General features: G+C 36.7%; 2 protein-coding genes, 1 long non-coding RNA gene and 1 pseudogene across 6 annotated transcripts in view; 3 read left to right on the top strand and 1 right to left on the bottom strand.

The window, feature by feature from the left end:
* SAMSN1 (SAM domain, SH3 domain and nuclear localization signals 1) overlaps positions 1 to 21839 on the top strand; it is a 394513-nt gene extending 372674 nt beyond the window's left edge. For both annotated transcript variants that reach the window (XM_082624481.1, XM_082624482.1), the window contains 5 exons: positions 1896 to 2025; positions 4584 to 4735; positions 7145 to 7351; positions 9481 to 9631; positions 20992 to 21839. In XM_082624481.1, the coding sequence (XP_082480607.1) occupies positions 1896 to 2025; positions 4584 to 4735; positions 7145 to 7351; positions 9481 to 9631; positions 20992 to 21194 (843 nt within the window). In that variant the 3' untranslated portion in view covers positions 21195 to 21839. The remainder of the gene's footprint in view (positions 1 to 1895; positions 2026 to 4583; positions 4736 to 7144; positions 7352 to 9480; positions 9632 to 20991) is intronic.
* A 2219-nt stretch (positions 21840 to 24058) lies between these two features.
* LOC309806010 (glucose-6-phosphatase 3-like) lies at positions 24059 to 29250 on the top strand (annotated as a pseudogene). The gene is made up of 2 exons: positions 24059 to 24136; positions 27907 to 29250. The product of its transcript is annotated as a glucose-6-phosphatase 3-like (transcript).
* Positions 29251 to 49447: 20197 nt separating this feature from the next.
* Positions 49448 to 124787, bottom strand: LOC309806076. The gene is made up of 2 exons (XR_014294341.1): positions 124655 to 124787; positions 49448 to 50769 (listed from the first exon to the last, which is right to left on the bottom strand). It is a non-coding gene; the product is annotated as an uncharacterized lncRNA (long non-coding RNA).
* A 118-nt stretch (positions 124788 to 124905) lies between these two features.
* HSPA13 (heat shock protein family A (Hsp70) member 13) lies at positions 124906 to 135873 on the top strand. 2 transcript variants are annotated; one of them, XM_082624483.1, is made up of 6 exons: positions 124985 to 125000; positions 125789 to 125953; positions 126573 to 126913; positions 129335 to 129548; positions 131385 to 131552; positions 132512 to 135873. In XM_082624483.1, exons 2-6 carry the CDS (start codon positions 125884 to 125886, stop codon positions 133177 to 133179), a joined length of 1461 nt encoding a protein of 486 aa, XP_082480609.1. In that variant the 5' UTR covers positions 124985 to 125000; positions 125789 to 125883; the 3' UTR covers positions 133180 to 135873. The 2 variants fall into 2 exon arrangements, with proteins under 2 accessions (XP_082480610.1, XP_082480609.1); XM_082624484.1 differs by lacking the exon at positions 125789 to 125953 and having other exon boundaries at positions 124906 to 125000.
* Positions 135874 to 140496: the final 4623 nt, after the last annotated feature.

The following is a 140496-nucleotide window of genomic DNA, read 5'->3' as shown; positions in this document are numbered from 1 at the left end:
TCTTTGAAAAGTCAGATTCAGAACACATCACTCCCTTGGTTAAAATTTTACAGTACTAAAATGCATTCCCTTACTATGATGTGTTCATTCCAGTCCTCTGAGAAGTAAACCCCCAAGAAGGGAATAGACACACCAAAGACTTACTGGAGAAAATGCCTGTGAAGGATAAAGAGAAAGAAAAGATGAGCAAGGAAATCTTTCAGACTACAGTGCAAGTCTGACACCTGTAAAAGGACAGGAAGAAAGAAGGAGGACCATTCAAGTCTCAGGCTTCAACACTGTTCTAAGAAAGTTTTGACCAGATTGATGGGAAGTCCTTGAACCAAAAGTTTCCATTAGAGAAGCCCCACATCCCATCAGAATGGACTCAAATGGTAGACCCGCTGCTTAAGTCATTGGAACATGGCTTCCTTGCAAACACAGTGATCAATACAGAAGGCTAGTAGTTGGGGCTGTCAGTAAAGAAGGGTCCTGCAGCAAGAGATCTGAGTGCACATTTCCATGGTTACTGCAAGTGGTCTATAAAGCCCTTCCTGAGCTGGCTCCAGTCTACTTCTCTGAGCTCACATCCTAATACTCTCCTTGCTCTCACTCAGCTCCAGCTACCCTGGCCTTGTTGCTTTCCTCTGCATAACCCAAGCTAATTCTGAGTTTAGTTATTTTGTCCTTGCTATTTCTTTTGCTTGGAAAACTGTCTCCAAATCTTCATATAAGTCACATCTTCTTATCATTCAGGTCAAGAATTCAGAGACTCTATTACCTTATGGGGGAGGTCTTTGGAGGCTATTCCCTCTAAATCAGTCAACCCTCCTTCAACCCTAATCTGAGTAGCTAATCCTCTCACATCACCCAGTTTTATTTCCTTCATAGCACTTATTTTTCTCTGAAATTGTCTTACTCACTTTGTTTACACAAACTTCCCCAAACACTACAAACACGCACGCGCACACACATACACACACACACAGCCTGACAAACTAAAATGTACCTCATTAAAGATAGGACCCTGTATATTGTTTCCCATGATAGCTCCAGTTCCCAAAACAATGCCAGGTACTTAGAAGGTGTTCTACAAACTTGTGTCGAATGACTGAACAAATGAATAAAAGAATGGATAAAAGCAGAGGATAAAACTGAGCATATATTGTATGTATAGTCTGAAGTATTACCAATGTTTAGAAGTGCTCAAAAATGAGGAATATTGAATTATATTTTGATGAATATTAAGAAATTCATAGGCTTTGTTGAAACTATCTAAACATGGAAAACATTTGAGATGTTTTCAAGCAGATGTAATTTCTTTTGAAATTGTCTTTCCTAATTTTATGCAAGATGTGCTTTTCACTTGACTAGGTGGCAAGCACCATATGAGATTTGTAAAGCTTCTTAGATAAGCTTTGCTTTAGAATTGCAAAGTGTGTATGTTTTATTCATATCTAGTGGTCTGGTAGGGTGCAAATAACTGACACAAAGCAACTATTCAGAGTTTAAACTTGTAATATCAGATCTCAAAGGATTAGTAATGGTGGTAAATAGATGATAAGGAGAACATGAAGAAATAAAAGTGCTTTAACAGATAAAGCACAGATGTTAATAAATCTAGCATTTCTGATTAAATAGTCTTGATACGATATTCATCCTAACTACAAAAATTAACTTTATAATTTCAGTTAAATTCCGAATGTGGGCTGTTTCATCTAAAGAATTTTTCCCACTATACCATAAAATGTTATGCTTGAAATTGAGCTAAAGATTCTGACACTCATATTTTATGCTGATGTATTTCTAAGTATTTTATTGCTAAAATATGTCTTGTTTGTTAAATCAATGCACACAGTGAAAGTCTCCAAGGAAATCAGTTCTTTGCATTTAACTTCTGATATGATTTTCTGAAGGATGGGGAAGATGGAGAGGATGCCTTACCTTATCGGAACAGTGATCCCATGATTGGAACCCATACAGAGAAGAGCTCCCTCAAAGCCAGTGACTCCATGGACAGTCTCTACAGTGGGCGGAGCTCATCAAGTAAGGCTATAAAATAAGTGACAAGAGTCTAGATGGGAGATCTGGGTTAAGTTAATTAAAAACAACAGATTTATTTCTCTTGGGCTTGTTTGTCAAAATTTCACCAAGGTTCCAACTACTTGATAAGAGAAATAGTGAAAATGTAGGATGTGTTGAATCTATAGCAATGCTATTGTTTAAAGTAATACATAATATATTAGAATTATGGATTATTTTAAAACTTTTTAACACTGTGGTCAGCAAGACTCTTGGGGATATGCCTCAAAAAGATTATATTGCATGATTAAATCAGAATCCCTATAATAAAGTGTGCTGGGGAGAGCCAGCATTATTTTGAGTCCCAATTTTTTAAATGACTTGAAGTATTCAGGAAACTAAAATCCTGTTTTCTCTTTTTCCTTCCCTTTCTCCCCCCTCCACATACTCCTTCCTTTCCTTTTCTCTTCCTTCCTTTCTTCCTTCCCTCTCTCCCTACCTCCTCCCTCCTTCCCTTCCTTCCTTTCTTTCTTCCTTCCTTTTTTTCTTCCTTTCTTTCTTTCTTTCTTTTGTTTTCTTTCATTTTTTCATTTTTTCTTTATTCCTTCCCTGTCCTGCCCTCTGTCATGTTTTCCTTCCTTTCCTTTCTTTTTTTTTCCCTGAAGTATTCTGAAAAGAGCTGGACATCTACATCATTTCTAATGTTTACTTTTTAGGTTTCCATTCAGCATTAGCCGGTAAAGAGTGAAGTAGTATATAAATACTAAATAGTAGGAATATCACCAATTAGTGACAAAAAGGAATCAGCATGTGTTCAATAAGAATTTTCTAAAAACATCGTTTCTACCAAAGAAGTCACTCAGGCTTCAGTCACATGTCCTGCTACAGTATTTGAATGGAACTACTGATACTACAGGGTGCCTTGTAATTTTTTTATATGCACACTGTTACTTATCCCTCTAATCTTTTCAGGGCTTTTAAATGTTTTTTTTGCAAAGTTTATTTTCCATTTCATTTAAAATCAACTGCTTCTGTTATTTGAAGATGGATCACAAAGACCAGATGCTGCAAATATCCTGAATTATATTCCTACTTTCCTACTGGCTGTAGAACACTTATTTTGTGAAGAAAAAGCTAATACAGAAGCATTTGAGGGATATATTTTTGCATGTGTGAAATTCAGATTTTATTAGTATTCATTTCTGCTGGAAGTTTTTTTTTTTGTTTGTTTGTTTGTTTGTTTGTTTTGCGGTAGGCGGGCCTCTCACTGTTGTGGTCTCTCCTGTTGCGGAGCACAGGCTCCAGACGTGCAGGCTCAGTGGCCATGGCTCACAGGCCCAGCCGCTCCGCGGCATGTGGGATCTTCCCAGGCCAGGGCACGAACCTGTGTCCCTTGCATCGGCAGGCGGACTCTCAACCACTGTGCCACCAGGGAAGCCCTCTGCTGGAAGTTTTAAAATTCAAAATTGTAATATCAAATATGGGTAGAATTTTATAATTTGAATATACCATGAAAAGCCAGGGACTGGAGTGGTCATGGAAGGGAGGGTGTGAGGAGATGGGGGGTCTACTTAGCTGTTATCATAAACAACTTAATTTCTGTGACTAGACGCAACTCACCTTTCTTTTACACCAGTCCATATTTTTTTTAAAAAAATGGAGAATCGCTAAGGATCTTTCTCTTATTTCTATACTTATTTGAAAGAATGGCAGAGATACTGGGGCTGTTCCCTCATGAAGCAGAGCAATGAAAGGCCACACTGAAGGAAAAAGTGAGGTGACAAGTGAGAGCAGTAGGGAGACTCAGAGTTACTTCCACTGGGAGCCATTCTTGCCCCCAGGCAGGCAGGAAAAATGGAATCCTTTTTTTTTCCCCTTGAGGTTCAAAATCAGAAAGGAAGAGGACCAGAGAGCAAGGATTTGGAGCAGTTTAAAAAGCCCAGTTTAGAACAATTTTGAACAGCTTAGGAGTACAGACATTGGAACACACTTCCTCTTTCCCTGACGCTCACACAACAAGCAAAAATGTTACCTTTTATACACAGAGATGTTGCCTCAAAATGGCTTTTGGTACACAATAGGAAGTCTGAGACACTATTTTTGCTACATTGTGATAAGGTGTAGGGAAGCTTGTGGTCTTATGCTTTGACCATTCCTGATCAATAGCACACAAAGATCAAACTGTCGCTATAGGTTTCTGCCTTTGTTTACACGTACAAAATTAACTTTCTGGTTTGTACAGGGAATTAAGTCTGCACTGTCTGCCTCTTTAGCAAGTATCCAATGCTCAAAGCACTGTGCTACTGGATCAGATGATAGAGACTGAAGTAAGAGTGTTTGGGTTAGTGGTAGAGGAAAGAATGATCAGGTTGACTGGAGAAAGATCAGAAATGGCTCAGAGGACAGAAGTCACTGGTGGAAAATGACTGGGAGGCAGAAACGGGGATGGGTCACTTAGGACTGCCTCAGGAGGCTGACACCCAATGCTTCAGCATTATTCCTGCTTAGTTATGTCCAGGTGATGGTTCAGAATGTTATGAACCTTCAGTGAGAACTGTTAACCTCTGCTTTGCCTTTATCAGGTGGAATAACAAGCTGTTCAGATGGTACAAGTAACCGGGACAGCTTTCGACTCGATGATGATGGCCCCTACTCCGGACCATTCTGTGGCCGTGCCCGCGTACATACCAGTTTCACACCAAGCCCTTATGACACTGACTCCCTCAAAATCAAGGTGTGTGCACATCACATCCCCATTCTGTATGGTTTGTCTAGGGCTGGGTGTATGATCTTTTTCAGGAAGTGAAAGGATGGGGAACTAGGGGGTGAGCACATTCTTCCCAATAGGAGACCTGGGGACTGGTGTACTACGGCAGGAGTTCAAACAAAACATGAGAGGTAGGGTCGGGGGATCAGTGTTTTGAGGCTATTTGCAAAAGTTGCATTATGTAGATAATGTAGAATCAGAGCTTATTCGGGAAGAAGGAATTGTCTACATTTTTCTGAAAACCAAAATCCTCAAAGTTGCTGGAGGTGCCCAGTTCTACCTGAAGCCAAGGAGAGGGAGAGAAAATGGAAATATCAGGCAAGAGTCCAGCAGAGCAAACACTTTGGGAACCTGACTTGGCCAGGCAACTTAAGTCAATACTTAAGTCAATACTTAAGTCAATACCTGCAAATGCCATGAGTAACCTGACAACTTTCTCTCGGTGATATTCCCTCCTGAATTCCCTTTTTTTATTCTTATCCTCTTTGTTCATTTTCTTTTGCTGTGAGGGCTTCACAACACAAAGGTTGCACCACCGTTTGTGCTGCCTAAGAGGACATTTGTGGAGCTTGAGTAGGACACAATAAGGAATCCCACAGACACACTGGGTGTTGAATACTGCTGTTCACCATCCAGGGTCTTATCCGAAATGAAATTGGATTTTTGCTTGTGATCTGTGGTCTTACGTGTAATGTGTGTGTGTGTGTGTGTGTGTGTGTGTGTGTATTCATTTATTTATTTATTATTATTATTTTTTTTTGCGGTACGCTGGCCTCTCACTATTGTGGCCTCTCCCCTTGCAGAGCACAGGCTCCAGACGCGCAGGCTCAGCGGCCATGGCTCACGGGCCCAGCCGCGGATGGGATCTTCCCAGACCGGGGCCGAACCCGTGTCCTCTGCATCGGCAGGCAGACTCTCAACCATTGCGTCACCAGGGAAGCCCCTGTAATGCATATTTTTTACAAGTTTAAAGGATAATAAGAAGGATGTAGCATAGGACTGCCATATTTTGAAACTTCCCCTAGAGCTTCTGGGGATTTTCTAGGTCTGCTTAGCTGATCCCATCTAGCCTAGGATTTCATTCCCTATAGTTAAAGACAGGAAAAACAAGGTGAACAGCTCATAGGGTCTGAAGGGCAGACTATCATAAATCGGAAAGACCAGATCTTTTAATCATATTGAATTCTACTATTACAAACAAAATCCATGTTTTAGATTGAAGAATACACCTTTACAGAGCAGCAGAAAAAAATATTTTTAGTAGCAGACTTACTGCTTTGTTTGAGGGTAGACCCTTAAAATGGCAAAAATATCAGAATCTATAATGTAATCTCTGAGGTAGAAAGCTGTAAGTCTCAATGGAGTAACTATGACACAAATGTAGACACTATATTTGCATAGAAATCAACTTTCTTTACAAAAGAATACCCTGTGGAGTTTTCTACTCTTGCCAATAACTCCTGCAGTCTTAGTCTTAGATGTGAATAAAGAGAAAGACCAACTGGTTTGTCTATCCCAATGCATTTCATTCATACTTCAATCCAAACTTTGCTGTGGAGCTCAATCTAAGTGTTAAATAAGTAATTAGTAATTAATTATTAATTAATCTAGGATAATTAGCTTAATTTATCCTTAGTGCATATATACTTTTGTTACATATTTGCTATGTACAAAGTCCTGAACATTTTCATTATTTTAGATGGATACAATACTTGAGGTGGATTCATTTCACACTGCAGATGAATTTTTCAGATGAACTAGAAGCACAGACAGAGTCATAGACTTGTCTTTCTTCCCCTTCCTTACTTGGGACCCCCTCCAGGAATGATAGCTTGAGCTTTGCTACATATATATTGTTTTGACAGGGTAAATAAAAAGAGCATTATTTTTGAGTTCAAACAACTTAGGCTTGAGTTCTGGTTCTGCCACTAACTTCCTGTAAGCTCTTTGGAAATTATTTAATGCTTGCATTTCTTTTTTTGTAATATTTAGAGTAATAATGACACCTCGCATATATATCTAAGAGGTGTGTTGTGGACATAAAATGACTTAATGAATGAAAAAGTGTTTTGTAAACTATAGGATGCTCTACAAATATAAGTTGATAAGTTGATATGATTCCCAAAACACAAACACATCATCAATACATTTAGGAGCCTTTCTCCAAGTATGTTGGGTTTTTTTTTTTTCAATATTACTAGTAAATAGTTTCCTTAAACTTTTAAAAGAAATTTCCTCTTAGATTTATTTTTAACTCTAAACCCCCTTAGTGTAATGTCCTCATTATTCTAATTTTCAGTGATTCCATTCTTTCTACCAATTGTCATGAACACCAGAGTTCTCTGAAATCTAATTTGTATATTTCTTTGTCTTTAGAAAGGAGATATCATAGACATTATCTGCAAAACGCCAATGGGGATGTGGACAGGAATGTTGAACAATAAGGTGGGAAACTTCAAATTTATTTATGTGGATGTCATCTCAGAAGAAGAAGCAGCCCCCAAGAAAATAAAGGCACACAGAAAGAGCGGAAAGGAAAAACCTAAGACTCTGCAGGAGTTCTTAGAGAGGATTCACCTTCAGGTTAGCAAACCTATGGCCTGTTTGATTTTGGTGGCATATGGATGGAGTAATTGAGAATGGGTCAGTGTTTGTTTAGTTAAAAAATACATGAAAATCTGTTTCCCAAAAATAGTTTATATATACCCTTTATTACTTTTATTATGCGAGGACAGGTCTTGATATAACACCCTTTGGACTAAACTCTAATGGTACTTAGCAGTCACAGTAGAGATTAGGTTGAGAAAGTGCAGTGAAAAATGAAATATACTTGGGAGAATAAAAGTCCCAGAGAAAACATGTAATGAGAATGATAAAGAGAATATAAAGAGTGAAGGTAAAGATTCAGAGAATTGAAAGGAGAAATGAAAAGAAAATTGTATTTTCTATAGAGCAGAGATCAAAAGCAAGTCAAGAGAAGATAACTAAATTAATTGTTTTTGAAGTAATTTGTTAGGAAACAGTGATCATTAAGCCCTTATAATGATTGTGTTAAGAAAACTGTGTTGTCCATATTTAAAATCCAATTATTTTCTTGTTACATTAGAAAAATTTTTATGAAATATCTATGTTGTTAAATGGCATGTAATACAATATGCCTAGCCCTACTCAATTTACTGTTTTGCAATCCATTTCTAAAATTAACACAGCAGTACTTTGATAGTTTTCAAAATTCATCAAGACAATAGCCAATTAATCTTTCCTTAACTGTTTTTCCTGAATTATCTAGTTGCATTCTTGGCTGTAGATACATTACATAGGCCTTCCAATATTACTATTGGTGTCCCCCAAATGGGGTACTCCTTGGAGGAAGCATAAGTTTGAATCCTGCTTCAGCTACTTGTTTGTTCTGTGACCTATGAATAAACCAAGGTCTAAGGAAGTGAAATACCTTACTCAAGAATCTACTGTTAGTTACATCAGGATGGGAATTTTTTTTTTCAGTGCTCCTTCTAGGATACATCACATTTTTTTTTTTTTTTTTTTTTTTTTTTTTGCGTTACGTGGGCCTCTCACTGTTGTGGCCTCTCCCATTGCGGAGCACAGGCTCCAGACGCACAGGCTCAGTGGCCATGGCTCACAGGCCCAGCCACTCCATGGCATGTGGGATCTTCCCAGACCAGGGCACGAACCCGTGTCCCCTGCATTGGAAGGTGGACTCTCAACCACTACACCACCAGGGAAGCCCAGGATACAACACTTTTAAAAGAGTTGAATTGCTTCTCCTTCTTTCCCTTTGTTAAAAATAAATAAAGGGCTAGTAATAAGTTCTTTCTGATTACTTAAAACTTTTATACCTCCTCTTACTCAATTTTAGTAACTAAAATAAGGATATTGAAATTATGATCAAGTAAAATGGGAGGAATATCTGAGAAAGTTGAAAAGCATTCAAATTCACTTTGCATTTCTATTGTTAGAGAGAACAGAAGTTACATAAATAACATAACAGACTTTGAAATCAGAAGCCTATGAATTTTAAACTAATTTATATTGATGCAAATGATGGACAAAATATACATGATAAGAAAAGGAAACAATACTTTTCCCAACCACAGTGCTTTTATGCTTAATAAAAGCTTTTAAATAAATAGAAAGTCTGAGATTCCTTAGCTTTCTATAATGCCTTTCAACCAAAATGCTAAGTACACTTTTTTATATAAATTGGGTCTGTTTCAAATTCATTTTTTAACGTACTCCAGGAGGTTGATGAGGGTAGATGATTTTGCAACCAAGCAAACAAGAAAAGATATAGATCCAGAAATATTATAATATACTGTATTAGAGACATTTTATTGATAGACTTAATAACATACTAGCTTTGTCAATTTCACTATTTGAGAAGTGAAAAACTGCCAAATGGGATGAATGATCCAGCTATTTAATTGATCCATGATTTAGCATTGTATAGCTTAAGGTAGTCATTTCTTCTTTACATTTGCCCTTCCAAAAGGTGAGAACTGTACAATGTACTGTTTAAATGCCCCCAAGTTGATATGTGGAAAACTAGTACAAATAAAGTTAAGCAAAAGTTCTGTTGGCACCTTTGGTCTCCATGCATTCCTACACTTTTTTTTTTTAAATCTAAAGAGAACTAAAAATAAAATATTTGAATCTGACTAGCTAATGTTATACATATTTTTTCTTCCCCACAGGAATACACCTCAACACTTTTGCTCAACGGTTACGAGACCCTAGAAGATTTAAAGGATATAAAAGAGAGTCATCTCATTGAATTAAACATTAAAAATCCAGAAGATAGGATGAGGTTACTATCAGCTGCTGAAAATCTTCTTGATGAAGAAAGTAAGTATGCACACCTACTCTTCTCCCTAGCTGAGAATCACAGTTTAATGTAAACAGTAAGATCATTAAAAACAAAGCCCCAGTTTTATTTACTGAGAATCATGTAAAGCAGTCTTTCCAATAAAATAAGTATTTTCTTATACATTTGGAAACAACAACTCTGGTCAAATATATCATTAGAAAGAGGGCCTTTATTTTCCTTACTGGATTCAGAAAACAAAAGGGCTTTTCTGGGTACCTCATTTAAATTCTGCGGAGCTATTAATTCACACACAAGTGGATGTCCACATTCCCAAAAACTGAGGGAGTTAGAAACAAATATTTAGTGACAGCATGAGCCATTAGCGAGAAATGTCATATGCAACTTCTGTAGAACAGCACAGAGCATGGCTCTGAGCTAATGAGCCTTCGCTCCACACAAGAAAATTTGTTTCATTACCATAGAGTCACATCTTGTAAGTGTTTACAGTATTCTTTCAAAATGCTATAATAGCTTGCAAAAATATTCAGCACTTACTTTTATTATCTGAGATGGTTCTCTGTATTTGTAAGTATAAACTAAAGATGGAGTAACACATGTAGATTCCCTTGAATATTGGCTACGCTAACTGGATTTGTAAAGATGGGATAGCTTTTGTTTTTACAACTGCCCAATCTGAGCATTCTTCTTATTAAATCTGGCCAGGCTCCCAAAACTCTGAGCTCAGGGAGTGCTAAACTCTGCAAGGAGTATTTTATTAGAAAAAAAGGGGGGAAGGTGTCTAATTTTAAAGGAGAAAAAGAACTTAGATCATCTAATCCAACCTTCTCTTTCACAAGTAATACTAATAATAATCATTAATTATTCTTTGAACATGTTCTCTGACTAAAACTTTGAGCCAAGATCTTTACATTTATTTTCTTCCTTAATGCTCTTCACAACTCTGTGAGCTAGTATCATCCCTATTTTTATAATGAGAAGTTGAGAAGATAAGCAACTTGTCCAAGCTCACGCACTTAGTGAATTAGAAAGCTAGGACCAGTGTTTGTGATGCTATATTATACTTTCTTACACAGCCCAGATTGAGAGTAAAGAGGAGAGTTCTATTTAGGACCCAGGTCCTGACTGACCCTTCATGAGCTTTCCTATATCCTCCCTCATATGTCTCACAAAATGGCATAGTTGAACCGCACGTGTGTATTATACACTGGTCTTTTATCTAGTGAGAATTAATTTACTCTTTTAGAAACTGTACCTTACTTAATCCTTACTTACTGTCTTGAGTTTGCATAGATCCTCATCCTTTTCAAAGAGTTTTCACAGGCATCACTAATTTGACACCTGCAGAATTGATTTCATCCTTTGGCCTAGGAATTTGTATGCATTCTTTGAAGTTGTGGAGGCTAGGAGATGCAGAAGAGAGAGGAATCGGGTCACAGAGGCAGACACAGGTCAAACACAAGAAAGTAGCCTATTTACTCAAAAGTACAAGCCAAAACAAAACTGATCAGTATAAACTGGTGTAACAATATCTTCAAAGGAAATGAGGCAGTTTCTTTCACATCTCATCATTTCAGAACATAGATCCTCACTAAGCAATATTACGCTAAGAAATGGATTCTGTAGATTTCTTGTAATTGATAATTTTCAGTGTCATTGTCAATACTCTCCAAAATAAGTTGATGCTGAAGTAGAGGGAGGAAGAAGAGTATTTTTTGAGCACTTGTAAATAATTGCTTTTCATCTACAATAACATCCATGTAGGTATTTTGCCCATTTTATAGATGAGAACATATTTCAGAGATGAATTTCAAAGAGGCCAAACAGCTAGATTAGTAGCAGAGTTGGAGTTTTAATCAGAGGCAGTCTACTCTAAAAATCCAAGTTCTTTCTTCCACACATACAAACTGGTAAATATAAATAGAACAGTGACTATTTGAAAATTCAAGTTTTCTACTACTTGTTCAATTTCCCCAAGAGCTTCAGTTCAGTTTTCCATCTCAGAAAGTGGAAGTTAATATTTAAGTGAGAACGGAAACTTTGCGACAGCATGACACCCTGAAAGGTGAAAGGCTACTACGGCCTCATTGAAACAAGGGGCCTGAGAGCCATGGGAAACAGGGCTTTCAGCCGGACAAGTGTGCTCAGCAGAGACCCAAAGAGGGAAGCTCAGTCCAGTGCCAAAGGCATGGGCCACTGAAGGTCTCCCTCATCACTCATCTACTTCCCATGTTAACAAAAGAATAATAATAACTTAGGGATGATATCATATTAGAGCTAGGTATAATTTTAAAAACCGTCTGACCCAAATTCTTCCTATACAAGATGGGGAAACTAAAACTAGAGTAGTTAAGTAGCCTTCTCAAGGTCACACATCTAGAACCCAGTCTCCTAAATCTATTAGAAATACATTCTACTATGCCCTGGTCTCTGAAAACAAAAGACAGTATCTCCAAAGCATGACGTGACTTTCCATGTTTGACCTAAAAAAGTAAAAATTCCCTGAATGATTTGTCTTTATAAAACTTCAGAAAACAGTACTTGAAGGTCACTAGAGGTTGATCATTTAATAATATCCAGTAATGTACAAACATACTCACACTGAACCAAATTCTGGAAGATGAAAAATGGACAAAATGTAGATTCGACCAGTGTTTGTTGTCAACATACAACCCTGAGATTTTTCTTCCTTTAATCTTACCGGTCTAAAGTAGTATTAGAATATACATGTCAAAAAGATGCATATTGCATGTTAGGCTATTCTGACTGAAAGCTATTTATCTTATATGAAACTGCTTTGCTCAAGAAATAAAGAAGAATGACTTCTATTTGTTGATAAGATGGTGAGTTCTGATGATTCGGCACCATGCTGCTGCATGCTTATTTTTATCTGTTCTCTACTCTGTGAATCATATCTTCTACAACCATGCTAAAGATTAAATGCACAACCTTCATGTACCTTGAATGATAAAGACCTTGAACGTATGGTTGTATAAAACTGAGATGTTATTAAAAACAAATGCATGTCATAGTCATAGGTTAAAAATAGTTAGCTTTTTGTGTGTGTGTAAGAATGGGGTATGCAAATTGGCCAGGATTTTATGTATGCATTTTATTTTGATCACTGAATAATGTCAGTTTGGGGAATGTCAATAAATTCCTAGTTTAGAGTTTCATTGTTTCTTAGGTTGGAAACTGGAAAGTTTTGCTTTGCTTATCATTCAGTATAAAAATTGAGCAGAGTGGGCCCCTGTTTTGAGGGCAGGAGTTAAAGCTTTGAGATTAGGTAGAAAAGACCACAAGCTCCATGTGAGCCTTTAATACATCTAGAGGGACCAAGAAGATGGGGGATGGAACAGGGACAAGCAGAAATCTAAGACTTAGAGCAAGCAATTTCCCTGTTCTCTTAGGCCAGAATAGATAGCATTGTACCCACTCTGACCTTGAAAATGTTAACCGGATTAAATTTTTTAGGTCACTACTTGACAGGAGGTAAAGATGATTCTCCAAGAAGCTGACAGTAGGGGTGGCGAGTGGTGTTAGGGCTGATCACAGTATTACCTCTGGAGTAGAATAACGACTTTGGGTTCTGCAATCCCAGGCAAGACCAGTACAGAGATATTCTGAATTTGTTCTCATGTTGCATTAGAACTGAGCAGAATTAAGTTACTGGCTCCTTCAGCTGGGAATCTAGATGAGGTTAGAAGAAGAAGAAAAATTAGGGCTAGATCCAAATCATACGGCAAGTGGATATAATACTCGGCTCTTGAAGGAGCAAAAGAGCAGAATCTGTTTATTTTGTGCACATTAGATTTTCTCTATTTATCTTCTGAATTTTAAAATTGTTTGTTTACTTTGAATAAATATTCCCAGCAGGGAGAAAAGAGAATAGAGAATATATGTGTGTGTGTGTTTTTCCATAAACACAACCTCCAAAACCCCTTTGCCTTGCTGAGAAATGGCTCTTTAAAATAATAAGATAGGAAACTGCTGTTTATAGTTAAACAGCTCTTTTTATTCTGAACTTGTTTCTCTTTTCCTACATTTAGAAGCACTTTGATGTGTCTTAAAAGTGTGTCTATGAGAATGTGTACTATGGTCCTTGGGGAAAACAGGTGATGGAAATATCTTGTTTTCCCCATAACAGAGGGATAATTAAAATTTAAATTGGAAACCAAAAACAACTTAGTAACAGAACGAACAAACTATACTAGAATCTGTCTATAACGTATTGGAGGTTACTACCTGCAACATTTGTTTGCTGTGCTCAGTGAGGAGGAAGGGGGAGGGTGGGTTGTGTGCCAGGCTGTCAGCACCAGCTGTGGTCACAGCAGCCCCTCATTGCTCAGCTATCCCCAGTTGTGTCTTCCTGCCTGCCTCCCTGCCCCAAACGATACAGGGCAAATGGCAAGGCCCAGCCAGGAGCCTGGAACATGAGCTGCCAGCAGGGGAGGCTTGTAGCTATGCCAAGCAGCAGTCCAGCAGTTGGCCTGACAGTTTGCCAGGGTAGCCTGGTGCATTAGCCCCTGACATGCATGCCTGGCGTTTCCAAACCACTTGCCATATGATTTGGATCTAGATTTAAGAAATGTGCGGCCTTTAAGAAAATATATGCTAACTATCCACAGAGACAGAGAAGGCACCCAGGTATTTTACATTGATGTTTTTATAAATATGCATTTAATATCTATTTCTAGTCATAGAAATTTTGCTTTATGAAATTTACTTCCTTCAGAATTTTTTGGTTTTGCCCCTTAAGATTGAAATTATGTTAGATGCCATATTCTGTAGAATACAAAGAACAATAAAGTGAAACAGAAACATTTTGTACTTCAACCAGAGAACAATCTCCAGAGGAAAGAGTTCATAGAATTTTCACCTCAGTCACTTATAATGTCTGTACATGTAGGGCATTCCTGTACTTGTTTTTATATTGCGCTGTGACTGTGTACTAGGCATGACTTTGTAGTGTTTACCCTGGCTAGACAAGACCGAACTCTCTATTACCATGTACCTTCCCAAAGCCCCTAGCACCACACTTTGCATTGAGTGGATGGTAACAGATGCTTGTAGAATGCATACATGTTGAATGAAGGAGTGAAGAGATCTGCAAATAGTGAGCAAAACTTTTTTTCTGTTTATAACAGTTAAAGTCCCCTGCAATCCCACTTTACACACAAAAGTTTTTATGATGGGCAGGTGGGTGTTGATATGTGTTGTCAAGATTCGTTTTATGTATATGCTAACCATGCGTGCATGTGAGTGTGCAAGTGTATAAATGAGTACGTTTCTAGAGGAGATAATGTAAAAAATGTCAGGGCATCCCTGGTGGCACAGTGGTTGAGAATCTGCCTGCCAATGCAGGGGACACAGGTTCGAGCCCTAGTCTGGGAAGACCCCACATGCCGCGGAGCAACTAGGCCCTTGAGCCACAATTACTGAGCCTGCGCATCTGGAGCCTGTGATCCGCAACAGGAGAGGCCGCGATAGTGAGAGGCCTGCGCACCACGATGAAGAGTGGCCCCCGCTTGCCACAACTAGAGAAAGCCCTCGCACAGAAACGAAGACCCAACACAGCCATAAATAAATAAATAAAAATTTAAAAAAAAAACTGTCAAATTTAAAATGTGCATACTTTTTTATGCAGAAACTCCAGTTTTAGGAATTTGATTAATTTCTACAAATGCATAAAAACACTAGCTAAACTACAAGGAGTTTCATTAAAAACTAAAACCAATGTGAACTTCCATCAGTAATTAATTTGTTATAAATAAATTAAGATATATGTGAACAATAAAATAATAGGAAAATATTAGGAGAATGAAATGCATACTGACATGAAGATGTCCGAAACATATTAAATGGTAAAAGCAAATTGTAGATCAGTAATATGCAAGGTAATGTTATTTTTGCCAAATAATAATACATTTTAAAATAATGAAGTTAGGTTATTTTTTCACCATGTCAAGTAAACAGGATTAATTTAACCTGTAAGAAATAGGATATTGATTTTCCAAGGCCCCTAATTTAGCAATAGAATAATAGCCTTTAATATTATTTGGTCATTATCAAAATAGTGCAATGTGACAACAACTCAACCACGGGTAAACATTTCCTGGGACCAAAGCCTCTCATGGAGCTGTGTGCTTGAGTGAAGTGGCAGCCTAATGGTGCTGTCCCTGTCGGTGCTGAGTGATTGGATCTTGAGTGAGTGTGCCTCTACCCTACTGAAGGAGCCAGCAGAGTGGAGTGGAAGTTGTTGTGAGTGTAAGTGAAAAGACGTACATCTCATTAGAGAGGGGACTATGATGCTAGGATGCAAAGAGAGGTCTGCAAACAGGGAGAGTCATTCCAACTCCATATTCTCTCTTGGCCTCGGGAAAACAGCAACTAGTTGGTTTCCCATGAAGACATTCCTGTTTTCAGTTTGTTCTTGTTGTTTTTCCAAAAGGTGAGTAGGTATTCAAATGAAATAAATACCAAATAGTCACTAAATAGAAAATTAAAATATTCAGGCAATTTAAGGACAGATAGAATAAGAAATAATTAAGAGTTACACCACGTTGCCTACTGAATTTTCCTCCATGGACAATGCTACCTCTGGACAAATAAATATAGCCATAGTTATCTGGAGAGTGCTTGAGTTTTGGTTTGAGTGACTCATGTGGAGCTACCAATGAGGATGAGATTTTGAGCCATCCTAAGATGTGTGTTAAGCCTGGTTTCTCCTCTTTGGAGATGGTACCAGGCTAGAGAAAAAGAGGAGGATAATACAAAGACCCAAGAGGCATCTTCATTTGAATCTCAACAAATTTCTTACTTGATCTTCTTTAGTTCATATTTCCTCTAATTAATCTAAATATTACATTCTTTTTATTAAACACATTGTTTATGGAGCACTTTCATTGGCCAGCTATTTTCCAGTGCCCTCCGGATTGCATTATTTTATAATATTGTACTTGGCCTAAAGAACAGAGGCTTCATACCTAAAGGAAAACAAGATAGTAAAGTCAAAATCTGGAATATTTGGGTAAAGAAAACTGGGAAAGTCAGGCAAAAACTAGTAGTTTACATTTTTTATTAAATCTTTAACTTTCTAATATGTGAATATAGGACAGATTTTTCTCCTTAGGGCATGAGAATTTTTCTCAGCAATAGGAATCTAGTTTGATTTCCTTAAAGCTTTCTTCATGTTTAGTATAATTGAGATTGACTATACTTAATTAAATGTCACAACTCGAAATTTATTTTATGAATAATTATATTAGCTCTCTTATGTTCTAATCACCATGCCACTTTTTGTCTCCATTGATGACTGTCTTATGTTGAACCATGGCCTTTATACAATTCCATAAAAATTTTGGTAAGAAATAAAGTATTTTATGGGCTTCCCTGGTGGCGCAGTGGTTGAGAGTCCGCCTGCTGATGCAGGGTACACAGGTGCGTGCCCCGGTCCGGGAAGATCCCACATGCCGCAGAGTGGCTGGGCCCGTGAGCCATGGCCACTGAGCCTGCATGTCTGGAGCCTGTGCTCCGCAACAGGAGAGGCCACAACAGTGAGAGACCCGCGTACCACAAAAAAAAAAAAAAAAAAAAAAAGTATTTTCGTATTCACATTAGTTCTTTATGACAAAATATCTCCTAAATAAGTTTTTCTTAACATAATTATTTTATTACATAAAGTACAGAACTGTTTGGGGCTGCTTTCTGTACTCCTATTATGCCTGCTGGTAGCTGGTAGCAATAAGATACACCCTTTTTCAAATTATTTACTAATTCTCCAATATACCCAGATTTTTCAAATGCACAGCTTTGGGGATATTTGCAAACCACTCAGAGGCTTTATTAAAAAATGGAACCATTTTATTTTTTTGTACTTTATTAAAATAAAATATAAAATGTATATGATCCAGAAATATAGAGGAACTCTATCTAAAATTTTAACACTTTCATTTGTGAATTATATGATATCTCTAAGTTTTTACATAATTTTAATAATAGAAAAATTATATATAATAATTTTTTAACTTAACATATTATCAGAAATATTTTGTTATAAAAAGATGTACTCATATACCCTACGGGAAGTCTGTAATTTTGTAGGCAAACTGTTTCTTATTCCAATGTATTACTTGCCTGGTTAGCTCAGATGATTGGACCATGGGACAAAATTGATGAAGGTTATAGTTTCAATTTCTAGGTAGGTCGGTTAGCTTTACTTGGCTTCATGGCCACATGAAGGGACTAAATGACTTAGAAAGAACATGTGGAGGTATTAGTGTGAATTCATCTCCTCTGCTGGAAAAACCACCCATAGCAGAAGACCTAGGTTTGTGCCAATCCCTAAGTCATTAGCATCAAGATGAAAAAAAAAAAAAAAAACAAGAAGAGGAAAATCTTGACTCTCCAAATACAAAAACTGAATGCTAGATAGCTTTCATTTCCATAATATAATTTACTGACCTAGCTTCTCTTTTTATAGTTACAGTTGAGGGGCTCCAGCTGATCACCTGCCTGAAATTACTGCAAGCCTGGTGGGAAGCTTTTGAGGAGGCATAGTCGTGTTTTCATTTCATTAGGAAATCATTTAGCAAATTACTGCTGTTCTGTAAATTACTGTGCTGCATAACTTTCATACTGAGAAACTATTTCCTTTTTCCGTAAAAATTGCAGATGTAAGGTTTCTACAATAAATAACCTGTATTGAAAACAAACCATTCCTAGAATTTGGAGAATGTGATACAGGATTTCTCAGGTGGAAATAAAAACAAATACATTTTATTACTAATATTTTTTAAAATAACACATTCTCTGTTTAGATTTATTGTTTACTTTGTTACTCTTTGAGGTGAATGTATAGTGGCTTCTGAGGATGAAACCACAACCTAAGTATCTAGTTTTTGAAAGGAAAAGAGCTAATTTTGGAAATCAGAGTTCTTTAAACCTAAGTTTTATATCTTGAAGAGAGCCCCACTATCAGTAATCAACCTAAATAGAACACGGTGTTGGGAGCAGTTTTCATTATGCCAAGTCCAAATGTTTAGGATGTCAGTCTGTGGGTAGGAACTCAGTTCTTTCAATTTTGTGTTGAGGTAATGGGCCCAAATATAAACTGGGGAAATAATACAGCCATTCTGACTAACAGGAGCACATTCCAAATATGGAGATCACTGCTGATGTGGCAGGAAGCGTTGCAAAAAGACTGATTCCTCTGGCCTTTTTCGGAAACACTTGGCTAATGGAACACAGGGCTGGCTCTTTCACTTCAGTGGCAGTAAGACGGAAAAGCAAAGGAAGAGGAGAAAGCTTTTCCTTAAAGAATGAGGTCCCATTTCAGTGCTGCCTTTTCATAAAAGAAGGGCTTGGAAACAAAAATGAATGACTGATTCTCATAAAGACTAGTCAATATTAAGTAGATTCCCCCAAACCTGAAGGTCATTATAACTAATAAAGAGAAAATGCTTCATGATAGCTAACATTTTAAAATAACAATCACAATAGGTGAATATTAAGTTAAAGGTCCTTATGCCTAGAACTAGTTATAACATCACTAGACTTAAGTTTGTGCTACTTGAGTCCACAGTTAAATAAAGTTGTGACAAATGTGGAGAAGATCAAGAAGAATGGCATAAATGTGGTTTCATCATTGCAAATGAAAACTTTGAGGAAAAGGTTAAAAGAACTGTTATGATTCATTTTGAAAATAAGTGGACTAAGAAATTTTTATCATTTTTTCCAACCTTTCTCAACTTGTGTTTCCCATATAAACCACAGAATACAGAAAATAATTTAAGTGACTCTTTTCTCAATTCCTCCATGAAAGGTTGTACCATTGTAGATACATTGACGAGAACTTAGTTCATTATGTACAAGGATGCTGAGGCACCAGGGCTTAATCCTCTCTTGTAATAGAGGTTGATAACAATTGGATACACAGTGGACCATAAACTAATGTTGGCAAGATATCTGAAGCCTAGAAAATGCATTTAAAAGCAGGAGATGTGTAGACAAGATAAAGGGTAGATTTCCAAAGGATAAATTACTTAAGAGTCTATTGAGGAAAATTATACAATTACACAATTTCCTTCTTCCAAAGATTTTGAAGTTTGGATTTACTTTATTCTCACTGGAAGAGGATGACGTGCATAGCCTCTGAAGGCAGAGGTCTTAATCCACCCTGAAATGTATGTTCTTCCAATGTAGGTTTATTCCAATGTCCAAAGTGGAGAAGCCCCGAGGTTAGAAGGGGAAATAGCAAGACATGCTGATACAGCTGAGAGGTGGTAGCCTAAGATACATCTCCTTTCCTTGAAACCCATTTCATGATACAGAGGAACATGTGTTTACTGGTGTCAGGCAATGCAAAGAAGGAAACTTCACATTGAAAATGAGAACACTGATGCTTAATATTCTTGAGGAGAGTAAAACTATAGTGCTGCTTAGGCTCTTTAGAAATATCTTTTGTTACATCACTAATGTTATTTTTTTTCTAAAAGGATAATGCCCGTTGAATCCAGAATACTGCCTTGATGACACAGAATTACCACTCTGAATATAAATAATTGTTATTCAGAACTACGAACAAAGAAGTAGCAGACAAACTATAAAAGGCAGATTCAACGGACATAGTGTTTCTATCTAAAAGCAACCTGGGGAATTCCCTGGAGGTTCAGTGGTTAGGACTCGGTGTGGTCCTTTCACTGCCATGGCCTGGGTTCAATCCTCGGTGGGGGAACTAATATCCCGCAAGCCACGTGGCACAGCCAAAAAATTTAAAAAAAATAAAAGCAGCTTGGCTTCTATGTCTACTTTTCTGATGAATGCAAACATAGGAAAATTCTGGATACTCTTAAGTTTTATTAGTTAAATTCCAGGTTATTGAAATCCTATTGTACATTGTTGCCCATAGTGATTTTTTATTCATTAATCCACATTATCATGATTCTAGAATTGTTCGTGAAGATCACTATTGACTTGGATTGTACGTTTAAACTACAAATGACTTCTTCTAATGTTACTTTAAGGAGTATTTGGACAAGGCATCAGTCACACTGTGGATGCAATCTGCTTTCCCTGGCAACTTCTTATTAATGTAAAATGAGAGTCCATATTGATCTTCACTTATGTAAGCCATTCACATGAACTCCATGAAACTGCAAGTGAGCAACAAAGGGAAAACTTTGTCTTCTAAGAAAACAGTGGTTTGAATATTTGAGTTCAAACAACTCTTTTATAATAAACAAACATATTGTTTACTTACAGAATTTTCAATTGTAATGAAGTCAAGTTTGGAACAGTTAAAATAGCTCAAAGATGAATGAGTATATGAACAAAACTTTTCTTGGCTTTTCCTAACTGCTGCCCTCTTTTCCATTTACAGCTATTCAGGAGCAAGAAAATGAATCCATGTCCCTATCCTTAAGCCCAGACATCTCCTTAAATAAGTCACAGTTAGATGACTGCCCAAGGGACTCTGGTTGTTATATCTCATCAGAAAATTCAGATAATGGTAAAGAAGATCTGGAGTCTGAAAATCTGTCCAACATGGTACAGAAGATTACTATCACAGAGCCAAGCAACTGAATACATATTATCAACTCTACATCACAAATGTGTTCTATTTTAACTCTTCTTGAGCTATCAATAAAAGATCAAAAAGGAGAGGAAAGGAAGTATTTGCAGATACAACCTGAAGTTAAAATGTTTTAATAGGAATGATTGTACATAAAAGCTCGTATCTCTAATATTCCCAATTATTGTAAATAATATGTATGTTTATCATTTTAAATGCTACGTGTTAATATTTCACTTACCTGTATCAGAAAAAGGATAGCGTAAGTTTTTGGTATGTGCGACATAAGCCTTATTTGGCTTTATTTTATAAGTGCAAAATGATTCTGCAAAAAAAAAACCTTCCTTTTTTTATACCTGCCAGTTTTGAATTTGTGTATATTGTTGAATGAATAGTAACAGAGCATGTGTCTGTTTAACTAATTGTCCAAGCAAAGTGTGAGTTAATATTGGAGACATTTTATCCTGATCCACAGTGGAGTGTTAGTAATTATTTTTTGTTGATATCTTCACTGTTATCTGTATGAAAGTATAGATAATGATATATTGTCAATTCTGATTTAGTAAAACTAATTTTAATAATTGTACAGATTTTTCATCTTTAAGTGTAAATATTTTTAATTTTGAAATACCCTAATTTTAATAATAAAAAGAACTATATGCATTTGGTATTTTCCAGACTAGTGTTACTTAAAGCATTTTCATCTTAGAACTTTAGACAAGATATCTCCTACCAGACGAGGTTTTATAGTCAGTTCTCACTTTATATATATATATATATATATATATATATATATATATATATATATATATATATATATATAAAGTATTTGTATATATATATATATAATTTTCAAATCAATTACCTCACCTCAGTCTCTCTTCTGAACCCCAGATCTGTGTTATCCAACTTCCTAAATACTTGTGTGTATTAACTCAGGCTGCCATAACAAAACACCATAGACTGAGTGGCTTAAACAATAGAAATTTATTTCTCACAGTTTCAGAAAATAGAAGTCCAAGATCAAATTGCCAGCATGGTTGGGTTCTGGTGAGACCTCTCTTCCTGGCTTGCAGATAGCCTCCAACATGTCAGTGAGAGACAGCAAGCTCTCTGGTGTTTCTTCTTATAAGGGCATTAATCCCATCATGAGGTCCCCACCCTCATGACCTAATCTAAACCTAATTATCTCCCAAAGACCCCATCTCCAAATACCATACACTGGGGTTTAGAGCTTCAACATCTGAATTTAAGGGGATCGGGGGAGGCACAATTCAGTCCACTGCACTCTAGGAAGCTTCAACTCAACTTACCTAAATTCTTGATTTTCTCTGCCAATTTGTCTCTCCTGTTTTATTCCCAATCTACCTCTCTCTTTAACAGTATCAGTTACCCAAAGCAGAAAATAATTTCTTGCTTCATCTCACATGTATCCTTTTCATACAGATTCAATAAGTAATCAAGCCCTATGGATCCTACCTCTAGAACTGCTTTCATATTCATGGCTTTCTATCTACTCCCAAAGTTGCTGTCTTGCTTTAGAACTTCATAAACTCATGTGTGAACTGATGCAATAATTTTCCAACTGACTTCTATTCTGTCAATACCCTATCTTCTAATCCATTCTCCACATGATCTCCAGAAAGAGCTTCTAATACAAAATTAAATCACATACTTCCCAGCCTAAAATTTTTTGATGGCTTTTCATTGTCTTTAGTATAATATTTAAACCTTCAGGGATATAGAAAATCCTTCCCAACAATTTTTAACCTACCCTATGAGTCATACCTTTCCTCTCCCACTCTCACTCTACATTCTCCAGCCAAAATAATCTACTTGCAATGCCCTGAATTCACTTTTCCCTTGGCAACTTTTCTTATGTTACTTATTTTCCTGGAGTGGCTCCTGCTATTTTCTATATCCAGAAGCCACCCTCTGTTTTCTGTCTTGAGACTCACCACCAAAGTCACTTAACTCTGTGAAGCCTTCCATGATTCCCTTTGGTGTTCTCCTCTTTGTGTTTCCATAGCAACTTGTACCTCTGTTGGTTACAACACTTATCACGTTACACTTTATTTATTATGACACTTGCCCTTCCATGAGACTGTAATCTCCTCGTGACAGAGATTATTTTGTTTAGTCTTTTTAATCTCTGGTGTAATGCCAGGTACAGAGTGGGCATTTAGGAACTGTTTGCTGGAGGGCATTAAATATAATGATTATTCCCATACAACACATTCCATATTTATGTTTAACTCAATCTACTCAATCTATAGGTAAATGCCTTCCAAAGTGACCTAAAAGTTTTTTGTTTTTTTTTTAATAAGTAAAACATCGGGCTTCCCTGGTGGCGCAGTGGTTGAGAGTCTGCCTGCTAAGGCAGGGGACAGAGGTTCGAGCCCTGGTCTGGGAAGATCCCACATGCTGCGGAGCAACTAGGCCCGTGAGCCACAACTACTGAGCCTGTGCGTCTGGAGCCTGTGCTCCGCAACAAGAGAGGCCGTGACAGTGAGAGGCCCGCGCACTGCGATGAAGAGTGGTCCCCGCTCGCCGCAACTAGAGAAAGCCCTCACACAGAAATGAAGACCCAACACAGCCATAAATAAATAAATAAATAAATTTTAATAAATAAATAAATAAATAAATAAATAAATAAATAACGCCTTAGGAAAAATCAGGAAACACAAAGTGTTATTTTAAATTCTTGGGGACAACATTACACTGTTAATCTCTATCATATTTTTCCAGATCCATGCGAGTTAATCCCAGATGTAGTGTCCAGGTCAGGAGTAAAGTACATGTCTCTTTCTGTTCTTCCCTCTCCACAGCAGGAAATCAGGTTTCAATTTCAAATTTCCAACATGCTGGCTCCATCATGGCCCCACTCCTTGTAGGACTACTACTTCAAAGAGATTATTCTAGGGCCTCCTTGGACACAGCACAACCACTGACCGTAATTTTTAAACTTTAATCAACCTGCTGCCTCAGGGAGGTCAAGAGAGTATAGCTTCTTTATGAAGATGCCAGGAAATTGTAGGTTGGGAAGCATAAGGAACTTCCTGATTGTAAAATGGTGGGTATCACCTGTGAAACATACTCAGCCATAACTTCAATCCCTTCAAAGTGAAGGTACCAGTCGAGAATTTAGGGAAATACTTTTGAGCAGAAGTGCTGCAGAGGCCTTGAGGAGACTGAAGCCGAGGAAGAGAACTTGGATTCATGCAAAGAGAGAAGAAAGGAGGAAAGTGAAGACACCTTGAGGTTGCAGTTGCTGGTAGGATGGCCCTATCATGGAAGACAGCACCGAAAAGGACACTGTAGCAGAAGTACATGTTGGGAACACTGCTGCCTTTACTTTACCTACTCAATCCCTGCAGCTGTAGCCTCACCTTCCTTAGGTTTTTCTCTTGACCATGGAAAGCTGGATAAAGAGGAGTGGAAAGGCAATAAATAGGTCATCCAAGGTTGTGAGGTAGTTGAGAGACTTAGACCTTCCACTGTTGGCTGGGAGAGAGACACGAGTCTGAGTCTTTTAAGAGTAGATGTGAGGCTTCCCTGGTGGCACAGTGGTTGAGAATCTGCTTGCCAATGCAGAGGACATGGGTTTGAGCCCTGGTCTGGGAAGATCCCACATGCCGAGGAACAACTAGGCCTGTGAGCCACAAATACTGAGCCTGCGTGTCTGGAGCCTTGCTCCGCAACAAGAGAGGCCGCGACAGTGAGAAGCCCATGCACCGCGATGAAGAGTGGCCCCTGCTCGCCGCAACTAGAAAGCCCTCACACAGAAACGAAGACCCAACACACCCAAAAATAAATAAATAAATTTATTTAAAAAAAAAAAAGAGTAGATGTGAAGGTGGTTCAAGGATTGACATTTTAACGTTTACCAGATGATTACACTGGCTTAGGCTGAAACCTGGTGAGAGAACCAGTCTCACTCATTTATTTAATCACTCAACAATATTTAGACATGGAATATATATGCTGCCCAAGACTATGCCATAAAAACCCTTTGGATCATATAATCTGCATCACAATCTTGCCACAGCCTCTCCATTGGAACCAGCTGAGTCTTTCAGTTTAGAAAGGTTGTAAAACCGTTCTGGAATGCAGTGATTATTCTGATCCCAGGGATAGCCTATATTTACAGATTCAAGTTTGTTGTGACAGTATGCATGGTTAGAGAAATTTTATTTCAGGTAAATGGATAAAATCTTCATAATACTTTATTGATAAGAGCAAAAATTAGATGATTTAAATTCTGGTTTCCTCCCCCACCCACTATTCTATTGCTGATATAAACAGGAATGTATCTTCACCCTGAAGTATTTTATCAGAAGCTTTTTTTAATCAATTAAATTGTAAAAAGAATTCATTAAGAAATAAAATAACTTTTGAAACTTTTGAAATGACAGCGAGCTAAAAATTTTCAGCTTTTAGACACTGTCCAATTCTCTGAGGTTACAGTCAAGTGCCTTGCAACTTCCTGAGTGAGGCCAAATTGATGACATTTCATGTTGAGAAACTTCCGTTACAGGCGTAAGTTCTGAGAAAAATAATATGATGAAATTTTAGATACTTCACCACCCCACACACACACCCACTTCCATCTCCCCACCACCGATAAAGAAAATTGTATAACCCATCAGAATGCAGACTTCAAGTACTCTTTCATAAAAGTGGGAAGTCATGCTAAAATTATGTAAAGGTTGAAAGCAAAATGAATAGGGACTAAATACAGGCAAAAGAACAGCAGTTTCTAAATTTGACCAGATTTTTGGCTATGGAAATAAGACAGAAGTAACCCTCACTTTATGCTACTGCCTATCTTACTACTGAATTCATCTCATCACACCCAATGTTGACCTAAACACATTGACCGGAGATCCTGGTTTGAGGACTATGTGACTTTGGGTAGTCACTTATTCTCTGAGCTTAGCTTTTTCCCTCTACAAAATATATATAATTATAGTACTAATATTCCACATTATCTTGTTGATTAAATGAGATAATGTGTTTAACGCACCAGCACAATGCATGCAGTATGTGCATAAAAACTAATATCTGAACATAAAATCAAAGCAGTGTACATGCTACCATAATACTGGCATGGTTTTGTAGTGATATGAAATTCTTCAGACACAAATGCCCGAGGGCTAAGACAAATGTGCTGTCCAGCAGCAATGAGAGAGAGTGAGCTGATTTAACAGACCTTTACAGATTCATGACCATTTTGTCATGACAGAATATTTCTTTGTTTACTCCTGGTAGTTTAGGAAGAGGCTATATTGTATTTAGCTCTGATTCCTCACTCTTGGCACATGATAGGGATAATCATTTTTGAAGAAGAAATGATTAAATATATAAATGAAGGCCTATATTAAATAAATAAAAGGTTTGGGGTTATTAGTGCACCTTAGGCCCTGGTCTTTACAGTACAGAGTCACAGGCAAGTGTGCTATGGCCAACAAAGGAGCCCTTAGGAAGATACCCTAAATGTAAGATTTAAATATTTGCAAAATTTATGGGCATTTGGGCAAATGATCTATCATGGGAAATCAAAGAGCAAAGAGAGCCTACCAGGAAAATATGAGCTTTTCATTACTGCCCCTTTCCTACTCCATCACGCAAACTTCTCACATACACAGAGTATCAATGCATCTGTAAGATATTATAACTTAAGAAGCCAAGACAAAAGAACCTAAAAAATGTAACGTTAGTATGTTCAGAGATTTTTTTTGACCTCTGGGGGCCCTGGTGAGCCTGAGTGCAAAGCACCATTTCCTCACAGGAAAGAGGTGAAATCCTGATGCATAGGCTAAAGACATGGTTTTCCTCTCTGAGTTCTTGGGCACTAGGCCAAGTGAATGGGCAGGAATCATTCCATTTGCAGAGTAAAATGGGGTGAAAAGCACTTCTGGCACACTTTGTCCATATAAATTATACTTGTTTGCAATTCATCAACTCCTTCTCTCCTTTATATCCATATGTAATGCAAAGGATCATCTTTCTCTGAAGCTCCATAATGATGCACAGCTCAAAAATGTGATAGAATCAGCTAAAAGAGAGCAGATGGAAGCTTTTTTCCCCAATATGCATATTCATTAAAAAAATAGAGAACTCAACAAAAGGAGATACAGAAGTACTTGTACCCAGGGGCTGCAGAGACTTATGTATAATAGTAAGTTGGTTTTCTGCCACTATTCATTCTTGAAACCTTTACTCATTCATTCCTGCAGTAATCATTGAAAATGCTCTGGGAAAAAGTCTGTCTCTCTATATAACACCAAATATATTTCCCTTTGGATTTTTATTGTACCTTAGAATCCATGATTCAGGAAGAAATGGTTAAATATTTTACTAGACAAATATAATTAGAAGGCAAACTATGGAAAGGGGAGGGGCAAGGCGAGCTTAGAACTGGGAGGAAGTGTGACTTTGACTGTTATACTTGTTTGCAATTCATCAACTCCTTCTATGTGTAAGAACTCTCAAGCCTTTGGGGACGACCCATCAAAATCATGAGGCTTATCTGTCAGCCTCCAAATCAACAGTAGATGAATTCAAGCAAGAGAGTCTTGGGCTGCGGAAGGAAAACGTGAATCAATTTGCCAGCTGTGTGTGCAAACTTAGGGTCCTGCTTCAGCACGGGCCTGGGATGCCTGGTTCCCCGGAGGAGGGGTTGTCCCTAGCCTTTTCTCCAAGAGATCTCAAAATATCTAGGAGGGTAGTGGTGCTGGAGGAGAAAGCTCTGGTCTGGAAGGAATCTTGGCCCTTGATATTACATATCCATCTTCACAGCAGCAAAGGAGGGACCCTGGACACATCACCAACCCTCTGATCAAACCCTGGCCGGGCCGGCCCCTTGGTCGTCACAGAGTCCACACGGGCGAAGGCATCGTGATGGCTGAGGTGCTGCAGAACCAGCTGCCTTGGTTAGAGAACGTGTGGCTCTGGGTCAACTTTCTGGGCAACCCCAAGAGCCTTTTTCCATTCTACTTCCCTGCGGCCTACTAGGCCTCTTGCTGGGTGAGCATTGCAGAGCTCTGGATCAGCCTCATCACCGCAAGGCTTGACCTTGTCTTCATGTGGTTTCTGTTCTGAGGCAAGCTCTTTTGGTGGGTCCATGAGTCTGGGTACTACAGCTAGGCTCCAGCCCAGGTTCACCAGTTCCCCTCTTCTTGTGAAACTTGTCTAGGCAGCCCTTCTGGACACTGTAAGATCACGGGAGCAGCTCTCTGGCCCATAATCATGGCCATCTCTTTCCAGGTGGCCACTTGGACCCACAGCCACTGGGTGAGGGTGATACCTAGCTTGGCTTATTGCACCTTCCTGCTGGCGGTTGGCTTGTCCTAGGTCTTCCTCTTGGCACATTTCCCTCACCAGGTATTGGCTGGCCTAATAACTGGTGCTGTCCAGGGCTGGCTGATGACCACCCCCCCAGGTGCCCATAGAGCGGAAGCTAAGCTTCTACGGGTTGAGCTCGCTGGCCCTCTTGCTGGGTGCCAGCCTCATCTGTTGGACTCTCTTTACACTGGGCCTGGATCTTTCTTGGTCCATCAACCTGGCGTCTAAGTGGTATGAGCAGCCTGAGTGAGTACACTTGGACAGCCAGCACTTTGCCTCCCTGAGCCATGACTCAGGGGCCGCCCTGGGTCTGGGCATCACCCTGCACTCTCCCTGCTATGCCCAGGTACAGAGGGCATACCTGGGATACGGCCTGAAGCTAACCTGCCTGTGCTGTCCACGGGGCTGCTGGGCCCCCTGGACTGGCTGGGCTACCCCCATCAGATCAGCCTTTTCTACATCTTCAATTTCCTCAAGCACACCCTCTGGCCATGCCTGGTCCTGGTCCTCGTGCCCTGGCTGGTGCACACATTCAGTGCCCAGAAAGCACCACCCATCCACTCTTCTAGGCGCCTCCTACTGCCACTCTCCCTCTCACAAAGCCCACAGTCCATGACCTCCACAATCTGGGAGGCAGCCCCATCCCCTTCCAGCCCCCAACAGGCCCCTCTCATCTTGAATTTTCTACTTTTCCCACCACCTGGTCTCAGCCCCAAATAAGGGCTTTCTCTCTCCCAGGAAGGCTGTTCCTCCTCCTGCCTCCCCTCCCAAGTCCCCAAAGAGCAAAGACAACAGCAAGACCAGTAGGTTCCTGTAACACTATGAGGGGCTCAGAACAGCCCTAATAAAGCCCTTCCACAGCTCTGGAAAAAAAAAAAAAGAAGAAGAAGAAGACAAACTATGTAAAAAAGTTAAGACTTCCGCATTCCTTTAGCAGTATGGATTACAGATATTTAAAAGCACACTGGGGCTTCCCTGGTGGCGCAGTGGTTGAGAGTCCGCCTGGCGATGCAGGGGACACGGATTCGTACCCTGGTCCAGGAAGATCCCACATGCCGCGGAGCGGCTGGGCCCGTGAGCCATGGCCGCTGAGCCTGCACGTCTGGAGCATATGCTCCGCAACAGGAGAGGCCACAACAGTGAGAGGCCCACGTACCACAAAAAATAAAAAAAATAAATAAAATAAAATAAAAGCACACTGTTATACCAAACGGTATAGTAATGTTCAGAATAAAGTTCAGAATAATGAACTGTCTGGATGGCATTTAGCTATGTGGTTTTTTCCCCCTAAGTACTTTTTTTTTTTTAATTGGGGTATAGTTATTTTACAATGTTGTGTTAGTTTCTACTGTACAGCGAAGTTGAGTTCCTCATGCTATACAGCTAGTTCTCATTAGCTATCTATTTTATACATATTAGTGTATATATGTTCATCTCAATCTCCCAGTTCCTACCGCCCCTCCTTTTCCCCCATGGTGTCCATACATTTGTTCTCTACATTTGTGTCTCTATTTCTGCCTTGCAAACCAGTTCAGAATCTAGCTAGGTGTTTTTTTTTTTTTTAATATCTGATTACTCAGAGGCTAAGGTAGTTAATGCTTTTGTACTGAGGAAGCAGCCTTGCTACTAGAAATTTTGTTAAGATAATGAATATAGTATCAAGTGATATTGTGAAAGAAACTAGCAATGAAAGAAATGCTTTAAAAAAAGAAACATAGAAAAACATTCAAAGAGTGGTTATGAATTTTTGTCAAATAACTAAAGAAGTGGTATTCATACTAAAATGAGATGTTTCTGACTTCCCAGGTCACCCTCACTCTCCACATGTGAATCCTTAGTATCCACTCAGGGAAGCTAACCTGTATGGATCACATTCTTGATCTGTGCCTTCAGGCTCCTGTTAGGCTCAATGAATGGAAAGTCCCATCAGGAGACTGAAGGGAGAGAGGGGAGTGACGTCAGGGTATTTGTTCTCTCCATGAGAGCACCTTGTGCTGGCTGTCCCCCTGAATCAACGGTCAATAGTCCCCCAAAGGTGACTTTTTGTAATGACTCTCTTTCCTTCAAATTCTGATAACTGCTCCTTTCTCTCGTCTCCTGAGGCATATATTCAATAACAGCTCTGTGGCTGTTAGCTCTCACTACCTACACAGCCCTTAATGGTTCCCCTACATTTGTAATTAGTCCCTTTATAAATAAGTCTTCCTTGAATTATCCTAATTTTATGGTGCCATCTGTTTCCTGTTGGGAGCTGGACTAGTGCACTGATCCACCACAATTGCTCATGACCTCCAGTTACTTAGGTCATGTTCTTGAATCCAATGAGCACTCCTCTGTTATTCCAGTGCAACTGCATTTACACAGTCACAGGTCACTTCTGTCTATTTCAGGACCAACCTCCATCCCTGCCGACAATCAAATAGCTTCAGGGTAAAGCATTTCCGGGAACATTACCAAAAATCATGCCCTTTACTCTTTCAATTCCTCATTCATCTGTTTCATGGGGCCCACCCACATATTTCTCCTTTTCCCAAGCAACTAAGAATCCTTGGAAGTGGGGTGACTGGCAGCACATAAATGGAGGTTTTCATGGTGCAGTTCAGGCCAACCTAACTGCAAGGAACTCATATTCTAGCCTTTTCTAACAACTGAGCCCACAGTCCATTTTGCTATGAAACATAGTGTCATTTCTATTAGGACAATATACCATCTACCAACATTAACATCCATCCACCAACTATAATAGAATAGAATGAAGCTAGTGCATATTTTCGCTGCTTGCTACCTAATCAGAAGTATCTGACATTAATACAATTTTTGTTTTTTTAATAAACATGATGGCACATAGCTACTGGAACTTTACTAGCAACTTTTCATTGCTAAAATTCTTTAAGTTATATTTCATCTACAATATCATTCACTAACATGGGTCTCTCATATACGAAGCCTAAGGCTTCAATCTCTGAAGAGAGTTATTGTAAAATATGGATGCCCAGATAATTTGCATGATTAATGAAAATATGTTTTAGAATATTAAACATTTAAGATGTTAGCATTTAGTAGGCTTTCAGACAGAAGTTAAAAGACTATTAGAATGACTGATGAATTGCTACAGTACATTAGCCCTCAGAACAGGGAATGTGCTAGAGGACATTTATGTAACTTCTTTGCACTCTTTTTTTTTTCTCTTTTCTCCCCCCTCCAACTAAGCTGTCCTTTTGTGACCTTGGTTTGGTTGTAAATGACCAAGCATACGACTTTGCAAAATTCTGAAGACTTGAAAATTACATGGAAAGCTATTGACAGGGAGAAAGAAAGCAATTGTATTAGCCAGGGCTTTGTACATGATATCTGTCATGGTAGGAGATGAATAAAATGTGTTGAAGGAATAAAACCTCTTTTTCATGGTTCAGAGGGTCTTACCTCAACACCGTGGAAAAAATGAAATAGAATTCCTCCCTGGTTAGTGACAAGGTCACTGACAGTTTAGCTGTTCATAACGAGGGAATGTAGACACACTTATTCTTTCCATTGGTTAGGAACTGTGTTTCTGAATGAAACTCCACTTGCTGATGTCTTTCTAGAGCCTTTTATCTTTGATTGCTGCAGAGCTTATCAGTACTTATTTGGTCATTTATTTCCTCCTCTTGTTATATTTACAGATGAAATATACCAGAAAGGACTGTCAAGGAGGTGGGTAAAAAGTAAAAAGTAAAATACCATTGAAAAGATAGGACCACTAGAAATACCAAAATAAATTCTAAAGGTAGGTGCAATAACCTGCTTAATGGCCTTGCTTTGGGGGAGACAATTAACGTTAACTTATATGAGGTATTATCATGAAGTTATGAGCTCCCTTTCTGAGCTCTACTTGTCAAAGCCTGCTTCTTTAGGCAGCATTATCCTTAAAGTGTTATTTAGTTTACAGTTCTTAAACACTCACTCATACAGCACCCTCGTTTCTGTGTCGGTAAACATAGAGAAATGTACACTATTATACATCAGTTGGAATCCCACTACATAGTCATTAATGCAAAAGTGAACAGGGAAAAAGTAGCAAGCTGAATAATTGCCCCCAAAGACAGAAGACTGTAATCCATGGAACCTTGTAAATGTTACCTTATTTGGGAAAAGGGTCTTTGCAAACATGATTAAGTTAAGGATCTCATTAGGGAGATTATCCTGGATTATCTGGGTGGGCCCTAAATGCAATCACACGTGTCCTTATAAGGGAGAGGAAGGAGATTTGACACGCAAAGAAGAGAAGGCAATGTGAAGACACAGCACAGATTTGAAGATGTTGGCTTTGATGATTGGAGCGATGTCTTCATAAGCCAAGGAATGCTAGCAGCTATCCAAAGCTGGAAGAGGCAAGGAATGGATTTTCCTCTAGACCCTCCAAAGGAAGTGTGACCCTGCAGACATGCTTTGGATTTTGGTCCAGTGATACTGGTCCTGGACTTTTGCCCTAGAGAACTAGGAGAGAATAAATTTCTGTTGTTTTACATTATGGATTTTGTGTTAGTTATAGCCACAGGAAACTAATACTAATACAGTAAGGCTGAACTAAACCATGTTCAGCCTTAAACAAAAGCATGGTGACCCCTATTCATGGTCATTACTAGTAGAGCATGGGAACAATTATATTATTAGCAGCAAGTTTAATGCAAAAGTATATCAACATCCCTATCCTTTGAAAACTATATATATAGTATTCTTCTTTATTTGTACATGTGTTGTGTGAACGTATTCAAGCAAACCTTTTTTGTTTTAAACAGGACAAAAATCTCCTTCAATAAAATAATGAATTTCTGAATATGACAGTTAAGTACACACTATTTTTACCCTTAAGATGTTTAAGATTTCACTTAAGAGTATGCTTTCTTTCATCCCCACCTGGAAGGAACATAGCTGTTATGGGCTAAAGAGCATAATGCAAGTTTAAAATGTTCTTGCAAAACAAAAAACCCTGATTTTGGTTTTATTAAGACCAAAATCTTCCTTTAAGACTTGGAAATATTTATTTTGCTGAAAGAAAAATGATATTTTTATCACGATTTATTTATTTCTTAGTTTCTTCATTAAATGTTTATTGAACATGTTCTAGGTACCTGGAAACTCTTCTCAGCTCTGGGAATAGCAAGATGAATGGCAACAGCACCTGTTCTTAAGGAGTTAAGAGTTTAGCGTGCTCCCTTGGCAAATGTGTAAATAAATAAATCCCTATGCAATGTGATATGCTAGAATAGCACTATAGGCAAGTGGCATGGAAGCAGGCTTTAAAAATAAATCCTTCATTTCAGAATCAAATAATTCTATGAACTTGAGAAGAGTTAAACTGTGCCTAGGTATATGCAGTAGAAAAATAATTTAGCACATTACATTGGAAAAGTTTCTTATTCTTTATTTTGCTGCCAAATGCTGGGGTCATTCATGGTCAAAATTATATTCAAGGTTATAGTAGACAAGATTCAGAATTTTCAGATTCTGGATAACAGAATTAGCAAATTATAGTAATTTTCTCATGGTTTCAAAAACAACTACTTGTACAATAAAGGTTGCTTAATTAAAACTTACCCAACTGAAATGCCCATTTATCTGAAACAAATGTTTGTGCTATAGACATCAACCAGCTCTTCACATGAGTAGCTAACAATAAACAATGGAATGATGCTCGATGAATATCAATTAAAACAAATTGCTCCCAATAAACTTTGTCCTAAAAAAAAAAAAAAATCCTGCATGCGCACATGTTCACGCGTACACACACACACACAGACACACACACGGCTTTGCCATTGTAACTTGTCTTCTTTAAGCTTAAGGTCAGTTAGCATTAACTGCATCTTAGAGATTGTACCTTCATTTTTTCATTGAGCCTAGTTCTAGTCTCTGGTAAGACATGAGTTTCAGGTAGGACCAGATACATAATAGGAGATGGCCAGAGTGCTTAGAATAATGGCCCAGTGTGAAATGAAAATGCAAGGCCCCTTGTTCAAAATTGTTAAGAATTTTAAGACAGCAATAGCAGAGCATTAAGCTGAATATGGGGCCTTTGTGAGAGCAGAGCCCTGTGCAATAACACAGGTTACATGTCCATAAAGTCTGCCCTGGTTTCAGATAATCCTTATCAGTAGTCCGCGTTTGCATTCTCCCAAGGACCATACTATAGATTATAAAAATGAAAATAATCTGCCTAAAAGTCACATTATGATCATATATTCTTTGCACTGGCCTATATTAACAATGAAGGCATTGTTGGGTACCCATTAAAATTCTATTAGGATCAAAGTTTTTCATGCTTACTTGATTTTGCTTTTCTCTGCTCTAACCAGCCTTACTCACATAATCAATGAGGCAGAGAAAATGCTATGTGTTCACCAAACTGTGTCTATTAGGCTCCTGGGAATATTATGAGCTCTCTTGCATTCAATCCAAGTAACCAGTTCTGGGCAAAGTTAAGGCCTGGACCATAAGATCCTTCTTTGAGGTTCATGTCCTCCCCTCACTAGGTTTTCCTTACTCTTTCCTGTGCTTCCCCACCCCTTTATCTATATACCTGGAAGCAATGAACTCTGAATTATAGAGCTCTGAATTGTGGAAACTACAGGAAAATTCTGAACCCCTGAGTCATATTTGGAGAGAGTCATTCAGGAATGCTGCTTGTCCCAAGTTAGAGTACCACATAAAATTAAATTTTACTATCTTAAGCCACTTACATTCCCCTAACACTCTGTGTTTGAGAGTATAATAGTCTGAGGCAGGGAGCATAGGGCCCAGAGCAGTATCAAGCTCACTGAGTGATTCTGATACATCTTTTGAAAAACATTGCTAAATTAATCTTTTTAGTGGACTATAAATCAGTGTGTTATTCGTGTTATCTTGTGAGATTGTTTAGATTCTCATAATAGCATACATCTATAATTTTCAAAGCACTCTTTCCTTTGTATTTTTAGAGAATTCTGGAACATTTTAAAGACTTCAAAATCGATAGCAATGAATTATCAGGGATAGAATGACCAATAGCAACAATGACCCTTTGCCAAACATCTCTGCAAATCTCATAAATCGTTACCTGTCTGCTTGTAGGATTTACAGACCTCAAAAATTCAAATTACCCAAGGAAATGTTTGATAGAAACCCTGGAATCAGGCTGAGTCTAAGAACCTGGTAACACTAGTCTTAGGAAACTCAGAGCCTGGTATTATTGGTAGGGACAAGGAGAGCGGGCCAGAGTGCTTAGAGTAATGGCAAGTGTTCTTTTCCCTTTGGCTGCAGAATGTCAGCATTTATGGGAAAAAGTCGATCAAGTACTTACTGGATCTGCTTAATCAAGCATAATTGTCACCATGTGACTGGCAGTTATTGGAAACTCCTTTGTGAGACAGTGCCAGAACCAGTATGCGAAGATCTACCTATATTTTAGAGAGTAAAAGAAAAAATAAGTTTTCCTCAGCACAGGAAATCAACATTAAGCAACTTAAGAACATGGATTTTTGAAATGTGAGAGATTTGGGATCAGACTTAGTTTCAACACTTATTTGCTTCAATTCTTAAGCATCTAAGCTCTAGTTTACTCCAATGTAAAAAGAGAGGTTAATGCCTCCACTGCAGAGTTGTAGCTTAAACAAGTAAGGCACCTAGCATGAGTTCTGCAACATTTTACCTCTGTCAGTTTCATTATTTGTATTAGTGATATTATTTTTAATAGTAATAATACTATAAGAATTAAGAATGAAGAAACACCCTCATTGGGCACTCTCAAATTTATACCATAAAGAATCCTCTTAAATGTCCTTCCTGGCCTCTCTAAAGTGTAGAAATTATTTCTCCCAGATGTTTTCTAGACACAGTGTCAAGCATTTATAATTACTCATTTCCCCACACAGCCAGAATTATATTCCAAACAAAGCTTCAATTGTCCAAACACTCAAAACTTGTAGGAAATAATAATTCATTAAATATTTATGAAATATTGAACTATCATATTCATACCAAGGGAGTTTAATGAGAGACATTACATCCTTATCCTGAGTCTTAAAAAGGGCTCTGGGGACCCTGATTTATATAGATTTTCATAGAGTGTCTCTTTTATACTGCCTTTATAAATGTTGTGTTCACTATGCTTTTAGAGGTCTAGGGTAGGTTTCCCTGAACAAAGCCCCCAAATTCTTCAAAACCTAGGCTAATTATTTAAATTTAAGGTTTATAAGTGCATTTCTGAGATATGAATCAGGCAGAATACAAATTTCTATTAATAAAAATCGACTATTTTTTTCAATAATTAGGAAGCTGCCCACATTTTAATGTGTACTGAAATGTTGATAAAGAAAAAAATCAGTTATCCAACAAATTTGTTATTTTAGATGAATTAAGGTGATTTTAATCTTGAAATACCCTACACCTGCACAAGGTCACAGACTAACCTCTATGATAGTATCTAAAAGACCTAAATATATCTTTTGATATAAAGGAAACAGAATAACACATCTTTAGAGTAGTTAAATTATTATAAAAGAGAAATAGGTATTTCTGCATTGAGCTTGTTTCATGAATTAGGAAATTCAATAAGTAAACTTACATTTGTTGCCTTTATGGTGAGCTTGCAATGGGAAATGTGTCTATTGCCCTACCTATAGCATTCCAGCAAATATTAATTGAGCACTTTCTAGATAAGTAAAACTCTATTAGACTCTTGGAATACAGAATCATAAGATATGTGGTCTTTGCTCTCAATAAATCTGCAATCTAGCTGGGGAGGCAGGACAAATACCAAAGACTATAATAGCAACACCATCCTCTAACAAAAGATGCATCATGGTGCCAAACCAACGGGACAGAGTAAAAGCTGTAGAATTCAGAGAAGGAAGGCAGGCATCCCTAAAAGCTCTAAGATTGGGACATTTCTAAACTGAGACATTCTGCTTCTCAATTTATAGTTTCAGAGGGAAGAGGGAAACCACACAGAAATATATTAGGTATCTGTGTGGTCCCCACCTCCGCTGTGTTAAAACTATAAATTGAGAACCAGAATATATCAGTTTGTAATAAATATAATCATATACTAGATAAGTTATTTGTGAAGTAGCAGCTACTTAGCTGTATACAATATTATTTATGGGAGGTTCTGTCAATTAAAAATCGAATAACCACCAATTACACTAGGGTGGATTTCAGTTTACAACAGAATACCAAATGATTCATTTCTACATTCCCTTTTCATTGAGTTCCATGGAGAACTGTTTACTTTTCAGTGATTAAAAAGAAATCTTCAGGGCTTCCCTGGTGGCGCAGTGGTTGAGAGTCCACCTGCCGATGCAGGGGACATGGGTTCGTGCCCCGGTCCAGGAAGATCCCACATGCCACGGAGCAGCTGGGCCCGTGAGCCATGGCCACTGAGCCTGCACGTCCAGAGCCTGTGCTCTGCAATGGGAGAGGCCACAACAGTGAGAGGCCCGCATACCGCAAAAAAAAAAAAGAAATCTTTAGCCTATACAATATTTTTCCATAAGGTTTAAAAAATTATGTTGCATAACTTACTCAGTGATCAGTTATATGGCTTTGTTAGATGGTAGGTGCTAGGGATACTTAGAGGCCCAAAATGCATTCCAGACCTTCAAGGACTTATCATCTAGCTGGGAAGTCAGGACTTATATGTAATACAATAATACAAAGATACAAAGTGGCCAAAGGAGTCTATTGGACATAGGTGTCCCAGTGGTTATAAGATTTCCCAAACCAAAAGGAGTCAATTCCATTCTAACTCTGACTCTATGAATATGGGGATGATGCTGATATACCCTTCTCTGATTTCAAATTCCCAAAATTTCCATTATCTGCAATAATACAAGACAGGTATGGGCAAAATCCTGGGAGAAAAGAGTTACTAAACATTAGTAACTTGAGTATCATAGATAACTATTTTCAAAAAATTATATATAAAGTACTTTAATGCTGATGGTCAAGAGGATGGACTCCTGTTTTCAAGGAATCACAGATGTCACAGATGGAGGGGACCTGGAGAGGGTCTATCCCAATGCCATCACACTGTACAAAAGATTTGAGGTCTAGAGAGGTGAAGAGATCTATCCATGGTCACACCTATTCACAAACAAGAAGAATCCAGGTTTGCACTGTGATCTTCTGGAATTAAGTCCAGGCTCCTTCCTTCATACCATGCCACTCAACCCTACGTGAAACAGGATATTGGGCAAAGTTAGATATTTAATGTAATATTGCTGATTGAAGTTATGGCTCATCAGTAAAAAGCAACTTCTCTCGTCCTTACAAATCCTCTGAAATTTGTGTTTCCTAAATAACATATGGTCCCTAAGTAGGAAGAAAATAGAATCACCAGTCTAGGTAACATTGATCTTAGCAACAGCAAAATAAAAAATATCAACAATATAATGCTTGCCTTTCAGAATCCTTGTAAGTGTACCATGCCAGAATAAGAGAATTTTTGAGCCAGATGAGGCTTTACAAATTTTTCCACAACTTCATGTGAAATACTAGATCTACACCAGCCAATTTAGAGAAAAATCATACCTCCTATAAGGTGTTTTGAACACCATCAGAGCCTGTGAAACAACATTTTGATTAGCAAAGTGAAAATGAATCACAATTATTGGCAAAGAGCTGTGCCACAGTTTTAGTCAAACCAAGAACAATTGGTTGAAAAGAGGTGAAATGTCAAGAAGAAAGATTCATTCTACACACTGCATTCTGATTAGGCTCCTGGATCCCTGCATTTAAGACCCTTACTTTCCCCAGGATTCATCATGGCCCGGTGATAATTACAAAGGTATGGTAATCGAGGGCCTTAAATCAAACATGCATAATAGATCTGCTGTCACTGCAAGAATCATTTCATTGCAAGCTGGCAGGGAAGGATGTGCTTGCCTTTCAACTGGCAGAGCAGGCCTCTTGGCTGGCACAGCAACTAGCTCTGCCTTAAATCTTCCTGAACTATGCCCTGTTAGAGTAATTTGGCTAATTGAAAATGTCTGTCTTTGGAGAAATTTTTCATAATATGAGTGTCATTTGCAGGTTGCTAAGGAAGATCTCTAGAGCTGCACTGCTGCCTTGCTGCCTACAAAGCCCCCAGTGATTAAGGGCCCATCCAAAGAGTCCACTTAGGCAAGAGACCATCCAATGACTCGCCAGTCATCCTCTCTTACCAAAAGGCAAAAGTGAGTAAAGTGTCTTGAGAGGACATGTAGCCTCCAAGTAAAGCAGACAATGTTGATGAGGGATTCCCAGGCCACTGTGGACAGTTCCAGTTATCTCAAGAAGTAGTATGGAATTGGAATATCCCCAAAGGAAAATTTTCCAACCATCTTTGATTTTAAAAATAAAGTTATGTTACAGCCACTTGAGAGGCATAAGCAAGAGGAGATAAAAATCAAAGCAGAGGGCTTCCCTGGTGGCGCAGTGGTTGAGAGTCCACCTGCCGATACAGGGGACACGGGTTCGTGCCCTGGTCCGGGAAGATCCCACATGCCGCAGAGCGGCTGGGCCCGTGAGCCATGGCCGCTGAGCCTGCGCGTCCGGAGCCTGTGCTCCGCAATGGGAGAGGCCACAACGGTGAGAGGCCTGCGTACCGCAAAAAAAAAAAAAAAAAAAAAAATCAAAGCAGAAATTCTTTCACAATTTAGGTAGAAACCACAGTTGAGACACCATGTGTATGGAAAATGATTTTTAATAAAATCACAATAAACATGGTATTGTTTTTCAATATTCTTATTTCCTCATCATTTCATCTCCTTTCAATCACAGAGCCAATTTTCCTTAACCTTTAAAGCATTAATCTGCTAATAGAAAATGTACAAGTTTTCGATTCTTTCCCTGAAATGAGAGGTTAAATTTCACACTATGTCTACCCAAATAAATTATACCAAAATATATCAGTGGATTTGACAAAACAAGCTGAGAGCATTAGTGGGAAAAAGAAATCAGTCTGTGAGCAAATAATTTTTGTTTTATTCTTCCTTTCCAGCTCAGCTCAGCCTTAATTGGCCTCCAGTTCCCCCTTTTCCTGTGTCTCTGAGTCCCTTATCTAATCCTGGTCTCATTATGCTCTGTTGGTCTCACCAATCCTCCTGCATCCAATGACTCACTCTTGCTTCTCCTCTTTACTTCTTCCCTGAACACTATCTGGTTGATTTCAAGCCTTCCCTTCTTCTCCAAGTGGCTTATTGCTTCAAAATCTCCTCAACCATGAAAAACTAGCAGTTATAAACCCTTACAAATATTTCAGGCAGAACAGTCAATCTAGGAGCCCCCAAAACACAGACCTAATCTTTGGGATCTGATATCATGACAGATGTGCTTCTCCTCAAAGCTCATCTCTAAGGGCTCTAAAATATGCCTTGGTAAGTGCTCTCTATTAAATGCCTGGGATGAGTTCATCTGTTTAAAGTATTCCCCAGCTGAGCAGAGCTATCTTCCAAAGTTTATTTGTAAATCAATCCTTTGGAATTCTAAATTTCTTTTCTAATGGAAACTATCTTACACGGATTGGTTTAAGTTCTAGATCAATTTCGAATATCTATTTAGCCCACAAAGTATATGAAGAATAATATTAAACTAGAGCCAGAAGGGAGCTCAGAGCTGGAAGGGAGCACGGAGATTATATAATCCAACTCTTTTGCTTTATGGATGAGAAAACTGAAGCTAACATTTCCATTCCCATGTAGCATGCAAGAGACAAGTGAAACTCTTTATTACTGTCTGGCTTTATCTCAATTAATCCACACACAATCTTAAAAGACTGGTATTATTATTCATGTAAGGAAAGTGAAGCTAAGAGAACCAAGTAATTTGGCCAAGACACATAGCTAGTACCAGTAAATTGGAACTGAGGTTTAATCTCAGTTTTCTCAGACTTCATGCGTGTTCCAGTCCACTGTCCCTCATAGATCCAACAGTCAAAAAGTTTTACTGAGAATCTGAGGCATCATTTATCTATCTAAGATCACATTTCTTTCCCATATCCCATGGGAGGAAGGTTACCCTTCTCATCTCCAATCCAAGCCACTAGTGATAGCCCTATGATCTAAGGTGGCAGACAAAAGAGAAATTTGTGAATAATGAATAACGAGGTTAAACTGAATCTTGGATGAAAGCAATTTTCTTGAGTCCACACTCTATTGCAGTTACTGGCCTGTATTATCTTTCTTTCCCTTCACAGCCCAGTTTCTTCAGAGGTGTTTAAACTTGTTTTCTCTTTTCAATATCCCATTTATGGCACAACTTACTACAGTTAGGATTTTGCCCCACCACTGCACTGTAATTGCTCTAACAAAGATCAAAGTGTCTTGTAGATTATTCAGATCAGTAATTTTCAATCCATTTTCTGAACTCTGTAGGCAGCATTCAATAGCTTTGACTATTCTCTTCCTGAAACTCTTTGGATTTATGTAAGTCCTATCCATCTCTGAACCACTTCTTATCTGCCTCATTCATAAGTTCCTCAGCCACTTCTTGGTCTTGAATGCTTACGTTTTCTATAATCTTTCCCTTGATAATCTTTTCTCTAAAAACCAGTGGTTTCAACTTTCCTTGAACATTGGAAACTATCTATAAGGAGATTTAAAACTTCTAATAGAAAACACTTCTGAATGGCAGAGTACAGACCTATATAAATCCACTCCTCTATAAAAGCAAAGAGAATACTAGCAAAAATGGTCAAAATAAAGTTTTTCAGAACTCTAGAAATTAATAAAAGGCTTTCAAAAACATGAGTTAAAAAAAAGAAACAGATGAACTTTGTGAAAAACACCAAGCTTTGTGGCATTTCAACTTGTTCTACTCCTACTACCCTTATCCACCAGTCTCTGTGGTAGCCTTCAAACCAAAAGCTACATTGTACAACTCAGGGGATATAGCCAATGTTTTATAATAACTATAAGTGGAATATAACCTTTAAAATTGTGAATCATTATATTGTACACCTGAAACTTATATAATATTGTACATCAATTATACCTCAACTTAAAGAAAACAAAAAACAGCTACATAACAATACTAATGGTGAAAACCAACAGCCAATGAGCCACTGAAAGGAGCAGAATGAGTCTGGCATTCCCCCCAAATCCCATCCCTACAGAATTGTCACTGTTTACCTGTCTGGCACCTCCATTCTCGGACATATTTCAATTTGACCTGAGTGACAGCTGAATCAAACCTAACTCAGCTCACTTAGTGTGAACAGCAATGTCTCTAAGGCACTTGTGAAAACAATCAATGCCAGTGGTTCAATAGTGCAGTTGCCTGAGGTAGCAATACCAGTTGGGTTAAATAAGAGACATACCAAAAAATTTTAAAAGAAAAGCTGGAGAATGAGATTCTCACATGGGATGTTGAAAATATACAACATATTCCCGGAAATCTCAAAGGTCACATGCATGTGCACAGGTGTGTACAGGCTCAGGAAAGACCTGAGAAGACCCTAATCTCACACCTATGGATGACTTTGAGGCTCTGCATAAGCAGGAAATAAAGAATAAAGTAGAGTTTTAAACTGCTTACTGGAGTATTGAAATATTCATCCCCACACATACAAAGCCTCTCAGTAAAGTCATGAACATTTGCTGGTTTAATGCATTCAAGGAAATGTCTGTCCAAATATTAGCTGACCACTAAGCCAACTGAGAAGAGATGTTGAGTGGTATATACAACAAAGAATTAAGACAGTACAGAATTAGTCCAGGAAACTCAATAAATAAACACACATCCAAGGCAACAAAAAAACACTATCAACAAACACCTACAAAAAAAAAAAAAAAAAAAAAAGAGTGGAGAGAACTGATTTCCAGAATTGGAAACATCCTGTTTTTAAGAAAAAACAAACTATGAGACATGTAAACAAACAGGAGATTATGGCCCATACAAAGAAAAAATACCAGTCAATAGAAACTATCTCTGAGGAGTTCAAATATTAGACTTACTAGACAAAGATATTATATCAACAATTATAAACATGTTCAAAGAAGTAAATAAAAATATTTCCAAAGAATTAAAGGAGAATTTAAGAACCATGTCTCACTGAATAGAATATTAATACAGGGAAATTATTTTATTTAAAAGCCAAACAGAAATTCTGGAGTTGAAAAGTATAAAAAGTGAAATGAAAAATTATTAGAAGGATTTAATAGCAGATTTGAAATGGCAGAATTTTTGTTTGTTTATTTTGTTTTGTTTTTAACATATTTATTGGAGTATAATTGCTTTACAATGGTGTGTTAGTTTCTGCTTTATAATAAAGTGAATCAGCTATACATATACATATATCCCCATATCTCCTCCCTCCTGCATCTCCCTCCCACCCTCCTATCTCACCCCTTTAGGTGGTCACAAAGCACTGAGCTGATCACTCTGTGCTATGCGGCTGCTTCCCACTAGATATCTATTTTACATTTGGTAGTGTATATATGTCCATGCCACTCTCTCACTTTGTCCCAGCTTACCCTTCCCCATCCTCGTATCCTCAAGTCCATTCTCTACGTCTGCGTCTTTATTCCTGTCCTGCCCCTAGGTTCTTCAGGACTTTTTTTTTTTTTTTTTTTTTTTTTTAGATTCCATATATATGTGTTAGCATACAGTATTTGTTTTTCTCTTTCTGACTTACTTCACTCTTTATGACAGACTCTAGGTCCATCCACCTCACTACAAATAACTCAGTTTCATTTCTTTTTATGTCTGAGTAATATTCCATTGATTACATGTGCCACATCTTTATCCATTCATCTCTTGATGGACAGTTAGGTTGCTTCCATGTCCCGGTTATTGTAAATAGAGCTGCAATGAACATTGTGGTACATGACCCTTTTTGAATTATGGTTTTCTCAGGGTATATGCCCAGTAGTGGGATTGCTGGGTTGTATGGTAATTCTCCTTTTAGTTTTCTAAGGAACCTCCATACTGTTCTCCAGAGTGGCTGTATCAATTTACATTCTCACCAAAGATGCAAGAGGGTTCCCTTTTCTCCACCCCCTCTCCAGCATTTATTGTTTGTAGATTTTTTGATGATGGCCATTCTGACTGGTGTGAGGTGTTACTTCATTGTAGTTTTCATTTGCACTTTTCTAATGATTAGTGATGTTGAGCATTCTTTCATATGCCTCTTGGCCAACTGTATGTCTTCTTTGGAGAAATGTCTATTTAGTTCTTCTGCCCATTTTTGGATTGGGTTGTTTGTTTTTTGGATATTGAGCTGCAAGAGCTGCTTGTAAATTTTGGAGATTAATCATTTTTCAGTTGCTTCATTTGCAAATATTTTCTCCCATTCTGAGGGTTGTTTTGTCCTCTTGTTTATGGTTTCCTTTGCTGTGCAAAAGTTTTTAAGTTTCGTTAGGTTCCATTGGTTTATTTTTGCTTTTATTTCCATTTCTCTAGGAGGTGCGTCAAAAAGGATCTTGTTGTGATTTATGTCATAGAGTGGTCTGCCTATGTTTTCCTCTAAGAGTTTTATAGTGTCTGGCCTTACATTTAGGTCTTTAATCCATTCTGAGTTTATTTTTGTGTGTGATGTTAGCGAGTGTTCTAATTTTATACTTTTACATGTAGCTGTCAAGTTTCCCCAGCACCACTTATTGAAGAGGCTGTTTTTTCTCCATTGATTACTGTAACTTTGTAGCTTTGTAGCTTTGTCTGAAGTCTGGGAGCCTGATTCCTCCAGCTCCATTTTTCTTTTTCAAGACTGCTTAGGCTATTCAGGGTCTTTTGTGTTTCCATACACATTGGGAAACTTTTTGTTCTAGTTCTGTGGAAAATGTCATTGGTAGTTTGATAGGGATTGCATTGAATCCATAGATTGTTTTGGGTACTATAGTCATTTTCACAGTGTTGATTCTTCCAATCCAAGAACATGGTATATCTCTCCACCTGTTTTTATCAACTCTATTTGCTTTCATCAGTGTCTTATAGTTTTCTGCATACAAGTCTTTTGTCTCCTTAGGTACGTTTATTCCTAGGTATTTTATTCTTTTTGTTGCAAGGTAAATGGGAGTGTTTCCTTAATTTCTCTTTCAGATTTTTCATCATTATTGTATAGGAATGCAAGAGATTTCTGTGCATTAATTTTGTATCCTGCTACTTTACTAAATTCATTGATTAGCTGTAGTAGTTTTCTGGTAGCATCTTCAGGATTATCTATGTATAGTTTCACGTCACCTGCAAACAGTGACAGCTTTACTTCTTTTCTGATATGGATTCATTTATTTTTTCTTCTCTGATTGCTGTGGCTAAGATTTCCAAAGCCATGTTGAATAATAGTAGTGAAAGTGGGCAACCTTGTCATGTTCCTGATCTTAGAGGAAATGGTTTCAGTTTTTCACCATTGAGAACAAGGTTGGCCGTGGGTTTGTCATATATGGCCTTTATTATGCTGAGGTAAGTTCCCTCTGTGCCTACTTTCTGGAGGGTTTTTATCATAAATGGGTGCTGAATTTTGTCAAAAGCTTTTTCTGCATCTATTGAGACAATCATATGGTTTTTATCCTTCAAATTTTTAATATGGTGTATCACATTGATTGATTTGCATATATTGAAGAATCTTTGCATTCCTGGGATAAACCTCACTTGATCATGATGCATAATCATTTTAATGTGCTGTTGGATTCTGTTTGCTAGTATTTTGTTGAAGATTTTTGCATCTATGTTCATCAGTGATATTGGCCTGTAGTTTTCTTTCTTTGTGACATCTTTCTCTGGTTTTGGTATCAGGGTGATGGTGGCCTCGTAGAATGCATTTGGAAGTGTTCCTCCCTCTGCTATATATTGGAAGAGTTTGAGAAGGAGAGGTGTTAGCTCATATCCAAATGTTTGATAGAATTCACCTGTGAAGCTCTCTGGTCCTGGGCTTTTGTTTGTTGGAAGATGTTTTATCACAATTTCAATTTCAGTGCTTGTGACTGGTCTGTTTATATTTTCTATTTCTTCCTGGTTCAATCTCGGAAGGTTGTGCTTTTCTAAGAATTGTCCATTTCTTCCAAATGGTCCATTTTATTGGCATTTAGTTGCTTGTAGTAATCTCTCATGATCCTTTGTTACCTGCAGTGTCTGTTGTAAGTTCTCCTTTTTCATTTGTAATTCTGTTGATTTGAGTCTTCTCCCTTTTTTTCTTGATGAGTCTGGCTAATGGTTTATCAATTGTTTTTATCTTCTAAAGAACCAGCTTTTAGTTTTATTGATCTTTGCTATTGTTTCCTTCATTTATTTTTCATTTATTTCTGATCTGATATTTATGATTTCTTTCCTTCTGTTACCTTTGGGGTTTTTGTTGTTGTTGTTCTTTCTCTAATTGTTTTAGGTGTAAGGTTAGGTTGTTTATTTGAGATATTTCTTGTTTCTTGAGGTAGGATTGTATTGCTATAAACTTCCCTCTTAGAACTGATTTTGCTGCATTCCATAGATTTGGGTCATCATGTTTTCATTGTCATTTGTTTCTAGGTATTTTTTTTATTTACTATTTGATTTCTTTAGTGATCTCTTGGTTATTTAGTAGTGTATTGTTTAGCCTCCATGTGTTTGTATTTTTTACAGATTTTTTCCCTGTAATTGATATCTAGCCTCATAACATTGTGTTCAGAAAAGATACTTCATAAGATTTCAATTTTCTTAAATTTACCAAGGCTTGATTTGTGATGCAAGATATGACCTATCCTGGAGAATGTTCCATGAGCACTTGAGAAGAAAGTGTATTCTGTTGCTTTTGGATGGATTGTCCCATAAATATCAATAAAGTCCATCTTGTTTAATGTAACATTTAAAGCTTGTGTTTCCTTATTTACTTTCATTTTGGATGATTTGTCCATCGGTGAAATTGGGGTGTTAAAGTCCCCTACTATGATTGTGTTACTTTCGATTCCCCCTTTTATGGCTGTTAACATTTGCCTTATTTATTGAGGTGCTCCTATGTTGGGTGCATAAATATTTACAATTGTTATATCTTCTTCTTCAACTGATCCTTTGATCATTGTGTAGTGTCCTTCTTTGTCTCTTGTAATAGTCTTTATTTTAAAGTCAATTTGTCTGATATGAGAATTGCTACTCCAGCTTTCTTCTGATTTCCATTTTCATGGAATATCTTTTTCCATCCCCTCACTTTCACTCTGTATGTGTCCCTAGGTCTGAAGTCGGCCTCTTGTAGACGGCATATATATGGGTCTTGTTTTTGAATCTATTCAGCCAGTCTATGTCTTTTGGTTCGAGCATTTAATGCATTTATAATTAAGGTAGTTATCGATATATATGTTCCTATTACCATTTTCTCAGTTGTTTTGGGTTTGTTATTGTAGGTCTTTTCCTTCTCTTGTGTTTCCTGCCTAGAGAAGTTCTTTATCATTGTTGTAAAGCTGGTTTGGTGGTGCTGAATTCTCTTAGCTTTTGTTTGTCTGTAAAGTTTAATTTCTACATCAAATCTTAATGAGATCCTTGCTGGTAGAGTTATCTTGGTTGGAGGTTTTTCCCTTTCATCACTTTAAATATGTCCTGCCAATCCCTTCTGGCTTGCAGAATTTCTGCTGAAAGACCAGCTGTTAACCTTATGGGGATTCCCTTGTATGTTATTTGTTGCTTTTCCCTTGCTGTTTTTAATATTTTTTCTTTGTATTTAATTTTTGATTGTTTGATTAATATGTGTCTTGGTGTGTTTTCCCTTGGATTTAAACTGTATGGGACTCTGCACTTCCTGGACTTGATTGCCTATTTCCTTTCCCATATCTGTGAAGTTTTCAACTATAATCTCTTCAAATATTTTCTCAGTCCCTTTCTTTTTCTCTTCTTCCTCTGGGACCCCTATAGTTCAAATGTTGGTAAGTTTATTGTTGTCCCAGAGGTCTCTGAGACTGTCCTCAATTCTTTTCATTCTTTTTTCTTTATTCTGCTCCGCAGTAGTCATTTCCAGTATTTTATCTTGCAGGTCACTTATCCCTTCTTCTGCCTCAGTTTTTCTGCTATTGATTCCTTCTAGAGAATTTTTAATTTCATATATTGTGTTGTTCATCATTGTTTGTTTGGTCTTTAGATCTTCTAGGTCCTTGTTAAAAGTTTCTTGTATTTTCTCCATTCTATTTCCAAGATTTTGGATCATCTTTACTATCATTACTCTGAATACTTTTTCAGGTAGACTGCCTATTTGTTTTCATTTGTTTGGTGTGGTGGGTTTTTACCTTGCTCCTTCATCTTCTGTGTGTTTCTCTGTCTTCTCAATTTGTTTAACTTATTGTGTTTGGGGTCTCGTTTTCACAGGCTGCAGGTTCGTAGTTCCCATTGTTTTTGGTGTCTGCCCCCAGTGGCTAAGGTTGGTTCAGTGGGTTGTGTAGGTTTCCTGGTGTAGGGGAATGGAACCTGTGTTCTGGTGGATGAGGCTGGATCTTGTCTTTCTGGTGGGCAGGACAATATCCGGTGGTGTGTATTGGTGTGTCTGTGACCTTATTATGATTTTAGGCAGCCTCTCTTCTAATGGGTGGGGTTGTGTTCCTCTCTTGCTAGTTGTTTGGTTTAGAGTGTCCAGCACTGTAGCTTGCTGGTCGTTGAGTGGAGCTGGGTCTTAACACTGAGATGGATATCTCTGGGAGAGCTTTTGCCATTCGATATTACTTGCAGCTGGGAGGTCTCTGGTCCACCAATGTCCTGAACTCGGCTCTCCTAGCTCAGAAACACAGGCCTGACAACTGGCTGGAGCACCAATACCCTGTCAGTCACACGGCTCAGAAGAAAAGGGAGAAAGAAAGAAAAAGAAAGAAAGAAAGAAAGAAAGAAAGAAAGAAGAAAAAGAAAGAAGGAAGGAAGGAAGGCAGGAAGGAAGGAAGGAAAGAAAAGAAAGTTATTAAAAAATAAAAAATAAAAAAATTATTAAAAATAAAAAAAAGAAAGACAGCAACCAAATCAAAAAACAAGTTCACCAATGATAACAAGGGCTAAAAACTATACTTAAAAAAAATTGACAGACAGAACTCTAGGACAAATGGTAAAAGCAAAGCTATACAGACAAAATCACCCAAAGTCCACCGCCTCAATTTTGGAATGATACATTGTCTGTTCAGGTATTCCACAGGTGCAGTGTACATCAAGTTGATTGTGGAGATTTAATCCGCTGCTCCTGAGGCTGCTAGAAAAAATTTCCCTTTCTCTTTTTTTTTCACACAGCTCCTGAAGTTCAGCTTTGGATTTGGCCCTGCCTCTGTGTGTAGGTCACTTGAGGGTGTCTGTTCTTCGCTCAGACAGGACAGGGTTAAAGTAGCAGCTGATTAGGGGGCTCTGGCTCACTCAGGCCAGGGGGAGAATGAGGGGTACGGAATGCAGGGCGAGCCTGCAGTGGCAGAGGCCAGAGTGACGTTTCAACAGCCTCAGGTGCGCTGTGTGTTTTCCCGGGGAAGCTGTCCCTGGATCACGGGACCCTGGCAGTGGCGGGCTGCACAGGCTCCTGGGAGGGGAGGTGTGGATAGTGACCTGTGCTTTCACACAGCCTTCTTGGTGGCTGCAGCAGCAGCCTTAGCGCCTCATGCCCGTCTCTGGCGTCCGTGCTGATAGCCACAGCTCGCGCCCATCTCTGGAGCTCGTTTAGGTGATGCTGTGAATCCCCTCTCCTTGTGCATCCCGAATCAATGGTCTCTTGCCTCTTAGGCAGTTCCAGACCTTTTCCCGGACTGTCTCCCGGCTAGCTGTGGCACACTAGCCTCCCTCAGGCTGTGTTCACGCAGCCATCCCCAGTCCGTTCCCTGGGATCCGACCTCCGAAGCTGGAGACTCAGCTCCCAGCCCCCACCCGTCCTGGCAGGGGAGCAGGCAAGCCTCTCAGTCTGGTGAGTGCTGGTCGGCACGGATCCTCTGTGCAGGAATCTCTCCACTTTGCCCTCTGCACCCCTATTGCTGTGTTCTTCTCCATGGCTCCGAAGCTTCCCTCCTTCCCAACTCCCAAAGTGAAGGGGCTTCCTAGTGTGTGGAAATCTTTCCTCCTTCACAGCTCCCTCCCCGAGGTGCAGGTCCCGTCCCTATTCTTTTGTCTCTGTTTTCTCTTTTTTCTTTTGCCTTACCCAGGTACGTGGGGAGTTTCTTGCCTTTTGGGAAGTCTGAAGTCTTCTGCCTGCATTCAGTAGGTATCCTGTAGGAGTTGTTCCACATGTAGATGTATTTCTAATGTATTTGTTGAGAGGAAGGTGATCTCCATGTCTTAGTCCTCAGCCATCTTGAAGGTCTCCTCAAAATGGCAGAATTTGAAGTTAGAATATCTAGGCTGAAGAACAGAAAGAAAACTAATGAAAAAAATGGACAGAATCTCAGAAACTTATGGGATACCATCAACTATACCAATATACAATTGGAGTTCCAGAAGAAGAGGAGAGAAAGAAAGGGCAGAAAGACTACTTTAAAAAGTAATGATTAGGGACTTCCCAGGTGGTCCAGCAGTTAAGACTCCACACTCCCAATACATGGGGTCCGGGTTCAATCCCTGGTCAGGGAAGTAAACCCCCATGCCACAAGTAAGAATCTGCATGCTGCAACTCAAGATACCTCATGCCACAATGAAGATCCCACACACCGCAACAAAAGACCCAGCATGGTCAAATAAATAAATAAATATTTTTTAAAAAAATAGAAATAAAAAGTAATGACCAGAAACTTCTCAAAGCTGATGGAAAAAATTAAAATGCATACCCATGGCACTCAATCAACTCCAAGAAGGATAAACTCAGAGATCCCTACCTAGGAAACTTATGGTAAAACTGTCAAAAGCCAAGGACAAGGAGATCACCTTGAAAGGAGTAAAAGAAAATTATCTCATCATGTACAAAGGTTTCCCAAAGATTAACAGGTGATTTCTCATAAGAAATCATGGATTCCAGAAGGCAGCTGTATGACAAATTCAAAGTGTTCAAAGAAAAATACTATCAGCCAATACTGTTAAGAATTTTATATTCAGAAAAACTATCCTGCAAAAATGAAGGGGAAATTAAGACATTCTCAGGAAACATAAACTAAAGAATATAACCCTACCATACCTTCTTTACATGAAATATTAACAGAAGTTTTTCAGGCTAAAATGAGAGACAGTAGACAGTAGTTCAAATGCACAAGAAGAAATAAAGAGCATTGGTAAAGATAACTGCAGAGGTGAATATAAAAAACAGTATAAATGTATTTTTGTTTGTAATTCCTTTTTTTCTACTATTTGATTAAAAAGACAATTACATAAACAATAATTTTACAAAACTGTGCATTGGCTTATAATATTTAAATATATAATTTGTATGCGATAATAACACAAAAGAAGGAGAAAAGAACAGAGCTATATCAGAATAAGTTTTGTATACTATTTAACATTAGGTTTCTTTTAATAAGAACTAGAGACTTCCCTGGTGGCACAGTGGTTAAGAATCCGTCTGCAAGTGCAGGGGACACAGGTTTGAGCCCTAGTCTGGGAAGATCCCACATGCTGTGAAGCAACTAAGCTCGAGTGTCACAACTACAGAGCCTGTGCCCTAGAGCCCGTGAGCCACAACTACTGAAGCCCACACGCCTAGAGCCCATGCTGCACAACAAGAGAAGGCACTGCAATGAGAAGCCCATGCACCACAATTAAGAGTAGCCCCTGCTCGCCACTACTAGAGAAAGCCCACACACAGCAATGAAGACCTGACATGGCCAAAAAGGAATAAATAAATAAATTTATTTAAAAAAATAAGAACTAGATTTTTTAAACTTCAGACATTAATTATAATCCTCAGAGCAATCGTGAAGAAAAATTTAAAAACAGTAAAAGAAATAAAGGAATTATAATGGTATAATTTCAAATATCTATATAATAAAAAATAAGGAAGAAATGGAAAAGTAAAGGAACACAAAGACAATAACATATAGAAATCCTACCCTACAAGTAAGTAAATTAATGTAAGTCATTAAAATACTACAATTAAAAGATAGAATTTGGCAGAATCAGTTGAAAAAATAAAAAACACGATTCAACAATATGCTGTCTCTGAGAGACACACTTCCAGTTCAAAGACACAAATAGGTTGAAAGTAAAAGGACAGGAAAAGATATCATGCAAATAGTTAACCAAAGAGAACTGGACTGACTTTCAAAATCTCAGACCAAATATGTTTTCATTCCACACACAACAGCAGAACACACATGCTTCTCAAGTGTAGATGGACCATTCTCCAGTATACAGTTAGGTGATAAAACAAACCTGATTAAATTTAAAATTTAAGGGAATACAAATTATGCTCTCTGACCATATGAAAAAATTCCTAGAAACAAACTATTAAAAATGACTTGAGAAGAAATAGAAAATCTGAATACACTTATAGGTTAACATATTGAATTAATATACAAAAATTTCCCACAAAGAAAAGCCTACAACAGGATAACTTCACCAGTGCATTTCATCAAACATTTAAAGAATAATTAACACAGTATTTCCAAAATCTCCCCCAAAATAGAAGAATGGAATACTTCCCAACACATTCTATAAAGCCACTATTATTCTGACACCAAAAGCTGAAAAGGTATCACAAGGGAAGGAAGTCTACAGGGCAATATTTTTATGACTATAGAGACAATAATCCTCAACCAAAATACTCAATAATCTCAAAAAACGCAGGAAAAGCATTTGAGAAAACCCAACACTCTTTCATGATTAAAAACACTCAATAAACTAGAAATAGAAGGGAACTTCCTCAATATGTAAAAGAGTATTTATAAAAATCCCACAGCTAACATTATACTTACTGGTAGAAGACTGAATGCTTCCCCACTAAGATCAGAAATAAGACAAGGATATTCACTCTTGCTATTTCTATTCAACACTGTACTAGAAGTTTGAACCAGAGTAATGGTAAGGAAAATGTGTTAAAGGCATCCAGATTGGAAAGGAAGAAGTAAAATTATATTTATTTGCATACGACCTGGTCTTGTATATAGAAAATCCTAAGAAATCTATCAAAAAAAATTGGAACGAATACATGAGTTCAGCAAGGTGGAAGGATACAAAATCAATATTAAAAAAGCAGCTGTATTCCTATACACAAACAATAAACAATCCAAAATTGAAATTAAGAAAACTACTACATTTGTAATACCATGAAGAATACTTAGGAATTAATTTTTTTTAAGTGCAAGACAGGTACACTGAAAACCACAAAACATCATTGAAAGAAATTGAGACATAAATAAATGGAAAGATATGGACATTCATGGGTTTGAACACTTAACATGGCTAAGATGGCAATACCCCCCCCCCAAATGATCTATGCATCCAGTGCAATCCATATCAATATTCCTTCTACCATTTTTGGAGAAATTGACCCATTGATCCTAAAAGTCATACGAAAATGCGAGGCACACAGAATAGACAAAATAATCTTGAAAAAGAACAAATTTGGGCTACTCACACTTCCTGATTTCAAAATACTGGTATAAGATTATTCATAACATATCAGTGGACGAGAATAGAGAGTCCAAATATAGCATTCATGGCCATTTGATTTTCAACAAGGGTGCTAAGACAATACACTAAGGAAGGAATACTACTTTCAACAAGTGGTGCTGTGACAACTATATATCCACATGTAAAGGATAAAATTGAACGTCTATCACACACAATGTAGAAAAATTAACTTAAAGTGAATGATACGCAAAAATGCAAGAGCTAAAACTATAACACTTTTAGAGGAAAACATAGGAATAAATCTTCCAAACCTTAGATTAGACAATGGTTTCTTTGATATGATATAAAAAGCACAAGTAACAAAAGAAAAACAGATAAATTGGATTTCATCAAAAACCAAAAACTTTTGTGCTGCAAAGGATACCATCAAGAAAATGTACAGACAACTCGCAGATTAGAGGAAAATATTTATAAATCACATACCTGATAATGGACTTGTATTCATAAAATACATAGAATTCTTACAACTCAACAATGTAAGAAACAACCCAATTTAAAAAAATGGACAAAGGATTTGAACAGACATTTATCCAAAGAAGGTATGCAATGACCCATAAGCACATGACAACATGTTAAATATCATTGGTCTTTCGGGAAATGCAAATCAAAATCACACTCTGATACTACTTCACACTGACTGAAACGGCTAGAATAAAAAAGATAACAAATGTTGAGAATGTAGAGAAGCTAGAACTCTCATGCATTGTAGTGGGAATGTGAAATGGTGTAGCTGTTGTGGAGGACAATTTGATAGTTCTTCAAAAAGAGTTCCCATAGAGTTAAACGTAGACTTATTCCATGACTCAGTAATTTCACTCCTAGTTACATATCCAACATTGAAAAAATGCTTCCACTCTAAATTTTCAGCCCAGCCTTTCTATCTAATGACTTATTTTAAGTGTCTCACATGAATCTCCAACTCAGCCTGTTCAAAACTAAATTCATCTTTTTCATTCCAAAACCTTACCCTCTACCAGTGCTCCATCATCCATTTAGAAATCCCAAAATGACACTTAACTCTTCCCTCTCCCTTGTATTTCACATGCAATCAGTCACTCAGTCCCAACAATATTAGTATCAAAACATAACTCTCCAAGTTTATTCCTTCCCCTTCATCTCCACTTCCTCTGCCTCAGGACTTGGAATCATCTCCTTTCACAGAAACATTATCATCAGGAGTCTAACTAATCTCCACAACTCCATACTCGATCTCCTCCAATCCATTCTCCAGACTGCACTGTGAAATGCAAATCTGATTACACCACTCCCCAGTTGAAAATCCTTCCCTGGCTCTTAAGTACTTTCTGAATGAAATTCAAACATTTAGACTGATTTTTTAATTATCTGCTCCTACCTAATTCTCCAGCCTTATCATTCATCACTCTACCACTCCTACCTCATTACCCAATCCTCTGGTGATGGGAGACTACTTTCAATTTTTCCAATGTGGTTTATCTCATACCTTTTGAACTAATCCACATCCCCTCCCTATATCAACACCCACTCCTTTTACTGAAACTCTTACTCAGGCTTTGAGACTTAACTCAGATGTTAACCTTCTCTGAAAGGACAACCTGCATATCCTCAGTATAAATCAAATTCCCTCCTGTGTGCTCTCATATAATACTGGGCATTCTCCTATTAATCGAACTATCACCCTTGCAAAATTGTCTATTTACTCTGTTAATCTGATTGCTCTCTGGAGCAAAAATTGTATCCTCAGCACTGAGTAAAGATCCAACATATAGTAAATGTGTAATAACCTAAATATACAATGGAGAAATGGTTAGCTAATTAGGGGATTTTTTTTTTAGATTGTATATAACACTACTGGAATGATCCACAATTTATTATTAATCTATTAAAATTATGAAACAAAATTTATAGTTGAAGGAATGCATATACATGTGTGTATATACACACATATTTATATATATGAAATACACACATACACATTATGTACTGTAGGTATGTATATACAGAAAGAACCTATACAGAAATTGAAAAAAAAATATTAACAGTGGTTCTCTAGAAAATGGGTTACAGATTTTTTTTAATTTTCCTTTTTAGACTTTTCTGTGTTTTTCTATGTGAACAGGTATTTCTTTTACAATAAGAATAATTTTTCAAAGATAAGCTTGTCTATTTTTTTCTCATTGATTCTATTTGCCACAGTTTATGAGCCAAACAGAGCACAATTCACCCTCTTATCTTTTTTATCTGTTCTCTTGTCCTGAAATAGGCACAACACCCACTGATGGGCTGGAAACTGCCAAGGAAATCAGGATTCTGGAGCTACGGGCATTGGCAGAAGTTTTGAAGGCAGGTATAGTTAATGGGGTTTCATCTTTTTTCCCCTCCTCCATTTTGTAGTCTTTAAAGTTGATACTAAAATAAAATTGATTTGTATGCAATCAAAATAGAAATAAATTGAGAGAGTAGTTTGAAATTCTCATGTTTTGAATCCCTATGATCATCATTTACAAATTATAATTAACTGCTTTTCTGTAACTTAACAAGGGAAAGAAGTTACACAGTTATTTCTTAATCAAGCACTAAATATGAGAAATTCACACTTAATCAGACTATAACAACAATGTTAAGACCCAAATGTGTATTTGAGAATAAACATTGCACTTTGGTTTAAACATTGTTTACTCAAAAACTATAATGGTTTCTTCAGAGCAGCAAAGGTTGACTGAGAAAAATGTTCCACGTGAAAGCAGTTAAAATTATGCTATAGATAACGTAAGGTTCTGGTACTATTTTAGAGTAAGATTCATTCTTAGTTTGTAGACTATTTTCCTGATTATGTCATTAATCTGACTGAAGCATATGGGCATTGATTCTGAATGTTACAAACTGGATTATGTTGCCATTGAGAAGTCTTTCCTGTTTGCAAACTTTAGAAAGCATTAACTGTTAGTTCACTTTTCTTTTATAAAACCGTGATTCTCAAACAATTTTTGATGAGGGATAGGACAATATAAAGAAAGCAAACCAGTGCCTAACCATGCATCTATTTGTTTTGATCATCTTAAGCCATTGTCTAGTTGTCTTTAAGCCCCTCTCTGGAGATTTCCTAGGTCAGAAATACTGTTAAATTCAGATATCTCTCAAGATGTAAAGCAAATTCAGCCACAGCAGGGACATATCATCCACATGAAGACAATGAAATAGAGGAATCTAGGAAAACCTTAAAGGGGAAAATAATACACAAAGGACACTCTGAAGTTTGAGAAAAGAGGAGCTTGGAACAGAAAGAAAAGGACAGTGGGTCTTGCCTCCTGATATTTAAATGAGATATTGGTATGAGTATAAACTCTACTTTATTTGCATGAGTATAAATCTATTTATTTGTATAAGTATAAACCTCAACTCATAAATATCATATGGCCTCCCTGCCTCCTCATTTCTACCTGCCCTGTGTCATCCCACCTCCTAAGCATTCCCCATCTCATCCCAAGTTAGGACATGTATTCTCCATCCTCTCCCTAGTACCACCTACTATTAGATACTTTGACTTAAATGTAAATTGGAGGATGGTGTTTTAAAATCCAACTTTACTTGGGGCAGGATGACTAGAGTTGAGGGCCTCTGTATTTGACTTCTTTCCACTTCTCTCACCCTATACTTTGTGCTTTTGGCATGGGAGAGGCCAGGTAATTTACAGAATTCAGAGTAAAAAGTGCATTCATTTGTATATGATTGGTTCCCTTCAAACAGACCTGAGTCTACACATAAGCATAATCATTAGCTACTATAATGTGAGAGTAAGGCCATGTATCTGAAGGTAACAGCAAAAATCAACCACACAATTGTGATCAAATTTCTATGGTGCTTGATCTCACCTGTGGGTGAGAAAATTTTTCTAAGAAGCTTCTTTTAAAACATAGTTAACTCATACAATCACTAAAATAATTTCCTAGATTAGTTTTTTAGGATAGCTATGAAGCAGAAAGACTCATTAGGGAATGAAAGATAAGAAAAAAAAAATCTATCCAAGGTCCCAAAGTTCCAGGGTGGAGGCCGGTAAGTATAGTGAAAGATAGCAGAATAGTCATTAGCCTCGGGTTCCAGTCCCAGTTTTGTTACTTGCCACATATGGCAAAGGACAATTCTCTGAGTTATTCTATGTCAAGAAGTCTAAAATTACTTGCAGGATACTTCATTATGATGTCATGGAGCCAAGTGAGATAATTTGAGAGTTCTCTAAAAATTGCTGAATATCATACAAATAAAGAGTATCATTACTATTCTTACAGAAATATAATAATTTAGGATTGGGTTGGCTCATGTATATTGGAAATAATGGGATTATTTATTTCAAGCAAGGCAGCTTCTTTTGTAACTTTTTAATTGAGGAATTGTACAACTCAGAAAAATGCACAAATCAATGGACAATTTGAATTATCAAAAAATGAACACACTCAGGAAATCGCCACCAAGGTCAAGAAATAGAAAGTTTCCAGCACCCTGATTTTCACTTTGTACACATTCTGATTACCTGCTCTTCTTCTTCTTCTTCCCCAAAAGTAATCACCATACTGACATCTAATGCCATAGATTAGTTTTGCCTCCTTTTAAACTTTCTCTAAATGAAGTCATACAATATGTACTCTTTTCTATTTGACTTCCTTTGTTCACTAACTTTTGTGAGATTAATCTCTTTTATGGAACAGCAGTTTACCAATTTCATTGCTGTATAGAAGTCATGCTGTATGTACTAATATATGAATATTTTCAACATATTTATACATTTTTCTGATGATGGATGGACATTAGGTTGTTTCCAGTTTGGGACTGAAAATAATACTGATATGAACATTGTCATAAATGTCTTTTGTTGTACCTGTATATGCATTTCTATTGAATGTACACTTCGAAGTGAATTTTCCAGGTTATAGGTCTTGTGTGTGTTCAAATTTAGTAGATAATGCCAGTTTCAGTTTTCATTACTATACAGTTTATCAGTTTTCATTACTATCATCTGGTAAAGGAGTTCTAGTTGCCATGCAGCCTTGCCAACTCTTTATAACGTCAGTCTTTTTCACTTTAACCATTTTGGTGAGTGTGCAGTGACAAATCATTAACATCTTTATTTGCATTTTCCTGAATAACATCATTTTCACCTGTCTTGCCAGGAGTAGAACTCCAGTTTTCTGGTATAACTGTTTCTTGTAATCACAAAGAATCAATCCATCTCTATGGGGACAACTTGTCTTCCTCCTTGGGTAAGGGATTTGAGCAGTCAAGGATTGGGTCTATGTATATTTATTGTCATATTCAGTAGGTTTTACCTTGGAAATTTGTCTCTGCAAGTTTTTTTAAAAACATGGTTGGAAAAAAGAGGGGCGGAAGCAGGGAAGTATTTCAAGAAGTCTATATGTAATAAGAAAAAAAAGGCATAGAGGCTCTCAAGATGGCTTACCAAAGGCTCTTGAGTTTAGCTTTCCTGCTTCCTTAAATCCCTTTTCTAATGACACAAGAAATAAAATGATAAAAATAAATCCATAACAGCACTTGAAATCTTGGTGGTATGCTACTAAAAACCAGAAAAGTGAAGAATTCCCAGAAGATATTATAAAACAAGTGGGACGAGATTGACAGTCAAACCTAACAAAGCTGAGGAACTATAAATCCCAGGCAGCCAAAGAGGAGCTCAAAACAGATGAGTCTTTCAAGCACCAAATCACATAAAAAATAAAAGGAGTGGAGTGTGAGAGATGGTGCTGGCCATGGGAGCTGTCCAGGTAATTAAATAAAGAATGCTTAAACGGCTATGTCAGGAATCCTTTCCACCTCCAAATTACTGAATCTCACATTTGCTCCCAAGTACAGAGATGTAGAATGAGAATTCCATGACTGGACTGAACTTCTGGGCTGGAAAATTTGAGCCTTGTACTTTGGAGAACAAGCTACACTCATTATAATGGGTGTATGCAATCCCCCAGTCAAATCTGGAGGAAAACCAGCAGAAAGAGTGATCCTTCTGAGACCATTTTTTTAAGTAAAGCCTTTTGAAGACCTGAAACTTGTAGAGGAAATAATTAAAGGACTGAAGTTCATTATGGGTGCCTCCTTTGGTGACAGGACCCATCTCTGTGCTTAAGGTGACCACAATTTCTTGCCCAAACCATGACACTTCTGAGCATGAGCAGGGACAGTGCTAATCATTTTGCTTGTTTAAAAGACTTAAACCAAGGCTGTCTAAAGTGATCATTGATATGTGGTCACACCTACCTATGCCACTCCTGTAGAGAAATGGGCAGAAGTAGTGCAGTCATATTTCCTCATGTTTGATGAATGGGTCGAATATGCTTACTTACTGCTCAACCAGAAAATATGAAAATTCTGATCAAAACAAAGCAAAAAAAAAGTGACAAAAACAACTTTTTTGTGATAATCAGAAAGAACTGAACATAGATATTTGGACATTAGATTATATTAAGTAATCACTGTTAATTTGGTTGGGTGTAATTGTTTTTTGTTTGTTTTTTTGTGGTATGCGGGCCTCTCACTGTTGTGGCCTTTCCCGTTGCGGAGCACAGGCTCCAGATGCGCAGGCTCAGCGGCCATGGCTCATGGGCCCAACTGCTCCGCGGCATGTGGGATCCTCCCAGACCGGGGCACGAACCCGTGTCCCCTGCATTGGCAGGCAGACTCTCAACCACTGCACCACCAGGGAAGCCCTCAATTACTTTTTTTAAGTCCTCATCTGTTACACTAACATGAGGAGCATTTATAAATGAAATCAGATGAATCCTGGATTTTTTTTAATACATTCTAGTAAGAAGTTGGAGTAGTGCGAGAAAGGAGTGCATAATGGCTGAAATCAAATTGGCAATATATTAGTATTTGTTGCAGCTGCATGATGAATAATTGGAGGTTTATTGTACTATTATATCTACTTTGGTACATGTTTGAAAATTCCATAATAAAATTTTTGTGTCAACATAAGAATTATTTAAGCTTAAACTCACAAGAAAAGCAGTACATGAAAAAATTATAGCCACAAAATTTAGAAAATCAGAATGTGTGATAAATGTTTAGAAATCACAGGAAGATAAATCCTAATGTAACAGTGAACAAATCTGAAAAATAATCTAATCTGCTCATTATACACTTAAAAACATGTAACTTGGGGGACCATTTACATGTAGAAGTACACACAAATGTGGAGTAAGACAAGGAGGATTAACAGTCTATTTGAGAATCAATTAGATTTCAATACTTCTTCCATGCTGATCAGCCAAAGATCTGTGTCATTTTCACCCCTGCAGACCACCAGAGATTTTATTGGAGTGTAATGCAGAGCTTCTCAGGATTGGGAAATACCAATACCAGGCATCTGAAGCAGGTAGTCCATACTAAAAACAGAGAAACTAAGTAAAAGTTTATACATATATTGAAATTCCCAGTCCTTTCTCCCTCTCAGCTCTGGATGCTGGAAGCCAAGCTTATACCATCCAGGCAGTGGAAGGTTTTTGTCTAGAGAATCTCAACTAGTCACAAGAAAAAAAGATCTAAATGTATTGACTTGAGATCCCCAGTGGGCTAACCTAATAAGAGCAATTTTAAATTAAACCTACAATCAAGAAGTCACAAACACACATACACAAACACATACCTATAAATAATATGCACAAACATTTCAATCAGTTTTTTAGTGCCCAATCTTTATATGTGAATATATCCCCCCAAATCACCAGACATCTGAGGACAATCTCTAACATTAAAGACAAGTCAAAACAAGCCAACATTATAAAGCAACTTGAAGAAAACAGAATCTATGCAGGGAGAGGGAAGAAAAATAATTATTAATATTTACAGAGAAAAAAGAGGAGCTATTTCATCTATGACATAAGAAATGCCATCTCCACAAAAGGAATAATCAGAGAACAAGAAAGAGATCTTTGAAATTTAAAATATTAAAGTAAAAATTAAATAAAAATGTTAACTGATAATATTTTAATAACTAGATATAAAATAGAAAAGATAAGAAAATTATAGGACTAGGAGGTCCAATATCCTCCAAATAAGAGATACCAAACCCTAACAGATAAAAAGAAAAAAATTAAATAAAAAATTTTTTTCAATAGAATTTCCTGAATTGAAAGATCTAAAATTCCATTTGAAGGGACCCACTGAGTGACCCACACAATGGATGAATACATAACACAAATTATATATCACAGTGAACTTTCAGAATATTAGGGATAAAGAGAAGATTCTAGAAGAGTTCCAGAAGAAAAAAAGATAACATAAAATAACTAGAATAAAAATGTTTATCCTTGTCCAGGAAGTACTAGATACGAGAACATAAAAGAACAATGCATTTAAAATTCTGTGAGAAAATGATTTCCAAATGAGATTTGCTTATCTAACCAAACTATCAATAAAATAAAGATATTTTAGACATGCAAGTTATTAAACAATTTACCTCCAACGTACCATTTCTCAGGTAATCACTGGACGATATGTTCCACTAGAAGGAGGATGTAAACCAAAGAAGAAGAATATTTGGGATTAACTCAAGTGGGAGGCAAAAAGAATTCCATGAAAAAAGCTATGAAATTGATATCCAGAAAATCAATACAGATTGAAGCTGGTCAAAATGCTAAAGGAGAGATATCATCAGGAAAATGAAACTGTCACATCCTATATAAACATACAAAATAACAAAACAAGCATAATATGAACTTCAGGAAGTTTTTTTTAAGCTTAAAAAAGGTAATCTCATATGTAATAACACATCACCAATACCCCATTGTCTTTTTTTTCCACATCCCACAAGTCATACAAAGAAAAAACAAAAACTGCATGTTATCACCTATATGTGGAATCGAAAAAATAAAACAAACTAGTGAGTATAATAAAAAAGAAACAGACACATAGATACAGAGAACAAACCAGTGGTTGCCAGTAAGGAGAGGGAAGCCGGGGAGCAGGAAGATAGGGGTAGGGAATTAAGAGGTACAAACTACTATGTATAAAATAAATGAGCTACAAAGATATATTGTGCTGCACAGACAATAAAGCCAGTATTTTACAACTATAAATGGAATATAATCTTTAAAAATTGTGAGTCACTATATTGTACACCTGAAACTTATATAACATTATAAATCAACTATACCTCAATTTAAAAAAAGAAAAATTCCACATCCCAATATTCTTGCAGTTAGACAGGCCATGAAACTTGTCTGGACCAATGAAATACAAGCAAGAGTGCCACAAACATAATCACTTCTGGTCTGAAGCAATGAAAAGACCCTGGATTTTCTTTTTTGTTTTTTTTTCCACATCTTTATTGGACTATAAATGCTTGACAATGTTGTGTTAGTTTCTACTGTACAACAAAGTGAATCAGCTATATGTATACATATATCCCCATATACCCTCTCTCTTGAGTCTCCCTCCCACCCTTCCTATCCCATCCCTCTAGTTCGTCACAAAGCACCAAAATGATCTCCCTGTGCTATGCAGCAGCTTCCCACTAGCCATCCATTTTACATTTGGTAGTTTATATATGTCAGTGATACTCTCTCACTTCATCCAAGCTTCCTCTTACCCCGCATCATGCTCTCAAGTCCATTCTCTACATCTACATCTTTACTCCTGCCCTGCCACTAGGTTCTTCAGTACGACTTTTTAAAATTCCATATATATGCATTAGCATACGGTATTTGTTTTTCTCTTTCTGACTTAATTCACTCTGTATGACAAATTCTAGGTCCATCTACCTCACTACAAATAACTCAATTTCATTCTTTTTTATGGCTGAGTAATATTCCATTGTATATATGCACCACATCTTCTTTATCCATTCATCTATTGATGGATATTTAGGTTATTTCCATGTCCTGGCTATTGTGAACAGTGCTGCAGTGAACATTGTGGTACATGTAACTTTTTGAATTATGGTTTTCTCAGGGTATATGCCCAGTAGTGGGATTGCTGGGTCATATGATAGTTCTATATTTATTTTTTTAAAGAAACTCCATACTGTTCTCCATAGTGGCTGTATCAATTTACATTCCCACCAAGAGTGCAGGAGGGTTCCCTTTTCTCCACACCCTCTCCAGCATTTATTGTTTATAGATTTTTTAATGATGGCCATTCTGATCAGTGTGATTTTTTGATGATGGCCATTCTGATCAGTGTGAGGTGATACCTCATTGTGGTTTTGATTTGCATTTCTCTAATGATCAGTGATGTTGAGCATCTTTTAATGTATGTGTTGGCCATCTGTATGTCTTCTTTGGAGAAATATCTATTTAGGTCTTCTGCCCATTTTTGGATTGGGTTGTGATATTGAGGTGCATGAACTGCTTGTAAATTTTGGAGATTAATCCTTTGTCAGTTGCTTCATTTGCAAATATTTTCTCCCATTCTGAGGGTTGTCTTTTAGTCTTGTTTATGGTTTCCTTTGCTGTGCAAAAGCTTTTAAGTTTCATTAGGTCCCATTTGTTTATTTTTGTTTTTATTTCCATTTCTCTAGGAGGTGGGTCAAAAAGGATCTTGCTGTGATTTATGTCACAGTGTTCTGCCTATGTTTTCCTCTAAGAGTTTTATAGTGTCTGGCATTACATTTAGGTTTTTAATCCATTTTGAGTTTACTTTTGTGTATGGTGTTAGGGTGTGTTCTAATTTCATTCTTTTACATGTAGCTGTCCAGTTTTCCCAGCACCACTTATTGAAGAGGCTGTCTTCTCCATTTTATATTCTTGCTTCCTTTGTCAAAGATAAGGTGACCATATGTGCATGGGTTTATCTCGGATTTCTATCCTATTCCATTGATCTATATTTCTGTTTTGTGCCAGTACCATACTGTCTTGATTACTGTAGCTTCAGACTATCACTGTAGTATAGTCTGAAGTCAGGGAGGCTGATTCCTCCAGCTCTGTTTTTCTTTCTCAATGTTGCTTTGGCTATTCGGGGTCTTTTGTGTTTCCATACAAATTGTGAAATTTTTTGTTCTAGTTCTGTGAAAAATGCCATTGGTAATTTGATAGGGATTGCACTGAATCTGCAGATTGCTTTGGGTAAAATAGTCATTTTCAGAATATTGATTCTCCCAATCCAGGAGCATGGTGTATCTCTCCATCTGTTTATGCTAACTTTGATTTCTTTCATCAGTGTTTTATTGTTTTCTGAGTACAGGTCTTTTGCCTCCTTAGGTAGGTTTATTCCTACGTATTTTATTCTTTTTGTTGCAATGGTAAATGGGAATGTTTCCTTAATTTCTCTTTCTGATCTTTCATTGTTAGTGTATAGGAATGCAAGAAATTTCTGTACATTAATTTTGTATCATACAACCTTACCAAATTCATTGACTAGTTCTAGTAGTTTTCTGGTGGTATCTTTAGGATTTTCTATGTATAGTATCACATCATTGCAAACAGTGACAGTTTTACTTCTTCTTTTCAAATTTGTATTCCTTTTATATCTTTTTTATCTCTGATTGCTGTGACTAGGACTTCCAATACTATGTTGAATAATAGTGGCAAGAGTGGACATCCTTGTCATGTTCCTGATCTTAGAGGAAATGGTTTCAGTTTCTCACCATTGGGAACGATGTTGGCTGTGGGTTTGTCATATATGGCCTTTATATGTTGAGCTAAGTTCCCTCTATGCCTACTTTCTGGAGGGTTTTTATAATAAATCGGCGTTGATTTTTTTCAAAAGCTTTTGCTGCATCTATTGAGATGATCATATGGTTTTTGTCCTTGAATTTGTTAGTATGGTGTATCACATTGATTTATTTGCATATATTGAAGAATCCTTGCATTTCTGGGATAAACCCCACTTGATCATGGTGTATGATCCTTTTAATGTGCTGTTGGATTCTGTTTGCTAGTATTTTGTTGAGGATTTTTGCATCTATACTCATCAGTGATATTGGTCTATAATTTTCTTTTTTTGTGACATCTTTGTCTGGTTTTGGTATCGGGGAGATGGTGGCCTTGTAGAATGAGTTTGGAAGTGTTCCTCTCTCTACAATTTTTTGGAAGAGTTTGACAAGGATGGGTGTTAGCTCTTCTCTATATGTTCGAAGGAATTCACCTGTGAAGCCATCTGGTCCTGGACTTTTGTTTGTTGGAAAATTTTAAAATACAGTTTCAATTTCCCTACCTATGATTAGTTTGTATATATTTTCTAATTCTTCCTGGGTCAGTCTTGGAAGGTAGTAGTTTTCCAAGAATTTCCCCATTTCTTCCAGGTTGTCCATTTTATTTGCATATAGTTGCCTGTAGTAGTCTTCTATGATCTTTTGTATTTCTGCAGTGTCAGTTGTAACCTCTCCTTTTTCTTTTCTAATTTTATTGATTTGAGTCCTCTCCCTTTTTTTCTTGATGACTCCAGCTAACCATTTATCAATTTTGTTTATCTTCTCAAAGAACCAGTTTTTAGTTTTATTAATCTTTGCTATTGTTTTCTTTGTTTCTATTTCATTTGTTTTTGCTCTGATCTTTATGATTTCTTTCCTTCTACTAACTGGGTTTTCTTTGTTCTTCTTTTTCTACTTGCTTTAGGTGTAAGGTTAGATTGTTTGAGATTTCTCTTGTTTCTTGAGGTGAGCTTGAATTGCTATGACCCTCCCTCTTAGAACTGCTTTTTCAGCATCCCATAGGTTTTGAATCATCTTTTTTTCATTGTCATTTGTTTCTAGGTATTTTTTGATTTCTTCAGTGATCTCTTGGTTATTTAGCAGTGCAGTGTTTAGCCTCCATATATTTGTGTTTTTTACTGTTTTTTTCCTGTAATTGATTTCTAATCTCATAGCATTGTGGTCAGAAAAGATGCTGATAGAATTTCAATTTTCTTCAATTTTCCAAGGCTTGATTTGTGGCCCAAGATGTGATCTATTCTGGAGAACATTTCGTGTGCACTTAAGAAGAAAGTGAATTCTTCTGTTTTCGGGTGGAATGTCCTAAAAATATCAGTTAAGTCTATCAGGTCTATTTTGTCGTTTAAAGCTTGTGTCTCCTTATTTATTTTATGTCTGGATGATCTGTCTATTGGTGTAAGTGGGGTGTTAAAGTCCCCTACTACTATTGTGTTACTGTCAATTTCTCCTTTTTTTTTTTTTTTTTTGCAGTATGCGGGCCTCTCACTGTTGTGGCCTCTCCCGTTGCAGAGCACAGGCTCCGGACGTGCAGGCTCAGAGGCCATGGCTCATGGGCCCAGCCACTCCGCGGCATGTGGGATCCTCCCAGACCGGGGCACGAACCCATGTCCCCTGCATCGGCAGGTAGACCCCCAACCACTGCACCACCAGGGAAGCCCCAATTTCTCCTTTTATGGCTGTTAGCATTTGCCTTTTGTATTGAGGTGCTCCTATGTTGGGTACATAAATATTTATAATTGTTATATTTTCTTCTTGGATTGATCCCTTGATCATTATGTAGTGTCCTTCCTTATATCTGGTAACAGTCTTTATTTTAAAGTCTATTTTATCTGATATGAGTATTGCTATTCCAGCTTTCTTGTCATTTCCATTTGCATGCAATATCTTTTTCCATCCCCTCACTTTCAGTCTGTATGTGTCCCTAGGTCTGAAATGGGTTTCTTGTAGACAGCATATATACAGGTCTTATTTTTGTATCCATTCAGTCACTCTGTGTCTTTTGGTTGGAGCATTTAATCCATTTACATTCAAGGTGATTATTGATATGTATGTTCCTAATACCATTTTCTTAATTGATTTGGGTTTGTTCTTGTGGGTCTTTTCCTTCTCTTGTGTTTCCCGCTTAGAGAAATTCCTGTAGCATTTGGTGGTGCTGAATCCTCATAGCTTTTGCTTGTCTGTTAAGCTTTTGATTTCTCTATTGAATCTGAATGAGATCCTTGCCAAATAGAGTAATCTTGGTTGTAGGTTTTTCCCTTTCATCATTTTAAATATGTCTTGCCAGTACCTTCTGGCTTGCAGAGTTTCTGCTGAAAGATCAGCTGTTAACCTTATGGGGATTCCCTTGTATGTTATTTTTTACTTTTCCCTTGCTGCTTTTAATACTTTTTCTTTGTATTTAATTTTTGATAGTTTGATTAATGTGTGTCTTCGTTGTTTCTCTTTGGGTTTATCCTGTATTTGACTCCCTGTGCTTCATTGATTTGATTGACTATTTCCTTTCCCATGTTAGGGAAGTTTTCGACTATAATCTCTTCAAGTATTTTCTCAGACGCTTTCTTTTTCTCTTCTTTTCTGGGACCCCTATAATTCTAATGTTGGTGTGTTTAATGTTGTCCCAGAAGTCTCTGAGACTGTCCTCAATTATTTTCATTCTTTTTTCTTTATTCTGCTCTGTGGTAGTTATTTCCACTATTTTATCTTCCAGGTCACTTATCTGTTCTTCTGCCCCAGTTATTCTGCTACTGATTCCTTCTAGAGTATTTTTATTTTCAGTTATTGTGTTGTTCATCACTGTTTGTTTGCTCTTTAGTTCTCCTCCATTCTTGTTAAATGTTTCTTGTATTTTCTTTATTCTGTTTCCGAGATTTTGGATCATCTTTACTATCATTACTCTGAATTCTTTTTCAGGTAGGCTGTGTATTTCATCTACATTTATTTGGTATTGTAGGTTTTTACCTTGCTCCTTTGTCTGTAACATATGTTTTTGTCGTTTCATTTTTTTTTTTTTGATGGGTGGGGCTGTATTCCTGTGTTACTGGTTGTTTGGTCTGAGGTGTCCAGTACTGGAGTTTGCAGGCAGTGGATAGAGCCAGGTCCTTGTGCCAAGCTGAGGACCTCTGGGTGGCCTCACTCCAATTAATATTCCCTGGGGTCTGAGGTTTTCTGTTAGTCCAGCAGTTTGGACTCAGAGCTCCCACCATGGGAGCTTGGGCCTGACCCCCAGCCTGGGAACCAAGATCCTGCAAGCCATGTGATGAGGAAAAAAAAAAGAGCAGTACAATAACAAAGAATAAAAAACAAAATAAAATTTGAAAGATAAAAAATATGCTAGGAAAAATAAAAATATAATTGAAACAACTGCAACAAGGTAAAACAAAACCATTACAGAAAAAAGAAAAAAGAAAAGGGGGAGGAGGGGAACAAGCCAAAAGGAGCAGAACGATAACAAAACATAAAGAATAAAATAAAATTAGAAAAATAAAAATTTATTAGAAAAAATAAAACTATAAATGAATCAACAACAATGAATCAACAACAAGGCTAAACAGAACCCCAATCTAAAAGAGGAAAAAAGAAAAAAAAAATCCTTGGCCATGGGGGCAGAGTTTAGGCAGAGATGGAACTTAGGCAGGGGTAGGGTTTAGGGTGGGGCAGAGCCTAAGGGGGTGGCAGCGTGATGTTCGAGCGTGAGGTGGGGCCTAGGTTTAGGACCCACTCAGGCAGGACAGGACTTGGGGGTGGGGCCGAGGCAGCGACCTTCAAACTTGGGGTGGGGCCTCTGCTAAGGACCTGTCCAGAAGTGGAGACACAGCATGAACAATGGGGGCCTCTGGAGTGTGGAGTTCAGGAGTTTGGAGGTGAGGACCGGGGTGAGGGTGTGTGGATGGGGTTTAGGCCTAGCACGGTTGGAGGGGGTCTCAGAGGGGCTTTCCGATTGTAGAGGTGGGGCCCTGGGGTGGGGATTGTAGGGGCGGGACTTAGGCTCTGTGTAGTAGGAGGGAGGATCTGAGGGCAGAGGATTAGGCCCAGGAACCCAACAGGCTCCCTGGTGCCTAAGTGGACAGGGTAAGCGGTGGCCGCATTCCCTTCCATTCGTCCATATCCCCCCCCCACATCTCCCATAGGGTCTACCCCGTCCCTGTTGGACCCCTAACCATGGGTGGTCCCACTGGGTGTAGGAACTCCTGCCCTCCCCCAGCCGTCCCTGAGGGGTGCCGGTCCTGGAGGTCCAGGTTTTACTTTTGCTCCCCCTTCCCTCCCTTCCACTCCCTCAGGACCCGTATGGCTGGAGGGGGCCTAGCTGGGCAGAGGATCAGGCCCGGGATCTCAGCAGGGAAGTAGTCAGGGAAATCTGGCCATGCTCCCTTTTGATCCTCTGCCCTCCCAATGATCCCGCAGTTTCCCCCTTCGGGCGTGGGATCCCTTCCCCTCCCCCAGCCACCCCTGAGGGGCACCAGTCCTGTCCCGCTTCCACTTCTCTCCCCTCACTCCCCACATGCCCCACATCCTACCCAGTCACTGGGGGTTCCTCCTGTCCCCTTAGGTGTCCGTGGTCCCCCACTGGTGCCTGGTAGGTGCCTTAGTTCGCCCCTGGATTTTCTACTCCATTCTCTCTCCTTTGCCTTAGATTGTTAACTGAGCTGGTACAGCCACAAAATGAGAACATTGTGGACTGCTGGGCCAGTGCATAAAGGACAACTGCCCAGGAGAGTCACTTAATGCTGGAGTGGACTTTGCATGAGCAAAAACCACTGGGATTCTGGCGTTGTTCATTACTGTGAAATGAACAGGTGTGAATACATGTTCATCATAATAAAAAACAGTCATTATTGTTCTATCCAAAAATATAACTATATGGCAGGGATAGAAAATGTGTTTTTTGAGAGTGCTGTGTGGGGTGCAGGAGCTAGGTGGAGAAGTTGGATGTCAAAGAGAACAAAAGTCTCCTTTTCCACAGTGGAAAGTCAATGAATAGTGCCTAAAATTAAAAAAAAAAAAAGTAATAGAAGTATGTCTTCTCTTCAGCTTTGGACTTTACTTTCTTTTTTTTGCGACAAAGGAAAAGCCCCTCTGGATAAGCACATCAATGGAGGACATACATTGAGTTTTATTTTCATTGGTTTGAGTACAAAAGTTCAGGTCCTTGACAATGGTCAAAAGTCTTTAGTCAATTATACTTGAGTGGCTTCCCTGACACACAGTGGTGTGGAGGTGAAGAGGTAGTACATTCCCAACAACTAAATATGGGTTTCCTTATAGAACCCCCTTACCACAGGGAATTAATTCAAGGGACAATATTCATCTGACGTGAGCTGAGACAAAAAAAATACTCCCCTCTCCTTATTTTGGAGTTGGGACTAAAAGACCCTCAGTTTAGCATGGTCTATTTTCTGTTGTTGGTGTTTGTTTGTTTTAAGACAGCATGATCCTAGGAGCTGTGAGGTATTTATATTCCCCACGGTGCTGACCAAATAACAAGTCTGTGTGAAACATGAGAAAAGAAAACAGATGCAGAGATATGTCCCCAGTCTTTATAACACCCCAGTTTCTAGTCCTGTGAAGCACATCTTCTTATATATGTAAACTAATTCAATTCTTTTCCATACTTGGAGCCACAGAGTTGTGACTGTTAAAACTATGCTTATCAACTAGGACCTAAAAAGGCAGCTTAATTCTCTCCTTTGCACCTAAAAATACACATTCTTTAGGTAGTTAGAGGGAAAGACCTCGTGCAAATACTCTCCTTTGCCTAGACACTTAGGTTTCTCTGACAGCTGGGCACATTTTATAATTGGCCTCTGGTCCTTCTTTAGAGTGCACAGAAAACTTTGTTTAGGGAGCAGTGTGGAACTAACGGAAGAATTAGAATCTTGAACTGGATGATTTCACCAGTGTCTCCTGCTTCCCTGTAGGCCACTTATTCACAACACAAAGTTTTACAGGACATAGGAAAAAAACAAAACAAAACACCATCCCTCTCTGACATTTATATTTTTTAGTAGAGGAGACTAACATTAATTATCTGTTTCCCCACCTCTAGAAACTGCTGAAATCCTTTTGCTGACAGTGTCAGCCTGGGTTTATACCATCCCGCTCTCCTGGAAGACAGAAGGAACATCAAATGCATTATACTACCAAGGGGACATAAGCTAATAAAGAAAAATGATTAATCGATATTTGTGTACAACACACTGAAACAAAGAGGGTCTGCATTAGCTCCAGAGTGTAAACCATTTTGTAGAAAGAGCACTTTTGAATCCACTTCGTCATTCTTGATTTAGCAAATGTGAGCTTTTCTTCTTTCTCAGCTAACAGCCAAAATAATTAACACAGAGTTTACATGAACTGGGAAAGTGCTGTGTTGAGAAAAAAAGAGAAATTGTACAAGCCCTGTGGCCAAACAGCTTGCTGCCAGAAATAGAACTGTGAACATCAGTCTGATGGAAATGCTGCCATGTGGAGTAAAGGTGACTGAGCCTTGGAAATCAGCTCAGTATTTCCCATATTCACACCCTGGGTGAGGTTCTCTGAGTAGCCCATCAGCAGAAGTAAGGTGGATAGGACCAGCTTTTCATTAAAAATCTTAGGTGAAATAAATTAGTTATTTAAATCAACATTAAGGAGTACAGTAAAACAGAAAAAAAAAAGACTTAAAGTACTTCATTTGACACTGTCCATTCTAAATTCATAACACAGCTAAGTATTTTAAGCTTGCTATACTTCTGCATTTTGAACTAAAACGGACCCATAAGATCACATGGCTCCACATTCTTGCTTTAAATGGCAGAGGAAGAGGATGCTTGTAAAGGTTAAGTACAGGTCCAATTTAAGTAGCTAGTGAGGAGCAGGAGAGAGTATCAACACTAGTCCTACTGGCTCCTAATTAGTGCTCCCTCCACCAGACGGTGCTTCAAGTAAAATCTGTAAGAGTCCCAGCATGCTAATGGGAATTAATGTCACACATAAGGAGACTGGTGGTCTCTGGGGAATATCGACTTTCCACTTGTTAGAAGACAATTTTTCGTTTCCAAAGAGGCAATGATGGCCTTCTTTTTGAAAGTAATTCAAAGGTGCAAACGTGTAAACTTCGAGCAAAGCACTAAGGCAAGTGTATTGCCTAAGCAGGAAAAAGAAAGGACACGAGCAAAATCAGGTGATTTTATGTACAAATTTTATCCTCTGGAGTGTAAATATCTTGATGACCCTTAAAAAAAAAAATCAGTCTTCTTGTCACCACAATTGAACTGCAACTCCATTACAGAATCAATACTTCTGCTAGCAAATATCCCTTCTGAAAACAGCCTTGCAACACAAATTAAAACTGTTTGGGGAGGGAGGAGTGGTAATTCTGGGAAACTTGGGGAAAATAATGACCTCAAAATGGAATTCATTTAATAGACCGAACCGGGACTGTGTGGGTTGGGGTGTGGCTTGAAGGGGGTGGGGATGGCTTACATTATGATGAAATTTTTAATAAAAGCAGGACATAAACATTTTGGTTTCAAGACAGAGGATACAATGATCAAATGGATCTTTTCTCCAAATAAATACCGTTATGTTACATTTTCACGGTCAATAGTGCTCCATTTGTAGGTGCCACGCGTCTCAAAAACCAATTTTGCTTATCTGTTTTCTCCTCCTTACACATATCTCAAAAGCTGTAACAGATTCAGGGAAATAGATGACCCAGTCACAAATGCTCACTTCTCCAGGGACTTGCCTTTAAATTGACCTTGAGCTTCCAAAACCAAAAAGAGCATTTATGTACCTTAGGAAAGTATTAAATCTGGAAAAACATAAATAAAAAGCAAGGCAGGATAGGCAGAGTTGGACAAAACAAAAAGACTCAGTTAGACAGCCAAACCAGTAGATAAGAATGCACAACCCCCATTGAGTTGCTGATTCGTTATGGGGAGTAAGTGATTACAGGAAACGTCTGTTTAGATTAATGTCACACACTCATCAGTCTTTTACAAGAAATTTTAAAATGTGGACGTGGCCAACTTTTTATGTGTCTTTTTATTTCTGTCCTTTTCATATGGAAGATTTTGTTGGTGTTGCAGTGGGAGAGAAAGAAGAGCCTGAGGTTCAGCCCAGCAGTGGATGCATCAAGGAAAATCTGATTGTTTACTAATGAATTTTAATGTACTTAGATAGCACCTTTTTTCTAAGTCCTTGGCCTCTCGAGAGGAAACACACAACTGGGTGGTGATATTAGTGGGATTATTGGCTACGGTGAACAAACTGAAACTGAGCTCTGTGTGACTTGTGGCATAAATAAAAACCAGTGCTGTCACGGGAGGGAAGTTCCCACAGTTAATGCTCAGTGGTCTGTGTAGGGTGCACCAGTTTTTAAAACGCCAACTGCCACCTACTGATGAGGACTATTTTAAGAAGTATGAAAAGGTAAAGAAAAAGCAAGGCTAAAGTTCGATTTTGCTATGACAATCTGAAATGAACATATAACCACACTTTTTGAAAGGTATAACGGGATATAATAATTATAGCTTAGACTTATCTAGTACTTTCCAGGTGCTGTGGATGGTGTGGCAGGTTAAAGATGGCTACAAGTTCTGTGACATATCTGGAAAAGTGGGCTCTATAACTCCTTCCTGAATCTGAGTTGGTTCTTTGATAACTTTGACTACTTGAATATGGCGAAAGCAACTCTGTGTTAGTTTCTGGACCCAGGCTCTAAGGAGACATCAGGTGCTGTTTCCTCTTTCTTAGAACACTCTCTCTGGGAGCCCTGAGCCTCCACATAAGAAATCTAATTATCCTGCAAGACTAAATCTAAAGACATAACATGAGCTCCGTTCTATGAGTCCAGACTTCCACTCATCCCACCACATGACAGACATGTAAGGGAAGAAGCCGCTTGGAACCCTCACTCCCTGCTCCTGCACTTTTCCTGACTAGCTCATCCACCAGCTAGAAACCACCAAGTGACTTCAGCTGATGAGTCAGCAGAATAACGTAGAAGAATTACCTCACAGAGATCTGCCCATGTTCCTGACCCACAAAACTGGGAGATATCACAAAATGGTTGTTTTTCAAAAGCACTAAGTACTGACGTGAACATAATATACAAGGTCTTTACATTTGTTAACCTATTTAATCCTCATAACAGGCTAATCATGTAGGGAATACTATTTGCCCAATTTAATTTAATTTAATTTTATTTTATTTTATTTTATTTTTTATTTTTATTTTTTTGTGGTACGCGGGCCTCTCACTGTTGTGGTCTCTCCCGTTGCGGAGCACAGGCTCCGGACGCGCAGGCTCAGCGGCCATGGCTCACGGGCCCAGCCGCTCCGCGGCATGCGGGATCTTCCTGGACCGGGGCACGAACCCGTGTTCCCTGCATCGGCAAGCGGTCTCTCAACCACTGCGCCACCAGGGAAGCCCTATTTGCCCAATTTTAGAGATAAACCTGAAAAAACTAATTTATGAGATTAAGTAACTTGCCCATAACCACATTGCTAGTAAAGGGCAGAGCAAGGATTCAAGTTCAAGCAGTCTGATGCCAGAATCTATACTCTTAGACATGATATTTTCTCCCTCTATCCTTAAAAAATTAAATAAAATTACCAATCAATAAATATTCATGAAGTGCTTTGAAATATTGTAAAGTACTCTGTTAGGTGTAAAGTACTCTGTTAGGTGTAATATGTCATATGTACTCTGTTAGGTGTAATATGACATCTGTATAGCAATCCAAGTTAATAAAAGAGACACATTCTCTGATCCCCAGTTCAAAATAAACTGCCTTCCTTAATCTATCCCCCTCCTTTCCAGTTGTTTCTATCATATCCTTTATAACTTAACCCTATCTAAAATAATCTTATTCAGTTGCTTATTGCCTCTCTCCCCTTTTGGAACTTAAGCTCAGTGGAGCTGGTATGGTATGGCTTGAAAACCCTTATACTGTTAGATTTATTTTATTGAGTAAAAATTATGAACTAAGTGTTGAATAAATTCTCTCACCCACTTTAGGCTAGGTTCTTAGCTCTAAAATCCTAAAGGTATTCAGAGTAACATACAGAAATGTTGAAGAAAATGGCCCAGAAGAAGTCTCAAGGGTCATTTCTCCCCTTTCCAGGAAAAGCATTTTAGTTAGAGCAAGTGTTCTTAATGTGAGATAAGTAGGTAAGATTCATATAGCTTATAAGTCCTTTAAAATGGTACCAGAAACATAGGTATATGAATGTGTGTGCATTCATCTTGGGAAAGGGACCATACTTTTATCATATTATCAAAAGAATCCTAAATTCAAAAGTATAAAGAGCTGGTTTTTTTTTAAAGAAATGTTTCTCCCTTTTTTCACTGCCATCGATCAAGAAATACATTTTTCATAAGGATCCAGTATGTGGGCTTGCACACACACAGAGAAAAAAAGATGGAAACAAAATTTTCATGAAACAGTATTTTCTCCCATTTCATGCAGTGTACTCTGCTATTTTCTATTTTATTTTATCGTACTTCATATTTGAAATGCTGGTCTTGACCCACAAAATTTATTTCATAACTCACTAGTGAAAAACAGTTGTTATAGTGACAGTTGAGATATTTTGTTTGTTTTTTTACCAATTTTAGCTCTTCTTATAGATGAGGTGTTAGAATCAGTTGAGAGGAGGAAGTATAGCATCTTGGCAGACATATCTGAAGGCAGATGTGAGCTTGTGAACTTCTCAATCATACTGTGTAGCAGTTAGTGCCCACTCCCCTTTGGGTAAGTTCCACATTCAGAAAATGCACTCCCATAAGTATAAGATATGGCTTTGTGAGTGTGGATATGCGTATCCATTTGCATGCTATTGGGCTTCCAGGGTTGGAGGGGCAAGGTGGAGAGGGTGAGGAGTAGATAGTTTGATCTTTCACAAAGGAAGTTCTTTGTTAGCATATCCTGTGGTGAATCTACAAGTTACCTACAGAACTTCACACAGTATCCTGTGGGTACACTGAATAGGAAGGCAGCCAGTACAGCAAAAGATCACTGCACTGTGAATCAAAAGAAGTGGGTGGAGTCTTAGTTCTACCACTTGGGCAAGTTACACAAACTCTTTGAGCTTCAACTCCTTATTCTCTACAATGATAAAAATAAAGGAACTCTGTTTACCTAACAAGATTATGTCAAAGAGCAAACAAAACAATGACTGGAGCTAGGGATTTTCTATTATTTTCTCCTGAAACTAGTTCCCACGAGTTGAGAATAATTTCAATTAATCTTGTAGTTATTGGCAAAAAATCCATATTCATTCTATAAATGTCTTTTTCCAGACTAAACATAATTGTACAACCTCCTTAATCTATATTTTAAACATTTTACTTCCTGACTGCTGACTCTTTTTCTTATAGCTCACTCACTCCATCTTCTCAACAGAAGAAGGACTTTAATTTCCTCAAAATCTTACTAGCAAGGAGCAGCACCCTGGGATGGTGAGAAGTAGAGTTGAATAAGAGGGAATACAGGCAGTGGAAAAGAGAATTAATGACATAGAGGCAGATTTGGTATGGTAGAAAAATTTGGACTTTGGAGTCAGAAAGCCCATTGTTTGAACCTCAGACACCTTAATTCACTATTTATGTGTTACGGACTGAATTGTGCCTCCTTGCACCAAAAAGTTTTATGTTGACATCATATGTGACTGTATTTGGAGATAGGGGCTTTAAAGAGATAATTAAATAAAAATGAGGCCATTAGGGTGGACCCTAGTCCAATATGACTGGTGTCCTTATAAGAAGAGGAGATTAGGACACAGACACTTGCAGAGGAAAGACCTTGTGAAGACACAGGGAGAACACAGTCGTCTACAAGCCAAGGAGAAAGGCCTCCAAAGTCTTAAGAAGCACTTCTAAAATGTTTTGCTTTGTTTTTAACAAATGTTAAGTGATTCTGGATTTACAGTGAAAAATCACAGGTCTAGGTCTGCATAAAAATCAGCAAGGGTTTGAGACAAAATCTATCCATATAGATGAAAGGACCATGGCTATGACACAGATATATACAGATACAGATATAAAAACTGCTATGAGGGAGAGATGTAGATACATACATACATACATACATATATATATATATATATATATATATATATATATATATATATATATATATATAGCTATAAACATTGCTATGAGAACAGAAGAACCTACTTTAGATGGATGAGTTGAGGAAACTACGAGGGCAATGTTTTAGCAGAGACCTAAGTGACGAGTAGGAGTAGCCAGGCAGATTCTGAAGGAGTGCTTCAGGCAGCCTGGGTAGAAACAGCACATTTGAAGGTGAGACGAGTATGCATGTTCTAGAAGAGAAAGACTGTCATGAGCCTGGATGGCATGAGCAAGGAGAGGGTGGTAAAGATGAGCTGGAGAAGCAGGTGGACTCAGAACAGGCCGGGTGTGAGGGGTCAGCTTCCACAGAACTTCACAGACCAGGATTTTACAGGGGGGAGCAATGTGAATCAATACGCATTTTTAAAAGATAATTCTGGCTACTGTGTAGGTTGGATGGGAGCCAGAATGGAAAGAACTGTTATTGCAGGAAGCTAAGTGAGGGATGATAGTGCCTTGAACTAGCAGGTTAAACCCTGGATATGGAGCTAAGTGGACAGTTTGAGCTGTATCCTGGGGGTAAAATCAGTAGGGCTGGTGATGATGTAAGTGTGAGGTGAAGGGATGGCTGACTTCCTTTTAAAATGAGGGGTAAAAAAGGATCCACCGCAAAGGCTCACGGTAAGCATTCAATAAGATAATGCATATCAGGTGCACATAGGAAGCATTCAGTGTATGTAAGTTATTATTATTACAAAGATAGATATAAGAATAAGCATTTCAAAATGATTTGCAGTCATTCTAAATTGCCCAGAAAGTATCTTTATACTGGTTGGGAGTTGAAGAAAATTTAGGGGTAATAACTTGTTAATTTTGAACCATAACCTTCTCTTAGATGCACACGTCTTTGAAGATAGCTATTTTTCACTGGTTTGGAATAACTGCCTCATAACTTCACCATATCCTGAAAACAATGCCAAGCAGGGGGAGAACAGCTTAGGTTTCTGAATGCACACTAAGGAATCAAAGAGATGACAGAGCAAAGAAGGATGAAAACTTTCATTAAAGATTTACTTCCACATAAGTAATTCAAACATCCATAAAGTGGGTACATTCCTTATGATTCAAACAAATAAACTAATTGAAGGATTATGGTAACCCAACTTTTTGCCTTTGTATCTTGAAATCATTAATTCTGAGAAAGAGTAATGCAGTTTTCTTACATGACAAATACTTGACCTTTTGTAAAGCTGTCATTCTCTCAATGTGACTACAGGAATGACAAGAGAGATGGAGGGTCAGAGAAGCCAGTGAGTGCTATTTGCATCTTAAGAAAAGGAAAATACATATTACAAAAGTGCTATGCAGCAGACAGAAAAATAGATCTCTCCTGGTCACTCTTCTAAACCAATAGACCCCACCCCTACCTCATCACCGGAGACCTCTGGTTGTTTCCTCAATCAAAATAAATATTAAAGGGTATGTTTTTCCCCTGAGGTTTCTACAGGTGTCTTTCTACTTGTCAGCCTTGTTGTTTTTAAGGTTTCAGTAATGAGCAAAGAAGAAAGCATAGGTACTTTGGAAAAGTCCACACTCTGGTCATCATAGTGTGATAATTTTCCTCAAAGCTTCTACCAAACAGAACTACAAATAATACCATTAACCCTGGCCATAGAGGACTCAGTAGGCCTTTCTAAAAAAACAGATTCATTGAGTCATACAGATCTGTCTTCTTGATTTTCACTGATTTATTTTCAAAGTTTCTGCAACAATTAATTGGTCATTATTTACAATATCCTTCTGGGATGAATCAATGCTATTATCCCGGTTGTAATTCAATACTACAATATCATCTCAATACGTTTCCATCTACTTACTGTGTTCCCTGGTCTGCAAGGATGCCTTATTGTCATGACAGCTTTCAATGCAGGTTTGCTACTGATAATAAAAAAATGTATTTGTGTGGTGGGTCTTCCTACTAGTTAAGTGGTCCCCTGCCAAGTCACAACTTAAGAGAGTTAGACCTTTAATACCTTTAATGCCATTGGCTGTCAGCCACTCTAAGAGTACAAGACTGTTAGAACAGTCCACTACTTCTCACGGGTTGTTCTAGTGCCCCCTATGGAGCTGCAGAGAGCACTTGGAGTCCATTGCCACCTTCAGGGGTAGGAAAGGAGCTGAGAGGTCTAATGTGAATGGATGAGTGCCTCTCATTGGGGTGATAAATGCCTTCCCAGCACTATTGCTTATTTGTACATAGAACGAATAGTCCCCTTATCACAATATATTGTAAGCATATGCCTCATCTGAAACAAACTCCTATTTATTTCTGTGTGCTTTCTGCCAGTCACAGAGTGTGCTCTCAAAAATATGTGATGCATTGAACTGGATTCAGTTTAAATCAGGTATATTAAGCCCATTTGGCTTTCTCCTTTTCCACAAGTCAATAAAATGGCAGTTTACCTGGTTGTTATTTTTCAGGTGCTCTCACCTGAGAGTGGCAAAAAGCCAGGTAGGTGTGATGAGAACCGATAGTGTATTTCTCCTGTTCCCAGGCTTCTGGGTCTTTGCCATAGGAGAGAGTGACAGTGAGCCAGAAATGGAAGCCAGAACGGCACAAGGAGGGCGAGTCTCTGCCTTATACTACCGTGTCCCATAATTATAACTTACTCAATGCTAGAATGCTAGTACTAAAGAAATGGAATAGATGCACTGACAATTCTAGAATATTCTGACAGAATCACCATAGGATCAGAAGTCAAACAGAAATGGGAGAAAAAAGTTAAAACACCTTACTATTTACTTCCAGGAAATCTCAGCATTTGACATTTTGGATTCAGCTCTCTATAAACACTTTCAAAAATAATAATGATACGTGATATGAGTCATGACTTTCCTTTTGATCCCAAGTTTGCAACATCTGTACTGACAAGGTAAATGGAAAGACTATGGGGGGCGAGGCTGGGCGCTTTATTATTTAGCAATGAAGACACATGGCAAAAGCTTAGTTGCAGAACTGTGCCGAGTCTGTTCCAGGGGAGGGAATAGCTCTCATGGAGGCAGCAAGGTGCAGGGCCTCCGAGAAAGGAAAAGAAATGATTTCTGAGGTCTAGGGTTTAGAGTGAAAGAGTTGTAGCAATGATTAATTTTGTTATTATTACAAACACAAGCACAAATCACACACTCACACACACACACAAACTGGGAATATTAGTTACATGAGTAACTGATATCCATATATGTCCTCGTTGGCATAATTTACAGAATCAGTACTAAATGGCTCAGATGGATTTAAAAACAAAATTTGGATTAGTGACCTATGACAACAGTACCACTGAATGTCCAGAGACAATTTGCATGACATTACTCTCTACCTCATCTCTTGACTTAGTTTTTTATTCTTCCCTTCTTAACTTCTGTAACCGGTATTCATTCCATCTGCGTTTGAGTACTGCCATTGATACGCTGTGGGCATAGTCTAAGCTCAGTGATAAAGCAGAGTTAAAATAATAGCTAACCTTTTCTGGTAGAGTTGTATACTTGAACAAGCAATGGGCCAGGAGTCAAAGGACTCGTGCACTAGCCCAAGTTCTACTAATCGGTATCCATGTAATTAGCCACATGTGCTAACTCCTTAGACAGCTTCTTAGGAATCTGAACCTTGGTTTTCCATTTGTAAAATGGATCTAAGAATTTATTTTCTGTCCACCCCCAAAAGGTGTGGGATCAAGTAAGATCATATACATGAAAGTTATTTTTACAAACTGTGAAGTGCTATAACATATCCTTAAATTCATATTTATGGTCAGGAAGTATAGACTTGTATCTGGAATAAAACTAAAATGCTAACAGGAGGTGATTAGTTGGAAGTGTAAAAATAAAAGCTAGAAAACTATCTGCAGGAACTAAATCAAAGTTATGACATCAGCAATAGAAATGTTTAATGGGATCCTACTTACATCAGTGCTGTGTCAAATAGATGCAGGGTGGCATTTGAGTTTTGTATAATTGTCAATATAGTGTCGATTTAATACCCAAAGTTTATTTAGCTAGCAAATATCACAAAAGCTAAGCTAATTTTGAGAAACCATAATGCCACATTCCCATGACCCCCGATCTCTGCTCCATGCTTTAAGTTTCATTTTCTGTTCATTGTGTGCTGCCCTCAAGGTTATAAGGAAAGGAATAGAACGGATAAGTCAATAATGAATATTCTTGCCAGAAAAATAAACACTGAATTGGACTGCTGTTAATCAAAGTATCACATGTGAAAACAAATGAGGTAATTTTTCTGCCCTACTTGGCATTTAAAAGCCCTCACCATTCAGGGTTCTGGGTTTTCTTTGTTAAAATACACCAAGAAATTGGAAGAAATTCAGAGAATGGCTACCCAATTTAAAAGTTTAATACCAGAAATGTCTACATTTTTGTGACTCTTCCATAAATCTAAAATTAGATCAAAATAAAAAGTTGAAAAATGCTGTCCATGCATATGAAGGTATTTGTTTTTGTCTGACATATTAACTACAATTTACTTTGAATAAAGTATTTGGGGTTTAAAAAAAAGTTTAGTAAATAAAGGGTTGAGAGGATGGGGAAATCTTAGTTTTGAGAAAAACAAATAGCACAGTAAAAGGTCAAGGGAAGATAGGTGGTAAATTTAGAACCATTTTACATAGCAAGCAAAGGATAAAATATGATGCATTAAAGTTCTTGCTGGTAGGATCTACTGTTACAAAAGAAAATACACAGTGACATGTCAATTATCCAGTTTCATTTGAGTGCAAAAAAGCCCCATTTTTAAGAAGTAACTTGAGGATCATAACTGTAATCATCCACAATGCCAACTTGCTTGACTTGCCCAAGTCACTTCCATTCTTTCTTTTTTTTTCCATGAATGACAGAAATAAAGATGCAAATAACCTGGACACCATCCCTCAATGCTATTAAAATGCTAAAGTGTAAACAGTGCAAAATAAAGATAGACATTACAGAATGAACAATTTTTTCTTGCTAAATTATTCAAAATCTCATGGAAATGTAACCTCTATGGTATTGTAAACAGTAACACCCAAAACATGACTGCCCGGAGACTATTTAAAGATGTTTCATTGGGAATATCATGACTTCCATGTTTCTGCACAGTGGGCAACTTATTCTCATTTTGGACTCCAGGCAGGAACTATTTATTCCTGCCAAAGAAGATGTAAAATTTCCCTCTCCCCTGTTGCCACTGAGGTTGCTACTACCACAGAGAGAACAGAGTTGCCAAAGAGAACATATATCCAAACGGATGATTGAGGCATGAGAGAAGACATTCAGAGTATCACATGGCTTCAGACAGCATTCAGTGAGATTTTGGACAAAATCAGGTATTCTAAAAATCCATTGAGAATGATTCAGTGCATTGTGTACTCTGATTAAATACATATGCATACAGTAAAAGATCATGATAAAAATGTAAGTAGCAGATATTCCAGTGAAGATCACATGGGACAAGAGAAATACAAGGCACACAGAAGAATCCAGACCAAGCCAGAAGTATTTCCTCAGCTGATGTAGGATCGCTACTAGTTCCTCACAGAGAAAACTTGATAAAATGTGGCAGATATTTCTCATTTTTAAAAAATGCTTCTAATATGAAAATAGAAAAAGACAATTTCCTAAATATCATAAGTAGTGTTTATTAGAAGCTAACAGAAAATATTAAAGGGTCATATACTAAAAGCATCCCCAATAAAGCCAGAGCAAGATAGGTAAGAATGAGGGGCACCAATAATTTGAAGAGTTTAGCCTATGCAACAAATTTCAGAAAAGAATTTGCTAATTAATTAAATTTTGGAAAAAAGATAAAATTATTATTTTTTGCAGATGATGTAAATTTATATCTAGGGAATCCAAAATAAATAACTAAAATATTATTATTTTAAATAACTTTTAATTTTTAGAAAGAGTGTCATGTATGAGAAAGTATAAATGTTGGAACCTATCAGATTTCATGACTGATTGCACGTTGGTAGCAAGAGTAAAGGAGATATCAAAGTCTCAAGTTTTAACTAGGATCATGAACCTAGTTCTCTCTATATCCAATACAACCCCTTTATTGCAGGCCACCAACATCTCTGGCCTGGGTTATTGTCACAACTCCATTCTTTCCCTTCCAATCAATTATCCTCACAGCTGTTTGAAATATAATTGACATATAATATTATATTAGTTTCAGGTGTACAACATAATGATCTGATATTTGTACATATTATGAAATGATCACCACAGAGTCTAGTTAACCATCATCATCACTCATGGTTAAATTTTTTTTTTTCTTATGATGAGAACTTTTAAGATCCACTTTCTTAGCAACTTTCAAATATAAAACACAGTATTGTTAAAGATTGTCACCATGCTGTGCATTATCTCTCAGGACTTTATTTTATAAATGAAAGTTTGTACCTTTTGGTCACCTTCACCCATTTTGACCACGCCTACCCTCCCACCTCTGGCAACCACCAATCTGTTCTCTGTATCTATGAGTTCAGTTCTGTATTTTTAAATTCCACATATAAGTGATGATCCCATGTGATATGTCTGACTTATGTCACTTATCATAACCCCCAAGGTCCATCCATGTTGTCACAAATGACAAGATTTCATTCTTTTTTATAGCTGAATAATATTCCATTCTGTGATATATACACATATATATCACATTTTCTTTATCCACTCATCCGTTAATGGACACTTAGGTGGCTTCCATGTCTTGGTTATTATAAATAATGTTGCAGAGAACATGGAGGTGCATATCTCTTTTCAAGTTAGTGTTTTCATTTCCTTCAGATAAATACCTGGAAATGGAATTGCTAGATTGTATGGTAGCTCAATTTTTAATTTTTTAAGGAACCTCCATACTATTTTCCATAGTGGCTGCACCAGTTTACCTTCCTACAAATAGTACATAAGGGTACCTTTTCTCCACATTCTTGACAACATTTGTTATTTTATTTTTTTTGGCTGCATTGGGTTCTCGCCACTGCACACGGGCCCTCTCTAGTTGTGGTGAGCGGGGGTCACTCTTCATTGCAGTGCACAGCCGTCTCACCACAGTGGCTTCTCTTGTTGTGGAGCACAGGCTCCAGGCACGTGGCCTTCAGTAGTTGTAGCACATGGGCTCAGTAATTGTGGCTCGCGGGCTATAGAGTGCAGGCTCAGCAGCCATGGCACACGGTACTAGCTGCTCCACAGCATGTGGGATCCTCCCGGACCAGGGCTCAAACCCATGTCCGCTGCACTGGCAGGTGAACTCCCAACCACTGCACCACCAGGGAAGCCCTCTTGTCTTTTTTATAATAGCCATTCTAACAGGTGTGAGACAATATTTTATTGTGGTTTCAACTTGCATCTCCCTGAAGATTCGTGATGTTGAGCACGTTTTCGTATAGTTGTTGACCATCTATATGTCTTCTTTGGAAAAATGTCTATTCAGATCCTCTGCCCATGTTTTCATTAATTAGATTGCTTGTTTGTTTGGGGTTTTGTTTCTTTGTTTTTTGCTATTGTGTTGTATGGGTTTTTTAAAAAATATATTTTGGATCTTACCCCCTTCTCAGACATATGATTTGTAAATATGGTCTCCTTTACTGTGCTAAAATATTTATTATTATTATTATTTTTTTTTTTGCGGTACTCAGGCCTCTCACTGCTGTGGCCTCTCCTGTTGCAGAGCACAGGCTCCAGACGCACAGGCTCAGCGGCCATGGCTCACGGGCCCAGCCGCTCCGTGGCATGTGGGATCTTCCCGGACCAGAGCACGAACCCATGTTCCCTGCATCAGCAGGCAGACTCTCAACCACTGCGCCACCAGGGAAGCCCTAAAATAATTTTAAAACTAACAATTGAGTTCTATAAAGTGGCTCTATGTGAGAAAAAACACAAAAATTAACAGTTTTCCTTTATGAATAAAAAATTCAGTTGGAAAATAAAATGGGGGAAAAGATCAAATTTATATTAGCAACAAAATTTGTAAATGCCTAAGTATGGATTTAATAAGAAAGTAATAAAAATTATAAGATGAAACCTATACAGTCTTACTAAAGAACATACAGGAACAAACATACCATTTTCCCAGATGGGAAGGCTTAACCCTATTCAGATATAAGGATTTATATTATTATATAAATTTAATAGTATTCCAAACAGAAGTTTGACTTTTTTTCTCTTTGAAATCTGACAAGTGGATACAAAAAGTAAGAAAATTTTGAAAATAATAATGAGAAGGGATGTGGCTCACCAGATATTAAAATGTATTTCCTTATTATTATAAAGTCTCATATGCATACAAGAATTGAGAATTAGGTTAGTGGACTAGAATAGAGTGCAGAAATAATGCAAGTATATATTGGAACCTATATATGATAAATTTTGCATTTCACATCAGTGGAGAAAGGATGTTTTATTCAATTCATAGTATTAAGGCACTTAGCTGTCATATGAAAAAGAAGAGTTGAATCATTATATCACACTTGTACCATAATAAATGAGAGACCATTTAAGATGTAAATGGGAAAACAACAGAATTGTAATCATCCTAGAAAAAATATAGATTTTTTTAATAATGGAAACAAGTCAAAATAAGTCAGATACCATTCTTCATCTATCAGCTTTGCAAAATTAAAAAAGTTTAAGGTTGATTTAAAGGTGGAGAAGCAAAGACTCCACTATACTGTTGATGGGAGTATAAATTGTTAAAAATGTGCATACTCTGTAACCCAGCAATCATACTTCTAAGAATCTATCCTTTAAAAATAATAGCAAGGAACCTCCATACTGTCCTCCATAGTGGCTGTATCAATTTACATTCCCACCAACAGTGCAAGAGGGTTCCCTTTTCTCTACACCCTCTCCAGCATTTATTGTTCGTAGATTTTTTGATGATGGCCATTCTGACAGGTGTGAGGTGATACCTAATTGTAGTTTTGATCTGCATTTCTCTAATGATTAGTGACATTGAGCATCTTTTCACGTGCCTCTTGGCCATCTGTATGTCTTCTTTGGAGAAATGTCTATTTAGGTCTTCTGCCCATTTTTGGATTGGGTTGTTTATTTTTGTGATACTGAGCTGCATAAGCTGCCTGTAAATTTTGGAAATTAATCCTTCATCAGTTGCTACACTACCATATGTAAAACAGATAGCTAGCGGGAACCTGCTGTATAGCACAGGGAGCTCAGCTTGGTGCTCTGTGGTGACATAGATGGGTGGGATGAGGGGGGTGGGAGGATGGTCCAAGAAGGTGTGGATATATACACATATAGCTGATTCACTTCATTGTACAGGAGAGACTAACACAGCATTATAAAGCAACTATACCCCAATAAAAAATATATTAATATAATTTTAAAAAACAGCAAGAATATCCTGTCAAAGATTTGTTTACAATAGCAAAACACTGAAAGCAACTTAATCCACCAGGGAGTAATTAAACAAATCATAATATGTCTTTAGAATGGAATACTATGCAGTCATTAAAAAGAATGAGGTGGATAACCTGGAAATACGTCCTGAATATCCTGTTAAATGCTAAGAAAAGGCTGGAGAGAATAAAAAGAAAGGCACTGAATAAAAAATCTGGAAGGATATAATCACAAAATAATTTACAGCGATTACAGTGAAATGGAGTTGAAGGGGGATGGGAGTGGGTAAAGGAAAGTTTTTTAAGGATTAAAAGCTCTAAGTGACAGTAAAATTCTGTGTGTAATACAATACTATGTGTAAAGAAAGTGTAGGCTCAGTTATTCACAGAAAATTTTTTTTATTATCTTGTAAAATCTTACAATTATCCTACTAGGGAACTCAGATCAGGTAGATCTTTGCTAGCTATTAGAATCACTATTCTATTGTCCAAAGAAAGCAAAAACCAAAGAAGCAGATCAACTTTCAAAATTCTACCTTAATGAAACTCACTTTGTCTTTTATATTATCAGCTAAATAAATGTATCACCATAATTCTACCCTTACTGATTTTTGGTGACAAAGAATTTGATTTACTGTGCTACAATCATTCTCATGCCTGTTTCCTTCATTTGGTGATAGTCTCAAATAGATGGGGCCAAGTCATCATAACAAGAAGTGGAATCTTGAAGATGTTATCAGGATGATTCTGGGAGACCTCCTACTTATCATCTTTGGCCATTTATTCCAAATGATTGATTTGTTAATATACTATAACCATTTTCTAGTTCTTTTCAATTCTTATAGCTGTAGTCTTATCTTAAATGAAGGATGAGAATCTCCTCGTCTTTTTAGATAATCACAAGTGTCATCCAGACAAAGAAATAGTGAAGAGGATTTCCCCTTCAATCTGACTAATAAGAGGATGGGATTTTTATGGTGTATTTGTTGAAAGGGGCAACAGGTAGGGCTCCATATAATTTCACCTGCCACTTCTACCACTATCTTTGCTTCAAAATTCTATTTTGGGGTCCTCAAATCAAATATAAACATTCTCACCTCATGCTAAACATAGGAATACCGCCATTTTCCGTATCTATTTATTGAGTGGGAAAAAAAAAAAAAACTACTTGGGAATGGCATCCAAGAGAGAATTGATGCCAGGATGTAGGGGCCAGAGCAGACTGAGGCAACAGAATCACCAAAAGCAGTGCTCACAACAGAGGTGAGTGAACACAAAAGACAAACAATGTCCCTTAAATGTTGTGTCTAGTGATAGACTAAAGTTTGGCTTTTCCATAAGGTAAGTAAATGTTAGAAGACGCCTGGCTCAAAGGTGAAAAAAGTTAGAAGTTTAAATGCACTGCAACACCTGCAATTTTTGAAATTCCTTTATGAAACCACAAATAATAAGGAAGCCAATAGTCATGAAAATTCTGGAGGTGAAAGAATCCAAGGTAAAGAATGAATTATTTCAGAAGTTATATCAAAAGCAGTTTCTTAGCACTGTCAGTGGCTTACCAGCTTCTTGAAAGAAATGCTTGTGCTAATGAGTGCATGAGCTGCAAATCTGGCCGAATTTTCCACGTAGTTGCTTTACTTCTCTACTTCTCTCCTGTTATGAAGACTTTGCTTTACTTCTCTACTTTTCTCCTGTTATGAAGACTTGACCCCTCAAGTGATATTTACCAACATCACCAAAACTAAATAAAAAAAATACAAGAAAGTAATGTCAATGCTGAAGTGATGTGAACTGTGACAGGAATTTTATTTTTCATGGTGTTTCCCTAAAACAACTCCAAAGCCTCCATTCTGTCATTGTTAGGTTTCAAAGGTTTAGTCCTTTTAGAGGGAAAGCCATCCATCCTGCTGTTCCCCTGAAGGTGATGGAACACTGCAAAGCTCTATTATCTTGAAAGAACTTCTTTGGTAATTCTCAAGACCTCATTTCTCAATCCAGCGGTGTGGTTGAGCAACTGCATGTGTTCTTCCGAATCAGAATTACTGTCCACAGGGAACCTGGCTCCCCCTGTCCCTTTTAAGTCCTTTTCTGTGTACTTTGAGACAGAACATTTGGGACATGACCCATGTAAAATATATGTATCGCAGAAAAAGCTTTTCCTTATCCAAAGGCAGTTGTGGTAAAAAGAGCCAGTGTTGGTCTCCTTAAACATCTGTGTGCCCTTTTCCCACCTAGATGTTGGATGTTGTCCTCTACCATCCATCGGAAATCCAGTGCTCTTTCTCTCCTTCTACCATCATTTCAAAGACTGATTTTATATTAATCATTGACACTTGACTGTGAATGGCTTTAATCATCGTAATTGTTCTTGGGAAATTTGCACTTAAGCCTTGCTTCTAATTGCATAAAAATTATGTAACAAATGTTTTGTTCCTCATTAAATTAAGTTTAGGCATCGTATAAAACTTGGCAATTATGAATTCTCATCATATTCCATGATCTTTTCTCTTGTGTGAAAGAGAAAATAAGCAGAAGCCTGACTGGACTATGGCAGTGACTGAGGGAGTCCAGAGCTGGTTGAAAGCAGAATATTGTGGGTTCAGGCAGCGTGCACAGCTTCAGTGCCCTGCGTCCACCTGTTCCAGCTCCACTCTTCATGTCTTGTGCTTCCTTTCCTCTAGTGATCTGTTATCAGTCTTTTTCTCAGGAACCTAATATCTCAGTGATCAAAACCCATTTACCCTGTGCTTTCTTTTCTCTTTTGTGTTTATCTAAACTCTCAGGTGCTTAGAGAGCACCATGTCCACAGGGCCTCGAAGTTCTACTTCCTTAAACCCTTCATTTTACAAATTACTCTAGCTGAAATTTCTGAGTGTGTACAAAGGTCAGGAAGATTTGAGAATGAGAACAGTGAAATGAATAAAAGGAGGAAGATAGTAACAGTAGCATCTTCGAACCTGAAAAGTGAAATGTACGCATGTTTCTCCTCCTCGCCTTCTTTCATACATCCTCCCAACCTTGAAGAGCAAGAGACAAGGCGGGAGGAACCAGAGCTCAAAGCAGGAAAGGGGAGAAAAATCCAATAACAGAGTCCTTACCTCTTCCACATTGTGGCTTCCCGGTGGCGTAGCAGGCCAGAGCTGAGAGAGGTTATTTAGCTATAAATGAAGAATTCATATGAATACAGTGGATTGACTCTATCACTAAAGCGAGAGGGTTTTTTTTGTTTGTTTGAAAGTGATCAGAGTTCTTTTATAATTGGAAAGAATAGAAAAGGTAGGAGATAAGTCTGAGATAGCAGATGGGGTAAAAAATAGAACTATTTCACTGAGCAGTTTAAAGGGACAGTAGGAGAAAGAAATAGTGTCTTCAGCATGCACCCAAGGACAGGTGCACACCGCCATACTTTGACGTCAGCTACGTTTAGTTTGTTTTCATTTAGGAGGAGCGATATTTGAGGCACAATTTTCCATGCAGTACGATGACAATGGCACTGATATTTATGTTCTTTCATTTGTCACTGGCTTTGGAGAAAGCAAGTGCACTCCAGAGACCAATGTGTCAGGTATGCTGAATAACAAGGAACCAAAAAGTGTTCAGTGCAATCAAGAGTGACACCAATAATTTATGTTAAAGCAAAATATGAAAAAAACAAGATTTTTATTTTACAAACTTTATCCCCAGTCCAGACGGAGTGGAAACAGCTTTGCGCTGATGGGAAAAAGTCCCTGGGGAGTGCTATAGGCTTAGATGGGGAGAGAGAAAGCGTTTTGAGGAATCTGAGAATGAGCACCTTTCCTCTTTAATGAATTACAGAAAAGCAGACTATTGGTAGAATTGTTTGTGAGAATGGCCACAAGGCTGCTGTCAGAAGTACAGGGTGCTACTTGATGTCTTTCTCCAAACCAGTGGATTCTTGGGTAAAGGCTTTACTTCATAAAATAAAATTAGCACAGTTCAAACTCTGGTTATGGTGATTTTAAAACATGCCAGCAAGTTATTTGACAGTGTTCTCGTCAAGAGGTAAAGTCTAGGGGCTTCCCTGGTGGCGCAGTGGTTGAGAGTCCGCCTGCCGATGCAGGGGACCCGGGTTCGTGCCCCGGTCCAGGAAGATCCCATGTGCCGCGGAGCAGCTGGGCCCGTGAGCCATGGCCGCTGAGCCTGCGCGTCCGGAGCCTGTGCTCCACAATGGGAGAGGCCACAACAGTGAGAGGCCCGCGTACCAAAAAATAAAAATAAAAAAAAATAAGAGGTAAAGTCTAAATATCTTCCCCTTGGATATACACTGACCTTGGTGACTCTTTTAAATAACAGAATCAGCAGTGATGCTACATGAATTTTGAGTCTCAATCATAAAAAGAGATAAAACTTCCAACTGGCTCTCTCTTGGAACATGGCCTTGGAGCTCTGAATGATGTAAGAATTCCAACTTCTCTGAAGCCACTGTGCTGGAGAGAAGCAAAGAGAGAATGCAGAGAGACAGATGCATGAGGAGACTCAGCTGCTGGAGTCTTGCCAGCCCAGGGGCAACAGGTGAATGAGCAAAGCTGTCAGATGATTCTGGCCCCAGTTACTACATCGTCCCTAGAAGAAGAAACCATTCTAGGATTAAAAGGTCTAAAAACAAATGACAGGACATGGAAAATTCCCTATATTAATATTCTCTCATGTTTTATAAAATTGTGAGAAAATATGTGAACAAATCAAAGAGAATTTAATTCACAGAAAACTCAAGGCATAGCCTAGTCTCATTTCTTTTTGATTAATTAAAATTTTAAATTATGAAGTAACTCCAAAGTATAGAGAGACTATATCCCTCATACAAAATATAACAGATTAGAACATTTGGCCTATTTATTTTAGGTCTTTTTTTTTAAATAGAAAATTATAGACACAGTAAAAATTCTACCCCCTTCAATTCATCATCCACTATCCTGACCTTGGTGTGTATTATTCTCACGAATATTTTTTGTAATTGTATTAGATATGTATATGTATATTAACAATATATACTCTCATTTGTGTGTTTTAAATTTTACATAAGTGGTATCACACTATATCTTACTTTTAACTCATTTGTGACAAATTTACATGTTGATATAGTTTGATACAATCCTTTATTTTAATTAAGAAATCGTATTACATTGTATAAGTAGAGCACAAAGTTTATTTATATCACTATTGGGTGACAGGTTTTTCCACATTTTCTCTATTATAAATAATCTATTCTTGAATTGTTTATTGTATGTGTGTGAATATGTGAGAAGATGCTTCTAGGTTATTGACAGAGATATAAAATTACTGGTTCAATGCTATGCACATCTTTCATTTTCCTAGAATTGCCAAATTGCTTTCCCAAGAATATCAGTATGTACACCCACCAGAAATCCCTCAGAGCTCCTAGAAACTGATGCCTTGCCCAAACTTGTGTTACCTGACATTATTTTTGCCCATCTGATAGGTGTGAAATATTTCACTTTGATTTAATTTGCATTTCCCTAAATATTAGTTAGCTTGAACAGCTTATCAGTTTGATGGTCACTGGCTAATAATTGCCCATTTGTGTATTTTGCCTATTTGTTCCTGAATTGTGTGTGCTTTTTTTCTCTTTTATTAATTTTTAGAAGTTCTTTATAGAGCTTGGACACTAATCCTTTTTGGTTACATAGTTGCAAATATTGTCACCCTTTTGTCACTTGTATTTTCACTTTTTTAGTGAATCCAATTGATAAGTGATTTTGGTTTTTATTTTTTCTTGAGGTATAAAGTGGTATTCAAGTGTACAAATCTTAAGTGTACAGATCTATGAATTTTTACATGTCTATATACTTGGGTACCCACCACATTACTGAAGGTATAGAACATTTTCAGCACCCTGACAGGCTTACCTGTGTCTTATCCCTGTGAATTCTTTCTGTAAATGTATCATGACAGATCAGTTTTGCCTGCTCTTAAATGTCATACTAATAGACACATACACTGTCTACTCCTGTATCTGGTTTCTTTTGCTCAGCATTTTGTTTGTGAGATTCATCCATGTTGTGAGTAGCAGTGGTTCATTCTTTACCAATTCATTCATTCTCATGCTGGTGGCCATCTGGGTTGTTTCTAGTGATGGGAACACTAGAACTATGAATAAAAGTGCTGCGAATATTATTGAATGTGTGGATTTGCTTGATCACAGGGCAAGCATCTGTTTAGAATTGGCAGAAACTAGCAAGTTTTACAAAGTAGTTACCTCAATTTACACTCCCACCAGCACTGTATGAGTGTTCCAAATACTCCATACCAATCTCAGCACTTGGTATGTCAGTGCTTTTAATTCTAGACACTCTAGTGGGAGAACAGAGCTGTGTTGTTGTGGTTTTTATGTTTGAATTTCCTCAATGATGTTGAACACATTTGAATATGTTTACTTGTTACTCCTTTAAAGTTTCTGTTTGTCTTGTTTACAAAAGTACCTACTCCAATAACATAAAGACATGATCTTAAAAATGTTTAGTTTTCTATATTTAGTATATAATGTACTTGGAATATATTTTTGTATGTGGTAACAGGTGTCTAGTTTTATATATTTACATAGGTATAGCTATGGAAATATTACAGTACCGTTTGATAGTCCATCCTTGTTCTACTGATTTGGTAATGCTTTCTTTGTCTTGCTTGCAATAGCTTTTATAATAATGTGTTGTAATTAAAACAATGTCAGAGATAGGCCAAAAAGAGAAAAGAAGAAAATGTTAGAACACATATAAACAAACCTGCACGGATCTAAGAACTCGGTATATGACTTTTGATGATCTTTATTATTCATTTCTATTTCATTTCACTAATTTTCTAACCTTTATTATATGCTACAAGGCTGCTTTCTATTTTTATTCTTTCTCTAACTTCTTTAGTTGAATGCCTCAATCATTATTTATCACCCTAACTTCTCTTCAAATGAATTTAAGTTTATACATTTCTTTTACTGCTTAAGCAGCAACTGTTAAGTTTTGTTATATAATGTGTTCATTGTTATCTAGTACTAAATACTTTCTAATTTACATTTATATTTCTACTTTGGCCCATGAATAATTTAGAAATGTATTGTGCTAATTTACTAATGTATAAGGAATTTTGATTATATTTTTGCATTAAAGATATTTTTATTTACCTCATTATTTTTACATATTTACCTGGTCAGGGGATATTGTCTGCATAATATTGATGTACTTGCATCTTTGAGGCTTTTTTTTTTTTTGAGGCTTTTTTCACAATGAGAACATAATTAATTTTGGTACATCCATGTTTTCTTTAAAAGAACATATATTTTATAAACACTGGGTACTATAAAAGTCCATGGGTTAAGAAGGTTAATTGAAATGCTCAAGTCTTCTACAGTCTTATTAATATTTCATTGGCTTAATATATTATTAACTGAATGGGGTTTAAAATTCCTCATTATATTTGAAACAAAAATGGACATAAATACATGTATTTTGAGGCTATATTCTCAGTGCATACAAGTTCAAGATTGTTATATTCTTTTAGCAAATTGTTTCTTTTACCTATCTGTTATTATTATAAACAAGTGAAGCATTTTTTCCCAAAAGTTCTATTTGGTTCCTTTGAAAACAATATTTTTCTTATTGTTTCAATTTCTTGTTATGCCTTCAAAAATTTTTTTCAGTCTTTTCAGATTGTTCTATTATACAAAGTTCTAGAGATTCTGCTCCTCCTGTTTGTCATCTCCTGTGTTTTGTCATTTTTGAGTGGATTTCTGTGACCTTGATTATGTAGCCCAATTCCAGTGTGATTTTGCAAAGGCTTCTGCAAGAGATTCAAGAGTATCCCCATCCTGGGGTCAAGTTTTATGTTAATCTCTCATTTTGGTGTTTCAAGGTCAGCAATAAAGTATAAATTTGACTCCTTAACTTGTAAAATGAAGAACTAGGGATTTTGATTTCTCAGAAAAGACCACCATTGCTGTGTTTCACTTTTATTTTCACTCAGGTCTTAGAGAAAGCTCCCTTGTTGCTGGATATGGATTTTTTTTTCCCCCTTAGTGTTTTATCTCTCTCAATAGCATAGCTCTTCAAGAATCTTGGCTTTTGTATAGATCTTGGCTTCAAAGGCCCATAAGATCCCAGGCCTCATGTCCAGCCGCCATATGAATCTTAAAATTCAACTCCTTGGTTACTACCAGAACTGAGATCTCCATAAACTGCATGGTGAATTGATGCATTTAGCACTCCAGATATCAGTTGCCTCTTCATTTTTGGCACCTTGGCATTTCCCTTTCTTCTTTTGAACTCATTTGTGTATTTACAAATTATTTTATCCATGTTTGCAGAAGGTGGAGAATCACATATTTGTTTGTTTTAATCAGGAGACCTTCTGGAAGCATCCTCCTTAATTGTTACATATGGAAATTTAAGAGGTATACCTATTAATTCCCTATTTCCACATAGAAATACAGAGTATTATAACTTTGAGAAGGGATTTTACATGGAGGCAACGAACAAGAATTGTGGAAATTATCTACAAAGTATGTTCCAAATTATGTAAAATAGAAAAGTGTTCAAAATGTGTTTTGTCCCAAAATTACATTCACATCAAGATGGTACAAATATTGGACTCATTATTTTAATACATTTACATACATATTAATTTATGCAGATGAAACATAAACATATAGTTACACATTATTAGTTCAGTGCCCTGCTTAATCTATTTAATTGCTTTCAAGTATATAACATATGTGTTCTGTGATTTCATTTTACCATGTTCCTAAAAATGCCATTTAAAAAAATAAACTGAAAATACTATTGGAAATATACATGCAAAAATGAGTGAAAATCATTTTGAAAATTATTTTCCTACAGTGTGTTATTAGGGAGGGTATGAAATCAGAATTATAAAGCAGGAGGGAGCAATTTTTCTGGGATGGTTGACTCTGTTTTGCTTCCAGGCAGACAAAGGAATGTACAGCCCAAAGGATATTTCAAGTACTCCAAGATTTTTGATTCTTAAATCTTTTCTAATATGTTCTAACAACCTACTAAATTGCCATTTCTTAGTCATTACATTTTTCAAGAAAAGGAATTTGTTTCAGAATTATTGAATAGATTAGATTGTTTCATAAAATGCTTTGAGCTTCACGGAAGGAAGATAATGTGCATCATTTTTTTCTAAATTTATTTATTTATTCATTTATTTTTGGCTGCATTGCTGTCCACGGGCTTTCTCTAGTTGTGGAGCGCGGGGTCTACTCTTTGTTGGGGTGTGTGGGCTTCTCATTGCAGTGGCTTCTTTTGTTGTGGAGCACAGGCTCCAGGTGTGCAGGTTTCAGTAGCTGTGGCTCACTGGCTCTAGAGCGCAGGCTCAGTAGTTTTGGCGCACGGGCTCAGTTGTGCTGCAGCATGCGGGATCTTCCCAGACCAGGGCTCGAACCCGTGTCCCCTGCATTGGCAGGCGGATTCTTACCACTCTACCACCAGGGAAGTCCTGGTAATGTGCATCTTGCTTCCTTTTTCTATTATAGGTACTTGATTTCTGCTAATCCATAGGCAAACTTCAACCCACTTCCCCTACATTATGTATCTGTCAAATGATTATATGGAGTTAAGGCACTGGGGAGGGGAACACAACAAAGCTAAATGGACTATAAAGTCCATATCCCTAACCTCATTAACATTATAATCTAACTTCAAAATATGCTCAGCTGTAACTTCTGGAACAAGTTGTAGTGCACTAAGGAAGTCTATGTGAATTAGATCATTCTCAGCTGACCAGGGAGAGCAAGAAGGCTCAAAATTACATTTACTCCAAACAAATAATTCTTTACACTGATCAGACACCTAGACAACTACAAGTCATATGTCAGCACAGTGGGGGTGACATTTAGATGATAAGGCATTGCAGTGGTTAATAGTCTAGACTACCTTAGAAGAACCATTTGACAAACATCAGCATGATCCCACATGCATTGTCAGATTGTGTCTCAAGCTCTTCTCAGATGTGTTTTCAAGATGAGATGATATTTCAAAAAAATGGCTATAAATTAGATGCTGGAAAATTAGTAATCTTTATAAGTGGAAATTTATCATTACTACCTAATGCTTTTGTAGTAAAATTTGCCTAAAATACTTAACACATTTTTACAAATGTTCTTATTCATTTTCTCAGTGCTCCTATAAATTCAATAAATAGTATGATTACTTCTCCCTCATAGAGAAAATAAGGTAAATTCATGAAATAAGCGTAGAAATTAGAACCACCCAGATTTTCCAATTATTTCAAATCAGATAATGTTCATTCTTATTCAGTGATTCTCAAACGATTTCCTGGCACAGTCCACATGGCTTAAATCAGCCTCTGCACCTATTTACACAGGCATATAAACACACAAAACAAATGACAACGGGGAGGGAAAAGTTATAATTCTAGAAGATATCACACACACACACACACACACACACACACCACTCTTCTCTCCACTAAAGATTATAAAGATTAACTGGAACTGATAAGTGATGGGAGACCTAGTAAAGAAGTCATGAGAAAAGGAAGTACAAACTGTTAAGAAGAAGAAAAAGCTGCCGGGCAATTTTAGGAAAGTACTTAGTTCCACTAACTAAGAATTAGTGTTTCCGAATTCCACATAAAGGAATGCATATTTGTGACTCTGTATGTGTTTTTACAAGAAAGGATTAATACATTACATATTGTTTTAATTTTAATTTAACTTATTTATCAGTATATCATGATTATTGTCCAATGTCAAGAAACATTCTTTCACAACTTTATTTTTAATTGTTCATTTGTATTCTATTAGATTGATATAATTAATCCATTAATCCTCCATTGCTGGATATTTCCATTTTAAAGTAGTCTATGTTCATTTGTCTCTTTCTTATTTTTAGTCTTCCCAGCTTCATTCCCTCTCCCCAGTAGCATCCTAATTTCCAACTAGTAAAGTAACTGTTTTCCATTGTTTTAAGTCTTTGGGAGAAAAATTCTAGGAGACTGTCTTTTATTCAGATGCCAAAAGAGAGAAATTATCTCTCCTGGTTCAATAGCCAGGCGTTGGTATGTGACCTAAATCTGGTCAGTTGGAGGTCCTCTCCTGGGACATAGAACCTGGAACTTTGAATTAAGTACAGAAAGAAAATGCTAGAGTTTGTTCATTCCAACAGTGGTAATGTCTGCTAGAGTTGTGATGGCCGCTGGACCAGATCTGCTAGCTACAGGATAGTAACTGCTTCCTTCCTCTTCCGTCTTGATAACTTGATCCTCATCAAATCAGCTTCCCATTCTTCTGGAGATGCCCAAGAAGCCTCATGGGAAACAAACTTTTGTGGAAATCTGATTCTATAACATTAAGAATTTCAATATTATAAAAGTCCCTAATAAAAACCTTGTAGGTATATTTTGCACTTATCCATTTTTGTGACTTTGTACCTTAGAAGTGCTAAGCCAAGGGGCTGCAAAATTTTAAATAAGAAAATACATAGTATCAAACTACCTTCTAAAAATACAGCATAGAGGTTAAGAATGCTAGCCAATCTCTTATTGCAGAAAATTATCTCTAAGCCTAAGCTTATTCACTTTAGCATGAGATTCATCATAGCACTGATTAGGGCTACAGTGAGGAAAAAATGAGGGAATACATACAAAGTTTAGCACATAATAAATTATTGATAAATGTTAGATTTTTATTTGTAAGAATGTACAAATTACACTCCATTTGGCAATGTCCAGGTGCACACATTCACTGCTCCTCTGCTTTCATTTGGCTCCCCCTTGACACCCTTTATCCAATCCTGTTTGTCTGATCCATGAAAACTCCTGGCTGAGGCCTTTTGCATAATCTACAAAGCAATCTACAGATTCAATGCAATCCCTATCAAACTACCAATGGCATTTTTCACAGAACTAAAACAAAAAGTTTCATAATTTGTATGGAAACACAAAAGACCCCGAATAGCCAAAGTAATCTTGAGAAAGAAAAACGGAGCTGCAGGAATCAGGCTCCCTGGCCTCAAACTATACTACAAAGCTACAGTAAGCAAGACAGTATGGTACTGGCACAAAAACAGAAATATAGATGAATGGAACAGGATAGAGAGCCCAGAGATAAACCCAGGCATATATGGTCACCTTATTTTTTTTTTAATTTATTTTATTTTTTAATTTTTTTTTGCGGTACGTGGGCCTCTCACTGCTGCGGCTTCTCCCATTGCAGAGCACAGGCTCCGGACATGCAGGCCCAGCGGCCATGGCTCATGGGCCCAGCCGCTCCACGGCATGTGGGATCCTCCCGGACCGGGGCACGAACCCATGTCCCCTGCATCGGCAGGTGGACTCAACCACTGCGCCACCAGGGAAGCCCTGGTCACCTTATTTTTGATAAAGGAAGCAAGAACATACAATGGAGAAAAGACAGCCTCTTCAATAAGTGGTGCTGAGAAAACTGGACAGCTATATGTAAAAGAATGAAATTAGAACACTCCCTAACACCATACACAAGAATAAACTCAGAATGGATTAAAGACCTAAATGTAAGGCCAGACACTATCAAACTCTTAGAGGAAAACAGAGGCAGAACACTCTATGACATAAATCACAGCAAGATCCTTTTTGACCCACCTCCTAGAGAAATGGAAATAAGAACAAAAATAAACAAATGGGACCTAATGAAACTTCAAAGCTTTTGCACAGCAAAGGAAACCATAAACAGGACAAAAAGACAACCCTTAGACTGGGAGAAAATATTTGCAAATGAAGCAACTGACAAAGGATTAATCTCCAAAATTTACAAGCAGCTCATGCGGCTGAATATCGAAAAAACAAACAACCCAATCCAAAAATGGGCAGAAGACCTAAACAGACATTTCTCCAAAGAAGATATACAGATGGCCAACAAACACATGAAAGGATGCTCAACATCACTCATCATTAGAGAAATGCAAATCAAAACTACAATGAGGTATCACCTCATAGTAGTCAGAATGGCCATCATCAAAAAATCTACAAACTATAAATGCTGGAGAAGGTGTGGAGAAAAGCGAACCCTCTTGCACTGTTGGTGGGAATGTAAATTGATACAGCCACTATGGAGAACAGTATGGACGTTCCTTAAAAAACTAAAAATAGAACTACCATACGACCCACCAACACCACTACTGGGCATATACCCTGAGAAAACCATAATTCAAAAAAAGTCATGTACCACAATGTTCATTGCAGCTCCATTTACAATAGTCAGGACATGGAAGCAACCTAAGTGTCCATCGACAGATAAATGGATAAAGAAGATGTGGCACATATATACAATGGAATATTACTCAGCCATAAACAGAAACGAAATTGAGTTATTTGTAGTGAGGTGGATGGACCTAGAGTCTGTCATACAGAGTGAAGTAAGTCAGAAAGAGAAAAACAAATACCATATGCTAACACATATATATGGAATCTGAAAAAAAAAAAAAAAGAAAATGACTATGAAGAACCTAGGGGTAGGATGGGAATAAAGACGCAGACCTACTAGAGAATGGACTTGATGATACGGGGAGGGGGAAGGGTAAGCTAGGATGAAGTGAGAGTGGCATGGACATATATACACTACCAAATGTAAAATAGATAGCTAGTGGGAAGCAGCCTCGTAGCACAGGGAGATCAGCTCGGTGCTCTGTGACCACCTAGAGGGGTGGGATAGGGAGGGTGGGAGGGAGGGAGAGGCAAGAGGGAAGAGATATGAGGATATATGTATATGTATAACTGATTCACTTTGTTATAAAGCAGAAACTAACACATCATTGTAAAGCAATTATACTCCAATAAAGATGTTAAAATATTAAAATAAATAAAGATAAAAGAGCATCTTTGTCAAACTTCCTTACCATTACTTTACAGTTTACTATATTTTGATTTCGTTACATATGTGAAGATGTGATCTTACAATCTTTTCAGTGCTGAGGGCTTCTAAAGATCTTAATCCAATCCTCATTCTAAAAAATGGTACAAGATAAACTTAAAGAAAGAAGGCAGAAGTTGGGCACTAAAAAATCAATTTCGGATACAGCATCTTAAGGAAAATAAAAAGCAGAGCCAGGATTAACGATATAAGGAGTAAGGATTTCTTTAAGTGGTGTGGAAGAAGAGAGGAAATTTAAATGTAAAAATTGAAGAGAATTTAGTTAGTTGTAAAATAGGGTCAATGTTAGAAAAGCCTCCAGAATCTCAACTACATTGTGTAACAGAGACACCTGCTGGTCACTATATATTTCACTGTTCAAACCATCAAAATACCATTTGTTCTTTCACTCTGTAACTTGTTCGCCAGATCATCTCTAAACAATTAAAATTTCACAGCATGAACATGGTGAGAGATTCATATTAAGAAGAGAATAATTAAATAAATGGAGTGCATTTTTCCTCGAATCTGGGAACAAAATCTGGGCTAGCAAGACACCTTTAATTACATTAAGCCTGCTTTGTGTAATGTATAATAATATCCTACTAAAAGTTAAAGTATACCATTCAACTCTAGCAGAATAACTAGTTTTGCTTTTTGAAAGTACATAATAATAGTATGGTTAATGACAAAGATAAAAAAGTATAAAACAAATATATTGAAGACATTAAATTAGGATTCTGTCTTAGAAAATGAATGTAAGCCATGATTATGTAAAAATATTAAAAGCTTATCATATAGTATTATAAACCAGTTAAAGAAACTGGTTTATTTTCTCTCACTGCTATAAAATTCTCAAGATAGATGTATCCATATCAACTACAGCAGTACCTAAAAGTCATCAGACATAAGCATTAATCAGCTGATTGTGACTGATATATTAGGACTCCTATCCCAAGAGCACTTTGACTCAGTGGAAACATATCCCTTTTTCTTAAATAGTTCAGGTTAATTAAGATACTATAAATATACCTTTGGCTAACAAAATATAATTTGCATATTCTTTAGCACCCTCAAATTTCATGCTTTGAACCCTGAGATTTAAAAAATATTTCAAAAACCAAGAATTGCAATCAGAATCTTAATTTGCTTGTACCATAAATTAACTCAGTATGTTAGATATTATCCATGGCTAAAGTCAAAATGTGGGCAAATATAAAAATGCTAATTATAATCAAATAGTTTATCAGTTAACATGTATCAACCTCTGTGTTCAATACTATACTTATGATTGTAAGAGATGCAGAACTATAAGACAATCTGTTTTCAAGGACCCCATATTCTGATTGGATAGACCACTTTATTTCACATGAAATAATATTGTCAACAAAAGTCAACATTAAATTATGAGCTAAATTAAGTCATGTAAAAGTTCCTGCACGAGTTTTGGGATTGTTAGAGACTAGTTTGGGAAATGTTCATAGTGGAAAAGCACTGAAAGGGCATATGAATACTGGTCTGGATCTGAGAAGGCAGAAGTCTTAGTGAACGTTGCATCAGGCAAAGAAAACAACATGAGCAATGGGAAGGGAGCAAAGCCTGGTAAGAATCTATTTGTGGGCAGGGAGTAGGTCACCCTAAAGCAGAGAGTGGGGTAAGGGAATAGCAAGGAATACTCGGCTTGAAAGTGAGGGGCCAGTATAGGGAGATTCAAGCTTTCAAGTTCGCGGAAAGTTTAGATTTGGTGAATCAGGACGTAAGAAAGATGAGTTTTGATAAATTCAAAGAGAGTGACTTGATAAATTCACTGTTTAGGGAAGATCAGTTTGGCAGCAACCTTCGCCATAAGTGGTCGAAAATAGATTGGCTCTGCTTGAGTGACTTTGGATTCGAACTTCAGCTACAGGGAAAGCAGTTCATATATAACTTCATACATTCTATATGATGATTAAATTATTTACTTGATGTCTATTCCAATAATAAATGAGGAAGACAGTTAAGCAATAAATGTGATTCATATTGATGACCAACCTAGTAAATGAGATCCCCATGCTCACCCTCTTCTACCTCCTTTGCTCCACTCCTTGATTAAAGGATAAAGACTGCTTAAGAGGAAAGAAGAATTATCATTCTCCTCTTATTATCTAATCCTCATTAGGAAAATGTAGATTTGTCCAAGGCTAGTAAGTACATAATAATTATATTAGGGAATACAGTATATGCTATTAATGAATGCCTATTATTTGTCATGTATAATATACATATTAGTTCACTTCATTGTCACCACAGCCCTGCAAAGGAGGAACTGTGATCATTTTTCCAGCTGGGTTGTCTGAGGCGAACAGGGTCTAGAACTTCCCTCAGATTGTGTATTGGGATGTGAAGTCAGGTCTGTCTGGCTCCAAAGCTTGTGCTCTCAGCATGCTTCTACCCAGTCTCTCTGGTGAGGATACTGCTTGAAACATTGAAATGACTCCTTTCCCACTTCATTCCCATAGAACTAAATGTCAAAGTTAAAGGTCACTTCAAACTACATCCAAATTATAGCATGCTGAAATGTTAGTGAACTGCTACTGCCATGATCGTGGAAAGCACGAGTATTGATCGCAAGGTCTGGCTAAGAACTCAAGTGGCAGACTTTCAATTCATAGTTTTAAAATTAATTTGAAGTATCTGAGAGTCATAATGAAACCTGATATTGAATAAGAGGTTAACAAAACAATCTTCTGGTTTTGTTTCTTTGTTTCAGATACTTCTTAGGTTTGGGGATACCATCCAGGCATATCTACATTCTGGACTGTTTTTTAAAGTTCTTAAACTACCAATATGGAGATTTTCTTGATTATCCTTCTCATTTTGGCATGGCTTTTCACTATTATTGATTAATATAACCCCATCTGGAGAGCAAATAATCTCTGGTTTATAGTTTTTAAATAAGAGAGAAAGGTTAAGAGTTCTCAGCTATCTAGGTACAGTTCTTTCCAACTTCGGTAATAATGTACAATAGAGAAACAGGATATGGGTCCAGGGCAATTGATTTTAATGGCAGAAGTTAAGGTGTGTGGTCACTTTCACTGGCCCTAACTCACAAGTAAAAATTGCCTTTCCGGGGGTCATCAGTCAATTTAAATTACGCCATTTTTAGCTCAGAGTTTTTAAGGTTGTAACAGAAGAAATCTGGAGGACTTGCACTTCTGGAAGAATTGTATATTAGACACATTAGAGTCCTCTCACTAGGGGAAAAAAAAAGAGCTTCAACAAGACATTATTTTTATTGCATGCCACTGAAAATTTGAGGAAAATCTCTAAGTGACTAATATATATATATATTTTAAAAAGCTTGCTGAAATTCAAAAGGAAAGCCAAAAAAGAATCCTCAGGAGGCAGAGATGCCCTAAGGGCAAATGCAAAAATCATCACTCCAAATCCTTGCTAGTAGCAAGACAGAGAAAATGAATCTGAGACTCGTGGATTTAGCTAAGGTCCTTGGACAGGACTACAATGGTCCCAGATCCACTGTTCTGATCAAAGTAGATCACCCAAGTCCTTAAAAAAAAAAAAAAAAAAAGACACTTTTTTTTTTTTTTTGCGGTACGCGGGCCTCTCACTGTTGTGGCCCCTCCCGTTACGGAGCACAGGCTCCGGACGCGCAGGCTCAGCGGCCATGGCTCACAGCCCCAGCCGCTCTGGGGCATGTGGGATCTTCCCGCACCAGGGAACGAACCCGTGTCCCCTGCATCGGCAGGCGGACTCTCAACCACTGCGCCACCAGGGAAGCCCAAAAGACAAGTTTTTTAGAGCAGTTTGGGCTCACAGCAAAACTGGGGGGAAGATACAGAAATTTCCCATATACCTCCTGCCCTGCACAGGTATAGCCTCCTCCATTATCAACATCTCCCACGAGAGTGGCTACAACTGATGAACCTACATTAACACATCATAATCATCCAAAGTCCACAGTTTACCTTAGGGTTCACTCTTGGTTTTGCACATTCTACAGGTTTGGATAAATGTATAAGGACATGTATACATCGTTATTGTATCATACGGAATAGTTCCACTGCTCTAAAAGTCCTCTGTTCTTTGCCTTTTCATCCCTTGACTCGACACCACTCTAACCCCTAGAAACCACTGATCTTTTTACTATCCTTTTACTATCCTCATAGTTTTGTCTTTTTTAGAATGTCATATAGTTGGAACCATATAGTATGTAGCCTTTTCAGATTGACTGCTTTCACTTAGTAATATGCACTTAAGGTTCCTCCATGTCTATTCATGGCCTGATAGCTCCTTTCTTTTTAGCACTAAATAATATTCCATTGTCTGGCTGTACCACAATTTATTTATACAGTCACCTACCTAAGGACATTTTGGTTGCTTCCAAATTTTGTTAATTATAAAGGAATCTGCTATAAACAATCACATGCAGGTTTCTGTGTGGACCTAAGTTTTCACCTCCTTTAGGTAAATATCACTGAGCACGACTGCTCAATCATATGGGTATGTTTAATTTTGTAAGAAACTGCAGAACTATTGTGCAAAATGACTGTACCATTTTTCATTCCCACTAGCAATTAATTTGAGTTCCAGTTATCCACATCCTCACCAGGATTTGGTGTTGTCAGTGTTCTGGTTTTGGGGCCACTTTAATAAGTGTGTAGTGGTATCTCATGTTTGTTAAATGTGCATTTACCTGATGACACATGATGTAAAGCATCTTTTCACATGAACATTTGGCATCTGTATATCTTCTTGCTCAGGTGTCAAGGCCTTTGGCCCATTTATTAATGTGGTTGTTTGTTTTCTTATTGTTAAGTTTTACTGTCTTTGTATATTTTGGATAATAGTCATTTATCAGATGTCTTTTGCAAATATTTTCTCCTAGTCCATGGCTTGTCTTCTCCGACATTGTCTTTTGCAGAACAGAAGTTTTAAATTTTAATGAAGTCCAACTTAGCAATTATTTCTTTCATGGATCATGTCTTTGGTGTTGTATCTAAAAAGTCATCATCATACCCAAGGTCATCTAGGTTTTCCCCCATGTTATCTTCTAGTTCTACAGTTCTGTGTTTTACACTTAGGTCTATGACCCATTTGGAGGTAATTTTGTGAAAGATGTCAAATCTGTGTCTATATTCAATTTTTCTCATGTGGATGTCCAGTTGTTCCAGCACAATTTGCTGAAAAGACCACCTTTACTCCATTGTATTGACTTTGCTCCTTTGACAAGGATCAGCTGATTATGTTTACTTGGACTTACTTCTGAGCTCTCTATTCTGTTCCATTAATCTATTTGTCTATTCTTTTACCAATATCACACTATCTTCAGTACTACAGCTTTATAATAAGTCTTGAAATCAGGTAGTGTCGGTTAACCAAACTTGTTCTTCTCCTTTAATATTGTTTTGGCTATTCTGGGTCTTTTACCTCTCCATTTAAACTTTAGAATCAGTTTGTTGATATTCACAAAATAACTTTCTGGGATTTTGATTGGGATTTCATTGAGTCTATAGATCAAGTTGGGAAGAACTGATATCTTTACAATATCGAGTCTTCCTATCCATGTATAGAGTATCTATTTATTTAGTTCTTTGATTTCATTCATCAGGATTTTCTAGTTTTCTTTATACAGATCTTGTACACATTTTGTTAGATTTATACCTAAAAATTTCATATTCTGAGTGCTAAGGCAAATGTTATTGTTTTTAATTTCAAATTCCACTTGTTCATTGCTGATATATAAAAAAGTAATTTACTTTTGTGTATTAACCTTGAATCCTGAAAACTTGCAAATCACTTATTAGTTCTAGGAGTTGTTGATGTTATTGTTAACTCTTTTGGATTTTATACACAGACAGTTATGTCAACCACAAAGAAAAAGAGTTTTGTTTTTCCCTTCCCAACCTGTATAATTTTTATTTCTTTTTCTTTTCTTATTGGCTAGGACTTCCAATACAATGTCAAAATGAGTGATGAGTGGGGACATCCTTGCCTTGTACTTGATCTTAGTAGGAAAGATTCGAGTTTCTCACTATAAAGTATGGTGTTAGCTAAAGGTTTTTTACAGATTTTTTTTTTTATCAAGTTGAGCAAGTTTTCTTCCATTCTTAGTTTACTGAGGGTTTTTATCATGAATGGTTTTTGGCTTCTGTCAAATGTTTTTTCTGTATCTATTGATATGATCATGTGTTTTTGTTTTTGCCTTTAGCCTGTTGATGTGATGAATTACACTAATTGATTTTTGAATGTTGAATTAGCCTTGCATACCTGGGATAAATCCCAGTTGGCCATGGTGTATAATTCTTTTTATACATTATTGGATTTGATTTGCTAATATTTTACTGAGAATTTTTGCATCTATGTTCATGAGAGATATTGGTTTGTATTTTTCTTTTCTTGTAATGTCTTTGTCTGGTTTTGGTATTACAGTAATGTTGGCCTCATTGAATGGGTCAGAAGTATTTCCTCTGTTGTATACTCTGAAAGAGATTGTAGAGAACTGGCATAATTTCTTCCTTAAATGTTTGACAGAATTCACCAGTGAACCCATCTGGGCCTGTTGTTTCCAGTTTCGGAAAGTTATTAATTATTGATTCAATTTTTTCAATAAATATACATCTGTCCAGACTATTTCTCCTGGTGTGAGTTTTGGCAGATTGTACTTTCAATAAATTGGCCTATTTCATGTAGGCTATAAAATTTATGGGCATAGAACTGTTCATAGTATTCCTTTATTATCCTTTTAATGTTCATTGGGTGTACAGTAATGTCTCCTTTTTGATTTCTGATATTAGTAATCTGTATCCTCTCTCTCACTTTTGTTTCTTAATTAGCCTGGCTAGAGGCTTATTGATTTTGTTGATTTTCAAAGAATCAGCTTTTGGTTACATTTTTTCTCACTGTTGATTTCTTATTTTCAATTTCATTGATTTCTGCTCTAATTCTTGTTATTTCTTTTATTTGCATACTTTGAATTTAATTTGACCTTTTCTAGTTTCTTACAGTAAAAACTTAGACTTTTTATTTTCCATCTTTCTTCTTTTCTAATGTATGCATTCAGTGCTATAAATTTCATTCAAAGCACTACTTTTGTTGCATCTCACAAATTTTGATAAATTGTGTTTTATTTTCATCTAGTTCAAAATATTTTAAATTTCTCTTGAGATTTCTTCTCTGATCCATGTGTTATTTAAAAGTGCATTGTTTGATTCTGTACATATTTTGGAATTTTCCAGTCATCTTTCTATTATTATGACTTCCATTGTGGTCTGAGAGCAGATATTGTATGATTTCTATTCTTTTAAATTTGTTAAGGTGTGTTAACAAATATAGTCCAGAATGTGGTCTGTCTCAGTGAATGTTCCATATGTGCTTGCAAAGAATGTGTAATCTACTACTGTTTGATGAAATGGTCTGTAGATATCAGTTATATCCAATGGATTGATGGATTATTGAGTTCAACTATGTCCCTACTGATTTTTCTACCTATTGGATCTATTTCTGATAAAGGCAGTTTTTGCCTCATGTATTTTGACACTCTGTTGTTAGGAACATATATGTTAAGTATTGTTATTTCTTCTACAAGGTTTGACTCCTTTATCAATAGGCAATGCCCTCTAAAGAGGGCATCCCTAACGTTCCTTACTTTAAAGTTTGCTCTGCATGAAATTAATATAGCTAGTCTTGCTTTCTTTTGACTAGTGTTAGCATGGTATATTTTTCTCCAACCATTTACCCACCTCTCTTATGAATCCTAGAAGAATTGATTTTTCAGTCTGTTCAGCTTTTTACTTGTTGTAGGACAGAATGGAGGCTTCTAAGTTCCTTGATACAGAAATGGAAACTAGACTTTTTTTTCTAATATTTTTATAAAAAATAAATGGAAGAAAAATAGCCAACACACTCTTGAAGAAAAGGAATAAACCAAAGGTATTTACCCTGATAAATAGCATGATCTATTATAAAACTATAATAATAAAAATGATATTAGATCAATTGACTGGTAAAATAAAATAGCTCAGAAACAGACCTATAAATATTGAAATCTGATGTATAATAGAGATGGCATGCAAAACATAGAAATTATGGACTGTTCAATAAATAATATTCAGCTAATAGTTATAAATCTGAAAAAAAATAGTATGGGATCCTTACCACAAACCACACACAAATCAATTTCAATTTGATTAAAGACCCAATCTCAAAGCTAACAGAGTATAGGAGGATATATTAATGACCTCAGAGTAGGTTAGGTGTTTTTAAACAAGATATAAAAGGTATTAATCATAAAAGACTGATAAAATTGACCACATTATATAGTTAAAGTTTATGTCACTAAAAAACATTATAAAGGTAAGCTAAAGGTAAAGATAAGCCAAAGAAATATTTGCAACATATATTAGTACTAAAAACTGCAAAATACAGTGTTAAAAACATGTAAAGAACTCAATCTCATTAATAATCAGGAAAATGCAAATAAATATCACAAAGAGATATCACTCTACTTTTATCAGAGTAGAAAATATTAACCAATATGATAAAGCCAAGTGTTGGCAAGCATGTGGTTCAATTAAAACTCTGTATGGCATGGCTATGAGTATAAATTTGGTAAAACCACTCTAACAAACAATTTGGATTTATTTTATAAAGCCAAATATTCATGTATTCTACATTCTCCTATTTATAAACAATTGAGAAATGCTTTTATAATTACATCAGCAGAATGTCTACAGCAGCATTCTTCATAACGACAATTATAACTGGAAGCAAATGAAATTCCATAAAACAGCAGAATGGGTAAGTTGTGAGGTTTTTTCACATAATGAGCTATTATATACCAATAAAATTAAGGATATATAACTACAAAAAATAGCTCAGAATGTAAATATTGAGAGGAAAAAGTTACAGAAACCTATAAAGAGTGGATAATTTTTCATTAGGTCGATTCAACTAATTTGAAACTACATGCCCTAGAGTCCCCCTGTCTCTGTGCTTTTGGGTTAAGGTTGCTACAAGAGAAATTTATCTGAGATTTGGAAGGTGAAATTTTTAACTCCTAGAATATCAGTATCATTCATGTGCAGTTGCAGTTCACAAATATTGTGACTGATCTTGGCAAAGGACAGCAGCCAGGCCAACAGCTCCCCGCCAGATACCTCCAGGTCTTGTTCAGCTTCTCTGATTCTGGCTGTGGTTCAGCTCCAGGGTTAAGAGAGTCATCTTATCCTGCAGGTCATCTGCCTCATCAAGACTGGAGTCCATGGGAGGCAAATATGTTTCCAATTTGTCCTTGGTCTCTCCCACTTCATGTACAGCTTCACTTACAGACCCAGTCCTAGCTGACTTCAAACTGAGGGGAGCAAAAAAAAAAAAAAAAAGAAAAGACCTACGGAGACTAGGTATTTGGTTCTATAATTGCCTAAATTCTAACTCCTATGATAAATACCTAATTCTATATCACTCATATGGGTTCTGCTTCCCCGAGCAAACCCTAACTGATGCCAACGTGTGGCCAAATGTTTTACACAGCTCAAAACTAAAACTAAATAATGTACTGTTTTGGTATGCATCATATTGATAATTTTTTAAAGAAAGGAAATGGCTAACACAAAATTTACTTCTAAGAGGAAGGCAGGAATAGGAAAGGATAGGAAAGAAACACATTGGTAGATTCAGTGGTATTTGGAATGGCATGGGTAAAGTTCTTAAGGTAGGAGGGGGGATTCATCAGTGTACATTTTATTATTTTGTTTCACAATTTACACATAGATTATATACATAATTTTGTGTACCAAAATTGTGTATTATACAAGAATCATAAAAAATAAAGCACTGAGATAAGAAGGGCATGAAAAGAAAGAAAAAAAATCAAAAATTCAACAGGAAAAGAACGTTGTATCCAGAGTGAAGGTGCACCAATTTTCTGAACCAGTGCTAGGAAGAAACCCATCAGCAGAGGTTGGAAACAAGAACAGGCCTGGGAGTAAGCAACAGGGTAATTGGAAAAATTTAGAAGTAAAGCATGCCTTTATAATACTCTGGAGGTACTAGCTTGTCTGTCTAATGAACGAAGGCTGCAACCAGTGAGGACTCCATTTTGGACAAAGTTAAAGCAGGTTCCTAACACGAGTTCTCAAAGCCAAAGAAAAAGTGGAGTAGTATCCCCATATAGCACTGCTCCATACAGTATAAATAAAAAGAAAAATGCTTCCACACACTTGCAGGGAACTCCTTTACTATTTTCTCACTCCATAACAGAAATGAATTATCATTATTTAAAGATGAGAGCTACTTAGAAAATCAGAAATAAATCAAATGAGAATTAAACTGATTAAATGTATCAAAAAATCAGTAGTCTAAGAGTTTTAATTGACAATGTAATTCTAACAAAGATTGCATAATAATACCAACAAAGGCTACAGATTACCTTAGAATAAACTTAACAGGGAATGTGTAAAACCTATTTTTTTTTTTTTTTTTTTTTTTTTGCTGTACGCGGGCCTCTCACTGTTGTGGCCTCTCCCGTTGCGGAGCACAGGCTCCGGACGCACAGGCTCAGCGGCCATGGCTCACGGGCCCAGCTGCTCCGCGGCATATGGGATCCTCCCAGACCGGGGCACGAACCCGTATCCCCTGCATCGGCAGGCGGACTCTCAACCACTGCGCCACCAGGGAGGCCCTGTAAAACCTATTTGAGGAAATTAAAACTGTACCACTGGACATAGAAGTCCTCATTAAATACGGAAATACATCTTATTCCTAGATAGAAAATCTCATTGCTGGAAAGATGTCAATTCTCCTCAAACCAATACAAAAAATTAAAGTTTTAATCAAAATCCTAATAGAATTTTTTAGAGAAAAAAGAACTAAGTTGATTCTTCAATCCATGTGGAAAAGTAAGTCAATGAAAAGAGGCAAGAAATTGTCAAAAGTGAGTAATAAATATACACTTATCCAATCAGATACAAATATTTATGATAAAGTTTCAGTGATTTAAACAGTATGTTACTGACACCAATAATTGGATTAATGTAACACAATAGTCAAGCAAAGACCCATGAGCATATGGAAGTTTTGAACATTATAAATGAATCATTTCAAACCAGTGAGGAACAGAATAGCCTATTTGGTAACTATTATTTAAACAATTGCCTGTATATTTAGGAATAGAATTGGAAATCAATCTCACAACATATGTTATAATAAATTTCTGTTAACTTTAAGATTTGAATATAAAACAAAAATATATAAGAATAAAATGTGGGAACATTATTCAAATCTTAATTTGGGAAGTTCTTTCAATGAATGACACCAACCTTAGAAGCCATAAAAGAAAACACTTGACTATATAAAAATTTAAAACTTCAACATGACAAAAGATGGCATAAACAGAATAAAAAACAAACAACATACTGGGAAAAACTACTACAGCATATAAATGAGAATTTTAATATGAATATTAATAAGAAGTATCCACAAAATAATAAATAAAAATGACCAACTAATGAATGAAGGATATGAACAAAATAAAATATAAATGAACTATAAACATTAACAAAGATTTTTTTAACATCACTAATAAACATATAAATGCAAAAATAAAGTAACTGTAAGATTACAGTTACTGTAATGAGATTAGCAAACCTTATGAGATTAGCAAATATTGATAATATGCAGCACTGGCCAGAGGGAAGGGAGGGGCAGCTACACATACACATTTATATACAGGGGTATAAATTGGTACAGATTTTTGGAGGACAAATTAGCAATACTTATCAAAATACCTACTCAAAATTAAAGTTTTTAACTCCTAATAACTGATACGCAGAAATAATTATAGAAGGAAAGACAGATGCAGAAAGATTTCAGTGCAGAATTATAAGAGCAAAAAGCTAGATATTAACACAAGTGTCCAATAGTACCCTAGTACATATCTGATTGCGTAAATAAATTACAGTACATCAGTGTAGTGGAGAATTACATAGCTATTAGATTGGAACAGAATTTTGCATAACAATGTGGAAAGATATTTACTATATATTATTAAGGAAAATATGCAAAATAATAATATATATCATATGAGCTCAGTTCTGTTTAAAAAAATGTATAGTTATGTATGTCTGCAGAAAAATTCAAGAAAACACACCATATGGGGAAGTTGGATTTTTCAAAGGGGAAAAGTTTTCTAATTTTACATACTACTGCATTGTTTAAATTTTTTACAACAAGCTATATAAAGAAAATGTTTTCATCTGGCCTAAAATTTACAGAAAAAAATTTCATATAAAAAATGAGAAATCTAGAGCAACAGTATATTTCACCTAATCCTCTGAGCTCATCATCTTCATGAATAAAACAACTCATTGCCAACATTTGAAATGGCACTGAAATAAGTTTAAACCTATTTCCTAGAATACTGCAAAAGAAAAATTTTAGGAAAGTACAGCTAATTTTGTTTAAAAATATATTTAAAAGAGTCCTAAAGTTAGTCTAAAAGAGTCGTAAGTAGACTGCATTATCAGTATTATCTTCTTTATAGAAATTTTGGCCCATTAGCAATTAAATCTCTATTTCATTACAAAAAAAAAAAAAAGGCTGAATGCTTCCCTTTAATACATGGAAATAGGGCTTCCCTGGTGGCGCAGTGGTTGAGAGTCCGCCTGCCGATGCAGGGGACACGGGTTCGTGCCCCGGTCCGGGAGGATCCCACATGCCGCGGAACGGCTGGGTCCGTGAGCCATGGCCACTGAGGCTGCGCGTCTGGAGCCTGTGCTCCCCAACGGGAGAGGCCACAGCAGTGAGAGGCCCGCGCACAAGAAAAAAAAAAAAAAAAACTACATGGAAATAACTGTTGGGAAATAAAGACATAAAATATTATCCAAAAAGTCCCCTCTCCATTAAGGTAAATCTTTCTCTGAAGCAGTTATCACACTTAAAATTGTATGACTATTTTAGCAAGTAGTTGTTAAATATCTGGGCTTCTCCAACTAAGTTATAAGCTCCTTGAGCTCAGAAATTCTTTCATTCTGGTTCCTTACTGTAAGAAATGGTAGGTGTAAAATAAATATTTATGGAAGGAAGGAAGGAAGGAGGGAAGGAAGGAAAGAAGGGAGGGAAGAAAGGTGGGAAAAGGGAGGGAGAGAAATCAGTTACAACATTTTAGAAAAAAAAATGAATCTCCAAGGCCATCTCTGTTGAAGAGATATAATCAGTGTCACAGAGCTGGCCCTGGAACTCTCTTCAAATAGCTGGCCCAGGGTTATTCCTGTTCTACCAGGCAACATATGCTATTCTGTTTCAAGTTTATAGATTTCATCCCAATCTCAACCAAAAGAGTATCTTGATATACTTAGTACAGACAATCTGGTAAAAATTAGCCAAACCTTTCAACACTTATCACTAAAATCTCAGATAGGTTGTTGTTAAAATATTTAAGTCAGACCATTTGAATAGGACCTAGAGATTCTAAACATTTTACATCCCTCTACTTCTCTCCTCTATCTTCAGCCTGTATGTAGTTAAGGCTAGAAAGCTATTTTATTTTGCACTTCTCTTGAACTTCTTCTTTACGTCAGATAAAAATTTAAGGCCAAAACTTTTTGTTATGGAAAACAAATAAATACTTTGAAAAAGACCATGTTTCTTAAGGCTTTCTTTATTGAAAAAGAGAAAACCACCTAAAAATTGATACACACTGCCATATTCTAGAATCCATATTAACTCCCCACGGAATGTTCCAGCTATATAAAATAATTTTTAACCATTGGGACAGTTTTATCCATGTGCTCCAAAACCATATCTAAAATATAATGATCTTGCTGTGGCTACATAGTCTTTTGATGGGCTGAGGAACAATGAAGGTGGCAAAGAGGATTAGACTGTTGAAGTGCCATATCATAAGGCATAATTAAATTTAGGAAACCAAAGATAGTTTAGGTTTATAACCATTCTCTGAATTCTAGAGCTACTAGGAAGAATAATTAAAGAGTGTCATTTGCATTAAAAATAATGTATAACTTATACTTTGGAGAGAAAAAATTGAAAATCATACAAGAACACAAATCTGTATGACCATAAACTTGTTCTTAGGAGATAGAATTCATTCATTAATTCAACAAATATTACTATGTGCCAGAGAGTTATCCATGGAGTTATTAATTGTAGGTCACAAAGCAAATTACACCCAGAATATGAATAAAATAACTGAAAAAAACTCAAGATATTAAATCATTTCATCCTTATTTAAAAATTATAGATAGTACTAATTACAAAATTGCCTATTACAGTGTTGAAGAACTGCCATGGATTGAATGTGTTCCACTAAAATCATATGTTGAAGCCCTAACCCCCAATGTGACTGTATCTAGAGATAGGGTACTTAGGAAGTAAGATTAAATGAGGTTAGAAGGATGGGCCCCTAATCTGAAAGGACTGTGGTCTTAAAGGGAAGAGAAAGAGATCTTTCTCTCTCTCTCTCTCTCTCTCTCTCTCCCTCCCTTTCTCCCTCTCAACCATGTGAGGAGACAGTGAGAAGGCAACCATCTGCAAGCCAGTAAGAGAACTCTCATCAGGAACTGAATTGGCTGGCATCTTGATCATGGATATTACAGTCTTCAGAACCACTATGGGAAAATAAATTTCTGTTGTTTAAGCCACCCAGTCTATTCTGTAATGGCAGCCCAAGCTGACTAAGACAAGAAGATAGTTTGTTTGCTTTTAATAAGACAGACCTGGTTTCAAACTCTGCCTTAGCTAACTCTCTAAATCTTAGTTTCCTGTCTGTAAAAAATTATTAACCTATCCCAAAATCCATTTTTAGAAATACAGCTTATAATACATATAAAGCAGTTACTATAGAATTAAATAAATGATAAATATTATTATTTTGTATTCATCATTTAAATAAATTGTTTAGCAAATCATAGACTGTTATAACTTAAAGAGAACTTAAATAATACATATTTATATGTAAATTCATCATTAATAAATGGCTTTTCAGAAAGAAGTGATTTATCTCTCATGAGTAGAGTCATTTGTTTTGATCTTCAAGTTCAAGGTAGTATAATCTTTGAATGACTAGCTTTGTGGCAGAAGACACTAATGCTCATTAAACAAGATAAAAGACTAAAATTATTTTAACAGGTTGTTGAATACACTGTTTATGTAGCATTTAGTGAAAAAAATTTTAAGATATTACCTTATTGTTTGTATAAATTTTCATATTGTTATTACTTTAAGTAAAAATTGTCCTCGGTTTATGTAGAATTTGACAACAGATAGACAATCAGTAAAAGTTCATGTAATGAATGGATAAATCCAATTATTTTAGCAACTCTAAAAATATATATGATGATCTGCTCCAATACACATTCAATCACTCATTCAAAAGCATCTAATCACCATGTATGGCATGGTGTGGAAATACTAAGATGAGCCAGACATGATCATAGTCTGCAAGCAGCTGGGTCCCCAAAATTCAGGAAAGGGTCTCACCTACAACCAATTATATCCACTCCATATTTACTTCTCTTACTTATTCATTCAGTTAATATATTTTAAGCAGGCCCAATGTATTTAGCACTCACTGTTTCAGAAACTGGGAATACAATGGAGAACAAGACAACAAAGCCCCTTCTCCCATGGAGGCTCCATTCATAGTCTATAATGTACATGCCTCTTTCCGTCTTTATCTTTCTTTGTCTTGGGCACATCCACCACCCACCAAAGTTTGTAGCATACAGTAATAAATAGTGCAGTTAGACATAGGACTAGCATATGTGCCACACCCCCATATCCAAACCCATGGTAGAAATTGTTAATTAATTATGGCTCTCATTCCCCAAGAGTCTGAATGTGAGGTCAAAATCCTTTTCATCACAGTATTCATACCAGCCATGACTAATCAATTAGACTTAACAAAAAAGCTAAAATATCTATTTAAACCACTGAGTAGAATGCAGAATATAGGTGCAAGCTATAACTCCCCCCCCCCACCATGTTAACAAACAGGGAAAAAATGCACGCATCAATAAGTCAAATTTATAAAGACACCAGAGCAGTGAGGAAGCAAAGAGGAATGGACAAACTATTTCCAGAGATGGAATATCTCTTCTTAGGCAAGATGAGATCAGCAGCGATTAGCTTCATTAGGAGCATTTTTAAATCTGTGATTTGAAGATCTAGTTAAGACTTAAGTAGAGGAACTCTACTAGGAGAAAGAGAAACTAGCAGAGCTTTGGGTAGTCACTGGGAATGGAATATGAGTGTTGGGGTGGTGCAAAAAACTCTTGCTTTCTTGCAATGCTTAGGAGACAAAGTCCTTCTACAGGGAGGGGCCTGTGAAAACAAAAGAAATGTCTCTACTTGAAATATATGAAACCAGAGAAGTACTAAATTTATCTTAACCTACAATTCAGCACCCATCACGCTAAATTTCCAATTGAACGGAAGTAATTTGCCCTCAGTCTATTTGCGTAACAGAGAAGAGCAAATACTGACTGAGGGAAAATAAGATCAACCTCTCTCTCTATGGTTTTTGGCATGCTAAAATAGATATGAGATATCTGAAGAAGCAGGAGAATGTAACTGAAAAGAAAAAGAAAAAGAAACAAGATGATATAAGAAGATTCTCCACCCTCCATCATGTCATTGGAATAAAAAGATGAGAGCTTTAAAATAAATAACAAGAATAATTGTAAATAAAGTAAATAATGGAAAGAATAAAAGATTTTCAGTATACAATTAGAATTAACATAAAAATTAAATGAGATTCTAAAACTGAAAAAAATACATATATGAGTTTAAGGACTCATGGAATGTGTTTAACAGCAGACTAGACACAGTAAATAGCAGACTGACACAATAAAGATATTATTAGTGAGCATAAAAATAGAATATTCAAACGGAAGTACACAGAGAAACAACTTGGAAAAAACAGAACTGAATATTAGACTATAGGACAATAAATAATGCAGGATATGAATATATGTGTAATTGGAATCTCAGAAGAAGAGAAAAGGGATGGAGACAATATTTGAAAAGATATGGATGATAATTTTTCCAAACCTGATGGCAGGCATCAACCAGAGATCCAAGAATCTCTGCCAACCCCAAGAAGGATAAATATAAAGAAACTGTATATGGAAAAACACAGTTAAAATGCTCAAATTATAGAGAAAAAGAATATTTTTAATCAGGCAGAGAAAAAAAGACACATCACCTTCAAAAAGTAAGAATGAGATTTATGACTGACTTTCCAAAATAAATAATAAAAGACAAAAGTAATGGAATGACATCTTTAAAGCATTGAAAGAAAAAATTAAAACTGCCAAATCCTATATCCAATGAAAATATTCTTCAAAAATGAAGGTGAATTAAAGATGTTTTCAGCCCCTCCTTAAAAAACCTGAAAGAATGTGTTACCAGTGAACCAGCACTATAAGAAACATGAAAGGAATATTTTCAAGTTGAAAGAAAATAGTCAAAGATGAAAGAAAGGAACACTATAAAAGTTAAAGTTAAATCAAATGCATATTTATGATTTAAAAGTAATAATAAGTAATAAGTATGCCTTGTGGGGTTAATAACATACTCTATGTACAAAATATGACATAGCAATAGTTCAAGGATAGGAGTGGTAAATGGAAAGAAACTCTAATCACATTTAAATAAATGTAAATCAAAAGAGTAACATGACTTTTTGCTGTCTGTTATAAGTTGAATTGTGTCCCCCTCCCAAAAAAAGATATGCTGAAGTCCTAACCTTCAGTACCTCAGAGTGTGACCTTATTTGAAAGTTAGGATTGTTGCACATGTAATTAGGTAAAATGAGGTCACAATGGAGTAGAGTGGTTTCTCAATCCAATATTACTGATGTCCTTATAAGAAAACGGCCATCTAAAGATACACTGAGACATGCAGAGAAATGTCATATGATGATAAAGTCATGTTCTGTTACTGAGAGTGGTATGCTAAAATGTCCATCTATGGTTCTGGGTTTTACTGTTTTTCCTGTATGTGTTTTTAAAGCTATGTCAATTTTAGCTTTATATATTTCAAAGCTTTTTTTTAGGCATATGCAAATTTAAGATTGCTATTATCCTTTATTATCATGAAATATTCCTTTTTACATCTAATAATCCTTCTTGCTTCGGAGTCTACTTTGTCACAGGGCCAGAACCAGAGTGCAAAATTTAAGGAGACACTGATTCTCTGGTGTGGACTCTGCACTTGCATTTTTATTTTCTTTCTATTAATTGGTTATTAATAACTTTTATTATATTTTAATTCGGTTGTAAATATTTATATTTAGAGGAGCTCTCTGTTAAGTAAGGAAGTTAATCTCTCTTGTATCTCATGTATGTTTAATATTTCCTCAGTTTGTCATTTGTCTTTTGACTTCATATATATTTATATATGAATAATTTAAAATTCTATATAATGAAATTTCTCTTTTTTTGTATAGTTTTGCTTTACAATTTCTGGGTTTTAAGTTTTAATTTGAAATACCTCTTCAAATCCCAAGTTAATGAATAAAACCACCTATACTTTTTGAATTAAATCTTTCATCCACCTGGAATTTATTTTGATGTTAAAGTAAAATATCTCTATGGTTAACGACATAACCAATTGTTCTAATAAAACTTATTGGATAACCCATCTCTCCCTTTCTCATCATTTTAAAGGAAATGCCACTTTCTTCTTTGGTCTATTTTCTATTTCCTCTATAGTATAAAGTTGTTTTGATTTTTGTAGCTTTGTCATTTATTTTAACATGTGAAAGGGCTTTCTCATTAAGTCTTATTCCTAAATATTCCAAATGAGTTTTATTGTCATTTTGTCAAGTTATAAAATATCCTTCTGGCATTGTATTTGATATTTCATTGAAATTAAAAATATAAGGAGAACTGGCATCTTTAAAATAGTAACTCCCTATCTCACAAATTATGGTCTCTAAATACCAAACCCAAGCAAAAGGTGCAGGGATCCTTGGAGGTATGGCTAATAATAAATATGAGGCAAAAAAAAAGAATAAGGGGATCCTGAGGCATCTTTTCAGAGCAAGTAGCAAGGAAATAAGTAAAGCCTACTAGGGTTGTGGTAAAAGCACTCAACAGTGAATTTTGAAGAGGCTGCCACTGGCCAAAGTTAAGAAAGTCTAAGTATTAAAAGGCTAATAATTAAAATAGATTGGAACATATACCACCACACAACAACAATAACTATAACAACAAATTAACTGGTCACCATTGGAGGATGCAAGTAAGCTAACTGATTATTTTTAAAAGTAGAAAGTAAAGAGAACAAATCAGGGGTTAATCTTGCCTTTTTACATAAACTATGCCACTAGGTAATCAAATAGTAAATGAGAGAAGTTCTTGCTTATAAATATATTACACCTAACAAAGAAGGACAAACAGAATATCATTGTTTTGCAATGCTTAATAAATTAATGAGCTTGGGCATTAATCATCAACTAAAAGGGAGGCAACCAAGTATTATTTGCCTTCCAATAGAAAAACACATGATCAAAGACAAAATAGTCTTGCAAGAACAAAACAAAAAATATCCTAAATTAGATCAAACCTCCATATCCAACTAACAATCTTTACTAGATACACAAAAGGAACAAACATGTTTATACCATAGAGATGCAATCAGCAAAATTCAGACTATACAAAACCTTGGAGGACAATATTTTTTAAACTGCAAGTTGTAGACTTTATTTGAATTCTAAGTCAATGGACCAAACTGGAAAACGATATAATATTTATGAAGCAATTGGAAATCTGAGTACTAACTAGATTCTTAATAGTAGAGAATTATTTTTAATATTTGGGTTTGACAATTGTGTGTGTATTTGGAAATTATTAATTTTTAAATATATTTATTGAAATATTTAAAGATAAAAAATATATCTATTTCCTACTAGTTTCAAACTAATATGGAATGGGGAATGGGTGGAAATAGATACGAAACATGATTAGTCACTAGTTGATAATTATTGAATCTGGATAAAGTACATGTAATTAACTTATTTTACGTATGTTTAAAATTTTCTATAATAAATTTATTGAGTTTTCCTAACCAAGAAGGTTTTATCTTTCATTTACTTAAATATATTGTTCTAGTCTTAGGGGAGTTTGAAAGTTTCTCCTTTTATTTTTAAATTTAATTCTATGGGTTTTACCTTTTTGTTTCTACATTAAACAGGATCTTTCCTGCCATATTTTTCTAACTGGTTATTGTTCGCATATAGGAAAATTATTTGTGCACAATATTATTAAAGGAGCCCCTTATTCAATTCTTATTGTTTCTCACATATTTTTGGTGTGCTGATTTTTCCATGTATATAATTGCTATAGACTGAATGTTTGTGTTTGTGCCCCTACCATGCATATATTAAAACTTAATCCCCAATGTGATGGTATTATGAGGTGGGACCTTAGGAGGTGACTGGATCTTGAGGGTGGAACACTCCTGAATGGGGTTAGTACCCTTATCAAAGAGACTCCAGAGAGTTCCCTTGTCCCTTCCACTCTGTGAAGACACAAAGACAAGACAGATGTCTAGGAACCAGAAAGCAGGTTCTTCCCGGACATCAAATCTGCCAGTGCCTTGATCTTGGACTTCACAGTCTCCAGAACTGTGAGAAGTAAATTTCTGTTGTTTATGAGCTACCCAGTCTGTGGCATTTTGTTACAGTTGTCTGAATTAAGACAATAATTATATAATTAGAAAAGAATCATACATTTTCTTCTTTATTCTTTCTCCAAATTTATACTTCTATTTTATTCTCTTGCACTGGCTGTTAACTCCAGAGCAATGCTCTGTAATAGTTGTAAACGGGTATACTTATTTCATTCTCAGTTTTACTGGTAATAATTCTAAGTTTTGTCTGGTTTATTGTTTGGGATATATATTGTTGATCATGTAAGAAGTATTAATGCCTTCTTATGCCTTTAAGTTTTTATTATGTTTTGCTTTGATCAGAAATATATTTTTAAAAGACAATATGTTACTTATTGGGGACATATGTAATATATATTTCCATTTAAATTCATTTGAAACATATAGGCAATATCCAAAATAATCAAACTAAATAGGAAATACATTTATCAAAGATTCTGAAGTGTAATAGATTCTTTGAAAAAACAACACTGGCATCAGCTTTTTAGTTACAAACCAAATTTATTACTTACCTATACCGTTACATGAAAAATCTTCATGTAATAAATGTTCAGCCCCCAGAAGATAGAAATATATGAAACCATAACACTCTAGTAAAAGAAAAAAAAGTACACATACTCTGGCTCATTAACTGAGATTTGTCCTGTTATGGCATAATTTTAACAAAGGAGTAATTTTTTATGTTCAAATATTATAGTGTTTCATACAGTCTAACAATGTAATGCACAGTAAGTTGTAATTTCAATATACTTACTCTTTTAATGAATGTGCAGAGAACTGGATCGACGTTCCATTGAATGAATTTTTCTTAAACAACAACAAGGGCAATTTGTCCTCTGAATTACATTGATATGTTGTAAGATTTTAATTATTTGGCAATGAGTTTCCTAATGGAGCACATTTCTGAAATAATAATGTGAATTACTGGGATATATAATTAGACAATTTTCACTCTGCCTACTATTTTTAAAGATTACCTACCTCTAATCACTAAATTGAAGGTGAGGTTTAATTTATTAAGAGAATGAATGCTAATTGAGAGCATCATTTTCTTGACTTCTCTTGGCCTTTTATTTTTCTCTCTGTAACTAAGGGGTAGGTCCACCTTGCCCTCTAGGATATTTTCAAGCGATGAACTTCATTTAGTTATCTAATCAAAAAGTCTCTCATAAATAGCTACAACAGCATTAAAAAAAAAAAAAGAAAATCTGACAATGTGCCAGTTTTTAGTCTAGCCCATTTATATGTATAAATATAATAAAAATTGATCTTAAATCTGTCATCTGATATATTTTTTGGTTTTACTGCTTCCTTTGTTGATATAGTTTGCTATATAGATTTTAAAAGTTTAACTTTAAATTATATATACTGACACTCCTCCATGAAAAACTGAAAAAAGGTACATTTTAATTTTATCTCACTTATTCTGAATAACCTATTCCTTTTTCTATAAGTTTTATCAGTTTTTGGTCCTTCAGGAAGTTGCCTTCATAAACTTAAATGCTCTACTTATGTTTCTATTTCTTAAATTCGCCATTTTACATAATACCTATTTACCTATTAACTCCCTGCTAGGAAAAATGAAGAAATCAGTGTATCCACATTTCTTTCCATATCCCTGCCCTCACCCTTATTTCCCAACTCTGGTGTTTTCTGTTCTTAATAACATTACTATACCGCTGAGAAATAACTGGGATAGTCTTACCAGCAATTTTTGTCCCTATTAGCAAGGAGGAAGGGGTGGGTGGCAAGGAGAATGGCAATGACCAGTGCCTGCCACAAATGACTAATCCTCCTGATATGGTTTACACCTCTAGTTCTATCTCTGAAACTTCCACCTCACGCTTTATGATCCAGCAGCCTTCTATGAGATTGCCTTCTGCTTCCACACTCCTTGGTCATTCAGTTCCCTCTTCCTGGAACACCTCCAGCCAACTGCTTCTTATTATCCCATCAACCCATCTCGTGGCTCCCTTTTACTCTTCAAAGTACTGCTTAGACGTATTATCTTCCACTAAGTCTTCTCTTCAAGATAAAATTATACAGCCTTTATTCAATCCTGTTTCTGCCCTATGGCCATACTGCAATTATGTTACACACCATAATAAATTGCATTTATGTGTTTATCTTCTGTCTCTCCTTCTGGTTGTTACTAGTGGCTAACACTGTGCTCAATAAATGTTAACGTGATCATTATACCCAGTAATATTCAGGAACTGAGTGTTTGAATTATGCATTCTTCGTAAAGAAATGGTAGTGAACACTACTCACTATAGGCACACACGCTTTTTATTCTTTACATTATGAAACATTTAAAATATACACGAAAGTGGAGAGCACACATAAAGTACACTAGGGACCAAGAAGCGAGAAAACTCGGGTCTATTTAAGACTAGAACCAGAAAAACAGTTCACAAGTGTCCTAAATGGCCATTGCATGTTAAGGGATTTGTGCATGAAAACAATTCCTGCCACTTATAACTTAATTCAAGAGAAAGCTAAGGTATTTCATTTACGTTTTTCTTTTCAACGGCCCTCTTCAGTGTTAGCAATAGAGGAAAATGTGTCCCTGCTCCTTTGGATAAATCGCATTGACTGAGGATTCCTCGAATTCATTTTTTCCAAAACGAAAGCACAGGAGTGAGGATCGTATCCAAGTTCCAGGGTCGCCAGCCCCTGCCTCCCTCTACGCCCGCACTGTGGCAGGGGCTCTTCTAGGGATGCTGGAGGGAGGGGCGAGGGGGGAGGAATGTTTGGGACACCCCCCCCCCCAATCTGGAATCCAGATCTCAGGCAAACGAGCACGCTTTAAAAGGTAGAAAGAACGAAATAACAAACGCTGGAACCTGGGCCTGGTTAGGGACATCACCCCAAAACGCAATAACTTAATGGTGCTCACTGTCCCTCAGGCGAATGGGGACAGGCCGGAACTACACTTCCCAGAAGGCAAAGCGGCGGGGCAGTGTTAAAAAGACTGTTTTTTACCTCAAGTTGGCTTCAGGTGCTACAGGTTTGCTTAGAAACTCGAGTCGCTCTTGTTAGCGCTCCTCCACTCCAGCCTAATTGGCTCTGTAGTCCGTTGCGTAGGAGGGCGGCTCGGGCGCCCCTGGCAGAGGTTGAATGGGGGCCCTCATGCCCGCGGCCTCACGGTAAATGAAGTCCTTTCTCTGGTCCGAGATGTAGCTTCTCGGGCCGCGTCAGAGCAACAGGACTACATTTCCCAGAGGAGCGCGGGGCTGCCGGGCGGCGTGGGGGCGGTGCCTCACGTCTGGTACAGTCATCCTAAGCCTCTTCGGCGGGACTGTGATGGCCGGAGAGATGACGATCTTAGGTCAGTGACCAGGAGGGTCCTTTGCGCTGTTGCGGGCACCGGAGCGGTTGAGGGAGGCCGGGGTGTTGGGGTCGTTGTTGCATCTGCTGGATCCCGCTGGCGCAGCGGGTAGGGCGCCAGAAAGGTGACTTAGAGGCGGTTTGGGGCTGTTCGTGACGCCGGGCTGGGGGTCGCCTCTAGGAAGGCCCGGGCCGCAGTAGGCCCGGGTAAGGCCGGCGGCGGCCTCTGCATACATCCCAGGGACGTTGGGCCTCGGGAAGGGTTCTTTCCTACGCAACGTCGATTTTTGAATCGTTGGTTGAATTGGGGCCTTTGAGAGGCTGCCAGAATGTGCATCTCCTAGACCCCTAGACCCCTTTGTGGAGGAAGGGGGAGGAGCAGCCGCAGCATCCCGAGCTGTACACTCATGGGATGCTGGATTTTGAGGGAGCCAGATACCTCTTTGATGTATATAGTCCAGTGTTCTTTCCACCAATTCGGGTAGGAATTACCCTCTCCGGAGGAGAAGGTGATGAAATGCTTCCGAAAATGTGTACGTACGGGCAAGAGGAAGGTGGAATTGACACCTGATGTCATTTCATTACGTGTTGATGAGGATGACTTAATAATTAGTAAAGCCGACTCCTACAAATTGGTGTTTTGAGTTGTATGTAACATGGATGAACACAGGTGTATAGCACAGCCTCCCGAAACAAAATGACAGATTAGCTGTAAATACGAATTGACTTCTTTCTCCATCACTTATGTTTACAGTCTGCGTGGCGTTTGTTTGTATTTGGCTTTTTCAGCAATGAATATTTATTGAACAGTCTTCTACCGGCTAGGAACCATTGGTGCAGGGGATACAGCGTGACTGAAACCTGACTTCAAAGAGCTTCCATTTATGTTATCATCAGGGTTACACACTTTTAATTCTTCTCCGAAATATCACCTCTGCAAGATGTCCTTAATTCGTATTTAATACAGAAAAAGTTAACTATGTTCTGTTATGAAGGGACCGTTTAAAAATATCTAAGCAACTTCTAAAATTATTTTAATCCAGTGTATCCATTTCATCCTTTTGAAAGGAAAAAAGAGAGGGGGGATAAAGAGTTTCACCCTTACAATAACAGAGCTTTTGCTGTGGAAATTTTAATGCTAGTTTCTTTTTAATAATGATATCTAAAGCTAATTATAAAACTATAAAATCTAAATATCATTTGATCAAGAATTGGATTATATTCTAGCTTTTGCTCCAGATGAATGACTTCTCCTGTCAGCATTAGCACAATTATTATCGAAATGTTTTTATTTTTTATTCCTTTACTCACCCATAAGTGAAGCACACAAACATACAGGGGTTTTTTTGTTTGTTTGTTTTTGTTGTTACTTCATTTTAATTATATTATAGTCAGTTTGCATTATGAAAAACTTGATGTTTGAGAAATGTTATCGTGAGTACTATAAAAGAAAATATTTGGAGAGTATTTTTAGTCTAGTATGGAAGCGTGATAGTAAAGGGATTTTACTGTCGTAATTTTGCACATTGTACTAGTTTGATAAGACGCAACTTGTAATTTGCCTGTATTTCAGGATCAGCTGTTCTGACTCTCCTGTTGGCTGGCTATTTCACGCAACAGTATTTACCACTGCCTACTCCTAAGGTGATTGGAATTGACCTTGGCACTACCTACTGTTCAGTTGGGGTGTTTTTTCCTGGAACAGGAAAAGTAAAGGTCATTCCAGATGAAAATGGGCACGTCAGCCTACCCAGCATGGTGTCCTTTACTGACAGCGATGTTTATGTGGGGTATGAAAGCTTAGAGCTGGCCGACTCAAATCCTCAGAACACAATATATGACGCGAAAAGATTCATAGGCAAGATTTTTACCCCAGAAGAGCTAGAAGCTGAAATTGGCAGATACCCATTTAAGGTAAGTGAAGCCAAAATCTATTTTAACTTTAATTCAACATACTGTTTCAATTACTGCTTTGGCTTCAAGTCACAAAACATTCTATTTCAACAGACTCAGTTTGCCTGGAAGTTATATTATCTCATATAACAAACAATCCCACAGCAGCTCCAGGGTTAGCTAATTCAGTGGTCCCGCAGTATTACTGAGGACTTAGGACATTACTATCTCCTCACTCTGCTGTCCTCAGAATGTCTGCACAGCTCTTTCATTGTAGCCGGAGGCTAACGAAGCCCCATGTACCTGTAGATGGGTGGATGGATAAACAGATATTCTTCCTGTGTTTGTGTGTATACATATTTATATACATAAAAAGAGATCATACTAGGCATGCTGTGTAATGACTTATTTGAAACTCATCAGTATATCATGGACAGTTAGTCAGTGGGCTTACATCATTATCTTTCATGGTTGTGTGAAAGGACTGTTCCGCCAATTAATTGTCCAGTCTCTGTCAGTGTAAGTTTTATTTGTTCCCTGGTTTTCCACTATTATTGGAGCTTCAGTGAATATCCTTGTATATGTATGTTTTTACACTTCTCTCATAATTTCCTAAATTTGAATTCAAGAACTGGAATTGATAGGCCAAATGATTGCATGTTTTTAAGTGTTTTGATCTGTATTGCCAAATTGTGCACCGAAAAGTTTATGTGCCCTTATCTATTTTTTAGGCTGCCTATATCTTCACTAGTTTTGTTTTTCAGTCTTTGCCAATAGATAAATAAAAAAATGGTATCTTGTATTAATTTGCATTCCTGTGATTTCTGTTGAGGTCAGACTTTTAAAAAATGTGTTTATTGGCATTTTAATTTTCTTTAGTGATCCACTTCTTACCCTTTGTCATGTTTTCTTTTGGGGTGTTTATCTTTCCCTTAATGACTATAAAATACCTTTGTGATGTGTTTTCAGTATTTTTTCCTTTTTTTAAAAAAATGACGTATAATTTTATTTTTGAACTGTCAAGACTTAAATTTTTATGTGGTAAAATCATCTCTTAATAATTTTTGTAAAATGTTTTTGGACTCTTACCATGCTTACAGTGACCTTTCCCATCCTATCCACTTGTATTTTTTTTCTAATGCTTTTATATAAGTATTTGTAGGTTTAGGTTTTGCTGGGGTTTTTTTTTTTCTTTAAACATTTAAATGTTTATTCCATGTAGGGTTTTCTTCCCCCCCCCCCTTTTGGTTAATTATGAAGTGAGATTCTAAGTAAATAGATTTTAAAATAGTGGCATCAGTGCTACTTATTGATTACTGCATCATAAAAATTCTCAAATTTTTATTCATTTTCAAAGGAGCAACAAAGCAATCTCTCCAGGCATTTCTTAGGTTTACTTCTTTGTTCTCTTTTAGCTTCTTTCTTAAGACCCTTTACTAATTCGTAATTTTTCTTATGTAATGATAAAATCATATAAAGCTATACAGTTTCCTCTAAATTACAGCTTTGGGTACATTACTTATTGATCCAAGGGTTATTTTAAAGGTTTTTGTTTGTTTGTTTTAAGTTTCTAAGTGATCTGATATTTTTGTTGTTTCTGTTTCATGATCACTCTGAAGGTACTGGTATATTTGGGTCTTATTTTAAGGACCTTATTTTAAGTGTTCATAGCTTGTTTTTGTTTTCCCCAGACAGGTAAAATACTTTTTGGAAGGTCAGATTTTCTTAATTGAAAACTAATTATGTAGTCTTGAATGATTGGGGTAAACTTCTTATAATTTCTTAGAACAGACTAATTTTCTTTTACTATTGATGTTAATACAAACTATTGGTGAAACTAGTATGTTTTAGAATTAGTCTAATTTTTTAAATGTACAAATGTACAACTACATTAGCAGGAAAAAGATGCTAATACATGTTTCCATGGAAACAAGAATGTGATATTTGATTCTTAGATAAGAACATAATGAAGTACTAAAATTATTCTTGTTAATATGTACCAGAACATTCTTTCAATTATCTATTACTTTTGGAAATAAATTAATTTTTTAAAAAAGAAGATCTTGAGTCACAAACATGAGTTAGCCACTGTTATTCCTTCTATTTCATCATTCATCTTTTTCTTTCATTTAACAGATATATATTGAGAATCTTCTATGTTTCAATTATATGCTTAGTAATGAATTTTATTTTTCTGCTCTTATTGAGAACTGTGGAGTGGATTCATTTTACAGCTTTTAAAGTATGACTTTTAATAACCTCTAATCTTAGTAAATGCACTTGCTAGATAACAAATGAATTTTATGACCCTTTAAAGGTAAGTTTTGATTGAATACATTCCTTATGTATGTGTGTTAGCGTATGTGTATGTACGTATATGTAGATATATACACACACAGTTTTATATATATATTTTTTTATCTTTGCAAATCTTATTCACAGGTTTTAAACAAAAATGGAATGGTTGAGTTTTCTGTGACAAGTAATGAGACCATCACCGTTTCCCCAGAATATGTTGGCTCTAGACTGTTGTTGAAATTAAAGGAAATGGCAGAGGAATATCTTGGAATGCCAGTTGCCAATGCTGTTATTTCTGTACCAGCAGAATTTGATCTAAAACAGAGAAATTCAACAATTCAAGCTGCTAACCTTGCAGGTAATATCACTTGCCTGAGTACATTTTGCTCAAAATTTTGTTAGGCTGAAAATCTGTAGTAATGTGTATCATTTTGCAAACCACCTAACTAGGCACCTAGACAAACTATATGGTTGATAAATCAGATGGATTTTTATATAGGTTTACAAACAATTTAGAAATCTCCATGGTACAATGTAAAATGTGTGTATTATGACAGCAGCCTATGAGGCATATGAGAAAGGCTGAGAAAGAACATGGACACATGTTAGCAATGAGGAATTTTTTCTTCTAAAATTCTTTTAGTGTTAAGATGAATATAATATAATGTTTTTTAAAAATCTGAGGTGGGAGAAAATTCGTTCAACACCATTCAGCAAGTATTAAGTGCCTAGGTAAACAAAACAGATAAATCCGTTTTCTCATGGAGCTTATATTCTATTGGAGGGAACAGAAAGTCAGCATTGAAGATAAGTATATTACAGCGTTTCTTACTTAGCATTATTAACATTTGGGGCTGGATTATTCTTTGCTGTGGGGAACTGTCCTGTGTATTATAGGGTATTTTGCAGCACCCCTGGCCTGTACACACTAGAAGGTAGTGGCACTCTCCCCACCAAGTAGTGATAATTTTATGTCTCCAGACAATGCCAGCTGTTCCCAGAGGAACAAAATGACCTCTGGTTGAGAGCCTTGGTACAATGTATGTCAGAAAGTAACGTGCTGTAGAAAAAAAGACAGGATAAGGGGAGAGGGTGGGTGATCAGAGAATAGGGGGATTTGCAGGTTTCAAAGAGAGCGGTCAGGTAGACCTCATTGAGAAAGTGACATTTAAGCAGATTTGAAGGAAGCAAGGTAGTGAGCTAAGCAGATATATGGAGGAACTGTGTTGTAGGAGAGAGAGTGCCAGTGTAGCAGCCATAAAATGAGAATTTGCTGGCACATAAGAAGATAGGAAGTTGGCCAGTGTGGCCAGAGCAGAGTGAGTGATGAAGTCAGAGAGCTCAGGGGAAGGGTATTACGGTCTTTGAATAAATTCTTCAGAGTTTGACTAGTTTCTATGGCTTGTGATACATAAAGCCATACTACTTTCATGGCCGCTAATTATGTGTGGCAGTTAGTTTAAAGCAGGAGTTTTGCTCAAGGAAATCTGATCTTTTGCTTGCACATTTACTGTTTAACTTTACCTTGAAGTCAGATTTTGCTGTATATTTCAGATTTGCATTCAAGTGTCTTACATTTTAAGTACTTTTTAAAAGTGTCATTGTAGTTATTGGAGCCTATCATCTGGATTTTTCATTTTATTATCATTTCTCCTCTGTTTATTCATGTGTTCTTTTTATCAAAAAGTCATTTTTAAAAGAAGAGCACACTAAGCTTACCTCATTTCTATAGCAATTCGTTATAGTGCATAATGACTAAAGTTTATTTGCTCATATATTCCCAAGTAAAATAGGAAAATTAGAAGAGGCTGAGAGATTTTTAAAAATTAAGTGTTAATAAAGAATAGAATGATGTATTCCATTGAATCTGGGCCTTTCTTTCTTTATATTGTAATCTTCTTTTAGAATAATTTTAATGACACCCATTTAGAAGAACGTATATTTATCCTTCCCATGTCATTATTTTTTTTTATTATTAGTTTCTGCTTTATAACAAAGTGAATCAATCATACATATACATCTGTTCCCACATCCCTTCCCTCTTGCCCCATGTCATTATTTTTATTGGGTCTGTGACTGTGTACTCAGTGGAGTTCACATCAGAGAAGATACTAACGTGTTGTAAGATTAAGTGAGAAGAAATTTCTTAATAGTGTCCTCTCATGATTGTTCTTCCCTCCAACCAATTTTTTAGGGCTGAAGATCTTAAGAGTAATAAATGAACCCACAGCAGCAGCTATGGCCTATGGTCTCCACAAAGCTGATGTCTTTCACGTCTTGGTGATAGATTTGGGCGGAGGAACTCTAGATGTGTCATTGCTGAATAAACAAGGAGGAATGTTTTTAACCCGAGCGATGTCTGGTAAGAAAAATAGAGGGAGCATTAAAGAGATTGAGGCACGTTAACATATCTAATGTGTAAAGTGTTCATTTAAAAAATATTCCGTATTCTTTGCGTTCATTTTGGTAATCTTCTGTACATGTAATCTTATGCCACCACTTATTGTATTTATAGCAAAAAGTTAAGTCTCAAAAAATAACTGGACATCCTGTAAGTCAAATAAATATACTGCCATTTGTAGCTAACTGAGCCAGTAGTTTTCACCTCCATGGTAAAGGGAACAGAAGGAAAGAAATTATTTTAAAATGAAGGACGATCAGTTTATTTCATTTAATAAGCTGTTTCACAAAATAGATATCTTTAGGAAATCTAATAATAGTATTTTGCATTCTATATGTTTTTTTAAGGTTAATTTAGTTTTAGGAGTTAAGCCTGTGGAGCTTAAGTTACAGGTGGCCTAACTGGACTCCATTTAGGACCAAGTTCAGTGGTGGGCATTTATATTGCATTACTCTTTTCATAATTAAATTATTTTTTCTACTTTTCAGCTCTTAATCATTTAAACAAAAGGATTTTTTTAAAAAGAGAAAATGCTTACTGGTACTTTTTAATTAAAAGAAGGACTTCCTTCTGTTGAAAATAATGGCATTTAGTGTTTTTAAATTGCTGCTTAAAAGCCGGTCGGTGTTCTCAATTTCTTACTTTCTGCAAAAGTATTTGATATCACTGAGATACTTCCTATTACATCATTTAAACCCGGATGTGCACTGTGTTTTAATAGTACACATTTGAATTAAAATCATTTTAATCCAGTTATTTTTAATCAGTCTTTGTATGAATAAAATCTTAATACATTAAATAAGGACTTATTATTCCCAGAATATCATTTATACATACATACTGCACAGACACACGTATATATGTACACACATACACATATATTCATAACTATAACATAAACTTTTTAATTTTTAACTTAGGAAACAATAAACTTGGAGGACAAGACTTCAATCAAAGATTGCTTCAGTACTTATATAAACAGATCTATCAAACATATGGCTTCCTACCCTCCAGGAAAGAGGAAATCCACAGATTAAGACAAGCTGTAGAAATGGTCAAATTAAACCTGACTCTTCATCAGACTGCCCAGATGTCGGTATTACTAACGGTGGAGGAAAAGGACGGGAAGGAACCTCAGAGTAGTGACACTGAACCGCCAAAGGACGAACTTTCCCCAGCAGACAGCCCCCATGTGAACAGCATGTTTGGAGCTAGCCTTCCTGAGAAGAAAATTGGAGAAAGTCAGGTTTTATTTGAAACAGAAGTATCACGGAAGCTCTTTGACACCCTTAATGACGATCTTTTCCAGAAAATACTAGTACCCATTCAGCAAGTGTTAGAAGAAGGCCACCTGGAAAAAACTGAGATTGATGAGGTGGTTTTGGTTGGGGGCTCAACTCGAATTCCTCGAATCCGCCAAGTCATTCAAGAGTTCTTTGGAAAGGATCCCAACACGTCTGTAGACCCTGACTTGGCAGTGGTGACAGGGGTGGCTATCCAAGCAGGGATTGATGGAGGCTCTTGGCCTCTCCAAGTCAGTGCGTTAGAAATTCCCAATAAGCATTTACAAAAGACCAACTTCAACTGAATTATGGAGGGATGGTCATTTGAGATCTTGTCTGATGATCTCTTCCTATTTATCAGACCACCTCTGTCCACTAAATCAAGTCTCTAAAATATCTCACACATTTACCTAAAAGGTAACATTTATATATATGAAATTTGACAGAACATTTTGTTTTAGAATCGAATGTGGCCAGATTGATCCTTGATTTTGGAGAGATCCCATTTCAACAAATACTTCTAAAGTGAAAGAATTGAGGTAAAACTCTTACAGGAGCATAGGTGACTGTATTTTCTGGATTCTGGAAGTAGATATCCATGTGCACTTAAAACTATCTTCTATAAACATTGCCTAGTGCCAATTATAGGATTCTCAGTTCTTACTAAATTGTATTAGCAGGAGCTGGTAATTTATTTACTTGGTTATCACATGTAACTCTTAAATTTGAACTATACTTGAAGGACAGTGTTGATGTCAGGTACTTACAGTGGCTGGGAGATAGCAGTGTTATTAATATAAGCTGCATATATAATATTCAATAACTGCCATATATAACAAAATTACTTTCACAAACTCAGTATCCCATTTTGTGTCCTATTCCTATAACCTGCATTCTCCAGATTTTCAAAATATATTTATTGGATCAATTTATTTTCTTTCTAAAATAGCTACAGATTTATTCAAATGTTTCATTGCCAATTTATATTTTAGTTCCTTCATCTGCTATGTGTCATTCTCTGCTTGGATTTCCATGATTCTGCATGGTTTGAAAACAATAGAGAATTATTAATTACATTTTAAAAATGTGTTAATGTCACAATAAAGCCGTCATTACTATAAATGTTTTTTGTTATTTAAGACCTTTGTAGACATTGATAAACAGCAGTAATTAGGTGCAGTATTTATTTTATGTTTTTGTTTTCGTTTCATTGTTTATTTTCAGTAAGCCCTGGAGAATTTAGCTTGCATTTGATTCAGTTTTACTGAGATTTTTCCCCGTATTTAGTTTTTTTTTTTTTGCTGTACGCGGGCCTCTCACTGCTGTGGCCTCTCCCGTTGCGGAGCACAGGCTCCGGACACACAGGCTCCGCGGCCATGGCTCGCGGGCCCAGCCGCTCCGCGGCATGTGGGATCTTCCGGGATCGGGGCACGAACCCGTGTCCCCTGCATCGGCAGGCGGACTCTCAACCACTGCGCCACCAGGGAAGCCCCCGTATTTAGTTTTGAATGAGGAAAATTGTACTCATTTGTAAAAACCTTGTTATTGTTTCCTACCATCATTTAAAAATAACCAGACTTGGGACTGTTTTTAGCCTTAAGGTTAGTGTGTGATGAGAGCAAAAAGTTTGTGAATACTGGAAATAATGTGGAAATCTAATGTGGAAGACAATGAAAAAAATGTCCACAAATCCGTATTTGTAGTAGTTTTGGTTTGTTTCCTTTTAGAAAAGATGCAGGAACCAAGAAGGAAAATATAGTAGTTTTATTTATGTGATGCCCCTATTAATTTGAAGATTTTCTTTTTCCTTAATAGAGGCTACTTCTTATCGATATTCAAAAATTAAACTCTGGTCAGCAGTTTTGCTAATATAAAATATGTCTGCTTTGTCCATTGCTGAATTTGAAAGGATGTTGAATTTCCAACCACTGAAAAAGAAATAAGCAAACTCATTTCAGCAACATCAAAACATTTCTGCTTCTCATAGTAAAAATCTGAGTGTTTTTTGCAGATCCTAAAAAAAAAAAAAGTTTCTTAGCAATGAAATTGCTGTTAAAACAATTTCAATCAAATACTTTTGTGTACAGAAAATGCCTGTAGTAGGTAAATAGAAAAATATAAAATGTTGACATGTTTTATTTTAGAACTAAATGGAGAAATGCCAAAGAGGAATCCTTCACTGCGTTATGAAGCTATTCAAGTGTTCTTTTGGACTTTATAAAAATCTTTACTAGATTTTAAAATTGAAAAATATCTTTTTGCAAAGGTCTTTAAAAGTGTTCAATTTATCAAAATCTCCATAGATAGTAACCAGCTTTAACCTAAAGCATTTTAAGATTTTTTTTTTTAAAGCTTGAATTTCTCCAGTCTATGAGATAGTTCAGGACAATCTGTTAACAGTCCTTAGAGGAAACAATTTGCAAAACACGGCAGCTAATCTCATACTCTAAAATTGGAATTTAAATAATTTGATTGTTTCTGAAAAATAGGCAGTGTTGGAGTTGGGGGACATTAGTTTAGCATATTAGAAAAGCATAACTATTCTCTAGTATAGTTATACCTTTAAAATAAGTAATGTCTTCAATCATATTAGGGGGCTATATATAAATAGTCTTGAAATCAATGTAGTTTATTTATTTAAAAGGTAAAAATGCATTCTGAAAGGGATCATTTATGCATAATAATCTGAAGACATTTTTCATAAACAATACATTTTGGTTGTACATCTTGCTAGTGTTTTTTGAAGTACATAACTTTTAAAATATTAACTGTTGTATGATTAGAATATGTGAATGAATAATTTATTTTGTGTCAGGAATGTTTTGGTATTTACTGTGTTTTCACTGGACCACTTATGTATCAGCAGATACTGTTGTGTATAACATGTTCTGAAGATCCTAGTTATTGTGCATAACAGATTGTGCCTCTTAGATTTGTGTGTATACAGGTATTTCACATTTTAATGTAAATAAATACCACTTTGCAGTTTGTTTTTTAAATTGTGTCCTTTATTTTCTGTTCTGGACTATGCCCAGAGTACATTTGTGAGGTATGTAAATAAGAAAGGAAATGGGAATAGAGCTGATCTGATGCTCACGGCATGTGACCTCAGCAGCTATTACCTAATTCCCTACATCCTGAATGTCCCTGGAATTGCTTACTTTTCTACTTACTTCTTTCTTTTTTTAAAATTAATTTTTATTGGAGTATAGTTGCTTTACAATGTTTTGTTAGTTTCTGCTGTACAGCGAAGTGAATCAGCTATACATATACATATATCCCCTCTTATTTGGATTTCCTTCCCATTTAGGTCACCACAGGGGATTAAGTAGAGTTCCCTGCGCTGTACAGTAGGTTCTCATTAGTTATCTATTTTATACATAGTAATGTATATGTGTCAATCCCAATCTCCCAGTTCATCCACCCCTCCTTCCCCACTTGGTCTCCATATGTTTGTTCTCTACGTCTGTGTCTCTATTTCTGCTTTGCAGATACGTTCATCTGTATCATTTTTCTGGATTCCACATATAAGCGATATACGATATTTGTTTTTCTAGATAAGTTTTGGCTCCGTTATAGTCAGAAGCCATGAATTGGTATTCAGAATTTTGAGTATACTGTTCGTGATACAGGAAATGTCTCTTCTAAATTAAATATGTCAAAGAAATATGTCATAGAGTGAAATATTTCTTTAATTTAGAAGAGACATTTCCTGTATCACGAACAGTATACTCAAAATTCTGAATACCAATTCATGGCTTCTGACTATAACGGAGCCAAAACTAATCTAGTTAGTTAATAATCCTGCATAATAGACTACTGTAATCCTTTGGTTGGTGATTAATACTTTATAATTCTCTAATAAAGTTGATTCTTTGGGCAAGAAACTCAATACAATTTTTTTTAAAGTTCATTTGATAAATGTAGTCTTTTCAAATGAGCCCTTAAATAAAAACAGTAGATTTGACTCTCCAATCACTAGTTCCTGTGATTCCTTCATAGTTATTTTAACTACTGCTGCTGGGAGATTCAAGATATATGAGGAAATAATAGTGATACATCCACATTTATTTCACTTGACTAACAAATACACAGTGCCCTATTGAGGTAGGCAGCTTCTTATGTGACTTCCAATGCTTCGACCTGGTATTCAAGACTTCAAATGATGTAGCCATACTTCAAATTTGAATGTAATCTTGTGAGAGACCCTAAGCCCGAATCACTGAGGTAAGCAGTTCCAGAGTCACGATTCACAGAAACTGAGATAATACATTTTTTCTTGTCTTAAGCTTACTAAATTTTTATTAATTTCTTATTCAACAATAGATAATAGTGCTTACTATGTACAGGAGTGTTCTAAATGTTTTAACAATTCTAATTAATTTTGTTCTAACAAACTTAGGGATAGTTACTCTTACCCCATTTTCAGATAGGGAAATTAAGGCACAGATGTGTTAGGTAATTTTCCCAGGATTATACAACTAATACGTGGCAGAGTTATTCAAGTCCAGTCCATATTCAGCCACAATGCTGTGCTGCCTTATCCATCCCATAATGCAATCTTATAGTACCATTTTTGTTCAGTACTAAACTGGATAGTATCCATGAAAGACCTCTTGTTTACCAGATAATGTTACAGGTTTAGACAGTGCTATTTAATTCTTTACATTTCTGAGAAGCAAATTTGAATTTACAGACTTTTTTTAGATACGAAATGAAGATAATAGTACCTAATTCATTGGGCTTTTGTGAGTGCCTGGCAAGAAAGTGCTAAGTATTATGAATGGAGATGATAGAAGGAGAATGAACAAAGTTCAGTGACTTGCTAATTGTATGAGGGATTATAAGAAAATGCCACAAGAAAATAAGTTATTTTCCCTAATATCCTCAAGACCCTGAAGCTATGAGTCAAAAACTTCTGCAGAATTCTGTAGAAATATAAGAGAAAATAAATTTGCTGTGGTAAAGCATTTATTTAGTTTTGGGAAGAATTAATAGCTTGCCTCACATTAAGTTTTTTGGATGTTAAAAAACTAACAAATACAATCTGTCTTACCCCTCATTGAATTAACTATTTTTTGGCTTACCTAAAAGACCTCCTGAAATGTCTTAAATGGCATAACACAACTTTATAACTATAGCTAAATATATGTCTGTGTGTGTGTGTATATATATATATATATATATATATATATATATATATACACACACACACACACACACATACATACACAACGTAAATACATACTTATACAACGTAAATACATACATACACACAAACACACAATTCTGTTAAGAGTTCATCCAACCACCTTAAATTGCTTAACATAACCTATATAGTATTGGAAACTGGAAATTGGATCTTAATTATTAGTTGTAACCACTACCCTTCTTTTGTCTCCGAAGTAACTAAATTAAGAATATTTTGTCATAGTCGAAAAATACTTTACGACAAAAAGTAGTGGTGGCAGACCTTGCTAAATGCTACTGCAATATCTTTTCTATTCGTTCTTACTTTCAGAACCCAGGTTTTTTTGGAGTGGTGACATCCCCTACTTTAAAAATTATTTTGCAGCTAGGGATGGGTATGTGACATAATTCTGCTCTACCTTCTTGAAATGCAGACATGATGCTGAAGATAAAGCAATGGGTTTGCAACTACCAATCAGTGGACATGTAATAGATGGTTGAGCCAAAGGTAGAAGCGGCCATTGGTGTTATGGAACTGCTCTGACCAGCTTGTCCTTTCTACCTTGGGACTTCTTTCTACCTAAGAAAAACAAGCCCCTTAGTTGTTTACACTTCTTTCTTTGTTTTCCTTCTTTCCTTCCTTGTGTTTTTAAACTTTTGATCCTTACTTTGTGGGTAAACATTTGGTCAAATTGCCATTTGTTGGACTTCTGCTTCTGGCCAAGATGGAATAAAAAGGAACTGATTCAACTAAAAAGTGGAAGAAAATACATGAAACAACAGTTTTCAAGACCTTACTCATCATGGCCAATATTAATTCTTGTCTATTACCTCTGTAAAGTCATAGCTATAGCAATACAGGGAAAGCAGAGGGTGTTCTGTAATACCTGGAAATTGTTGCACAAACGCTCAGAACAGAAAGCCAGAAGCAGATGTTCAGACAGAATTAGTGTTGACTAAAGCTGGATTAACATTAAGGCCTAGTTCCTGTGGTACTCCACTGTCACATATTCTAAATCATTCATTTAGTCTTATTCTCTGCTAACCACATTACATTTTCTGTCTATCAAGAGTTGAAAAATAGCAGTAAACCAATAATCATTCACAAGTATATTAATGATAAGCTGAGTTTTATAAACATGAACTCAAAAATCAATCTTGTATCTCTTCCCTTGACACACAAAAATGCACATGTATCATTTTCCTTGTGTTTTAGAAAAATATTTTTCAAATTTTTCACAAATATTTTTCACAACTATCACAAATATTTTTCAGTTTATGATATATTTTTACACTTTACTCATATGCCTATTCATTTTTATTTTTCTCTTTGTGCTGCCCTCAAGAGATAAAATGTTGCTATCTTTGATCAACTATGATAACTATTGAGCATGTGCAAAATCTGGTCGATCTGTAAATAACCTGGTTACCTAGTCAGTGGTCATCAAGAGAAGCCAGTCAGCCTTTACTGGGTTCACACCAGTTACCTTGGCCCCATTAACCCAATAGCAGCCACCATACAAACTACCAAAATAGTATTCATTTTCATAAAAACATTTAGAGAAATGTGGCTCATAATGTAGCCAGAAGTCCTGATTTCTGTATTCCACAGATGGTCTACTTGCTTGGAAAATGACAGCTAGAAAAGTGGGAACTAGGAGAACTGGAAGGAACTAGAAAGAGATCTGCCCTGTTTCTGCCTTCTCAACTTTGCTTAATCTCACTGAGATCAATCACATTGCCCACCCCTGAGGACCGTGTCTTATTTTAATCTCCAATTATCCCCAAGTTGTTGCTGTGTATAGAATAGCCTTTCATAAACAGTGGCTCAGTTTTGCCCTTTTTTTTTTTTTTACTTAATACTATGTCCTATGATGTGATTTTGTTTGTAAACACAAAACTGCAACTACAAGGAGAGGAGATACGACTGTTAGTACTGAAGTGATTGCTAACATGTTACTGAATGTTTTCTATATTCCAGAAAGTGTTTTATCTATCCTAAATGTTGTGTTGTCTCATTTAATTTTCAAAGAAAAAAAAACCCTTAGGAGGTAGATAAAATTCTTACACCCAAATAAGTCCAGAGAAATAAGTTAACTTGCCCAAGCTTACACAATTAGAAAGTGGTGGAGTTGAGATTTAGCATAAGCACTTTGTCACTAGATCCTGAACTCTTTTAACTACTATAATATTTTCTTATTTTAATTTTCTTGATTTTTTTCCTAGAATAAAAGCCCTCTAGACCAGTTAAAACTATTTATTATTTTGACGTGTATTAAAATACGGCATTACATCTTCTTAACACTAACTTTGATATCAAAGCTATATTTAAAAGTATATGAAATTGCCCTTATTCAACTATTTTTTTACCTACAAAAATGACTATTTCATATGGCTCAAACTAATACTATATTTGAAGAAGCACCCTACCC

The sequence above is a fragment of the Mesoplodon mirus genome (assembly GCF_964341445.2).
Source record: "Mesoplodon mirus genome assembly, chromosome: 6".
NCBI lineage: Eukaryota > Metazoa > Chordata > Mammalia > Artiodactyla > Ziphiidae > Mesoplodon > Mesoplodon mirus.
The sequence above is the reverse complement of the archived record's forward strand: the minus strand, read 5'-3'. Positions and strand labels throughout refer to the sequence as shown.

Bases quoted from the DNA above. Each gene is read 5' to 3' on its own strand.
- HSPA13 (XM_082624483.1), top strand. From the start codon at position 125,884: ATGTTATCATCAGGGTTACACACTTTTAATTCTTCTCCGAAATATCAC. The intron at 125,954-126,572 runs GTATTTAATACA...CCTGTATTTCAG, and splicing joins CTGCAAGATGTCCTTAATTC to GATCAGCTGTTCTGACTCTC. The intron at 129,549-131,384 runs GTAATATCACTT...CCAATTTTTTAG, and splicing joins TCAAGCTGCTAACCTTGCAG to GGCTGAAGATCTTAAGAGTA.